Source organism: Macaca fascicularis, chromosome 15 (assembly GCF_037993035.2).
Source record: "Macaca fascicularis isolate 582-1 chromosome 15, T2T-MFA8v1.1".
Classification (NCBI taxonomy): Eukaryota; Metazoa; Chordata; class Mammalia; order Primates; family Cercopithecidae; genus Macaca; species Macaca fascicularis.
In genome coordinates, this window is record NC_088389.1 from 52,452,758 (window position 1) to 52,554,661 (window position 101,904).

At 38.6% G+C, this 101,904-nt stretch overlaps 2 protein-coding genes across 54 annotated transcripts; both read right to left on the reverse strand.

The window, feature by feature from the left end:
• Window positions 1-5,518: 5,518 nt before the first annotated feature.
• On the reverse strand, window positions 5,519-54,424 carry TAL2 (TAL bHLH transcription factor 2). Of its 4 annotated transcripts, XM_045373583.3 has the most exons (3): window positions 54,328-54,424; window positions 35,362-35,459; window positions 6,061-6,814 (listed from the first exon to the last, which is right to left on the reverse strand). In XM_045373583.3, exon 3 carries the CDS (start codon window positions 6,802-6,804, stop codon window positions 6,478-6,480), a length of 327 nt encoding a protein of 108 aa, XP_045229518.1. In that variant the 5' UTR covers window positions 6,805-6,814; window positions 35,362-35,459; window positions 54,328-54,424; the 3' UTR covers window positions 6,061-6,477. The 4 variants fall into 4 exon arrangements, with proteins under 4 accessions (XP_005581194.1, XP_045229518.1, XP_045229515.1 ...); XM_005581137.5 differs by lacking the exons at window positions 35,362-35,459; window positions 54,328-54,424 and adding an exon at window positions 13,544-13,599 and having other exon boundaries at window positions 5,519-6,814; XM_045373580.3 differs by lacking the exons at window positions 35,362-35,459; window positions 54,328-54,424 and adding an exon at window positions 13,822-13,935.
• FKTN (fukutin) lies at window positions 5,519-99,761 on the reverse strand. 50 transcript variants are annotated; one of them, XM_074016922.1, is made up of 14 exons: window positions 99,715-99,761; window positions 93,188-93,290; window positions 91,584-91,784; window positions 89,932-90,022; window positions 88,545-88,737; window positions 76,504-76,563; window positions 71,858-72,061; window positions 68,734-69,011; window positions 66,196-66,328; window positions 58,717-58,846; window positions 56,019-56,152; window positions 54,328-54,455; window positions 35,362-35,459; window positions 29,383-30,238 (listed from the first exon to the last, which is right to left on the reverse strand). In XM_074016922.1, the coding sequence occupies exons 5-14, from the start codon at window positions 88,647-88,649 to the stop codon at window positions 30,150-30,152; spliced, it is 1,359 nt and encodes a 452-aa protein (XP_073873023.1). In that variant the 5' UTR covers window positions 88,650-88,737; window positions 89,932-90,022; window positions 91,584-91,784; window positions 93,188-93,290; window positions 99,715-99,761; the 3' UTR covers window positions 29,383-30,149. The 50 variants fall into 50 exon arrangements, with proteins under 50 accessions (XP_073873033.1, XP_073873034.1, XP_073873026.1 ...); XM_074016921.1 differs by having other exon boundaries at window positions 91,346-91,800; XM_074016923.1 differs by having other exon boundaries at window positions 91,346-91,800; window positions 99,469-99,761.
• Window positions 99,762-101,904: the final 2,143 nt, after the last annotated feature.

Below are 101,904 nucleotides of genomic sequence, written 5' to 3' on the forward strand. Positions count from 1 at the left end.
CATCGTAGTGTCAACTCCAGCCTGGTGTTTCCAAATAGGAAGCTTTTTTTTTTTTTTTCAGGGGTTGTGTTTGTTTACCCAATATCATTATTGGGTAATATACCTAGTCCACAAGGTTCCATTAAGGTGGTTAGGATGAAAAAGAATTAAGAATTCTGACGTTAAAACAGAACGCTACCTGTAAAAAGCAACCCTGGCTTTACAGAATGCAGTGATTTTGAGCAAAAAAACCTGAGGGTCAAATTCGGGCTCTGCAGTGGAAATGTGGGCAAGTTAGATAACATTCTACACTTCAGTTTCTTTATCTGCAAAATGGGAACAGTGATATTTATATATTCATGTGATTAATATAACATAGCTCATATTATATTAACAATATAATATTGCCACAAAGATTAGATGAGCTGACACACAGGAAGCTCTTGGCAGAGTGCTGGCATGTAGAAAGTACTCAGCCAGCCGGGTGTGGTGGCTCATGCCTATAATCCCAACACTTTGGGAGGCCAAGGCGGGAGGATCACTTGAGGCCAGGAGTTCAAGACCAGCCTGGGCAACATAGTGAGACCCTGTTTCCAAGAACAAATCATAAGTAAAAATAAAATAAAAAACGAAGCACTCAGCCAATCTTGATTTTACCTCTTAATATTGTAATTTTATAAGTGTTGTAAATAATTGTGAAATAGATACTTATGTACATAATTTTCAGTAGAGACAGGGTTTCACCATGTTGGCCAGGATGGTCTCGATCTCTTTACCTTCTGATCCACCCACCTCAGCCTCCCAAAGTGCTGGGATTACAGGCATGAGCCACCGCGCCCGGCCCAATTATTTTTTGATAGGTTCCTAGAAGGATAATGGCTTAGGTTCAAGTGTAGGAGCATATTGACTACATTCTTTTTTTAAAGCTTACTAATAAAGACAATTCAATAGCTTGCTTCATTGGACTATCAGGTAATTGTTGGCTCTGGAAATTAAATTCTTAGAATAAATGCTAGCTGGTAGATTACAAACATAAGGTTTATCTATAAATCTAGTGCTCTTCAGAATCTCTTTGTGATAAGTCATTAGCAATAAAGAGAAAATAAAATGGAGCGTTTCTCTGTTTACAGTAAACTCTAATGGGCGCAGAAGTGCAAGTGTCATTCAGGAGACTTTGTCCCTGCTTTCTGTAATCCCTTAACTGCATTCATTCCTTGGCATTCCCTTCCTAACACCTGCCCTTTAAACCCTTCACTTTGCATTGCCATTGGACTTTTAGATTTCCTCCTTATCTTTGACCTTTTTATTTAAGGATGTGACTTTTGGCTAACCTTTGGCCTGTGGGTCAGCAGTTAAGCTGTCCATTCTCCCAGGCTCTTTCATCTTTTGCCTTTTTAGGGACAAAGCCAGTCGTGCATAATTTATACTTATTTTGGTCATCTCAAGCCATTCTTAGGTGATGAAACCTCAGAAGGCAGGTGCTGCCAGGGGTATCCTTGAATAGGAATTATGAGAAACTAACTTTTAAGAAGAGTATTAGACTTTGGGTTTCTCAGAAGAATTCAGCCTGTTCAAGTTTCATTTCAAAGTCATCTTTTAGAGAAAGCTAAAAGAGTACTCTTAACAGAGCCAGTCTTGACATAAGTTTTCACATTTTGAAAGTGGGGATCATTTGCAGTGCTGCTGTAGGGATTAAATATTAGAAACTCTTCCTGAACTCAAGTAGATTTTAGCTTTTTAGGGGAAATGATACACACAGATATCTAAGGTAGGAGAAGTAAGGATCATAAAACACATAAGGGGATTCTAAGGAAGGAGAGATTAGATTAAGTAGTAGAAATGTAGGAGGACTTCATGTAAGAGAGAGTGTTTAAGATCAGCCATGGGCTGGTGCAGTGGCTCATGCCTGTAGTCCCCTCACTTTGGGAGGCCAAGGCAGGAGGATTGCTTGAGCCCAAGAGGTTGAGACCAGCCTGAGCAAGACAGTGAAACCGTTTCTACAAAAAATAAAAAAATAAAAAAAAATTAGCCAGGTGTGGTGACATGCACCTGTAGTCCCAGCTACTCAGGAGGCTGAGGCAGGAGGATCCCTTGAGCCCAGGAGTTTGAGGCTGCAGTGATGGTGCCACTGCACTCCAACCAGAAGAAAAAAGATCAGCCATGTGGAATTTGGCACAGGTGGAGGGGTGAGTAGAACAAGTGAGAATGGGGGTGTTAATTCAAGCATTTGGCATCACAGGAGTAAAGTCACGAGTAGCAAAGAGTGAGCATGTTCAGGGATCTTTAAGTAAAGCGGTTTCATTGGCATGTAGAATACGTACAGGCACTGTGAAGGGTGAAGGGAAGGACACACTGGGGCCAGGCTGCAGAGGGCCTGGTTTGCTAGGGGAGGGCATTTGTCTCAATCTGGTCGACAAGATACTGAAGGTTTTGTAGCAGAGAAGTGATATGAATACAGCTGTGATTTGAGAAGGACCATTATGGAGCTGTGAGAAAAGTGGCATGAAGAGGAAGAAGATTGATTTCAGGTGATGCTGGGCTTTTTTCTATACTAAAGACCATGGGGGAGCTGGTGGGAGGTGGCGGGGACGTGTCAAAGCCAGGATAGTGGCTGTGAAGATGAGAGAAGGGCTGAATGTGCTTAGTAAATTTATGAAATTTTTCTTTAAATGAAAAGAACAATTTCTTTTCTTAAATAATTTATTTGCAATAAATTAACAGTTAAATAACAAATTATAATCAATGGTTAAAAATTCACAAAACATCAACAAATAAAATCTTTGGTTGATATATCTAATCACATTTTACATAGTACAATAATTGAATTTCAGTAAAAAGACATAATATGAAGAAGATTACTGAATGCTATTGAAAAGAGACTAGCATAATGATAAGGTGCTTTTTCATTTTCAATCCTAAAATACTTGGTGGCTGAACAGGGCTCTAGAAAGGCTAAACACAGTGTCTGCAGACCTGGATCTGGGTCCTGGGTTTCCACTAACTGTGCATGTGACCTCTGGAAGTCACTTCAAATCCCTCTAGAACCATTTTCTCCTCCGTAAAATGAGGGACTGGCATTAGCCCATCAAATGATCTATATGAATCAATGGACCTGTTTATACCCGGTGTCTAGAAGTTTCTAGTGGTGTCCATAGCAGACTAAACACTTTTTTTTTGAGACGGAGTCTGTTCTCTGCTGGAGTGCAGTGGTGCGATCTCGGCTCACTGCAACCGCCGCCTCTCAGGTTCAAGCGATTCTTCCTCCTTAGCCTCCCGAGCAGCTGGGATTACAGGCACTCGCCACTACACCCAGCTAATTTTTTTTAGAGATGGGGTCTCAACATGTTGTCCGGGCTGGTCTCGAACTCCTGGCCTCAAGTGATCCTCCCACCTCGGCCTCCCAAAGTGCTGGGATTACAGGTGTGAGCCGTGGCGCCCGCCCCCACTTTTGTTTAAGTTACAGAGTAGCATAGTTATATAATCTGTTGAAACTATTCTGTTGGGCTCAAATGATCTATAAACGGATGTACCATCTAGTGAACCATAATGTTTTTGAATAATAAATTCTTGCTACTGCATCACCAAGCCTTAAGTATAGGACACCAGAGAAGACTCTAGAATGATTTTTGAGTTAGCTTCCAGTCTCAAGGTTTTGGTCCACAATTGACTATATTTTCCTTTTGACAGACACCTTCTTTTTTTCTCTTTCCTTCTTTTCTTTGAGACATGTTGCTCAGGCTGGCCTCAAACTCCTAATATCAAGCAGTCCTCCCATCTCAGCCTCCCACGTAGTTGGGACTACAGGCACATGCCAACACACCTGGTTTAACAGTCGCTTTAACCAAACATGACTTGGTGTACAAAAATGCAAGCAGGCAAAAGAAATCATTTAGGAGGTGAATTACATAAATTAATGATTTAAAGGTTCATCTATTTATTATAGGATTATTTGCAAGATTTCTTTAAATGATATCCCCCTCACATAGGTTAATGAGAACTTGATCTCCTCATGACTTTTCAGGAGCACTCTGTTACATTTCAGTGGAAAGGCCCTCTTTGTCAAAGAAGATCATGGCCCCCTTTGACACAGATCATGGCCCCAGCAGCAGAAAAGTGGACTCATCCTGGGTAGAGAGGCAAAATCCTATATCTAGGCAAAGAGATACTCTACGCTTTCCTTGGCAACATGTTAAAACAAAGCTGATATAAAAATACCGTAAAAAGTGTTATTTTGATTTAATTTCAGATGAGAGAGTAAGTGATGTTAATTGACAACTGTCATCAAAACTTTGAAATGTACTATCACCTGGTAATTTGGGGGTAAGCTTGTGTCCACATAAGCTAGTGAGGAACAAAAATGCACATTCAGGGAAACCATTTTGATCTCTTTGATTATGTGTTTTCCTGGACTATGCTGGGAAGTTGACAAAATACAGTTTAAATAAAGGGCCTAGAAGGAAATCTTACTGGTTCAGATAAATGCATTGTGTTACAAGTACGATTGCTGTATAGAGTTTAATGACACAATGACCTTTCTATTTCAGGGGAATGAGATTGTAAGAGTTTCATCCAGCTTTCTTCCAATCACCACACCAAGGAGGCTCATTTCAACCTTTCACAAGTAAAACACCTTCTGAGTGGCAGGAAATTTAAATTCCTCCATTGTGTATACACTGGAAATCCCTAATCTCAAATCCATCAGTTTCCTACCTATGGTTCAGAAGGTTTTAAAACCAATGTACTGTCAAGAACTCTGGGGAAAGAAAATGTCCCAGAGATAATCAAATGACATTATTTGTATTCCAGGTTCAACTATGGGATTTATCTTTGACTCCAAGTATCATCAGGGTGGCATATGGTGATGGATTCTGCCAGATCCGTGCTATTTCACTGACTTGTTGGGTACCAGTCCTCCCAGCCTAAGACTAAGCTTGATCACCCTTTATCAAATACATCTCATTTTTCAAAACCAACTTTAAAATCTGTGCTGAGGGAAGCATATGCTACTTATTCATCTGAGATCCATTATGAGAAAACTTTTTTTTTTTGGAGACGGCTAATGCTCCATAGCAAAGAAGACAAATTACAAATTCATTAGTTCATTAGAGTCTGGTATTACATTTCTATTGTTTTCTCTAAATGTTTTGTTTAAACTAAGCTCTCTGTTAAATGAGTTGTTAAATGGTAATGTTTGGATTTTCATAATCATAATTGAATTTTACAGGTTTTAAATTAGCAGGAGTTCAGGCTGAGTGAAACGTTTTAATGCCTAACATGTGAAACGAAGGCTTTAGCTAACTTGTTTCAGCTAACTGTTTTTCATAAGAAAACTATGAGCTCTAACACATAAATTATCCAGTCCTTTCCTCTCACAGATATAATCCACTATTTGACTTTAGAAATCACATATGTACAAATGGCTCAGCACAAGTAGCACCTCACACTTTCACAGAGTTGAAAGGACACAGAACCGTTCCACATACCTCTGCCGCATTCCTGTAATCCCCACACCCTAGTCGGGGCTGGGGGCGGAGGTGTCTTTTCGCCACAGATTTTTCCCGCAAGTCTCCCAGGTTGGTTTCTGCAGGGGTTATCTTTCTATTCATCAATCCTAAGATTTGTTTTGTTCACCTTTGATCAAATACATCTCATTTTTCAAAACCATCTTTCAATCTGTTCTGAGGGAAGTATATGCTGCTACTCTCATTCATCTGAGATCCATTATGAGAGAACTTTTTTTTTTTTTTTTTTTTTTTGAGACTGAGCCTCACTCTGTTACCCAGGCTGGAGTGCAGTGGTATAATCTTGGTTCACTGCAACCTCCCCCTCCTGGGTTCAAGCGATTCTCGTGCCTCAGCCTCCTAAGTAGCTGGGATTACAGGTGAGCACTACCACACCTGGCTCATTTTTGTATTTTTAGTAGAAACGGGATTTCACCATGTTGGCCAGGCTGGTCTCGAACTCCTGACCTCAGGTGATCTGCCCATCTCAGCCTCCCAAAGTGCTGGAATTACAGGCGTGAGCCACTGTGCCCAGCCCATCAATCTTAAATTTATGTTGTTCACCCTTGATCAAATCTCATTTTTCAAAACAAACTTTAAAATATGTTCTGAAGGAAGCATATTCTACTTATTCATCTGAGATCCATTATGAGAAAACTTCTTTCTTATAACTGAAGACGTTGAGTAAACAGTGATTTTCAACCTTTTTTTTTTTTTAACTTAGAATTTTTTCTCCAAAAGTCTTATTCAGAACCTGGATTTAAAATAGGCAGAGGTAGGCGGCTCTACCTGACATCTTGGGGGGTGAGAGCCCACAAGTGACATTCCTCATGGCTCCTTTCAGGTCCCTGCAGCTGTGCCTGAGCCACCTCCCAGGAAGCTAAAATTCATGCTTCACAAGTTATCATCAGGTCAGCTCTGGAACATGCAAAAGTCTGTCCACAGGCAGTGACTTCTGAGCAAGTGCTGCCCTGGGAGATGACAGCCAAGAGCCACACTAAGGAATGTGGTGGCTTGGGCCAGGTGAAGGAACCTGGTAGTTCTCAAGCGGAGTCCTGTCCTCCAGACCTGGCAGGTGGGGTCCTTGAGGGAAGCGCCCCAGAATGTTCCCCTGAGCAGGCACTCCCGTCTGTTGCAGGCTTTGCTCCCCCAAGACCTTGACCAAGAAGTTGATATACCTCATTGCTAGGCGAAGCGTTTCATTTTTGCTCAGCTTTTTGTCTGGAGGGTGAGTGGGGATGAGCTTCCTCAGCTTGGCAAAGGCGCTGTTGACATTCTGCTGCCTCCACCGCTCCCTGGTATTTGTGAAGATCTTCCTGGTCATGTCTGAGTTCCTGAGATGGAAAGAGAAAGGGCCCTCAGGGCCAGTATCTTATAAGAGGCCTGATTGTTATCACATGTCCTGCCAAGAACCTGAGATGTTAGATTTTCTTGACTCAGAGCTTAGGTGATTCATTTCCTCATTTTCAGGTTTTTTGACAAGAGAAAAAAATGTAGTAGATGACGGGAAGGTGAGAACAACACCCTTCAGCTTTTTCTCCCTGGCTGTTTTGAAGCCTCCAGTGGAAAGATTGCTTTGTCCCAATACTCCTATTTCTTCCTTCATAACCAACTCTTCCTGATTGTTCAGAATCAGGTACAATATCGATTGAGTTTATGTGTGAATACAATATATGTTTGGCCAATAGAAAGTTTGTTTTCTATTTTTTTGTTTGTTTGTTTTTTTGAGATGGAATCTCACTCTGTCACCCAGGCTGGAGTGCCATGGCACGATCTCAGCTCACTGCAACCTCCAGCTCCCGGGTTTGAGCGATTCTCCTGCCTTAGCCTCCAGAGTAGCTGGGACTATAGGCACCTGCCACCATGCCTGGCTAGTTTTTATATTTTTAGTAGAGACGGGGTTTCACCATGTTGGCCAGGCTGGTCTTAAACTCCTGATCTCAGGTGATCCACCTGCCTCAGCCTCCCAAAGTGCTGGGATTGCAAGCGTGAGTCACCATGCCGGGCCACCAACAGAGAGTTGAGTATGAACCAACAGTGTGTTCTCAGAATGAAGTAAAAAAAGAAAATGATTCTAGGTTTCATAATTTGGAATAGAGAAGACAATACAGCTCTCTTATTAGCTGGCGGACCACATTGGGAGGATTCAGCCCCTCTCTGTAAGAACTAAAATATCCAGACTGGACTATATTTAGAGGAGCAGGAACAGAGTGATGAAGGGTCTTGAAACCCTGTTGTATGAAGAACAGAAGTGGGGGTGTTTAGTCTCACAAAAATGAAAAGACAAGGGGCAGGTGGGAGTGGTTATTTGGCATGTATTCTGTAGAAGATACTTGGGCCTCTTCGGGGCTGCATTGGATGACCTTTCCGAGTCTAGGAGAGTGGTTTATCATCATATACTGCCAAGCATGATGCAGCCATTTTTCACTCCTAGAGGCACGGGCCCCTTTTTTCAGGCGGCTTGGATTAACATGTGCTAATAGGAACACTTGGGAGGCACTGGCAAACAAGCCAAGGTGCAGCCCCAGGCAGTCTGATGCTCTTGGCTTACTGCTATTGGTCTGCTGCCTGCTCCACGCTCAGCTCCCCTGGGCACTGGGCCCTTTCTGGTTCCTCCAAAGACTCATGAATATTCCCAACTCTACCCTTTTGCACAGTGTCATTTTCTGTTCCTTGAATTTCCTCCCCACTCTCTACTTACCTATTTCTTTAAAGAGCAGGCCAGATCTTCTCCTACCACCAAGCCCTGACTCTACAGGAGTCTTCACATAACTCAGCCATCGGTGGAACCATGTGCATGGTGGTCAAGAGCACAGGCTCGCTCCAAGGCCAGAACCCTGGTTTGGCTGTTGGTTCTACTCCCCCTAGCTGTGTGACCTTGAGCAATCTACTTAACCTCTCTGTGTTTCAAATGCCTCATAAGTAAAGAGCAGTTCAGGAGTATTGCATCATTGGGAGGACACATAAAATGATACACATAAAGTACCTTAGCTCAGTGTCTGGTGCATAGTAAAGGCTCAATAAATATTTAATGATTGGCGGGGCTCAGTAGCTCACACCAGAAATCCCAGAGCATTGGCAGGCCAAGGGGGCCAGATCACCTGAGGTCAGGAGTTCAAGACCAGCCTGGCCAACACGGTGAAATTCCATTTCTACTAAAAATACAAAAAATTAGCAGGGCGTGGTGGCGCATGCCTGTAGTCAGGGCCAATTAGGAGACTGAGACAGAAGAATCACTTGAACCCAGGAGGTGGAGGTTGCAATGAGTCGAGATCGCACCATTGCACTCCAGCCTGGGCAACAGAGTGAGACTGTCTCAAAAAAAAAAAAAAAATTAATGATTGCAATTATTATCTCTACAAATAAAACAGAGAAAAGTAAATGTTGTAATTCATCATTTTCTTCCTAATGAAGACGTTGTCATGCATTAGAGAAAGCCTGAGCTTTGTTTATGTGCTCTTTTGATTCACTTTACAGGAATATATGGCGGAGTGTGTGTGTGTGTGTGTGTGTGTGTGTGTGTGTGTGTGTGTAGACCAAAAACCTGGAAGGATTCAGGCCAAACTGTCAACCGTGGTTCCTTGGGAGAAGGACAGTAGATTGGGAGAAGAGAAAAAAGAGAGACTTGTGGTGTTTTATTCTTTTTTTGTATTGTTTTATATATATATATATATATATATATATATATATATTTTTTTTTTTTTTTTTTTTTTTTTTTTTTTTTTTTTTGAGATGGAGTTTCACTCTGTCGCCAGGTTGGAGTGCAGTGGTGCAATCTCGGCTCACTTCTTGGGAGGCACAACTTCTGCCTCCCAGGTTCAAGCAATTTTCCTGCCTCAGCCTCCCTAGTAGCTGGAACTACAGGCGCACGCCACTAGGTCCAGCTAATTTTTTGTAATTTTAGTAGAAAAGGGGTTTCACCATCCTGGCCAGGACAGTTTCGATCTCCTGACCTCATGATCCGCCCGCCTCGGTCTCCCAGAGTGCTGGAATTATTCTCAGCACGGCACTGGACTCTCTAACCCAGACACAAGCAGGAAAGGCAACAAGAAAGGAACTGGAATGGGGAAACATCCGGGGGGCCTGGAGATGCTCACTGGCGTGAGCCACTGTGCCCAGCTGTTTTATATTTTTATAATAAATTATTCATGTATTATTTGCTTCATAACAGAAGAAATGTTTTAAATGCTTATGGGCTTTAGAGCAGAAACATCCAGCTTTGAATCTCTGCTCTCGATGTCCTAGTTATCATTTAACTTCTCGAAGCCTCGGTTTTCTTCTCTGGAAAACGGAGGGAGATACAGCCATCAGCAGGACTTTTGTGAGGATTACACGAAATGCATTACAAAGTGTCTGGCACATAGATGCTAAATAAATGTAGCAATTTCCTCCCTATACACATGGAAAGCATCATTGTTGCAAAGAAAAGCATTTTTCTTTCTTTTTGTTCTTTTTTTAAAAAACTATTTTTGGTAGAGAGAGGGTCTCACTATGTTGCCCAGGCTGGCCTGGAACTCCTGGGCTCAAGCAATCCTCCTGCCTCAGCCTCCCAAATTGCTGGGATTATGGGTGAACCACTGCACCAACTGCATTTTTCAATCACCTCTCTGCCCCCTGGACATTTCCCCATCCCAGTTCCTTTCTTGTTGCCTTTCCTGCTTGTGTCTAGGTTGGAGAGTCCAGTGCTGTGCTGAGAATTCATGGTGAACTGGAAGCACAGCAGCACAAGGTCACCGCATGGCTTCCAGCTCACCCCACTGTCCGCTTGCACCCACATCCTCTCTCCCTGGAGACATTCCTAGTTGGACCCAAGGACCAATTACAATACTATGCACTCCAAGCTTTGGGACCAACATTTGCCGACACTGCGAGCCAGGTATTGTGCTTGCTGCTGAATGCTGAGGAGCTGGCTGATTGTATTAACGTGTGAGGGAAGCACTGCGACTGCAGGAGCAGAGAAGCAGTAGCTAGCCAGGCATTCTAGCGGGCTCCCAGACAGGGCAAGTAGCCTTCCAAAACTGAAAGGGGTGGGCCAGGTGATCCCCAGGACCTCATTCTACTCAGAAATGCTACAATGCCCCGCCCATTTCCTTTTTTTTTGGACAGAGTTTTGCTCCTGTCGCCCAGGCTGGAGTGTAGTGGCCAATCTCGTTGCTCCCTGCAACCTCTACCTCCCGTGGCGCAGTCTCGGCTCACTGCAACCTCGTCTCACGGGTTCAAGTGATTCTCCTGCCTCAGCCTACCAAGTAGCTGGGATTGCAGGTGCCCGCCACTACACCCAGCTACTTTTTGTATTTTTAGTAGAGATGAGTTTTCACCACGTTGGCCAGGCTGGTCTCAAACTCCTAACCTCAGGTGATCCACCTGCGTTGGCCTCCCAAAGTGTTGGGATTACAGGCGTGAGCCACCATGTCTGGCCCCATTGCCTTTTATCTAACCTAAGTCATTTCTGAATAATCTGACCTTTGGTTCTACAATGAAAACCTGAGTGTTGTCAGAACTATACCCAAGTATACCTAAAATATAAAAGTTTGAACCTGAATCAAGGGGATTTTAAGGTAGAAAACTATCTAGTTTTGTTCACACTGATGCTGGCCAGGATTGTGGCAGCAAAGTTACATTCATGCTTCTCTTATCAAAAGAGGGTTTAGCTCATTCACTAAGTCAACCATAGTCCCATGGGGGGTCTTTTTCAAGCTGGGAGGAAAAAAGATTAGGCAGGATAAACTAACTGTGTTGTTCTTTTCTAAGAGGGCTCTATCCTATTGTACTAGAAACAGACAGAAAAACAAACAAACAAACAAACAAAAAAACAGAGAAAACTGGCTTCTAAAATGTAGTCTCCATCCTAGGAGGTGCTTAATCATTCCTTGTTGATTTATCCTCAAGTGTGTTCGTCTCCTTCTCCAAATGGGAAACAGAAATCAGTGGTTTAACAAGCTGGAAAAGCTCAAAGTAGAGGTCACTGGAAAATTACTGAAGTACTTATTAAATCAAAGGAAAACTGCATTTAGTGTTTTTCCAGTCACAAGGACTGATTGCTGCTAATCGTGATCTCAGAGTAATGTAAGAGCTAAAAAAAAAAAAAAAAAAAAGGACTAGATGCCACAGAATCGGAGAACATTTGATAGATGCCAAAACAGAGGTGAAGCATTTAGGCCACACAGGGAATCAGTGGTATAGCCTGTGTCCCAGGCCTGGATATTGACGCATTTACGTCACCACTGAGGACTCCTGCCGGGTCAGGGTTCATAACCTTTTTTGTACCATGGACCCTTCTAGGAGTCTGGGGAAGCCTAGGGACAGATTCATTTTCAGAACAATGATTTTTAAATACATAAAGTAAAAAGGCTTTGGTTCTCGTCTCAGAATAATTATTTTAAGTCCATAAATTAAAAATACATAGACACAGAAAATAACTAATTATATTTAGTAGTTATTAAAATAAAATACAATATAGCAATACATGTGCTTCATATTTAACACATTAAATAACTAGACTTATTATGATAATCTCTAAAAAGTGATACGTAAATGATGTTTTCAAAAGATCTGCAACATCTGTGACATGAAATGCACGCATCTATGATTTCTATTGGTGACAAATTCACCACCACAGCTAATACTACTACAGTTTATTACCCACATTCATAAATAAAGGAAATGCTATGTTTAGATGAAAGGTTAGTGGAAGTAAAGATGTAATTTTTCTCCATCCAAATTCATAGCACCCCTGAATTCTATCTGTATATCCCTGGGTGGATGGGGGTTGGGTACCCCAGGTTAAGAATGCCTGGGTTGGAGGAAAGTCAGGTAGAAACACCAGGAACATAGATACGCATAAATCCTCTGTTTATATTGTCGCTACTGAAGGTAACACATTAGCAAAGAAAAGAAGGACACACTCCCCCAAGGTGACCAATGCCCCTAACAGGAGCTGCTACTTTTTGTGCCAAGGGTTCCTGGACACGAAGCCCGGGTTCACCAGAAAGGGTGCAGCACAGGCTCACAGCTAACACTGGGGGGCCTGTCCCAGGCATTCACACACATGCAGCTCTTTCTTCATTCAGCTTTAAATTTATCTTCCTGGCATTTGGTCCGGTGCATTTGTCTCTTCTTTCACCTTTCTCTTGAAAGTAAGTGAAAATACTTGCCATGAAGGGTGGTTTATATAGTTAGATTGGGGAACAGTGCTTAACCTCCAATATGAGGCACAGCTCTGCCTTTTGAAGTTAGTATAGAAGTAATACGAGCTCATTTAAGAAAAAAATAAATCAAGCATACACATGTGCCTGAAGTAAAGCATAAAAGGCTCCCTACCTGTTTAGCTACTCGGTCTCACTCCCCAGCCGCAGCCAGTTTGGTGTGTGTATCACACATACACACACACACCCTTTAAAATCACCATATATATTTTGCAAGTCACTTTTCTCACACAACTCTGCATGTTGATATATTAAATCAGCAGCACACAGTATGAATTCTGCTCTTCAGCGCCGTTCACGGTAGCCTCACGCTGGGGGAAGCCACCTGTTCTAAGATGCACCCAATCCCTGCACCGTGCAGCCTGGACGCACCTCGAATACCTGCCCAACCTTCTTCCCTTGCCCGCTTCGCTTCCAGGCCTTTCCGTTTTTCTTATTATAACGTTGCTCCCCCTTGCAAACCATTGCCTTGCCTAATGACTAAGTATTTAGGGAGTCCAGGAAAGCATCTCGTGGCTGAAGTCTCGAATCTGCCAGGTGTCCGGGAGTCGCTCAGGGATGCGCGAGCTCCTTGAAGGGCTCTGGGAGACGCGCTGTCGGGCGCGGTATAAGTGGGTACGCGGCATCACGCATAAAAGCGACGCGGCCCCGCCAACACGCTAGAGAGTCAGCCTAGCACCCGAGCCACCGCCCCTGCCCCGCGGAAGGTCCCCGGGTCTTCCCATCGAATTGGCTCGGTGGCTGCTACCAAGTCTCGGCCGCACTCCTGCTCTCCCGGGTGAGTGTGGCTCAGCAAGAGACCCGCAGGCCCACGAGCCCGGCCCTGGTGGCGCCCACGTACCCCCGGAGTCCACGCACCTCCTCGCAAAGAGCCCGCGCCGTCGCCGTCGCCCTCGCCGGCCGTGTGCGCCCTCGCCTGGACGCCGCGCCGCCGCCGCCTTTATAGGACACCGCCCTTTGTCTCGCGGGGCCCGGGGGCCCTTTCCCGACAGGGACTCCCACCGGTTCCTCCCCACTCCCCGCGCCCGGGCTTCCCGAGACCAGCCCTCTCTTGTGCCCTGGAAAGGGAGCAAGGGAGGAAGGAGAGCCCCGCCTTATGTGAGGCTTGGGGGCGGTAAGGGGGTCCTGCTACCCACCTGGGCTGGGGGAGCCGCTTACTAACCTCCTTCTCCAACACATTCAACCCTGGGAAAGTCCGTATCCGTTGTTAATTCATCAGATGCTTATTAAGCGCCAGTGAGCCTCTAACTGGAGTTCAGGAACCGCTTGCTTCAGAATCACAGGTGGGGAAGGAGGATCCCAACACCCACAACCCAAACCCATGAAACCAGGATTTTTCGGAGGTGGGGGTGGGGTCTGAAATCTGCATTTTTAAAGCCTAAGTATTTCAGGAGATTAAGATGCACTGCAGAATTTAACAGTCACTGTACTGGGTAGGTTCCCGAATTTATCCATTTCAGTTTGCACAGTGCCCAGCACTAATATTGATTATTTCATTGAGGGAGGGGACTTCTAATTGGTCTTCCTGCTTCTGGACTTGCCTCCTTCTGTCTATTCTCCAACATCATCCAGAATGATGCTATGAAAACACAAGTCAGATTCTGGTCACTTCTCTGCTCGAAATCCCGCAGTGGCTCTCCATTTCACTGACTTATGCCGAAGCCTTTATAATGAGCCCAGGGATATCTTTTATCCCTCTGAGCTGTCTCCTCTCCCTGGGGCTCACTCAGCTCTAGCCACTTTGGTCTCTTTGTTGTTTCAGGAACTCACCTCAGAGTCTTTTCACTTTTCACTGTTTCCTCTGCCTTAAACACTCTTCCCCCAAGTTATCCACGATTCCCTCCCTAACCTCCTTTCATTCGTTCAACACATTATTACCGAGAGCTTACGATGAGCCAGGCCCTGTTCTAATTCCTGGGGACACAACTTCAAACAAAACAGATAAAAGTCCTTGCCCTCAAGGAGCTGACATTCTTTAGGTCTTTACTCAAATGGCACCTTCTCAGTGAAGTCTCTGACCACAATATCTAAAATTGCACCGTCTGTCTGGCATGGTGGTGAGCCTGTAATCCCACCTACTCCAGAGGCTGAGGCAAGAGGATCACTTGAGGCCAGGAGTCTGAGGCTGTAGTGCACTATGATCGCACCTGTGAGTAGCCACAACACTCCAGCCTGGCCAACATAGTGAGACCTTATCTCTTTAAAATAAATAAATAAATAAAATTGTTCCTTCACACACACACACACACACACACACACACACACACACACACACACACAGTCTTCATCCTTCTGTTTTATTCTTCTTAACACTTATCCCCACTTAGTAATATTTACTTATTTATCTTCTCTGCCTTTCCCCACCCCATCTACTCCCAGTGAATAGGTGTTCATTAAATGTTAATTAATGAATGAATAAGTAATGAATTCCCAGGTACCACTCTCTCTGAAAGATCTGGTATAGGACCTGGCACAATAAATTCACAAATGAATTCCAGCTTAGTGGATAAGAGCAAAGGGCTCTGGAGTTACATTACCCGGGTGGAAATTCCTTGTCTATTCACTTTTGTGATCCTAGGCAAATTATAGAATTTATGCTTGCCTTAGTCCTTATCTGTAAAATGGGGACAATGACAGAATTGTGAGGACTAAACGAGAAAAAGGTAGGTAAAGCATTTAGCAGTATGCCTAGCACACAGTTGGTATATTGTAAATTTTATTGTGGTCCACTGTATTATTGTTAACAACTATTGGCTCCCTTCCCTGGGAGAGAATAATATACCCCACTCACTGCCATGTGATTGGCAGCACCTCCCTGTAAGTGGAGGAACTATACTTCCCTGCCCCATTGCCAGGCTTGACCATACAACTTGCATCAGCCAATAGAATGTGAGCAGCCCTAACGTTGATCTTGATGGAGCAGAAGCTTTACAAGGGATTGCTGGACCCGGCGCTGTGGCTCACGCCTGTAATCCCAGCACTTTGGGAGGCCAAGGCGGACAGATCACTTGAGATCAGGAGTTTGAGACCAGCCTGGTCAACATGGTGAAACCTTATCTCTACTGAAAAAAGTGAAAAATTAGCCGGGCATGGTGGCGCATGACTGTAATCCCAGCTACTCAGGAGGCTGAGGCAGGAGAATGACTTGAACTTGGGAAGCAGGGGTTGCAGTGAGCCGAGATCGTGCCACTGCATTCCAGCCTGGGGATAGAGCAAGACTCGTTGGGATTTCTGGATGGGCTCAGCTATGAGAAAGTTGGTTTGGGGTTGCTCGTGCAGACTGGACACCATGGAGCAAACCCGCAACCAACCATATAACATGAGTGAGAAATAAATCTTTATTGTTGTAAGTCACTGAGACTTTGGGGTTGTCACACCACCACCCATCTTACCCACCTCCAAAAGAAACAATACAGTTTCATTATAAATTAAAACGGTGTTGCATAAATTGCTAGGTTATGGTGGTAGGCGGGGAGTGGGGTAGGATGGGGAGGTGGGCATGAAGGTGAGGAAAGTTCTGTATCTATTTTCAAGGCACTAACAGCTATTGGAAGGGAGAAGACATGACAACATGACTAATATGACAGACAGTCCTGAATGCGAGAGTGTGAAATTAGAGTTAGGGATGGAGAGGTAGAAGATTCTAGCTGGGGGATCAGAGGTTACTCATGGGATAGATGGCATTTAAACTAGGCCTTGAAGCAAGGGTGGCTCTGACATTTATGGGGGCCATGATAAGGGTACAAATGGAGACTCCATCCCCATCCCCATTCTTTTCCCACCCGCTAGCTCTGTCCTTTTCTGTGAAGGGTCTTGTAAATATGATGTGAACTCCCAGCCCACATGGGCCTAGGGAATAGCCTTATCCAGGCCCTGGAAATGGGCTCATGGTCATTTGAACAGAAATTCAGGGGTCCCAGATTCCCAGAATATGTTCTAGAAGGTGGGGCATGGGGGTTGGGTGAGCACTGGAGGAGGGCCAGAGCAGGGCCATCTAAAAGTACACTGTCCAGGGCAGGAGCTCTGACTGCTGGGTGCCCGGTGGAAGGGTGGTGAAGACTGGGTAGGAATTATAATACAAGTGTAGGGGTGGAGGAGAGGGCAGCCCAGACAAATACAACTGTGTGCTTTGAACATGGGAATAGTATGTTTAGTTACAGGTTGCAAGACTCATTCTGGTGGCAGTATAGAGGAGGGATTGGAGGGTGGATTGGGGAAAATTAGTTGGTAAAAAGGGATCTTTAGAAACATAACCTAAGGCCAGGTGCGGTGGTTCACGCTTGTAATCTCAGCATTTTGGGAGGCCAAGGCAGGTGGATCATCTCAGGTCAGGGGTTTGAGAACAACCTGACCAACATGGTGAAACCTCATGTCTACTAAAAATACAAAAAATAGCCAGGTGTGGTGGTGCACACCTGTAATCCCAGCTACTCGGGACGTTGAGACATGAGAATCACTTTGCTTGAGGCAGAGGTTGCAGTGAGCCGAGATCACGCCACTGCACTCCAACCTGCACAACAGAGACTCCATCTCGAAAAACAAACAAACAACAACTACAAAAACTAATATTTGCAATAAGCTTCCCTGATTTGCTCCTCTTTCTGCTCCTCTGTTCTCCCTATGTGGCAGTTCTAATACAGCAAATGTTACATTTTGAAGCAATAACCTGTATTAATCTTCACCTTAGCCAAAAACTGTAAAGTGATAATATTTTTTTCAATGGCATATTTTACAGCTGAGAAAAAGAATCGTGATAACAGGATAGCAAGATTGGAAATGGATGATGCTAAACAAAACAATTAGCTGTCAAATAGGATCTGTGTGCAAGTGGACAAGGACTCAGAGAAAGGACAAGGGCTACAGAGAAAGGAGCACGACTGTGTTGACATCCTAGGACCGGGGTTGATGGTTTTTTCCTTTTCAAAACGTTCTTAAATGTTATTGTTGGTTTTATGCTTTTAGAAGCAGGGGAAACAATCTTTGCTGCATCATTCCACTAGCAGTGATCCTTCAGAATGATGGGTCCTCTCCCATGCCAGTCTCCCAATGTAGAGAATTTCGGGGCTAGGACCTGCAGGGGAAGGGGTTGAAGTAGGAATTTACATAAGCCGATTATTGGGGGATTAGGTTTGGGCAGCTAAACGCCTCTGTGTGCTTGAGCTAAAACCCTTACTATTCATGGCTCTCACCGCCCCCTGGAGAGACTGCACCTGCGAGCTCCTGGGGAGGAAACAGAGGGTTGGGGAGGGAAGGGCAGGTCACTAGGAGAGCCTGGACACTGTCAGGCTTTCTGGTTCTCCCGGTTTAATTGATCTGTCTGGATTAGCCTGTGATGACTGGCCTTCTAGTCCTGTATGCAGGGCTTGTCAGTTTCAGGAAAGACCAAACCTGGGATTTCTGTTTTATATTTTATTCATAAAAGTAGAGACAGAATCTCGCCATCTTGCCCAAGCTGATCTTGAACTCTTGGGGTCAAACAATCCTCCAGACTTGGCTTCCCAAAGCGTTGGGATTACAGGAGTCGGCCACCGCCATGGTCCAAACCTAGGACTTTTGGAAGGGATTTCTGCCAGGCCGAGTGGGTGCAGGCCAAGATTGTTTTGGCTGGAGGTCAAGCATCAGCCTTAGCCAGTCATAAAACTCTCTTCTTCCCTCCTCCATTCTTGGCCCCTTTACCAATCTCCAATTCTACGTATTGAGGCCCTATTCATCCATCCATCTCTCCGTTTATCCAGTCATTTATTCATCCCTTCTTCCATCCACCTATTGTACATGCATCCATTAATTTATGAAACATGAATTAGCTGGTTCTTGATATTTAATTTACTGGTAAATCCTTCTAGGTAGGTTTTGTTCCTTCACATGTTCTCTCTCTCCTTAATTTTGGTACTTTGACATATAAATTTGGACCTTTTCAGATTCATTAGTAGAGTGTTATATACAGTTATTCGGTTACTTTTTAAAATCTCTGTATTTGTTTTATCCCCTTTCTCATGCCTCATGTTATGTGTTTATGATTTCTCTCTCCCTTCTTGATCAGTGTTGCAAAAGTCTGTTCACTTTATTACTCTTAAAAAAAACTAGCTCTGGGATTTGCTTTTTCAAATACACTTTCTGCTATATCTTCATTAAATCTGTTCTTTTTGTTTATGTTTATTTTATTTCCTCTCCACTCTACCACTCTTGGATTGAATGCTTATTTATTTTTACTCTTTCTTGTTTAGTAAGCAAAGCACTCCAGGCTGTGAACTTTCTTCTGATAGACCTTTGGGGATATCCCGTTTCCATTTGTAGTATCATTGTCATTGGTTTCTAATGTCAGTTGCTTATTTTTCTTTTAGAAAGTGTTTTTAAATTTTCTTGTTGTTGTATTTTTTTTGGCAACCATTTGCTATTAGTTTCTAATTTTATTGCAGTATAGTGAAATATATGCCCTACATGTTTTTTGCTTTGGGATATTTATTGAGAATTTTCTCTTTGATAAAACATATATTCAACTTTTATAAATGTTTCACAGGTACTAGAAAAGGAGGTATATTCTCTGTTTGAATGGTAAAATGTCTTTTTACACATCCATTAAATAAATCTATATTCTTGGAAGTTTTGGTCTATTTGATCTATTCAAGAGAACACTGTGTGAAAATCTCCCTTTACTATTTTGTGTCTGTTCTTTTTGTTTTCTGGGAGTGTTTGCTTCAGATCTTTACATCTTTTGATGCATTGCTTTTGAAGCATAAAGACTCATAACTTTTTTTTATTGACTTAGAGGATTGTAGCCTATATCAATATAAAATGTCTGCTTTTTGCCATGAATTTCATTTTATTATATTCATATTACAACCCCTGCTTTTAAATTTGCATTTGCCAAATTAAACTGTGCCCATTCTTTATACTTAATTTGTGGGTGCGTGGGAGTGACTCTTGGTCATAAGAAGCTCTTTTTGATAAATTTCAATTATTTTAACTCTCTGTTTTTTTTTCTTTAAAGGAGACCCCACCTCCATGTTGAATTCTTCAAAACCAATCGCATTCTAGTTTACTTGCTACATTATAAACTTCATGAGGACAAAGTCTTAGTTTCCGTAATCACTGGACCCCAGGAATTGTGCTCACTGCACATAAAAGCTGCTTGATCAGATATTTGTTGAATGAATGCAAGAAAGCTCTTATTTCTTCAGACAGCTGCCTCCAGTCTGCCCTGCTTTCTGTCAGCAGATACATAGCTTGCTTCTGTGAGGTAAATGTTTCCAAGGCCATAGACGGGGTCTCGCTCTGTCACCCAGGCTGGAGGGCAGTGGTGCGATCTCAGCTCACTGCAAGCTCCGCCTCCCGGGTTCACACCATTCTCCTGCCTCAGCCTCCCGAGTAGCTGGGACTACAGGCGCCCGCCACCTCGCCCGGCTAATTTTTTGTATTTTTAGTAGAGACGGGGTTTCACCGTGTTAGTCAGGATGGTCTCCATCTCCTGACCTCATGATTTGCCCGCCTCAGCCTCCCAAAGTGCTGGGATTACAGGCGTGAGCCACCGCGCCTGACCTGGTTGTTTTTCAGGAAGGAGAGAATATTCTGTCTGCTACATGGAGAGGGGCAAGAGAAGAGGTGGGGTTGGGGGACTAGTTAGGATGCCATGAAAGCAATGCAGGCAAGAGGAGATGATGGCTTGACTTGAGGAGGGGGTTGACATTAAGCATCAACTCTGGCCCAGGAACTTAATCCTCTGCCCCAATTATTCAACCTTAAGTGCTAGGTGTCACGCTAGGCATTTCACCCAGGTTTTCTCACTCAATATGAAAAATTATAAATATTAATTTAAAAGTTACAGAACAAGTTATCCTAAACAAAAAAATTATTTCTCCCAAAGAAGTCAAATACTAAAACACATACTTAAAGAAACAAGCATATGGCTGACTCAGTTTTACTAGTGGTTTTTAGACAGACATCTTTCCAGAGCCTGCAGAAGCTGCAAATTCTCATGGATGTTCATACTACTCCATTCACAGGGCCCACAGAGCAACTGTGAACAGCTCACATCCTCCCAGGCTCTTCCTGCCTCCCTCATTCCAACCTCCTTCAAATAAGAAAATTATCAAGCAAGTAGCAGCAGGTGAAAGCAGGTGACACAGGAAACCAGGGGACCCGGAAGGGAGAAATGCACCGATGTGGCCCACATCTGCCTGAGCAGTGGGCAATGCACCAGCGGGGTGAGCTCTTTAGGAGAGATGCTAGACACTGTGGCCCAGAGTCTCTGATACACACTGGTTTTGTGGCCCTGGACAGGTAGTGGTATCCTGCTGAGCCTGTTTCCTAAAACATGGGAATAATAAATACTCATTGATTGGCTGTGAACTGAGATAAGATATTGAAAAATGCCAAATAGCAGGCAGTTTAGTGTGGTAGCTAAGAGAAGACCTTTGACTTGGCTTTGGAGGCAGACGGGCTGGCGTTTGTATCCTTGCTTTGATGCTATTATAGTTGTCATCCTGAGCAAGTTACTTAACTCAGACGCAATTTTCTCAGCTATAACTTAGAAGTATCATCTCATGGGTTATTGTGAAGATTCAGTGAGCTAATGTATGAAAAGTGAGTGCTTTGGAGTAAATACTAAAAAGTGGTGCTAACAGTCATCTAATGAAACCAAAGGTACTCAATACATAGATTTCATTTTATATTTACTACCAAAAAAACTCTATCTGAAAGCTAGATGGCGAATCTAAACACATGCCTCTAATTTCTGCCAAAGGGTACTTTCCGTTTTTTTCTTTCCTCTGCCCAATCCAGCATTCTGGCTCCCAGCTCTCTCCTTCAAGTTACTTAGTTTCTGTGCTGCTAAGAAGCTTTTATTTTTTTCTAATATTTGAAACAGAGCCCAGGACTGGATGACGGAGAAGCCAGAGGGGAAAGAAAAACTTCTGTGGAGCATCAGGCCTTTCTCTTACATTTAACTTCCATTCTCCAGCACCCCAGACCCAGGACCCCTTGGTAACACCCACACACCCACATTTCATCTCCAAGACACCTGGCGTTAAAGCCGTGAGGGTATTTCTGTCCAGAGCAAATGTTGACTATTGCAGCATAAAGCGGCGCACACAACTACTTCAAGTGAGCTTCCCATAGTTACCAATTAGAGGGACACACAGCCTTTGGGTGTGCCCAGCTGCCGACCTCTCAAGACCAGGCTGGCTTGGCCTTGACTCCGCAGGCCTGGAGCTGTGTTTCTATTTTCAGCCAATAAACCCAAACGCAGCGGGGAAAGCGAGGGGAGGTGTTGGGGTGGGCAAGACCAAGTACTGGAGGAGAGAAAGAGGTGGATGGAATTCCCCTTTCCTTCTTTAGTCTCTGGTCTTTGTGTAACGGACATGACTCATCAATGGGTCTCCTAGATGAGGATTTAGATGCTCTGTGGGCAGCAGATAAGAGTGCAGCCTACTTGCAGAAAGTAAATTCATGGAACACTCCCCATAAAGTCAATACTGTCAGGCTTATCAGCTGTCCTCATTTCCCACTCAGCTCCCTGGGGACCAGACTGGAAATAAAAGGCCGCATTTCCAGGCGCTGAGAGTGAAGGTGCAGGGCTGAGCTGGGGAGGGGCCTCTGCCCCCTAGGCTGCTTTTCAGGCAAGTGGGGGAAATCTGCCAGGTCAAGCTGCCCAGAGCCCTCAGCTTCCCAGACTGACAAATCCCAAACCAAATACACACACCGGAGGATGAGGGAGGCATCCCCTTACTCCTTAAATCCAGCAGATGTTTCCAGGAGGCCCCACTGTGCTTAGGAAAATTAGAGGATGTCACGTCAAATGCAACCAACACAAAAACACACAGAGGAAACCTTAATTTCCCACCACTGTTGATACTTTTGCTTTTCATAACAGATACTTCTGCACTACCCAAGAGCACATGCATCTTTTTAGCTGGCAGGGATATGGTTTCTTTGCACATTGCCTGAACTAAATAGGTTACCAGCTGGGGTTTCAGAGCTGTTTCTGAGACTTACACTGTAGCTGATGCAGACTGATTTAACAAGATACAACCTGTGCCTGGCTCCTCTCCCACTCACTGTCCCTGTGCTCTCTGCTGGGATTATAGGCTTGCCCAGGCCTCATCAGCCAGCAGTCCCTGCCTGAGCTCTCTTACCCAGGCAGCAGAATCTGTCTGGGTGAAAATGAGGAAGAGTGAAGATAAGATGGCCTTGGCCTGGCCTTGTTTTTATTATGGTCCAGAAAGCCACTGGAGTCCCAAGTCTTCTCGTAGAGGTAAAGGTAAGGTAGAAGGTCAGTTGCTAGCACAAACTATTCTCCTAGTGCAACTAGAGCAATTACTTTTTACCCCTTGGAGCCCACAGTCTCCAGAGGTGAACAGATAATAGGGACATGAGGACTAAGTTAAGACCCAGAATTTAAAATCACCACTAAGCTTATCTCTCTTCGTGGCTTCTGTTCTCCCTAGCTTCCAGTTATGCTCTGTGGCATCACCACGTGAAAAGTCTATCCTGTTCTAGTTTCTAACTGAAGCAACAGGTGTAGGAATGGCTCCAGCCTCTTTCCCACATCTCTCACATTGCCCGTATTGTGGTGCCCAGGTCTAGCACTGACCATTGGTCTCCACTACTCTGCTGTGTTCCAAAAATTGCCTTCGTGTCTTCCCCACAGCCTAGAATCTCACTGGCTCTTCTGGCCCAATTCATCAAACTGAGCTTTTGTCTTCGCTCTCAAAGGCCTATTCTAATTCCCTGGAACCCTGTGGATAAACAGAGGGTTTATTCACAGAATAAAGCCTACTCTGTGAATTTACTGACTATCCTCTTATTCAGAAATGTTTTCTTTCTTCATTTATTCAAATTTTCTGTTCTACAAGTCCTAAGACTCAGCTGAACCTCATTACCTGGTCCCTGTCCTCCTTCCTGGAGCTTTTTCTAGCCTTGGGTGCTCAGATGGCCATCTTCAAAGTCTAGGACTTTTGTCTCCTTGCCTAAGCCTGGTCCTTGAGACTCAATTCCATTAAGCGTTATGTTTTAACCCCACATACTCTTGTCCTATCACACTCCCTTTCTGTGGCTTGCAGTTCTGCTCTTGAGCTCCACTTCCCAGACGGTCTCCAAACTGTCCCCTGCTTGCTTGGCCTCAAGCGCTTCCTGACCCTGGACGCCTCGTGCCCATGTCTAGCACTGACTGCGAATTCCTAGAAGTGACCTTACTTAAACCATCTAGGGTCCTATGCCCATCTGGCTAAGTTTCTATCCTCTGTCCCTGCAACTATCCGAGTTCTAGGGTCTCCAGGGTCAGTCTCAGTGAATCTGAATTCTCCTAAATCCCTGCTCTGTCCTTGAAGGGGTTTCCTGAATGTTTATTGAACTTCACCCTTAGGACAGATCTGGTGAGCAGTAACCAGGTCAGAAGTGTTTATTGAAGGCACGATGCTCCTATCCAAAACTTTTCTCTCTCATATCCAAACTTCATAGCAGAATATTCAGTCCCCTCATTCCTTGCCCACTTTTCCAGTTTTTTTGTTTGTTTGTTTGTTTGTTTTTAGTAGAGACGGGGTTTCACCGTGTTAGCCAGAATGGTCTCGATCTCCTGACCTCGTGATCTGCCCGTCTCGGCCTCACAAAGTGCTGGGATTACAGGCTTGAGCCACCACGCCCGGCCTCCAGTTGTTTTTTTTTTTCACTATTTATCCATATGGCAGATGGTCTTATTCACTGTCCCATAAAGTCTATTCTGTGAATTTACTGACTCCTCTTATTCAGAAATGTTTTCTTTCTTCATTTATTCAAATTTTCTGTTCTACAAGTCCTAAGACTCAGCTGAACCTCATTACCCAGACCCTGTCCTCCTTCCTGGAGCTTTTTTCTAGCCTTGTGTGCTTAGATGGCCATCTGCAAAGTCTAGGACTTTTGTCTCCTTGCCTAAGCCTGGTCCTTGAGACTCAATTCCTTTAAGTGTTATGTTTTAACCCCACATACTCTCTCCCCAAAGAACAGGCCTTGTACCTGTGCTCTTGAGGCCAGGGTCGCTTCTGATCAACGGTGGTCAGCATAGGGCCTCTACCCAGGAGGGATCTGAAATACCAGTCTTACAGAAAAATTGTTACATAGGATTATCAGGAAAATACAAGCTTATAGGATTTACGCCAAAGGCAGATGTAAAACCATGTGAACATAATATTAACAATAGTTATCATTCACTGAGCATCTACCATGTACTGAGCAGTGTGCCAGATACTGCAGATTTCTTACAGTTCTTTTAATAACCTTGAAAGGTAGGTATTAATTTAGCCCCATTAGTTGAAAAAAAATTCAGAAATCAGAAGTTGAATAGCTAGCCCAAGATCACAAAACTAGGCTGTGGAGGACTCTGGATTCCAGTCTACAAATCCAAAACCCTTGCTGATCCCATAAAATCCTCTAGATCTGCAATGTCCAATATGCTAGCTACTGGTTTTAAACTAAAATTAAAGTAAACATTTAGTTATTCAGTTACACTTGCCACATTTCAAATACTCAGTAGTCACATGTGGCTAGTGGCTACAGATAGATCATTTGCAGCACCACAGAATGCTCTAGATAATTCTCTGTCTTCCACTAAGACATGAGGAAAAAGATGGCTCCTAACAAATTACAAGTGAGATGATAAGAGAAGACATAATCCTAAAAGGAGAGCTTTTCCCTTGTTTATGAGGTCACATGCCAGAAATTTTTTTCTGCTAAGCAGGATCTGGCTGGATTAGAGGGTTGGCCAGTCTGGGCTCCAAAACAAACTCTTCCACACTTCAACTATGAGACCGTCATCTTCTAAGACATCTGAAAGACATTTGGTGGTATAACATTTTCAGAACATTGGCCACTCAATTACCTTTCTTGTAAAATTCACTAGAAAACATCCTCCAAATTATTAAGATTAACAGAAGAAAAAATTTGAATTTAGAAGTTTTAGGTTGTAAAAGCCCTACTGATAAAGTTGCAGAGAACTATGAACAATAGTACCAGCTGTTAAAGGGCTTTACTGATAAAGCTAATTAAAGAAAACTCAAAGAACACAAAGGAATAATAAAGAGAAAATAAATCATAAAAAGAGGGTTACTAAAATGACAAAGTAAATCAACAAAGAATTGGAGGAAAGTCAAAAACAAAAACCTAAAAACCTGTCTTCCAAAAATTGAGACAAGGTTATTCCTTTTTATTATGAAGAGTGTTACCTATTACGAATGTTTGTAAAATGTTTAAGGACACTCTTTAGTAAAATCACAGTGAAAACAATGGTGCACAGTACACGTTAAAAAAGAAAATCATAAAAGAAACAACTAGCAGATTTGGTGTTATCATTATTTTTAATTTTAGCCATTCTAATAGGTATGCAATGATATCTCATGTGGTTGTAATTTGCATTTCCCTGGCTAATGATGTTGAACATCTTTTTCATGTGCTTCTTAGCCATCTGTATATCCTCTTCAATGAAATGTCTGTTTATGTCTTTGCCCATTTTCTAATTGAATTTTTCAAAAAACTGCTGAGTGTTCAGGTTCTTTATATATTCCAGGTACGAGTCCTTTGTCAGATACATAGTTTGCAAATATTTTTCTCCTAGTCTGTAGCTTGACTTTTCAGCTCTCACATGTGAGCTTTTGCAGAGCAGCAATTTTTAATTTTGATGAAGTCCAATTTATCAATTTTTCTTTTATAGATGTGTTTTTGGTGTCAAGAAGAAGAAAGAATGCTTTGCATAACCCTAGATCATGAAGATTTTCTCCTATTTTTTTTTTCCCAAAATGGTTTACAGTTTTATATTTTACACTTAAGCATGTGATCCATCGTAAGTACATTTTTGTACAAAGTGTGAGGTTCATTCAAGTTGAGTTTGTTTTTTGCCTATTGTCCAATTGCCAATGTCCAATTGCTCTAGCACCATTTGTTGAAAGGTCTATCTTGGCTGGGTGTGGTGGCTCATGCAACCTCAGCACTTTGGGAGACCAAGGTGGAGGATAGCTTGGGGCCAGGAGTTTGAGAGCAGCCTAGGCAACATAATGAGACTCCATGTCAACAAAAGATAATAAAATAATAGCTGGGTGTGGTGGCATGCACCTGTAGTCCTAGCTACTTGAGAGGCTGAAGCGGGAGGATTGGTTGAGCCCAAGGAGCTCGAGGTTACAGTGAACAATGATTGTGCCACAGCACTCCAGCCTGGGTGACACAGTGAGACCCTGTTTATAAGAGGAAAAAAAAAAAACCAGACTGTCTTTCCTCCACTGAATTGCTTTTGCACTTTTTGTAAAAAATCAGTTGGACATATTCATATGGGTCAATTTCTGGTTTATTTTGTTTCACTGATCTATGTGCATATCCTTTTACCAAAACATACTGTCTTTGACTACTGCATTAGATTGCTAGGGCTGCCATAACAAAGTACCACAGCTGAGTGGTTTCAACAGTAGAAATCTATTTTCTCACAGTTCAGGAAACTAGAAGTCCAAGGCTAAGGTGCTGGCAGGGCTGGTTTCTTCTGAAGGATCCTCTCCTTGGCTTGTAGGTGACCATCTTCTATGTCTCTACATGGTCCTCCTTCTGTGCCTCTCCTTGTCCTAAGCTCTTCTAAGGACTCCTGTAGTCACCAGTGAATTGGGAATCACCCATATGACCTCATTTTACTCTAATTAGCTGTTTAAAGGCTCTATCTCCCAACACAGTCACATTCTGAAATACTGGGGTCAGGACTTAAACATAAGAATTTTGAGGGATATAAGGTAACACAATTCAGCCCATAACAATTACTATAGCTATATAATAAACCTTAATATTGGGTAGAGTGATCCTTCTCACTTTCAGTATAAGAGGCTGGTTTTAAGTAATAATACAAAAAAAATTTTTTTTTAGATCAACAGTTAAGTAGAATTGGCAGAGTGAGTAGTCACTGGATTTCAAGTCAGAAAACAAGGATTTAAGATCTGTGTTACCTCTAAATTGCAGCTTCCTCATCTGCAAAACAAGGGGTGATAACATCTACCTTATAAGATCAGATGCGGTATCTATTGAAGTGCAAGAACGAACTTAGGTCTTCTGATGCCAAATCTTTCTGCTACTTTTTCCTTATAAAGATTACTTGAGATATTCTAGAGAAATAAACTTACCACATACATTTTAAAATAAGTTCGTCTATGTCTACTAAAAACCTTGCTGAGATTTTGATAGGAATTGCATTAAACCTATTGATCAAGTTGAGTAGAATTGACATCTTTACTGTGTTGTTTCCAATCCATGAACATGGTATGCATCTCCATTTATTTAGGTCTTTGATTTCATCGTTTTTTTTTTTTTTTTTTTTTTCCTGAGACAGAGTCTCACTCTGTCACCCAGGCTGGAGTGCAGTGGCACAATCTTGGCTCACTGTAAGCTCTGCCTCCTGGTTTCACGCCATTCTCCTGCCTCAGCCTCCCAAGTAACTGGGACTACAGGCGCCCACACCACGCCTGGCTAATTTTTTGTATTTTTAGTTGAGACGGGGTTTCACTGTGTTAGCCAGGATAGTCTGGATCTCCTGACCTTGTGATCCGCCCGCCTTGGCCTCCTAAAGTACTGGGATTACAGGCGTGAGCCACCACGCCTGGCCTCATCAGCATTTTTAACATACAAATCTTGTATATAATTTGTTACTTTTATACCTAAATACTTCGTTTTCTTCATGGTGACTTTAAATAGTACTGTGTTTTTGGTTTCATGTTTGCTGTTAGAATATAGAAATGCAATTGATTTGGGGGTATTGGTCTTGATCTTGTATACTGTGACTGTACTAAAACTCACTTATTAGCTCCAGGTATTTGCTTGTTTTAAAATACATTCCTTGGTATTATCTATGTAAACAATCATGTCATCTGCAAATAAAAAGTTTTTAAAAATTTCTTTCTTTCCAATCTGCATGTCTTTTATTTATTAACTTTTCTTTTTTCTTTTTTTGCCTTATTGCAGTGACTAGCACTTCTAGTATTAGGCTGAATAAGAGTGGTGAAAGCAGACATCCTTGCCTTGTTCCTAATCTTAGAGGAAAAACATTCAGTTGTTTGCTATTAAGATATATAGGTTTTTGGTTTTTCTGGGTTTTTTAGATGTTCTTCATCAAATTGAGGTAATTCTCTTCTATTTTTAACTACTGAGTTTTTCTCATGAATGAGGGTTAGATTTTGTCAGACTCTTTTTGTGTCTATTGATATGATTTTCTTTACTTTGTTGATATGGTGCATTACATTGACTGTTTTAAGGCTGAACTAGCCATGTACACCTGAAATGAATCCTACTGGTCATGGCACTGTTGGATTCAAACTAGAACTTCTTACTCCATGTCCTGTGTTATTTCCACTCCACTACAGTTACTTTTAACAATTTTGACATCAGCTGAAATCCTATAAAAGATCTTTCTAGTTCTTTCTCCCTGAAGTATGTTATGATTCCCCATGGTGGCTGTTTCCTCTTACTACGACAAGCTAATAAACCTAACTTTGTTTGATTACAGGTGTGTTCCTGGTGGTCTTTGGCTGACAGGTTTTATCTCTGAGAACTTTTGGATACCCAGGTATATGTGTGCAGACTACTAGGGTCCCCAGAGTTGAATTTCAGAAATACTGTACTGGTGGCAGGATTACTATTTTACCAGATTGTTTATGAATGTTAGTGTCTGTTATTTCTACTGCAAGTCTCAAAAATAAATACAAGATATCCCAAGAGATCAGAAAAATTTTATTCATCATCCCAAACTGGACAATATATTACAAATTCTGATGAAAATAATATTAAAGGTATTTTCAAGTAGTACCACAAACTATCTGTACCTGAAGATAAAATCAAATAGTAAACTGGTAAGTACACATTGAATCTATTCATCTTTAAAATATCACTTTGTTTAGAAATTCATATATATGTTTTTGTAGTTATGAAGTGGGAGAGACACACAAATAGCTACATAAGATTTTCATTTAACAAACATATGAACTATTCCCCATGTTTTGAATGAATCATCAGAAGGCTGTAAAATCCTGTTATTTTTTTCAAAGGTACATGAAATAATATTTCATTTCTAATAGCAAAAATACAGTACTTCTAGTTTTCCTCATACTCTCTTCCAACCCTACTGTGAGAGCTGCTTATAATTATATAGCAGCTTGTTAATGGGTTCCTACATAATCTCTGTATTAGATTGGGTTAGAAGGTGCCAGGGGGCATTCTAGGGTAGAAGTTTTGATAGTATAGAAGCAGAAGCAGAGATTTCTTTCTTTCCTTTTTTTTTTTTTTTTTTTTCCTTTTTTGAGACAGAGTCTCGCTCTATCACCCCAGGCTGCAGCACAATGGTGCGATCTTGGCTCACTGCAGACTCTGCCTCCTGGGTTCAAGTGATTCTCCTGCTTTGGCCTCCCGAGTAGCTGGGACTATAGGCTCGTGCCACCAAGCCTAGCTAAGTTTTTTGTATTTTAAAGGAGACGGAGTTTTGCTATGTTGGCCAGGCTGGTCTCGAACTCCTGGCTTCAAGTGATCCACCGCCTTGGCCTCTCAAACTGCTGGTATTACAGACGTGAGCCACTGCACCCAACAGAAGCAGGAATTTTTTGTTAGAAAATTTATACTTGCCTCCTTTAAGCACAGTACCTATACAAAAGGTATCACCATTGAATTAGTCTGTTTCACTTATAAACTATAATTAGGATTTCAGTCTGATGTGAAGCAGCTTAAAGTGGCATCATGCACCCTGCTGATTCTTGCCAAGTTGAGACAGAAACACAAATTTGGGGGCAGAAAGTAGAAATGAGTATTTTCAATTCTCCTTTATTAACAATGACACAGGCATTCACCAGCATAGACAATTAAATAAAACTAAGTATTCCAGACTTCTTCCCTTTCCAAATCATGGCTTATATCTAATTTCACCAACAAGGAGGTAAAGATTTACATCTAGGAAAGGCTAGAATATTGAAAAAGAAGTCCAGGGGAGAGTAGGCACCAAATCTAGGGAAGTACAGTGAACTGCTTGGGACCAGCAAACTAGGTAGCATATGGGATAAGATTAGGAGACAAATGTTTAACCAAGAAAATGAAAATACAAGCTCTATTGAGAGAAGGAGGCAAACTGGTAATGTCTCTGAATTCATAAACCATACAATTTAATTTTTAATGACTTGATAGCATTTTTTTTTCTTAAGCAAATTCAGTCTTGCAACCTTTTGAGTAAAGCAATGTGTTCTGACCCACGGTTTCTATAATTCCATTTGAAGATTAGAAAAGAAACATGGAAGTAGAAAACCTGCACGTTTCTTGAGTACTTACTTAATCCTAGGCCTGAGGCTAAGAACTGTATACTTCATTTAATCCCCCTAAAAACCCTTAGAAGTATATATCATTTCCCCGGCTCACTAATGTGGAAGTTGAGACTGAAAGGGCCCCCACCATAAATCCCACAGGATTAAGCTGAAATTCAAATTCGGGCCTCACTCAAAAGCTTGTGGTCTTTTTATGGCAACACATTGCCTTCCCTAAGTGAGATGTTGTAGGTGATCTAGCCCAGGTCTTAATGATGGTGTAAGACAAGGAGGAAAGAGGGATAACTGCTGGGATTTTTCTTGAGAAAGTCTCTTGACTGGTTGGTAACTGAAGTTTTTCCATGCACTGAAGTTTTTCCATGCATTAAAGCTGTTACAACTAATAATTACCTGTTAGAAGGCAGGAATATGGCACTTTCTCTGACTAGGTTTTGAGGGAATATTTCTCCTAAGGATTTATAACATTTAGGATTTAAAAAACTGTTCACTTTCCAGAAGGTGAAACCAGGGGGAAACAGAAAAATGTGTAGCCATAAGTTTGGGTGAGATTTTAGACTGAAGTGTGGAAGCTCATTCCAAATGTGTTTTCCAGATTTAGCTCTGGTACCCAATGTATAAATTCCTGCTTACCTATGTAATATCCTGCCTATCTGTGTGCCATCTGAAGTACTGTAGTTGTGTAATAAAAACAATGGTTTGATGTCACAAATTTTAAAAAGAATGAGTATTATCTATTCTTAACTACTTGCATTTATCAGAGAGTATCAATATAAATAATTAAAAGTAGTTTATACTAAAAATGAGATACTCTAGTCTCCTTTCCAGCCAAGCAGATTAAAAAAAATCCCAAAAACTGCAAAGTACTCCAGTTATATATGTTATTCTTTTTTGTGAATGAGACCACTACTACCAGGTAAAGGTCCCTTAGGAAGGAAAGGGCCTCATGAAAGGTCACTGTAGGAAGGGGAGAGACTCTTCAAATACAGGCATTTAGCAGGTTGGTGCTGATGCTTCCTTTGGGAAACAGAATGGTAAAGTGGCAATGGGATGCATCTTGAGCTTAGAGAATTAGGTACCAAAGGCTGATGTCTCCAGATGTGAACTATCTTATTGTCTGGAGAGAAGGCATTTTCCAGATAAAGGTATGAAGGTTGCCTAAGAATTCTGAACAAGAAAATACTTCCCCTTGACCTCTCTGTTGCCTTAGGTTCTCAATCTGAACAAAAAGATACTAAGTGGCAGAAATACCCTAAGACTTGGACTCAATGAAGCACTGGATGGCTTCTCTGTTAAGCATCTCAAGCACTGTTAAAGATACTGTGTTGTGATGCAAAACAGACATTGGACTAGAAGTCATGGCAGTCTTGGGTTTTAGCCTCAGCTGTTCTTGTTTAGATCATTCCTTTCTGCCATTATTTATTTAGTTATAAAGTAAGAGGGTTTAAAATGAATATTACATATGGTCTCTTTCAAGATTCAAAAGCAGAATTACTTTCACTTAAGTTTTAACTTGTTTTGTGGGGATACTGGCAAACATTCTGTCAGCTAGTGGTCATATTTCAGGTTTTGCAGCTAGGGAATCAAAGAAATCAGATGTCCCACCAAGCAGCTACTCTTAGGGATGCTCAATTTTAGGAACTATGGTTTTATTCCAGGGGCCAGATATCAGTAGCTGCAGCAGAGGAGAGAAGGAAAAGTGCTCCCTGCTTAGAGAGGGACTGGGTGACTACCTGGTTGTCCTGGTTGTCAATTAAGAGGAATCTTGCCTCTCAGGATGTCTCTGGAGATATCCATGAGTGCCTAACTACCAACAAGTTGTCAGCTTCCTCAGGTAAGCCAGGTAAACTAAACCTGAAAGTGGTCAGATTAGGAGAATGACTGCTAGAATACTCAAGTGAGGAAAGAAAAGTGATCCAATGAGCTACTGAAGATGGACATACTTAACCCAAGGTCTCTGGACACTCAGCAGAATCCAACTGTTAAAAAACATAAGATGAAGTATGGATGAATCAGAATCAGAGGTACGTCTGGCCTTCACATTCTAGGGGAAGGCTTTTGTTACCCAAAGTTAGGGCAGAATCCATGAGCTGAAGCCTGTGAAACCAGAAGACAAGTATTTGAGCAGCCAGCGGTCTATGTAGGGAAGAATACAGACCATGTGTCAATGGGGCCAAGATGTCTTAGATTTCAGACACTCTAAGACTTTGTACTCCAGGAAAGGATAAAAGATTAATCTGTAAACGGATGGGTAAGATCTCCTGGCAAAGAACGGGAGTCCCAATTTGAAATGGGCAGAAATGTGGAGTGTATGCATTTCTAGATACTGAGCACAAGCAAATGGTCCTCATCAAGTAGGGTGGATTTTGCCCAAAAATACTGTTATTATTTGTTATATTATGTTTGAGCATGAAAAATGAATGTAGGGTCAGCTATTTAGAATTTGGGAATGTACTCTATGGGCTGATTTTCCAGCACAGAGAAAACTGATGATGATGATGATGATGATGTACCATTTTGGGACGAGTCCGCTAATAATCTTAAAGGTCCCCAGAAACCTGCTCATGTTCTTTAAGAAAAACCCAATAATTCTGCACTGAGAATGCAACTTAAGTCAGGAAGACTGTTGGTTATCATTTATCAAAGAACGTTTTCATGTTGCTTTAAAAATTTGGAATGGGGTGGTTGTAAGTTACTTTCCCTAATTTGTTTTTGGGAAAGTCTATCAGCCCATTCCCTCAGATGTTCAGGTTTCCATTTTTGAGACTCCTATTGTTCTCTGGTTTCAGAGGAAAATCTGGCAAGCTCCAGGAAGTAGTCCTAAATAGCATAGGTAAAATACAAGATTCAGCTTCCTTTCCCAGACAAAGAGAAAAATAGCAGTGTTTATTGTGCCTACATTTTCCTTTACCTCTCACTTAGAATATATCATTCAAGTGACTGGTGAAGAGATGGGGTAAACAGCATCCCATCTGACTCAGACACCTTGAGGGGAAAAGGAAAATGAAGGGTTCCAGAGTGTGTGGTACTTGATAAAGTAGAAGTGTGAGTTCTTGCCCCATCGACATTCAACAGACTGAAAAACTAGGGATGAACACAAACTTTACAAATTCTATGACCTGAGGTAGGGTGAATAGTTGCCAAGTCCACCATTTAGCTTCCATTTTGGAGATCGATATATAGGAAGAGGAGAAGAAACAGGTAGGTTTGCATGCCACTTAAATTGGTATATAGACCAAAAATTAATGAAGCTGTAATTGATGAATGAAGACAATAAAAAGTATGTTTTAAAAATTAGAGTACATTAAAACAATTCTGTTAATATTTTATTGTCATTAAAATTGGGAGTGCAAGGATTATAAATTCAGAAAATATAAAATGTACATGAATTCCTCATATTTTTACCTAACAGAGTGACTGAGAACAAAATAAAAATGAGTTTTGTGAAATCATGGACTCTTTCAAAATCATGTCTAGTAGCATGGTCTCACTTGAATGATTTGTCAACAAGTGCCATCAGATGTCAGTGAAAATATTCTCACAATGGATCGAAATTTAAGCATTATACAAGCATAAACTTTCTTCTCACTTCAAATATGAAAGCAGTACAGGTATAGAAATTTACTTATCCTGACAAGTAATAAAAGCTCTGATATAAATTAGCTCTCACCTTCCCTAAAAGAGTAATGCCTTGTTCTCTAATTCAATTCCACATAAGATTAGTTGAAAAATGAACCTGATAATCATCTTTTCTTGATGCCACTCAAAGTCTGATCACTTGAGTATTAACTCAGACTCCACAATATTAAAAGTAGCACTAACATACCAGCTTAAATGCCCAGAACAGGAATGGGTTATTCTTTTTGACTAGTATATCCTTCCTTTGCTTTGCCTGGTGAGCTCATCCTCCAGTGCAAACATTACTTAACATTTTTAAAACCTTTACAGAACTTGAACTCTTCAAAGGGTGGGGGAGGGTTCCCTCAGAGGAAAAATTGAGTTGTTTACCAAAGGGAGGAACAAAAGAAGCAGGTATTTGTCTCATTCATCTAGGTTTCTCCACTGTAACCTAGCACTGTATGTGGCACATGAAAATTCCTCAGTGCTAAATGAGAGAATTAAATCAGATGGCTCTGGAGTTAGGACCCTTGCCATGTCTTCAAACTTGTCACTTTTTTTCTTTGGTTCCCACTTACGTTTGACAGACATGTATCTTTTTAAACAGTTATCTACCTTTTTTTCCAAGAGAGGAATTCTCCCATTTCAACCTATTATCTCAGTATAACTGGATAACCTCATCCCACTCAGAAATAGGCCAGATTCCATTGGGTTGCACATTGGGAGGAGAGCGCTTCCAGTCCCACGTCTTTACAGGAATCTTCCAGGTCTTACCATAGTTGGCTTCAATGTATTCGAGGGTTTCACAGGGCACATGGACCTTCATGTCTACAAACTCAGTCCAGCACAATGTAAACTTGGGAAACAGGTACCTGCAGCAAAACGGAGGGATTAGGCTTCAACAGTGGAAGGTCTAGCTAAGGAATCTAGCTGCTAGTGCATTATTGGCTGAAGGACAGTGCTCTCCCATTAAACAGCTTTGGGAATAGAGTGGCTATTTAATTGTTTTTGACTGTCCAGAATCCCTTTCCTCTTCTCCAATTTTCCTCCCTTGTTCCAAGTCCATAGGATTGAGGAGAGGCTGACCCTATCACTAAGCTCCAGAGATCGGTAAAAGACTCAGGCCAGTAAGTTAATGATTGAGGCACAGATGGGAACGTACCCAAGGCAGGCAATCAAAGTCAGCCTTGGGCTTTCTGTTGGAACTGTAGAGGAAAGAAGTATCAAAGCAAAAAGTTGTCAAAAGATGGACGAAACGATCATTTTCTTTTCTTTCACAATCTGGATTTCCCAACGATACAGAGTAAGCAGGACTCCAAGCTGCATTTCCAGGCTTCTCCTTTGGTTCCATAGCTTACATGATCCTACCTGTGGTTTCTGCCTTTCATCTCAAATGCTAAGGAATGTCTTTAAACCAGCCCAAAGAATACTAGTTATAATGATTTTAACTATGTTTATTGCAGGACTAAGACAATTAGTAGGTAAGTTTCAGAAATTAAACCAGGCCGGGCATGGTGGCTCCTGCCTGTAATCCCAGCTCTTTGGGAGGCTGAGGCGGGTGGATTACTTGAGGCCAGAAGTTCGAGACCAGCCAGCCAACATGACGAAACCCCATCTCTACTAAAAATACAAAGAAATTAGCTGGGTGTGGTGGCGCACTTCTGTTGTCCCAGCTACTCAAGAGGCTGAGGCAGGAGAATCACTTGAACCCTGGAGGTGGAGGTTGCAGTGAGCCGAGATCATGCCACCGCACTCCAGCCTGGGTGACAAAGTGAGACCCTGTCTCAAAAAAAAAAAAAAAAAAAAAAAACAAACAGAAATTAAACCAAAACATGTTTCTGAAAGGTACTTTGGATCAAGTAAACTAAATTATGTATCCTAGAAAAGAAAGCTAAAACTAGCAGGTCTGTTTAAGTTTATATTATAGCTCTACTCTATATTCTGCATTTTTTTTCCTGAGAAATGTTTCAATGTGGGAAGAACTTTCAGTAATGAGGTTTAAAGTGGCAATAGCAGAGATTACAGGAATTTAAAATATCAGAGGATTAAAGAAAGAACAGGGAAAAGCCAGATTTCAAAGTGTAATCATATTGTGGAAATGGGATCTAACTGGGATGTTCTCCAAGAAAAGGTCAGTTCTGATATATTCTGCCTTTGATTATCGTGTTTTACCACCAAATGAACATAAAGCCATACATGAAAAGGAGAGGCTGAACAAATTCTAAAGAAAGCAACAACTCCCTTTTACTCAAACCCAGTTAATGGACAATTCCAGCTGGCTACTGTGAAAAGGCGGCCACAGAAAATCTCATAGCTGAGAAGTAAGATACAGCTTAGCCCCACCATCTGCTGGTCCCAATTTTACTCTGCACACTCATGTTCATGGAATTGCTTATTTTGTCATCACACATAACAATCCATCACCAGCCTCCACCCTCTCTAATCAGATGCTGGTTAGCAGAATGTCCGCCTGTCTTATCCTATCAAGTTGACACACTGAAGTTGAATTGAGGCAGAAATCATGTTCTATCTTGTAATACAGGCCAGGAAACTTCTCTAAGTATTATTCTTTGTAGTCTCATCAAAGAGGTAAAAGAGGGAAATATAATAATAGATACAGGATAGATAAGGTGAAAGGGAATACTACAAATTTTACAAAAGCAATGTTTTGAACAATGAAGAATTTATGAGCAAAGCCAAAACACTTTAAACATATAAACAATGTGAAAATAATTCAAAGACAATTTAACTCAAATGTTAGTTTTTGTACTTAAAACTGAAACCTCTCTAAACTTTGTGGTTTTCTTTTCCCCAATTATTTTTCAATCCATTCAGCAAAAAGAAAATCCCAGCTTCCTAGGAGAAGAGGAAAGATAAGCAAACAATAAAATGTAAAAACTGATTATAAAATAGGATTGTGAAGAGGAAGTGAAGGGGGGTGAATGACGCAGAACAGCACATGCCATGTACCCTCTCCAGGCTACCAGTAAATAATGACTAAGACCAAAATACACCATGAGTCTGCAATGTTACCTCGACTTTTAAAGTTAAGATTAAGTTCAGCTAAGCGGTTTGTACTTTAAGGCCCTGGTATTGGATCCAACATGTAAACAGGTTTAAATGCAGACTAAGGCAACCCTAAATCAGAATGTAAGTTTAAGAGATCTTATTACCACAAAAAAAAAATCCCTCCATCCATTTTCTATTTCATACCACTTTTATTTCATATTATTTTTACATAAAACAGTAGTTAAATAGTTAGAATAGACCATTTTTTTCCCTCACAGATATCCTTAAAATCTATACAACTACTTGGTGGTAGTTGGATAATTTCATCAGTTTAATTACAATCAGTTTAAGTACAACCTATGGACATAACTGCTAAATGAAAACGAAGTTCTTCCACCATCCCAGAACCAACAGTGTTTTATTATTACTAGGCTCAGAGAGAGAGAGACAACATGAACTATAACTGAACCTGACTTTTTTGAACTTAAGTTTTACATTAACTCCAGAGTTGGAGCAGTAGAGCCATTTCTGGATAAGAATTTCCTGCAAAACATAAATGATTTATTCTCACTACCAATTTTTTCTCTTCTTTTAACTTTTAATTTCTTCTCATATTATTCCAGTGCCTAAGCCCTCTAGCATATTGTTTAATAGAAGCAGGGCTAGCACACATTCCTAAGGTTTTTCTGATTTTAATGGAAAGGCTTCTAAAGTTTTATCGTTAAACATGATTGCTCACTCTAGTTTTTTGTTATATTCTCTTTATTAGGTTAAAGAAATTTCAGATTCCTTTTTTTTTTTTTTTTTTGGAGACCAAGTCTCGCTTTGTTACCCAGGCTGGAGTGCAGTGGTGCGACCTCAGCTCACTGCAACCTCCACCTCTCGGGTTCAAGCAATTCTCCTGCCTCAGCCTCCGGAGTAGCTGGGAGTACAGGCGTGCACCACCACACCTGGCTAATTTTTCTGTTTTTAGTAGAGTCAGGGTATTATCATGTTGGCCAGTCTGGTCTCGACCTCCTGACCTCAAGTGATCCACCGGCCTCGGCCTCCCTAAATGTTGAGATTACAGACGTGAGCCACCATGCCCAGCCCAGATTCCTTTTAATCCAAATTTGCTAAAAGGTCTCTCTCCTTTGGGTTAATTATAAAATTTATCAAAAACTTTTAATATCACCTATTAAAACACTCGTAGTGTTGTTGTTCCTTTAATCTGTAACACAGAGAATTACACTAATAAGTACACACTACAAAATTCTATTCATTTAGTGTTTTTTCACTGTATTCACTGAGATAGTAATTTCCCTTAAACATTTTTTTTGGTATTGTCCATGTCCACTTTTGCTATCACTGTCATAAAATAGTTACTTAGTTTTTTCTTTTTCTATTGCCTGAAATAAGCTATACAATATAGGGATAATCTGCTCTGTGAAGGCAGAATAAAACTTTGCAGCAAACCTTCTAGGTTTTAGTATCCTCTGGTAGGGAAAAGAGGGAGAAAGGAGGATTTCTGATTACTAATTCAATTTGTTGAATGAGTATAGGTTATCTAGATCTTTTTGAGTTGATTTTGGTATTTATTTTTCTAGAAAATTTTATCATTTTCACATTTTAACTAATGATCACATTTATTGACCTACTTATCTATTGCATTTTGTTTTGAGAGAGTTCATATAACACAGCTGAGTATAAACTAAAGCCAACCATTCCAGATTTTTATTTTTTCTTAATCAATCTTGCTATTTTACTAGTCTTTAAATTAATTTTTTAAAAGTCAGCATTTGGATTTGTTGGTCTTTGATAATGTTTATTTTCTATTTCATTAATTTCTTTTCTTGGCTTCCTTCCTTCACTTTCCTTAAGTTGACTCTGTTGTCCTTTTATTTCAGCTGAATGCTTGTTTTTAAATCTACTTTTTCATACTTAATGTTTTTAAGGCAATACACTTATTTCTACCCCTAAACTAGAGCCTATAATGTTTTGTTTTTTATTTTTGAGACAGAGTTTCCCTCTGTCGCCCAGGCTGGAGTGTAATGGCTCAATCTCGGCTCACTGCAACCTCTGCTTCCCGGGCTTGAGCCATTCTCGTGCCTCAGCCTCCCGAGTAGCTGGGATTACAGGTACGTGCCATCACACCCTGCTAATTTTTTTATTTTTAGTAGAGATGGGGTTTTGCCATGTTAGCTAGGCTGGTCTTAGACTCCTGGCCTTGTGATTTGCCCACCTTTGCCTCCCAAAGCGCTGGGATTACAGGCGTGAGCCACCGTGCCCGGCCTCAGCCTATAATTTTTAACATGTAGTACATCCATCATCTTTAAGTCCTAAATATTTTATAATTTGTATTATGATTTCCTTTTTAATTCACGAGTTATTAAGGAGGATGTTTTAAAGTTTTCACACATTTTAAAGATGTCTTTTAATTGCCAATTTCTAATTTAATTCCATTGTGGTCATAAATGCTATCTACTGAAATAACCATGTAGTTTTTTTTTTCCTTTAATCCATTAATATGGAGAATTATACATACACAAGAAAAATCTTATTAAGGCTTTGAAACTTCTTAAAATTGCCTTTATGATCTAGCATATAATCAACTTTTGTAAATGCTCTGTTTATAGCCGACAAGAAAATGTATTCACCACTTACTGGATGAAGACTTTATATATGTCAAATAGATCAAGCCTGTTAATTTTGTTCAAATCTTCAATATTTTTACTAATTTCTTCTTTGCTTAAACCAGCAGTTTTATTTTGAGACAGGGTTTTGCTCTGTCAGCCAGGCTGAAGTACAGTGTGCAATTATAGTTCATTATAACTTCAAGCTCCTAGGCTCAAGTGAACCTCCCACTTCAGCATGCTGAGTAGCTGGGACTACAGGTACATGCCGCAATGCCCAGCTAATTTTTAAAAAAATGTTTTCTGTAGAAATGAGGTCTTACTATGTTGCCCAGGCTGGTATCAAACTTCTGGCTTCAAGTAACCCTCCCACCTCGGCTTCCCAAAGTGCTAGGATGACAGGCATGAGCCACTATGCCTGGTCTTTGGCAGTTTAAAAAATAAAAGCATATAAGAATCTCCCACCGTAGTTGCGGACATGTTAAATGTTCATTAGAATTTCATCAGTTTTTTAATTTGTATTTTTAAAGGCCATATTGTTAGTCATGTAAACTCACAAATATTATTTATTCTTGGTAGACTGTTTGAGAGATTCTGTAACGAGCCTTCTAATCCTTTAATGTTTCCCCTCTAAAATTCTATTCTGTCTGATACTATTATACCAGTTTTAGAGCTCAGCTTGGCAGTCGAGTGGTGGTGACCTTTTAAAGGAATGGGATCCACCTGGAATTCAACTTCTCTCTCTCTCTCTCTTTTTTGGTCCCCCCACTTCCCACTGCCCCCCCCCCCAAGTTCTGGGGTACATGTGCAGGATGTGCAGGTTTGGAACATAGGTATATGTGTGCCACGGTGCTCTGCGGCACCTATTTTCAACCTTTCCGTGTGACTTTGCTTGGAATGTGCCTCTTGCAAGCATTATATACCTAAATTTTGCTTTCTCATTTGATAATCTTTGTCGTTTCATAGGTTAGGTTAATCCATTTATGTATTTATTTATATTTATTGTGATAAACTGTATATTTAACTTATTTTGAACTCTAGAGTCAGCCTGCCTGGGCTCAAGTCCTGGCTTCATCAATTATTAATTGTATTACCTCATCAATCTATTTTAGCCTTAATTTTGTCATTGCTACAATGAGGATAATAATAGTACCTACACCTCAGAGAGATGTTAGTACAGAATGAATAAATAAATGTAAAGTGCCCAGAACAGTGTTTAAGACATAGCAAGTACTGTTAACGGTGTTGACTACTGTCAACATAGTATGATTATTTTCACAGTTTCAATTTACCATTCTTTTTCTTTGACCCCCTCCTCCACATCTGAAACATTCACTTGGATTGATAAAATTTATATATTCCCTTTTGTTCTGTTCGTTTGGAAGTTTTAGGTAATATTTCTATCCTAGTGACTGTTTATTCTAAAACATAATTACTTCACTATAACATTCTCTATTAAAAAGTAAATTTTTGCAGAATCTCTACCCGCTTTCTAAACATGAAACTGAGTATACTTTACTCCTTAAACACTGATACATCACCTCTTCCCCAGCTTATTATGTTAAGAGTTTTCTGACCTTTCTCTTTTTTTGATTTCTAATTTTTGCAGGTACATAGTAAGTGTATATATTTATGGAATATATGAACTGTTTTGATACAGGCATGCAATGTATAATAATCACATAATGGAGAATGGGGCATCCATCCTCTCAAGCATTTATCCTTTGTATTACAATCAATTATACTCTTTTAGTCATTTTAAAATATACAAATAAGTTATTATAACTATAGTCACCCTTTTGTGCTATCAAATAGTCAGTCTTACTCATTCTTTATAACTATTTTCTTTTTGCACCCATCAACCATCCCCACCTTCCCCCCATACCCCTTTTCAGCCTCTGGTAACCATCCTTCTACTCTCTCTCTCTCTCTCTCTCTTTTGAGATAGAGTGTCACCCTGTTGTCTAGGCTGGAGTGCAGTGGTGTGATCTTGGCTCACTGCAATTTCCGCCTCCCAGGTTCAAGCAATTCTCCTGCCTCAGACTCCCAAGTAGCTGGGACTACAAGTGTGTGCCACCACACCTGGCTAATTTTTTATTTATTTTTAGTAGAGATGGGGTTTCACCATGTTGGCCAGGCTAGTCTCGAACTCCTGACCTCAGGTGATCTGCCTGCCTCGGCTTCCCAAAGTGCTGGGATCACAGGCGTGAGCCACCGCGCCTCCCCCTTTTTGGGGGGGGGCGCAGGGGGACAGAGTCTTGCCTGTTGCTCAGGCTGGAGTGCAGTGGTGTGATCTCAGCTCACTGCAACCTCTGACTCCCAGGTTCAAGTGATTCTCATGCCTCAGCCTCCCAAGTAGCTGGGATTACAGGCATGTGCCACCATCCCTGGTTAATTTTTGTACTTAGATTAGAGATGGGGTTTCACAATGTTGGCCAAGCTGGTCTTGAATTCCTGGCCTCAAGTGATCTGGCCACCTCGGTCTTCTAAAGTGGTGGGATTACAGGTATGGGCCACTGTGCCCAGCCTTATCCTTCTACTCGCTATATGCATGAGTTCAAATTGCTTTTAGATCCCACATATAAATGAGAATATGTGATGTTTGTCTTTCTGTGCCTGGCTTCCTTTCTCTTTTTAATATAATAATTGCCATTATTTTTTATAGGCAATGGTTAACAAATTCACTGACCTTTTAATGCATTTTTCTGTTCACCATCATTTCATATATATCATGTCTTCCTTCTGGGTTCTTTCATATGTCTCTAAGTGTAGATCAGTAAGGCATAAACTTTTAGTCTTTCTATAAATGTAAATGTCTCTACTTTGATGTCATTCTTCAATGTTAGTTTTAATTACACATAACATTCTAAGTTGACAAATATTTCTCCTCAGCTTTTGGAAGGTGTTACTGCATTATCTTCTGACTTCTATTGTTGCTAAGGTATACTTGCTACTCATTTGTGAGCAACCCATTTTCTCTGGTATCCTGTAAAATTTTTCTGTTTTGATATTGGTTTCCTTAAGAAGTATCTTGGATTTATTATTTATCCTCCTTGTCAGTCTTTAATTTGTAAATTATCTTTAAATATCGCTTTTCATCATTTACTCTATTTTTTTTTTAGCTCACCTCTGTCTTTTAGATATATTCATCAGTGCTTTGTGTTTGGAGCAAAGGAAGTGTGGCAAAGGGAAAATGACGGTGTCATATTAATTATAAGTCATTACCACCAACGCTGCCCTTAAATAGTCATCTAAGAATCAGACTCAACTCTTGAAAACCAAGGTTACAGTATGCTGCCCAGTATTTTCTTTAACCATCTCTTTTACTAAACTTGGCACAATCCCACCATAGTTAACAAAAGCAAAAGGAGAGGAATTGCTAACATGCTTTTCAGAGCCTATGCTGGGTTACAGTCTCTCTGAGATCTTCATTAACCCCATTCTCCACCCCCGTCCTAAACTTTTAACATATTATATACGGGGGGTAAGGAATATACATGTTTTATAAAGTAAAATTCTACCTCTTAAACCTCATGTTCCTACTGACTTCGACTGTACATTGAATGATTCAATTTATCCTATTATTAACTTTACTATGCAATCCCCATAAGACCACTGCCCCAGTGACAAACTAGTACTCATCTGTGCCACAGGAGAAACAAGAAAACATTTATTTTATCAAGGAGAAGGAGTAGACAAATTAAACCCTATAAGGACTGATATAATTTAATATCTGAATGTATATACATAATGACTACATTAAAAACTATCAATATAAAACAAGTACTAAAGTTTTCCTCAATGCCAGAGGACAAAGCCTTGGGACATAATTACGTAACTTCTAAAAACTCTATAGCTCTAGATAACTGCATAACTTCCCAAAACTAGATCTATAGCGCTTCAACAACCAGTTAGACTCCAGTTGTGCTTGCTTTCCTTCAGACAGTTTTTATAGGATCTCTCCTTGTAAATAATGGATAATTTTTAAAATAATTAAATTATAATTTCAATTTTCATACTCAATACAAAAGGCTTTTTTACTATCAGATTACCCAATTTGTTTAATCATATGTGAAAGTCTCAAAGTTTATCATTGCAATTAGGTCTGCCCTGATCAAATTCATTGCTTTTGGTCCCATATATCCCTCAGTTTCCACATGTGATCTCAGACCCTTTTTCTCTTAGCATCAGTCTTCTAAGTCACAAACCGTTTTTTATCATTTTAACCTTTTTTAAGTTTAGTTTTTACTTTTTTTTGTAGAGATGGGGTCTCCTTATGTTGCCCAGGCTTATCTTGAACTCCTGGGCTCAAGTGATCCTCTCACCGGGTCTTCCCCAAATGCTGATACTGTGTTACTGTGCCCAGTCTTAAACTTTTAAGGTAACTTCTTTTGAGGTAACTGCTTTTGAGGTATAACTTAACTATAATGAAATACATCCATCTTAAGTGACGAGTTTTGACAAATGTGTATACCTGTGTAACAACAATAATCAAGATATAGAACATTTCTACCAAGCCCCCGTCAAGTTCCCTGTGCCCCTTGGCAGTCAAGCAATCAACCCACCCTGGCCCTAGGCAACTACTAAGCTTATTACACTCTTGACTGGTTTTTCCTGTGCAATTTCAAATAACAGCAAATACATAGTATATACTCTTCCTATCTGACTTCTTTCACTTAGCATCATGTTTTAGAAATTCATCCATGTTACTGCATTTATCAGTATTTCATTGCTATTCATTGCTCAGTGCTAGTCCATTGTTTGAATGTATCATAATTTTATAACTAGTCACCAGAAGATGGGCATTTGGGTTGCTTCCATTTCTTATTAGTATGAGTGAGACTGCTGTAAACATTTGTGTACAAGTCTTTTACTGAAAACATGCTTTTATTTCTCTTAGAATACTAACCTATATAATATCTTATAGAATTATGTTCAAACAGCAAACTATATGACAGTTTTAAAAAATATAATTTACTTCACATAAATGAAAGATTTGCTGTTTATTCATCTGGAGGCAATCTTCTCTTAAAAAAAATAAACAAAGCTTGCTATATAAATAACTGCCACTTCTACATATTGTATAAGTATACAATTCCCATATAACATGCATTCAAAGTTCTTTCCTCAACTCCTCAATTTTGCACCTGCTACTTACTAGAGGTTTGGAGGTGTAATTAAGGAGACCTAAGACATAATCTGTATGTTGTAAAATATAAAGGCACAAACAGAGCAGAAAATATGAGATCATTCTTAGAAAAGTCAATGTTTTAAATACACTCATTTAAAGAAATTATTCAAATTTGCCTTTAGCTTCACAGCTGTAAGTACTAAAAAGACAAATGTGTTTCTTGGAGTTACAACTGTAGGAGCACAGTATCAATCTGTGAAGCTGAGACAGACAATGAGTGAGGATTCAACAACTACCTCTAGTCTTTAACTTCTTGTGAAGCAGAATGATTGAAAACAACTAGCCTAACTTAACTCTATGGTTTTAATTCTCCAACAGTGTTAGGTTGGATCAAGTCATCAACCTAGTGTCACCCCATCATCCTAACAAAACAGTGTAGACTACACTTAGAGCATCTGACTTAGTTTCATGTAGGGCTCAGGTCTCACTTAGCCAAACATGTCCCAGGCCTGATTTTATCTATCACGTAGAAAGGACAGACAAATTAGCAAAAGTACTCCAATAAAGCATGAGAGAGGTAAAGAAAAAGAAAATCTATAGAAATGCAGAGGAAGAGAAGATTATTTCCAGATAGAGGTACCAAGAAGCTAGTTCAAACAGAGAACAACACAAGGCCCTTGAATGAGTAGAACTAGGACATGCGATGATGTATGATAATCTAGTATTACCAGTGATAAGCTTAAAATCTTGGACCAAAAAAAAGTTTCAAAAGGTAGAGTGTCTAAATGCAATGTGGTATCCTGGATTAGATATTAGAACAGAAAAAGCACATTAGTAGAAAAGCCAGTGAATCCAAATAAAGTATAGAGTCTAAAGTTGATCTTTGCTTCATACTACATATAGAACAATAAAGTTTCTAGAAGGTAGTTTTATAAGAGGAATAGCTTCATTATCTTAAGATAGGGAAAGATTTCTTAAACAGGACATGATACTACTAGCCATAATAGATAAACTGAACTACATTAAAATAACTTTTTATTGACCAAAAATCACTATTAAAAGAGTAAAGAGGCTGGGCGCGGTGGCTCAAGCCTGTAATCCCAGCACTTTGGGAGGCCGAGACAGGCAGATCACAAGGTCAGGAGATCGAGACCATCCTGGCTAACACGGTGAAACCCCGTCTCTACTAAAAACACAAAAAATTAGCCGGGCGAGGTGGCGGTGCCTGTGGTCCCAGCTACTCGGGAGGCTGAGGCAGGAGAATGGCGGGAACCCGGGAGGCGGAGCTTGCAGTGAGCTGAGATCTGGCCACTGCACTCCAGCCTGGGCAACAGAGCGAGACTCCGTCTCAAAAAATAAATAAATAAATAAATAAATAAATAATAAAATAAAAGAGTAAAGAAGGGCTGGCACAGCAGCTCATGCCTGTAATCCAATCACTTTAGGATGCCGAGGAGGCACTTGAGGTCAGGGGTTTGAGACCAGCCTGGGCAACATGGTGAAACCCCATCTCTACTAAAAATATAAAAATAGCCAGGTGTGATGGAAAGTGCCTGTAATTCCAGCTACTTGGGAGGCTGAGGCATGAGAACTGCTTGAACCTGGGAGATGGAGGTTGCAGTGAGCTGAGATTGCACCACTGCACTCCAGCCTAGGTGACAACGCTGTCTCAAAAAAAAAAAAGAAGAAAGAAGAAAGGCACAAATTGGGAGAAGATATTTCCAAGTAAGAAAAAGACAGAAAACTCAAATAGATAAAAAAAACCTGACGAGACACTCAGCAGGTAACTCACAAAAGAGGATATCCAAATGGTCAGTAAACATGAACTTGCCTTCATTAAGTCAGGGAAATGGAAATCTGAACTAAAATGTGGTAACACTACATACCTACCAAAATGGTTACAAATTAAGAAGTCTGACAATGCCAAGTGTTGGTACAAATGTGGGACAATGGAAAGATCTCTAACATACTGGAATGTAACTCGGAATCACTTTAGAAAACTATTTGTAAACAATATGCTGAAATTGAACATATGAATACCCGATGACCAAGCAATCCCACACTGTATGTGTAAATCCAATAGAAAAACATTGCTGTGGTTTGAATGTTGATGTCTCCTCAAAATTCATATGCTGAATCCAAACCTCCGAGGTGACGGTAGTAAGAGGTAAGACCTTTGGGAGGTGATTAGGTCATGAGGGTGAAACGCTCATGAATGGAACCTTTATAAAAGAGGCCCAAGGGAGCTTGCTTGCTCCTTTCACCATGTGAGGAGAAGTCAGCAGTCTGCAACCAGGAGGAGGGCCTTCACCAGAACCTGACGATGCTGGTACCTTTACCTTGGACTTCCCATCATCCACAACCCTGAGAAATAAATTTCTGTTATTTATGAGCCACCCAGTTTATGGTATTTTGTTATAGCAGCCTGAGCAAACTAAGATAAATACGTACCAGGGCACTAAAAGACACGTACAGAAATGTTCACTACAGCATCATCTGTAATAGCCCCAAATAACAGCCCAAATATCCAACTAATATTTGGGTTAGTGGACTTAATAAATATTTGTGATATATTCACACAATTAACTATTACACAGCAAAGAAAATGACTGAAGAGCTACAACATGCAAAAATATGGATGGTTCTCATAAATACAATGTTGAATGAAAAGAAGCCAGCAACATATCATTTATTTTATATCAAATAAAAAAACAGGTAAAACTAAACTGTAATATCAGAAGTTAGCATCGCTGTTATCTTGTGGGAAACAGAAGCTATGATCGTGAGGGAAAATGATGTGGGTTTCTGGGGTGCTGACAAACACCTATTTTTTTCTTTTTACTAGGGTGCTGGTCACACATTTGTTCATTCGATAATTCTTGGAGGTATACATTTGCTTTGTATAGCTTTCTGTATGTATGTTATACTTCAATTAAAAACATAATAATCCACTATTTCCTAATTTTTCTCTAGCTCTAAGATTATAAACTTATATGTTATTTTGGACACTTAGTTTTCTTGGACTCCCCCTGTTCATAGCCGGGCATGGTGCTAAGTCCTTTCACCATTTCTTCCAGTCACCTCCTGTTTAGCATAGGTCCTCAACCACCCAAGTCTTCCTCACTACACCAGCTTTCCATGCTGGAATATTGAGGAACAATATTCCTCAATAGGACTTATGTCTTACTACATTCTCCACCAAAAGCCTTATGAGAGCGATTCTTTATTACATCCAGTCAAAAACCCCACCAAACAACAAGACCTTCTGGCAGTTAACCAGTTTACCAACATTGCCCAATATCATCTTTACATGGCCCTAAGTCTCTTTTCCTAGAGGCAACCAAATCTAACTTAAGAGCAATTCCCCATTCAACAATATTCATTCAAATTGTGCTGACTCAACCCTCACTTTCAGAGAAAACTTCCATAGAATCAGTACTCTTTACACGTTTTTTTCCTGTAAACTATATCTCTCTGCAGTTATATGTAATACAAGTTTATATTCATCTTTGTATCATTTGGTAGGCTTTAATTCACTATATGATTTTTTTTTCTAATTGCTACCTAGCAAAGAATCTTCCTAATGAGACTTCTATGCTCTGCCTGCCTAATTTAGAATTAGCAAACAGCTGTGAATCTATTATATGCCAAGCACTGAATCGGGTAACTACACATTATTTAATCTAAGCATTATACCCTGTGAAGTACACAGTGTTATTCCCATTTTCCAGAGGAGAAATCTGAAGCTCAGAAGGTTATATGACACAAAAAAAATAGAACTCAGATTTTAATTCAGGTCTTCTAATTCCTGGGCTCACTCAGCTAAAATCACACTTGGATAAAGCTTAAATATAAAAGTCTCTACATAATAAGTGTCTAACAAACACCTATAAGACATTCAAAATGCACTGTAATATTTTAAAGTTGGATTTTGAAAGGGAGACTGCAATGACAGGGAGGGGGTTAGATGTATACTAAAAGCCAGTTGATGTTAGGAATAGTTAAAAGAAATGATCCTTTTTTTCTTTCCTTTTTTTTTTTTTTTCTGGTTTTGCTCTGTCACCTAGGCTGGAGTACGGTGGTGCAAATGTGACTCACTACAGCCTAGATTTCCTGGGCTCAGGCAATCCTCCCATCTCAGCTTCCCATGTAGTTGGGACCACAGGCACATGCCACCATGCCTGGGTAATTTTTAAAAAATTTTTATATAAAGCCAGGGTTTATTTTGTTGCCCAAGCTGGTCTCAAATTCCTGGGCCCAAGCAATTCTCTCATTTTGGCCTCCCAAAGTGCTGGGATTAAAGGCATGAGCCACTGTGCCTGGCCAGAAAGGTAATAATTGTTGGTAAGTTGCTACTAATGACTGACCTGGTTTTATGATAGAAGATACCTTGGGATAATAAAAAGAAAGTGGAAAAAAAAGTTACTCAAAGAAACTATCAGGGGAGTCATGAATGACTGTGAGTACAATGCAAGACTCAGTATGATATAGCAAACTAAGCATGCTCATTTATGTTGGTGACTGTATAAAAATTTGTATAACTTTTTAGGAATGCAACCTGGCAATATGTATCAAAACTCTTTAAAAGGCTCATATCTTTTGACTTAATAATTCTACCTTTGGGAAGGAAACAACCCCTTAATAAAGCTTTTACTTTATGTATACAGATGCCCACAGAATTTTTTAAATTAAAAAATAGAAATAAACTAATTTAAAAATAGTTAAATAAACCTATTTTTAGGACTTTTTCCACATTTCTCCTAAGTCTACCTAACAAATTTCTCTACTTTTAAGCCACACTTCTTTGCCATTGTTTCTAGATATGGCTGATTCAGTACTTCAACTATAGATTAGGCCGGGCGCGGTGGCTCACACCTGTAATCCCAGCACTTTGGGAGGCCGAGGCGGGTGGATCACGAGGTCAGGAGATCGAGACCATCCTGGCTAACACAGTAAAACCCCGTCTCTACTAAAAACACAAAAAATTAGCTGGGCATGGTGGCAGGCGCCTGTAGTCCCAGCTACTCGGGAGGCTGGGGCAGGAGAATGGCGTGAACCCAGGAGGCGGAGCTTGCAGTGAGCCCAGATCGCGCCACTGCACTCCAGCCTGGGTGACAGAGTAAGACTCCGTCTCAAAACAAACAAACAAACAAAAACACTATGGATTATACATATTTGATTACAGTACTGCTATCAGAGTACTTCAACATGTTTCATGGCCTAGATCATGAGATCCTTAAGAGCAGAAACTAAGTTAGAGTCACATTAGTATCCTTAGCACATAGCAGTTAATAAATACACTTCACAGAAATGAAGTGATAAATTACATAGGATCTACACTTGGATGGGAGTGTGGTTCACAGAGGATGAATCTGAATTTTCTGAAGATCTATCCAATAAGCAGAAGCTGCAACTATCAGAAGGTATAAGGAACCCACTACTAGCCCAAGGAGTAGATTTCCTATTAGAGGATGTAGCAGTGGCTATATTACCCTGATAATGTTTTCATGGAGGGGGTATTAACAACATGATAGAGATCATGGTGACATTACATAGTGTACTGGTAAGAACATGGGCTCTGAAGTGATACACACCTAGGTCTGACCCAGGTCTGCCTTAATTTGCTCATCCATAAAATAAAGGTGATTATGATAAAATCTCCTTTATAAACTTATTGTGAGGATTAAATAAGATAACACATATAAAAGCCTGGCATAGTGCTTGGCTCACAGTAAGTATTCAATACAGTTAACTATTATTATTACCTTTCAAACTTCTGGTTTCTACCCATTCCAGTTGATTCAAAATGGGAAAGAAAGAAAAACCAAATAAATCTAGGCAGCATCTTTAGGAAATGTGAAGTTGAGGAATAAAAACTTCACATTCTGGAGGCATAGTTATTATATTCATCACTTTTATTACTGGCAGATTTGGATGCTGGAGAAAAACAGAATAAAGAATACAGTCAATATTTTTAAATGGAATTTGGATTTCAGGTAAAAGAAGGGCTTCCTATAAAGAGGTGAAAAGACCGAGAACTAAAGACAGAATGAGTATCATGAGATGGGGGAAGAAAATGCCTGCCTAGAAAATTACTAATCCAATTTACCACTGTGCTGAAGGTACTATACCTTATGCCAGTGCAGTGTGGTAATAATAGTAATGGTAATAGTCATAATAATACAGTACTGACAGTAGCTACTACTTACACAATACTTACAATGTGCCAGATACTGTTCTAAATGCATTAGATGTACTCATTCACTTAACCTATTAACTCTAAGAAGAAAGCATTTAGGCTTAAGGGTCAAACAGGTCTGGCATTAAATCTTGGTCTTGCCATTAACAGCCAAAAGCCTCAAGTAAGTTACTTCACTCTGAGCTTTAGTTTCCTAATGTCTAACTGGAGGTGATAATACCAAACCCACAGGGATAGTATGAGGATTAACCAGAAAATATATATATATATTTTTTTATATATATATATATATTTTTATATATATATATTGTTTTATATATATATATATATATATATATGAACTACTTATCATAGTGCCTGATAGCCAGCAGATATCCTGGTAGCGATATCTTTATTATTACTATTAATATATTTTTAAATTTTAGGACCAAAGATATCATTTGGTAGGCCTGCAGAGTAGTTTAGAAGAAAATCTTTTTTCTTCCTTCTTGAGTTCCTCTTCTGCCTTTCAAAAAATAGTAAGCATTCTACATTATTAAGCTTTTCTCAGAATGAACTATATATAAAATAAAAAATAGGTTATTATAGAGACAAAAAAACCTTTGGAGAAGGTGAGATGATACATTACACTGATTAGTTTCAATAGTAATTCTAATGTGCTCCCAACTATATTTGGTGTATGGTAGATTTAGTTACTGATTACAAATAATTGATTAGTTACTGATTAGTGGCAAATATTGAGCAAATTTAACTCTCTTTATAGATGGTGCACTTTAAAAAAAATAAACCCATATTCTCAAACTATGTTGTTGATAATATAAATTGGGGAAACATCTTTGGAGGGCAATTTGGCAATATCTATCAAAATTGAAATATGCTTATATTCCCTTTAGCCCCAAAATTTGAGTCTAATACTTTATCCTACACAGGGTTTCACATGTGTGCATAAAGACATATGAACAGAGATAGTGATCGCAGAACTGAGGGTCACAGCAAACTACTGGAAATAGCCTAAATATTCATCAATAGGGAATGGGTTGAATAAATTATGGTATTGCCATACAATGGAATAAAATGCAGCTATTTCTATACATACTCATTTGGAACATTTTCCAAGATATGTAGATATGTGAGGAAAAGAACATACAGACAGTGTGTAATATACTATAATACTATTTGCGTAAAGGGGGAGAGATGAACATAAATACTATATGTATACAAGCATATGTTTGTCTCTGAAAGGATACATAAGAAATGAGTAATTATGTTTATCTCTGGAAAGGGCAACTAGAAACAAGAAAAGGAGGGGCAGAGGAGGGAGAATGGATATCACACATACCCTTTACATTCTTTGAATATTTTAACTATGTAATATATAATCTATTCAAATATTTAAAATCCATTAAAAAGACCCTTTGACTAGCTTTAAACATTTTTTCTTCATCCTCAAGGAATAGTAGTGTTAAAAATACTACATTTTCTTAAAGTAAATAGTGCTGAAAAGAATAAAAATGGCATATGGCTGGGGGAATCTTCCAAAGAAACTACTCTACTCAGCCATCTCCTGTTCTTTTCTCTGCCTTTTAAGGTCACAGTAATATGATAGAAAATCTGGGACTCACACCATCTGTCCAGACAGTTCTATCACTGCTCATTTCTCTTGTTAAATAATCAGAACACTTCACACTTCCCAAACACTGCTACTATAAAGAGCTGTTAAAGCAGAATGAAAGAAGCTTTTTCTCTCCAGAAATGTAGTAGTTGGAAATGAACAGTTCTTTTGAGGTTTGCAGGTTTCGGATCATGTCAGTGAGAGAAAAAATTCAAGCCTTAGAAAGAAATTTAAGAATAACAGGATTCTAATACTGGCTCTAGAAATTATTTTTCTTAGAAAAAAGGTGACACTGTCATAGAAGTTCTCTAAGAATAGACATAACAGTTTAATATTGAGATGATTATACAGGTCTCTAATCTGTAAACTTCTCATGAGACTAAGAAGAGAAATAGTTTTTTTTACTACTACTACTACTACTACTACTACTACTACTACTACTACTACTACTACTATTACAACTATAGTTGTATTAGTAACAGCAGGTAATAATTACTTAGCACCCAGGACATCCTGACACTCCTCAAAGCTCTTTTTGTGTATTAATTCTTTTAATCCTTAAAACCACTCTATATAGCAATTTCTACTATAATTTCCATTTTACAGCTGAGGAAACTTAGGCAGAGTGGTTAAATAACTTGCTCAAAGTAATATAGCTGGTAAAATAAAGAGCTGAGATTCAACAGCAATCACACTGGCTTCAGAATATCTACCTCTGAAGGTTGTTATGAGGACTAGATGGGTTAATATATGTAAAATGTTCAGAATAGTGCCTGACACACAGTAGAATTACTCAATGTAATAGATAAAATGATTACTGTTCAGAAAAGCTGAAGGCCACAAATTAGGGTGGAGCTAAGTTTTCCCAGGTCAGCCTGACTCAAAAACCCATGCTCTTCAGGTTCCCATTCTCATTCTCTCTCTCAGAACTGAGAATAGACCAGCTGTATCATCAACTTGGACTGACAAACCCAGGGACACTTCCTCCTCACAAACCGTCCTTCTAGGTATTTTCACTTCACAGGCATAACTGGACTCTATGGGTATGAAAAGTGTTAGCTAATAATGGAGTCCTGAAAAAGGTTTTTGGTTTTCTTTTCATTTTCAGTAACTTCTTTATTTCTACCTCCTGAAATTATTTCTGTAGTGCCTTTGTAAGTACTTATTTGATTCATACTTGAATTTTTTTCCTGTTTTGGCCTGAGTGCCTCCGTTCCACATGTGATCAGTTTCTTCATAGAAGAAAAAAATGTCAAGTTTTACATCGTCTTTTCCCTGGAAGGATAGTTCCAAGCTGTCTTCTACCTATGGGGAAGATGAAAACCTTCACACACTGAAACAAAGGAAATACATTTTCGAAAACCTTTTTTTAAAAAGAAAAATAAAGAAACAGATTCTTAAGTTTTACATATGTAGATTATTCATTCTAAGATGCACATTTTTTCAAGTTAAAGCACCTCTGAAACTGGGATGCATCAGTAACATATCATTTAATTTCTTAACTGCATCTAAAATAATGTTGTTTCTTACAATTGATGATAACTCAGAGTAAATGATTTATGGTAATTATCACTGCAGAAAAAAATAGGAACATCCTATTCCAGAGCAGATTTCTGACTAAAAAAGGAAAAGAACCAAAGAAATATTATTTCCTTAAATAACCAAATAAAACTATCAGGAAATAAGTCTCTCATAACAATCAATCAATAAGTACTTAAGTGGTATTCCTCATAGCCACATACATAAATAGTTTAGATCATTATACTACACACATGGAAAAAAGAAAAAAATAAAAGTCAAGGTAAAAAAATGTAAATAATTCTGAGAATATTTCCCTAAAGAAAACTTATCATACAAATAATCATGTTCCCATTGGACTTGATACATATGTCTGCCACTGCACTCATCACTGAATAATTATTTATGCAGTCTTTCCCCCTCTCAATTAGACAGTGAGTTTCTCAAGGGTAAGAACTATCATTTATTCATCTTTGTGTCCCAGGTGCAGAGGACAGTGCCATACTTATACTGAATGTTTGGTAAATGTTTGCTGAATAACTAGAGCTCTATTACTTGACTTTGACCTCAGTAAAATATTTTATTTATATTTTTTAGTGAAATAAAATAATTATTTATGATGGAAAAAATAATTTTCTGGTGATTAAACATATTTTTACTTGCTTGTAGGATAACACCTCCGAGGGGACAAGCAAATTAAGAACAAGATGGTTGCAAGAGATCATGGGCTTAGGGCATAGGAATCAAATTGTCTAGAGGGAGATTTCATCTAGGCCACAATGACCTATCCCTGGTTGACGTCTGAGCAAACTGCTATAGCCTAGGACATATAAGATAAACAAGAAATTGAAGTACTTATTTGAAATGATTCTATATTTCTATCCCTTAGCAACCAATGGGATATTTTATGTTGATAATGACATTCATAAATTAAATGACTCATGAGAAACAATGTAACTTCAGGTATGGTGGGTGGGATTTTTACTTATTATAAATTGTATATTATATATTATATTGATTTTATATTACATTGTTGCCTAATATAATAGCAATACATTCACCTATAAGAGTTCAAGATCCTTCTTTTCTCATTATTGTTAGTTGCTGAAAAAGTAATGGCAAAAACCACAATTACTTTTGCACCAACCCAATAGAAAGCCAGATTTTCTTGCTTTTGCCTAGATACTGCAGAAATTACAGGTGGTAACAGGCTTCTGCTGAACTCATTCTAGTCAATACTGAGTGATAAAATTATGTATGTAGCATTCTTACCCATATCTGAGTTGCTTAATATAAACTTTACAATTGAGATATGTTATTTATGAAATGAAGCCGACTTTTGTTACTGACCTTCCCAAATTTGTGTTTGAGCGGAAGTCCTGCATCCTGAAATGCTAAAATAATATCAGATTTGTAATCTTGTATAAAAATTCCTAGGTCGACATCTTTGCTATAAGGAATAATGTTGCATTGTCGATACCATCCTAAAAAGAAGATTAAATTTTTTTAACAAAATTTAGGTTTGGAAAAAATTAGTTATTATAACAAATTATATTTGTAACAAGGATTTTTTTTTTTTTTTTTTAGAGACAGAGCCTCACTATATTGCCCAGGCTGTACGCAAACTCCTGGCTCACATGACCCTCCTGCCTTGGCCTCTCGAGTGGCTGGGGCTACAGAACGGATTTTATTTCCCAGGATTAGAATTAAGGTGCTTTACCAAAATTATTTTTAAAAATTAAATCTCAAACTAAATGACTTTGTTTGAGCAGTCACCTGAACCTTCTATCTATCTATGTATCTATTTTTACTGTCTGAGCACTCTCAGCTTTTTCAAAAACTTTCATGATATATTTTAGTTTCTGAATAAACCATTAGCTTTAATAATACTAACTTGCTGATGAGAATGTTTAATCATTAATCTCTAGTGATAGAGGGGGCTGTTAAGATATGCAAAAAAATTTAATTCTTTTGCTTAACCAATATATTTTTCTTGACGAATAATTTGTAGAACCTAATAGCTCTCAACAGAGACTACCTGATTGGCCATGTGGGAAAAAAAAAAGCAGTAGCAGCTTCAATTTTCAACACACTGCCAAATGATTATTTCTAAGTGTTTACCATGTATGTGCTCTTAATTCGTTGCTATAGCATTGTTTTGAAGAAATAAAACATATACATTAATATTATTAAGGACTCCTGGGTCTCCCCTATGATCTTTCTAATCATTTCATTCCAATTCTTTCAAAAGTAAATAAATGATTACGATTATCCTTATAGGCATTGCTATTGGTTAATATTGCTTGAAATTCTAAAATAATTCTATTAAAGAATTATAAACAATTAAAAATAGAAGTTTTCTTAAATATCATCTAATACAACTCCCTCATAAGTGCCCTTAAGTCAAGAAAACCATGGGACTGAAAACTCAAAACAAATCATGTCAAATGACTATGAAGTGTCTTTGATGACACACATTATAAAACAATCTTGTTTCTAAAAACTTAAACCTTAAAGCAAATATCACATAGATGTGTGAGATGTACTTTTTTTTTTTTTTTTTTTTTGGCTTATTCTAGTGGTAAGCTACTTGGCAGGAAGAACTATGTAAATTTTCAACAAAGGCTAATAGATAGGATAACCATATATTCCAGTTTATGTCTGTTGTACCAACACAATTATTAATGGTGCTTCCTTTCACTCTAAAACTCTTGAATTGAACAATAAATTGGATGGCAACCCTATCCCTATAAAGGCAGGAGTTGAATTAACTTTTGTACAGATATGGTTATTATAAAGAAAAAGAAAATACAGCTATAATTAACTATCATGATAATCAAGAGACAACAAATAAAAACAAAACAAAATTTAAGATTCTAAATAATTCTAAATTCCAAAGAAGTTTGATTTAATGGACAGTGGACAGAGACCCAGAAATCATTCACAGATTCTAATAGCAACTTGCTTAAGAAAAGTCTGTATGTCCATGTCAGATGAACAGTGATGTCTAGTTAGTGACACTACCAACGACCTAGGAAAGGTTGATGGAAGACCTTACAACACGCCCTTCAATGTTCCTCTCATTAGAAACATTTGGTGCAATGCAAGCTGTTTGTATGGTATAGAAGTAACAAAATAGAGGGTTTTTCATAATTATTAAAAAAGGCAATAAACAATCTTTGGGATAGAAATAATAAAATGCTAATAAAATGCTAATTTAAGGATCATCTGAGAATCAACTGTAGAGTCCCCCCATATCTGTGGTTTCGCTTTTAGCAGTTTCAGTTACCTGTGGTCAACCACAGTCTGAAGATATTAAATGGTAAATTCCAGAAATAATTCAGAAGTGTTAAATCAAATCTTTCAGGGCTCAGATCTAGCCTCTGCAAAACATTCCTTGATTTGCCCAGGAAGTTTTCAATAGTAGACTAACACTACATCATAATGCCTACATCCTTCATCTCCCTTCATCTCATCATGTAGGCATTTTATCATCTCACACTATCATAAGAAGAACAGTGAGCACAGTAAAATAAGATATTCTGAGAGACAGAGAGATCACACTCACACAACTTTTACTATAGTATTGTTAAAACTGTTCCATTTTATTATTATTTATTGTTGTTCATCTCTTACTGTGCCTAATTTATAAATTAAACATCATCATAGGTATGTATGTATAGGGAAAAAGCATATATAGGGCTCAGTACTATCGAAGACTTCAGGCATCCACTGGTGGTCTTGGAATGTATTGCCCATGGATAAGGGGGGACTATTGTATAGTCTACATGTTCTGATATAAATTTTATACATATTATTTATACATTTTAGTAAACACAAACATGGCCTTTCTAACATTCTTTTTTATAATTCTCAAATTAATTTCTTTAAGGAAATCAATAGATCCTTGCTGCATGCACTCATGTTTATTCTGTCTATACATATGACCCTTCAAATATCACTGATATTTTGTCATCTCAAGTAGAAATCCCTAAAGCGAGAGGACAAAAATGACAAAAAGACAAATGGAAAGTCGTAAGAATTTTACCTAGACAAGTTCCACTGCTCAGCCAGAATGGTACTCCCAATTTGTTTAATGTTTTCGCTGCTAGTTGCAGTAATTCCTTTGCACTCTTCCGAAAGGCCATGGCTTCCACAGTGTTATCATCAAGGTACTGCTACAGATATAATAAATCGTCAGCTATTACAGCCATTTCTAAATTGCTAGGAATCTTTCTGTGGCATCTGAATTAAATTTGAAAATTAACCCCAGGCTGGGTACAGTGGCTCATGCCTGTAATCCCAGAACTTTGAGAGGCCAAGGCAGGTGGATCACTTGGGGTCAGGAGTTCAAGACCAGCCTGGCCCACATGGCAAAACCCATCTCTACTAAAAACACAAAAATTAGCTGAGAGTGGTGGACCGTGCCTGTAGTTCCAGCTACTCAAGAGGCTGAGGCAAGAGAATCACTTGAACCTGGGAGGTGGAGGTTGCAGTAAGCCAAGATCACACCACTATACTCCAGCCTGGGTGACAGAATGAGACTGTCTCAAAAAAAAAAAAAAAAAGAAAGAAAGAAAAAGAAAAGAGAGAAAAAAACAAAACTAACCCCATATAATCTTTTTTCTATTATAAAAACCACATTTTATAGTTACTTGTTTGTCCCACATTAAAATGAACACGTTAAAAGTAGATTCTTGGAGAGGTAAATTAAAAGGGAAAGAATAGAACCAGGATTCCCAAAGGCTGAGACATCCTTTTATCAGTTCCCTCCTCTACATTGCAATTTAGTAGCTGGACAGTCAGGACAAAAATAAGGCTAATTATGAGAGCTACAAACAGAGCTGAAACAAAATGAATTTAATAATGTTTTCACCACTCAGTGATTCTATTGGTCTTTAGAGACTGTGTAGTATAGTAGAAAGAGCCTGAGATTTTGAATCAGATTATCAAATCTAGCATACTTCTTTTTAGCTGTAATCATATGCACATCATCTTCACTTTCTATAAGGAAAGTGAATTCATTTTATCATTATATCTCCAGTGGGTAGAGTACTGTCTGAATACTTGTTGAATGAATGAAATAATGTAAGAATAAACAAATCTCTCCTATATCTAATTTTCTCATTTTTGTTTAAAGATAATTATTATACTTCATAGGACAGCTGTGAAGATTAAAGGAGAAAAATGTCTTGCAAATTGTAAGGCCATAGATACCATTTACTCATCTTGGTTTTCTGATTCTCTTCATTTTTAGAGTGTTCTGGAGCTGAGGAAAGCACTCTAAATTCTACAGTGATGCTTCGCTACCTATGGGACAAAATCTAAACTTCTTGTCCTGGTGGACATAAACACTGTGTTCTTGTTCCTGACTACTGGGGTCCAGCCTCATCTGCACTCTCCTCACACTTCATTTTACAACTTGTAAACCCCCAAATATACCACAATAACTTGTAACTCCTCAAATATACCACAACTTTTCAAGCCTCCACACCTATTGTTTCCTTTGTCTGATATGGCCCTGACCAATAAAATCTTTCAAGTCTCAGCTCCAACCTCTGCAAAACACTCTCTGATTGTCCCAGGAAGACATATGTATTTATTCTTCCAATGTTCCTATTCAGGAAGTGTTTCTATTCAACATTTGTAGAACAAAGAATTATGTTTGGTTCTAGATATACAAAGACAAATGAATTATCTTTTTCCTTAACAAGCTTATGATAGTTACCACTTGTAAATACTTTTACTATAATTCATATCATATTTAATCCTAATCATCAATTTTATTTGATATTCCCCACACTAGACCGTAAAGATGGTTCCCTGAGGGCAAGTACTACATCTCTTCATCACTATATCTACAGGTTTAGAATGATGCCTGGCAAATAATGTCTGGAAAACACATACTAATGAATGGGCAAATGAATAAATGATTGACTAAGCCCCTCCCAGGCCTGCAACATCCTAAAATATCCTGTAATTCTTTTACAATATAGTAGGCAAGAATATAGATTCCTGATGGACTATATGAATCTTAAGCAAAAAGTACCCTACCTTCAGTAAGAAGAATTTCTTGCAGATAAGTCACTGTCTACAGAATACACAAATTACACATGATTCCTTCATTTTGAATACATCCCTTTCCTCAAAGCCATAAATGCTCTTACAATAAATGACTGGAATGAGAGATACATGTTCTAATGCTTGTTGTAGTAGGAAAAGCCTGGAGTTAAGAGGTGGAGACCTAGGATTTAGTCCATGCTCAACCAACGATGACTGTGTTACTGACATCTTGAAAGATCAATTTTCTTACCTGTTAAGATAATCCTTGCCTTATTACACAGAGTGACTGAAAGGATTAAAAAGCAGATATGAAAAATTCGTGCTCTACAAAAACATCAGGTCTGATAGTTACCTCTTGCTGGTACTGCCGCCCTATGGACATATTCCCACCCCAATCTACTTTTCCTAACATGACACTCTCAGAAACTCCATTTCTCTTTTTTTTTTTTTTGAGACAAAGTCTCCTCGCTCTGTTGCCCAGGCTGGAATGCAGTGGCATGATCTTGGCTCACTGCAACCTCCACCTCCTGGGTTCAAGTGATTCTTCTACCTCAGCCTCCCAAGTAGCCGGGATTACAAATGTACACCACCATGTCCAGCTAATTTTTTTTATTTTTTGTAGAGCCAGGGTTTCGCCATGTTGCCCAGGGAGGTCTCAAACTCCTGAGCTCAGGCAATCCAGCCACCTCGGCCTCCCAAAGTACTAGGATTACAGGCATGAGCCATGACACCTAGCCCGAAATTCCATTTCTTAGAACTGATCCTTGTATGTGTTAAAGTGCATACATGCATACAGCTATATACATTAAACATCTGTTACAAAATTTAAACATTTTAGTACACATACTTTTTTTTTCATTTAAAAATATCCTGCACAAGATAGATTAAAGACTTAAATGTAAAACCCAAAACTATAAAATCCCTGGAAGACAACCTAGGCAATACCATTTAGGACATAGGCACAGGCAAAAATAGGCACAGGCCAAAAGAAATTGCAACAAAAGCAAACTGACAAACAGGATCTAATTAAAATAAAGAGCTTCTGCATAGCAAAAGAAACTATCAACAGAGTAAACAGATAACCTACGGAATGGGAGAACATTTTTGCAAACTATGGTTTGCAAACCATGTATTAGGTCTAATATCCAGCATCTATCAGGAACTTAAACAAATTTACAAGAAAAAAAAAACCCCATTAAAAAGTGGGCAAAGGACATGAACAGACACTTTTCAAAAGACATACATGTGGCTAACAATCATATGAAAAAAGTTCAACATCATTGATCATTAGAAAATGCAATAAAAAACAATAAGATACTATCTAATACCAGTCAGAATGGCTACTATAACAAGTAAAAAAAATAAAATAAAATAAAATAAAAAATCCCAGATATTGGTGAGGTTGTGGAGAAAAAGGAACACTTATACATGGTTGGTGGGAGTGTAAATTAGTTCAACCATTGTGGAAGACAGTGTGATGATTCCTCAATGACCTAAAGACAGAAATACCGTTTGAACCAACAATTCCATTATCAGGTATATACTGAAAGGAATATAAATCATGCATTCTATTATAAAGACACATACATATGTGTTCCCTGCAGCACTATTCACAATAGCAAAGGCATGGAATCAATCTAAATGCTCATCAATGATAGCCTAGATAAAGAAAATGTAGTATATATACAACATGGAATACTATGCAGCCATAAACAAGATCATGTTCTTTGCAGGGACATGGATGGAGCTGAAGGCCATTATCTTTAGCAAACTAACACAGGAACAGAAAACCAAATACTTCGTGTTCTCACTTACGAGTGGGAGCTAAATGATGAGAACACATGGACACATAGAAGGGAACACCACACAGTAGGTCCTTTTGGAGGGTGGGAAGAGAGAGAGGATCAGGAAAAATAACTAATAGGTACTAGGCTTAATACTTGGGTGGTGAAATAATCTGTACAACTAACCCCCACAACACAAGTTTACCTATGTAACAAACTTGCACTTGTACCCCTGAACTTAAAAGTTAAAAATAAAATAAATAAGTAAACCAATAAAAATAAATCCCGAGTACAAATCTCAGGATTACTATACCTCTAAAAAAAAAGACAAAATTAAGATCCTAATTTAAATATCATGTTTGATTTTTCCTGTTCAGCCAATGAATGGGGACACAAAGCCCAAGAAGAATCCTGGAATCCAAAAGCACAAATCTTATATCAAAGAATAACATGACAGAAGGTACCAACTTTTATTGTAGATGAGGAAAGCAAGGCTCAGAAAATCACCCAAAATCTTAGAGCAAATTAGTAGAAGTAAAACAAGAATGTTGCTATCTAGATATTCCTAGGCCAGGTGTACAGGTATTTCCAACTTTCCTTTTGGTTTTTCACTGATATTCAACAGGCTGGAGCTCATTAATTATCTTTGTGATGGTTTTTGCTAAAACAAAATCAAATTCAGGAAAATGTATACTATTCTAGTTTTCGAACTTCATGGAAGATTGAGAAAATAATTAAAAGTAAATAAAGTCTCCCTCTCTTCCTGAACTATTCGATACTAAAACCATCAGATGGGGCAGAGCAAGAAAGGTTTTTGTGCAAAGGGATTGCCTGATATGGGGTGTCAGAGCCTGGGCAGGTAATGAGAGCACCCACATGAAGAGGGTAGGAGAGTGTCCAGGGTGGGAAGTCAGAGCCCAAGCAGGGTGAGGAGAGCCTCTCTGCAGAAGAGCAGCCAGGTGTGGGAAGTCAGAGCCTGAACAGGGTAAGAAGAGTGCCTCTACCTGGGTGCAGTCCAGCAGGGTATAGCAGTGCCCAGGTAGGGTGAGAAGAACAGCCACGTGGTGGGAGCAGGAAGGGGAGGACACGTGTTGGAAGACTGGTTACATACAGGGCGACTGAACAACTAAGTAAACATTAAGGACAATGGGAGTCAGGTTTCTCACGATTTGAGAAGGGAGTCGCAAATACGGAAATGAACTCTGTTGTTTAATTGGAACTTCGGACTGGAGATATCAATGTGAATTCAGAGGTTTCAATACATAGATACAGAAATAAATACACACAGACATACACACCCTACCCCTGTCCACTGAGAGAAACTTCCTGCAGCAAAACCCAAATAGCAATGGATACACCTGGCATCCGGGTCTTGGCTTCTAAAAGGAAATAGGACTTAAAGAAATGGCTGCTCCCAGGGTGGAGGTAGGAAAATTATAAGATGAACCCAGAATATCTTATAGTGCCAAAAAGTAATAAAGTGTTCAAAAAATAACAGAGACAAGTAAAAAGACACAGCATTGTGAAGGAGTTTCTACTGGCCAAATATGGAACAATCTGAAGATCAAAATACATAATGAAAATAATGGACTATAACCCATAGGGTAAAATAGGAAACCATTAATTTATATTGATATGAACAAATAAATTGAAAATGTAATGAGGAAAACAATATTTACATAGTTTTAAAGTAACTTCTTGCCAGACGCTTATTATTATAAAGGAAAAAACCAGAAACTTCATAGTGGTAAAGATATGAAGTTTCAGATAGCACTTTAATCAGGTGAACAATGTGAATATCAACAGTAATGGGACAAATCAAAATTATGCAGTGCCCAGTGAGATGTAATGAGAGCACAGCACCACTTCTATACCTTCTAAAGAAGTATAACCTAAATCTAACATGAGGAACCCCCAGACAAACCCCAAATGAGGGACACTGCACAAAACATCTGGCTTGTAACCTTCAGAAGTATTAGTCATGAAAGTAATAAAAGAACTGAGAAACTGTCCCAGACTGAAGAAGATTAAGGAGACAGGAAAATTAAGACAACGTGTGATTTTGAATCAAATCCTTTTATTACAAAGGTTATTACTGGGACAACTGACAAAACTTGAATAGGGATTAAATGGTAAAAATGTACATGTTAATTTCCTAGCTTTCATATCAAGACATGTAGAGAATGTTCCTCTGTTTTAAAAAATACTAAATTTTTTGAAATTGTGGGACATCTGGTCAACATCTTACTCGCAAGTGGTTCAGAAAAAAAAAAAAGCTATTGGTACTGTACTTGCAGCTTTTATGTATTTAAAAGTGCTTTTTAAAAATTATTTTAAAAAAAGACAGGAGGCTGCTTTATGAGATCTATTAGATTAATTCATTGCTCGTTTTACACCAAAGCATTACATTTAAGACTGTTTGGCGCCATCAAGTGTTCAAATACATGTATGTTCACTTTAATTTGAAAACTGACCCTACTGGAGCTTTTCTTTGTGCCAGGTACAGTAGATACTGGGCCAACACAGGTAAATAAAAGAACACTCCTGTTACCAAGCAGTTCATAAAATTTGGTAAGAGGACGAGACAGATATTCATAATTCACTGTGATAATTGCTATAATAGACATGACAACCACAGCAAACTCCCTTAGGACAGGAAGAGCGGTCAAGTTTAAGCACAAAACTCCATCTCTTCTACTTCCTGTTATTACGTGGTAGGCATATGTCAGGCAGCACTTTTCTACTACAGTAGGCCCACCCATGCATGTGGTTTTTCAGCTTTTTATTCATGAGGCTGGCTGCATAAATGTCACAGCTCCAAAATGACTTAAGGAAATAGGGCTAGGAAGGCCCACTTGGGTTTAGGTGCCACTCGGCTTTAGGTGCCAGTACACTAGAATAGAGAAACCTCAGATTTGTGGGTCTTGTGCACTTGACAGTAACGTACTTCATTTTTATAGCCCTCATGGATACAGTTTTCTTGGCAGGGAACCCCAGAAAATAAAGGGCAAGTGAAAGAATTCGGGTACCAAAACGCCACTGTAAATTTGCCTGTTTTCACTGTATCTCTGTGTTTTATGTCATCTCTTAGAGCTGAACTTTCATGCCTCTCAAAATCATTTTTATATCCCCAGGGCCAGAAGCCAGGGGAACACAATAAATGTGTATTGAATTGAAAGCTGCAGCAAGAGAACAAAGTTTTAAAAGCACTTGGTCTTTGTGTAGCACTTATCTTCAAAAACCTTCATACATGCAAAAAAAAAAAAAAATCATATTCAATGCCAACTCTGAAACAAACTGTATTTTCGTGAAGTCTTTTCTAAATCTACATAGTCCATCTTCTATAGTGGCTTTATCCTACTTGGACTGAGAATACACCACTTTTTACAAAGTTAATGCGCTATCTTAACTCAAGGCAGAAGCCAGTGCTAAATCTATTAAATTTATTCAAATAATAAATAAATATCAACCTATTGACTTAGAAAATAGTTTCTTAAGGTTAATTTTTAATCTACTTTTTAAAAAACTGAAAGAAAACAATCTAGAAGAAAAGAGACATATCAAAAAAGGATGTTTACTTTTCTATTTTCCATAAGCCCCTTCCTCTTCCCACCTTCAAATATTAAAAATAATCCCAACATTTTAATTAATTTAAAAGTACACATTTGGTTGTCTCTAACCTGAAAGAATGCTCGAGCTTCTTTATATCTACACTCAATAAACCTAGAGTGTGGTACTTCTTCTACAAAGTGCATTGGATCCTTTGGAATGAGAACTTCGAGTCCATCAACAGTAACTTGCTGTAACTCTGGCCTGAAAACAAAAGTTAAGATTTATTAATGAGGGGTCAGGGAAAAGGGGAGGGAGACCATTAGGACAAATACCTAATGCATGAGGAGCTTAAAACCTAGATAACAGGTTGACAGGTGAAGCAAACTACCATGGCACATGTATACCTATGTAACAAACCTGCACGTTCAGTACATGTATCCTACTACTTAAAGTAAAATTTTAAAAAATAATAATAATAAATAATTTTAAAAAGATTTATTAAAAGGATTTAACCCAGAATACTGGTAGCCTCTTACAAATATCAAACATTAGCAAAATACCTAAACATCAAGCATAGTTTCATCAATTACTTCAGATATCAATTAGCAATTTTAATATGACCTTGAAAAATCTGACCTCAAACAGTTGAGTTTTAATTATTTTGGTTAACGTATTTATATATTAATATAGTTGTACTTGTTCATATACACTGTCATTTTAAGCAGAAACAAAAATTTTGTGACATAATTTTTAATTATCAGTTTACTTTTAGAGAAGTAAATGTTTTTAACACTTAAGTCACACAAGTTAATTACAATGGCCTGAGAATCTCATTAATGGGTAAAATGCTAATCTGCAAATCTATCTTATGTATTTTGGATGCCATGCTCTAAAAATATTATTTGAGAGTTTTCCATTCCTATTCATATAAAACTGTACAATGTAGAGATAGCTTTTATCTATTGTTACACATTTATATTTAATAAGTAACTGACAATTTTGAACTTTACTGAGTTATTAAACTTTGAAATAAATTCGCAAAACTTAAAAAAACTAAAAGATAATGTCTCCCTAAAGAAGGTTATTCGAAATACAGAATAAGAAAAAAACATGCAAAAAAGTGGTAAGAGAACAGTGAGTACTAAAATTTTTTATTAAAATAAGAGAAGTCAATAATAAAAACAAAGTATTTTTCTCCATCTCTACTCATTTTTTTTTTTGATCATTTAATTTTGAAAATATGGCTTGGTTCAGAAAAGTTTTGACTTTCAATACACAAAAAATATAGAAGACTTCAGTTTTGAATACCTTTTTCAGTCATTCTCAAATATGTGACTTTAAGTACTAACAAGAAGGCAATCTCACATGATTCCAGATAGAAAGAGAAAGAGAAAACATATATATAATATTTTTTTTAAAGAAGGCAAGAATAAACATACCCTTACACTTCTCAAGTGTAACAGATAAGAATTATCTCACTGGAAGTTGCTAAGAAGGAGTTTTTAATGTGAAAATCCTTACAAATATTTACTGCTACCTTTACATCAGATTCTGCTATTCAAAGTAGACTGTAACATCATTATTGCTGATTTCAAAAGGAGAATAAAAGGGACAATTCTAGGTTAGAAACCTCATACTCCAAGTATAACTTCAAGAATGTTTTTAGTCCTGTAATTGTTAACATTACAAACTAAACCTAATCAAATTTTACATGAGTTCCTTCAAATAACTGTTTCTCACAAGAAACATTTTTATTATTGCAATAGCCAAAGATAAATTATTGCACATGGTTTTAAAAAATATACAGGAAAGTGCATAACATAAAGGCACAAAATAATGAATTTTAAAGTAAACACCAAAGTCTCCACCACAGAAATAAAATTCTTCCGGCTTCCCTGTAGTTCTCTGTGTCCTCTATCTAGTCTTTTTTGGTACCTCTTGCTTAGCCTTCTTAATACTTTTACTGTAAGGGTGTACACCTATGAACATAATTTAGCAGGTGTTTGAATTTTTTATAAAAGTAATAATAGAATTTAGATTCTTTTGTGCCTTGTGTCATTCAGCATTGCAGGATTCATCCACGATGTGCATAGACCTCTAGTTTATTTTTCCCTGCTGTGTAATACTTCATTATATGAATATATATATATATCAAAAATTACTTATCCCTTTATAGTTGTTGTTTTTTGTTTCTTTTTTTTTTTGAGACAGAGTCTTGCTCTGTTGCCCAGGCTAAAGTGCGGTATCACAATCTTGGCTCACTGCAACCTCCGCCTCCGGGGCTCAAGCAATTCTCCTGCCTCAGCCTCCCCAGTAGCTGGGATTACAGGCACCTGCCATAATGCACGGATAATTTTTGTATTTTTTGTAGAGATGAGGTTTCACCATGTTGGCCAGGCTGGTCTGGAACTCCTGACCTCAGGTAATCTGCCCGCCTCGGCCTCTCAAAGTGCTGGGATTATGTGCATGAGTCACAGGGCCCAGCCAATCCTTTTATTGTTGAAGGACATTTGGGTTGCTTCTAATTTGGAGGCATTAAGAACAATGTTACTATAAACACTTATATAAATTATATATTAGATTTCAATACTCAAATGTAAAAACACTGCAAGAATTATGACTGAACAACACTCATTTCACATTTCACCTTTTGACTCTGAACTTACCTGTCAAAAGCTCCTGGATAACGACCAAACTGTAACTTTCGGAAGGGAACAAATTTCCTGTCAATGTGTTCTTTAAGTCTCAAGTGGCCGTGCCAGAGGTAGTTGCCACTCCTCTCATGGAAGACTACCAAGTGGATCGCATGAGCGGCCAGTTTGCAGATATAGTGCAGGGGGATTTCCGTTCCAGAAAGTGAGTCTATCCCGTCTAGCCGGGGATCTTTACTCTCGATCTTTAGGCACTGAAATCCCATATTCTCAGCTATCCGAAACCAGCCTTCCTAGAATCAAAGAAGCATCAAACATCAAGAAACAACATTTAAACACGGAATATTTAAAGCCAAATACTAGTAGCAAAACAAAAGTGATTCTTACATTGAACTTGAGCCATATTTTTGTGCTAATCTGCTCTGTAAGAATATTTTTAAATGAAGGTGATGGGCAGAAGGTAGTGGTGGGAGAAAAAAGGAAAGTAGCAAAAATACTTTTATTATGTTAGCATAACAAAAAGTATGTAGCAGGAAAGATATAGCCAAAGACTCTTTATGGGTTGGGCTCTGTGCCTCGCCCCTGTAATCCCAGCGCTTTGGGAGGCTGAGGCAGGCGGATCACTTGAGCTCAGGAGTTTGAGACCAGCCTGGGCAACATGGTGAAACTCTGTCTCTACAAAAAATACCAAAAAAAAATTAGCTGGGGTGTGGTGGCATGCACCTGTAGTCCCAGCTACTTGAGGGCCTGAGCCAGGAGGATCGCTTGAACCTGAGAGGTCAAGGCTGCAGTGAGCCAAGATCGTGCCACTGCACTCAAGCCTGGGTGACAGAGTGAGACCCTGTCTCAAAAAAAAAAAAAACACTCTCTTTATGAAAATTAATACAAATCCCTTCCTTGGAATGAGAATGCTCATATCAGTGTTTTCTGGTTAGTTTCTATAAAGTAAATGTTGATTTAAGGACAGCACTTAAAATTAAACTTGTAATCCTTAATTCAACTTTTAATAATCTTTATCTTCAAAAGTACCTCAAAAAAGTAGTTCTTTCATCTCAGAGTTTACATCCCAGCATCTTAAAATACTACCATAATAGAACACCATCATAATGCAAATTATTAGAAAGTAAACAAACATACTGTAAGACAAGGTTCATTTTCCAACATCATTTGTTTCATTATCAACTGTAATATTCCCTTTTTCCCTTTTCTTTCTTGGTACACCTAAGAAGTAGAAAGCACTGACTGAGGGTGAGGGTAGCCAATTCAGAGAAAGACACTACTGAATAGAATAAAAGAAAGGCATTATCAGCTGACAAATTCAGGAAATATTTAAAAGGCAGCCACAACTTGAGAGGAATGTGACCTTGGGTTATAGGAGGAAAGACTGACAGACAAAATAGGCAGAATTATGATATGGTTTGCTTTCTTATAACTATCAACAAGATAAGTAAAGAACAAAATAGTTGATCTGATCAATTGGTGTAAAGGCCTAGGTCAAGGTTGTGCTGTAAAAGTCCACTTCCAGTTGCCCTGGCAGAGGTCTGCTCACTTTATGGTAATGGCATTAACACAGAAAACTCACATGCAAATGGAGCCTTTCATTATTAGATCTAACAATCTGATTAGTTCCACATTGGGGGAAGTTTTGGGGGGGACTATCCAAGGACTCTTGAATCTCTTGAATAGCAGGATGCACATGTACAAAAGGATAAACTTTTGGGAGGCTGAGGTGGGTGGATCATTTGAGGTCAGGAGTTCAAGACCAGCCTGGCCAATATGGTGAAAACCTGTCTCTATTAAAAAAAAAAAAAAATTAGCTGGGTGTGGTGGCATGCACCTGTAATCCCAGCTACTCGGGAGGCTGAGGCAGGAGAATCACTTGAGCCTGGGAGACGGAGGTTGCAGTGAGCAGAGATTGCACCACTGCACTCCAGCCTGGGTGACACAGCAAGATTCCGTCTCAAACAAACAAAGAATAAACTTGAACCCATGTGCTGATTCTGGGTACGGCTGAGCTTTTGCTTCTTCCTCTGACTAAGGTAGTATCAGTTTTGCCAATGGTGGCATATTCCCCTTCTTCTAAAATAGCGATTCTCAAGGCAAGTGGGACTGCACCCAACAGACATTTTAGAAATTTGTGGGGATATTTTTGGTTTATCATGATAATAAACTGGCATTTAGAGTCCTAGGCCAAGAACACTAGACATCCTACAATCCAAAATATGAAAATCTATCCTGTGTACTATGTAATTTCAAATGTCCTGTCAGATAATCACGTAGTAAAAAATTTGTTTATAATTGTCTGAGCCTTTATTTCTCAGGAATACAATAGTCACGTCAACGGAGAAACAATTTTACTTTTTTGTTGTTGGAAACTTGTGCGCTAATTTGGAAAATCATATTGCCAACAATATCATTCATAATATGAGTTTATATTTGTAGCTAACACATTCTGTGATCCTACTTCTAAATACAAGCATCGGAATTACTTTATTACGTCTTCTAGTATAGTCATTCTGGAACATCTGCACACTGAAATACATACCATTTCCTTTTATTTCTAGGTTATATTATAGTTAACGCATTATATTGATTTGGGGAATTATGTATATAGGAGGGTTGTAATTTCTATGAACTTCATTTGGGGAAAATAAAGGGACATTATAAAATATTCTTTGTAAAAATAAGCCTTGTAGGCTTTTCCTATGAGATACCAAACAGTTCAACAGAAATGACCTAAAAATACTGATATTGAGAAGATGTCCCCCGGCAAAAAAGCAGAATCTTTCCTCTCATCTTCCTGTTGTGAACATGGATGTGATATCTGGAGCTATGACAGCTATCCTGTGATAATGAGGTAAATGAATAAAGAATTTCAGAGACACAAGTCCTGACATCAGTGGCTAGCTAAACTAATATCAATAGCCACTAACCTTTTAACTTCTCATTATATAAGAAAAAGAAATCCCCTGTTTGCCTTAGTGATTAGTTGTATTGTTATTTATAGCTGAAAATATTCCTGATACAATTTATAAAGTGTTTTAGGAAATTTTTTAATGTTTTGCATTTTAAACCAGCCTAAACCCATACTATTTTGTAAAAAGAGAGACATTCCATTATCTGAAAGCAAATCACTTACCTCATTCTTCCATAGGTGATACTGCAGTGCAAATGCAGTAAAGTCTCTTGGAACACAGAAGAATGTGCATTGTGAAATGGAGCCTTGAGAAGTATTTTTGACTTGTTCAAAGTTCTTATTAATCAATTCCAATATCAAAGGATCAATAAGAAACACTGGTACATTTTGGTTGGATGTTAGCATAATAAATTTTTTAACTGCACGCTGTTTGAGAGAAAAAGAATTTTCGTATTTCCAGTAAGCCAACACAACAGCCTATTTTATAACATTTTAATGCATTAATTGCATAAGAATGCAGAGTATTTACCCAATAGATACTATGCTTATCATTGTGCTAAAAAATACAAATGATTAAATAGCACATATGGTCTCTGCTCTCAATAAGCAGTCTTCTAAGAAAGATGAACATTTTCAATATAAGGTGAAATATGCTATAATAAAAACATATACAACATATTATAAAAGTACAGACCAGTAAGCTACAAATTTGCCATACATCAAAAGGAGAAGAAATTTCACAGAGGAAGTGGTATCTGACATGAAAATGTGGGGCTTACAAAATTATTCTCTTAATGTTAGCTAAATCTTTTCAAGCAAAATTGAGATAACTATCTGTCAGCTTTTAAAAATCAGTCTTGTTAATCTTTCAAAAACAAAAATCAGTTGTTTGTACCATTTTTCTTCATGTGTGTAATGCTGCTTAATAATCTTTCAAAAGACTCAGACCAAAATACACTGCCTGTTTGATGACTGCCATGTATGCTTTTCTAATATCGCAATATTTCAAAATATAACTCTGCTGGGTAGTAACTAGGGTCCCCTACTGAAAAAAACAAAAATTCAACAGTAGAATGAAAACAGACTAAATCACACTTAGGAGTAAGTAATACCTAAGAGCAGCAAGGATAAACAGAGTATCTGGCATACACTATTGCTTAAAAGCCTACTTCAGTGAAAGCAAGACTTAAAGGAATGTTTGCCTACCAAAAGGTGCTTCATGAAATTAAGAATAAATTCTTATTCAGAAAATTTGAAGAAACTCATAAAAATATATATAAGATAAATAAATAAAGTATCAATTTTAAGGATAAAGCATGAGATAAAGCTAAGAATCAGTGTCATTATTTGTTTTTAGTGTACAGTATTATGCAAATACCAAGAATACAATAATCTCTGCCTTATAGGGGTTTATTACCTCAGTGTGAGAAACAGCTAAGTAAAAAGTTAGGATAAACAATGTTACACCAAAAAATTCAAGTTAGATGACAGAAATTTCTTTAAAAATACAATTTAACAAAACTATCACAAGATGAAACAAAATCTGAATTGCCCTATACCTATTAAGGAAACTAAATTTGTTAGGAAAAAAAAAAAACAGCCCTCAAAACAGCAAGGAAAAACTTCAGACTTAAGACAGTTCACTGGTGAATTCTATCATTTTTAAGGAAGAATACCAATTCTACAAAAACTTTCTCAGAAAATGGAGCAGGAGAAAATACTTCCTATCTGATTTTAAGAGGCCAGTACAATACTTAATAGCAAAACTTTTCTCGCCTGTAATCCCAGCTTTGGGAGGTCAAGGCAGGTGGATTACCTGAGGTCAGGAGTTCAAGACCAGGCTGGCCAACATGGCGAAACACTGTCTCTACTAAAAATACAAAAATTACCCTGGCGTGGTGGCGTGCACCTGTAGTCCCAGCAACTTGGGAGGCTAAGGCAAGAGAATCACTTGAACCCGGGAGGTGGAGGTTGCAGTGAGCCGAGATCACACCACCACACTCCAGCCTGGGCAACAGAGAGAAACTTCATCTCAAAAAAAAAAAAAAAAAAAGCAAAACCCGACAAAGACATTACAAAAACAAAGTATAGTCCACCATCCCTCAAGAACATAGATGCAAAAATACTTAAAAAAATATTAGAAAATCAATTCTAGTAACTAAAAAAAGATAAAAAAGGAAAGTAAATATCATGACCAAATAGTATTTATCCTAGGAATGAAAGGTTACTTTAGCATATGAAAATCAATCAATAAAATGTGACAAATCAACAGAAAAAAGGGAAAAACTATGATAATTTCAATATAGAAAAAAGCATTTGACAACATTCAATATCTATTCATGACTTAAAACTTTCAGCAAACCAGGAATAAAATACATCCTCAACTTGATGAAAGGCATGAACAGAAAATCTATTACTGAGTCGTGTGGGAGTTCTTCACATATCTCTGATACCCTTCCTTTGTGAGATAAATGTTTTACAAATATTTTCTACTCTGTGGCATGCTTATTCATTTTCTTAATGGTGTTTTTTGATGAGGAGAAGTTTAAAATTTTAATAGTCCAATTTAGCTATTTTTTGTGTGTATGTGTCTTTTAGGGTTATTGCTTTCTGTGCTTTACACTAGGATAAAAAACAAGAAAGAAATGATTTTGGAAGAAAGATGAGATAACAGAACTACTACATAAAAGGTACTTTAATGTTTGTTTAATGGACCTCAGCTTGGTGTTAAATACAAATATGATGAACACACATAGCTTTATTACCATTATTAATAGAAATACAGATTAGGTCAGGGTCAAGGAGAGATTCTATAACTCACCTTCTAAACACATCCTCCAAGTTGTTATCAATACAATCATTAATGCTCCCTGGAAACGTGTTCAATTGATTCTAAATCCAATTAATTCTAAATCAATATTATCATCTGACGTTCAGTAATTCATTTTGTTTATAAGAATGAAAAACATCTTGTTGAAAAGAGATTATACTGAGACCACAATAGCCTATTCATCTGCCTGTGTATTAAAATTTTATTAAAACCTAAAAAGGCTTGGCAGGACTTGCTCTTAGTAAAAGACTAGTTCCTAATTATTATCATTTTCTTTTCTAAGTGCTCCCAAGTCATCTGTTTAATAACTCAATAAACATTGAGCCCTAGAATTTTACCAGGGCTCAATATCACACTATTGATGAGATTTCACCTTTTATTCCTTCTAAAAGTTTAGAAGTATATTAGTACTTCTGCTTTCCTGTGATTTTGCAAATATAGTGATTCACTGACCACATTTACAATTTTTTTTAGTCCCCTCAATGTAAAAGAGTATAAAGAGAACTCACTGAATGTAAGCTGCTCTTCAACTTTTTGCTTGAGTACCATGGAAGTAAAGACTTTGAAAAAAATCCATTATTTTCTCCCACCTCAAGGATCATTTCTTGAATGAAAAGGATAGAGTCACGCTACTTTTTTCTATTATTTTAAGCTTTAAATTTTTCACAAATTCCATTTAAAAATGTATCAGTGAACTTGTACCTTCTCCGACTGCTCTATTTACTAAAAGGTTTGGGAATGTTGTCAGAACGTTGTTGGTTAATACTGATAAAGGAAAACCTTTTATCCAACTGAAGCTACTACAACTTTAAATTTTTTTCTGAAATTGCTTTTCAGTGTACAGATGAAGACTCCTAATAAATGGCAAACCTGAAAAATTTATGTTTCTCTAAGTATCATCACATCTTATAATGTTAAAATGTATGATAGATCACCACTATTGCCTTTGGCTGTTAAATACTGAATTTTAAATCTCAGCAAATTGCTTCAACCACAGGATGATAAATCTGGTCCAAGTATTACATGTATGTGTTTTCTAAGGGTGGCATGGATGTAGAGAAGAGTTACAGAGAAGCATACAAAATACTTCTTTTTAATTTAATCTAAAATCTTTATAACTGTGACTGGGTAGTATAAATTCCAAGTATATCATGCTTACCTTTATCCTCAGAATACCCTAAATTCACAGAGCAAAACAATTGCTATTTTTTAATAAATTGAAAGTTTACATTGATACTTATAGACTAGAGAGCTGGGAAGCCTGATAAGAGGATATCCCCAACTTTACTTTTAAACAGTAGTTCAAAATCTACTTGGTGTTAGCAATGACCTAAAATGACCACTGCTTGGCGATCTGAAAATCCACTCTAATTTAAAGAGTTCCACATCTCTGGTTATAGAGAAGCCAAAGATTGAAGTGTATCAAGAAATGTCTGGTCATTCCCATAATGTATACTAACAGAATAAATGTTGTGTTTTATTAGTAACCCAGCAATGTTTTTCTTTCTAAATTTAGTTTTAAAACATAGGAAAATATATTTTATCAGTGCATAGGTTCTGAAATTTGTAAAACAAAACAAGGATATATTGTGTATATTGCTGGTTTCCTCTCATCTTATAAAGGAACTATGTTGAATAGATTTTTATTCCTGATCATTACTTGTCCCTTATTCAAATATTCATCTGAATATTTGATTCATATATTCATTCATTTAGAGAAACACCATAGCTCAGTGAATGAGGGTTTTAGAGGCAGACAGAATCTGGTCTTACCAAATTATTAGTCAACTAACCTTAATCTCTCTAAGTGAATTGAGAGTAACAATATTTACTCACTTCTTAAAGTTTCTATAAGGACTAAATAAGACATTGCATAAAGCACTCAGTAAAGGGCCTGTTCCTTACCTGCCACTACCAACTGGTCACCCACCACACAAGGTAGCTATTATTACTACCATCATTCAACAAATACTTACGGAGTAAATGAATGAACTAAACGAACATTATAATTGAGAAATTTCTTGTTTATTCTACATACCCACTGTGTGCTATCAAATCCAATTCGGCTTCCTTTGGATTTTGACAAACCAGCTCCATTCTAGGAAGATAACAAAAGAACTTTTGAGTAAATTCAAAGCTCAGCATATAACATTACATTTTGGTTAGGCATGAGATTCAAAATACAATTAGCTTATAATCATTAAAAAGCATTATCCAATATCTATTTTTCACATAGTCATGAGCTAAGAATTCTACATTTTTATGATATGAAAATCCAAGATGGAAAACATTGATAGATTTGTAGTAAGTTAATTAAGTTATTAAATAATAAGGTAGACATGGTCAACATCTCTGAATCAATTAATTTCCATCAATGAATGGCAAACTCTTTGGAATTAGGGTTTGTCTGTTAAGGTCTATGGCTATATCTGCAATGTCAACATATCTCCAAATATAAAATTATTGTTTGTAGACTTTGGCAAAGTGATAAAGTATAATGTTTATTGAGGAGCTCGTGTGTTTGACACTTCCATATATGGATTATGTATACTCATTGACCCCTCACAACAATCCTGCAAGGTAAACATTATTGTTTTGCAGATAGCACCAGTACGCACACTTTACCTAACATACATCATAATTTTGAATGTTGAAGTTTTTATAAAAGATATTTCAGGTCTAGAGCATCAGATGAAAGAAAATTATTATGAGTTTCCATCTGATAGCCCCAAAATACTTTAGAGTAACAGGAGAAAGAATGTCTGATGTTCTAGAGACAACAGGAAGAATGTTTCAAGCTTAAAGAAGATCCAAATAAGTTTCTTATGCCTTGAGTGCATACTTTATCTATAAGCTATAGATGGGAGGATGCTGAAGAACAATTAGAGTAGCCTCACCCTAAAAATGAAATGGGCTCTAAGTTCCTAAACCTCATTTCCCCATTAAACCTCACATTCAAGGGTAGGGACCAAGTCCAATCCATCTTTGTATCACCAGTAGTACCTAGGATAGTGCTTGATGATTTGTATAGCTTAGTAAAGGTTTGTTAATTGGAAGGAGAGAGGAAGGGATGGAGAAATGAATATACTAAGTAATTAAGACAGAGCCAGAACTGGTCTCTCCTCACAAGCTCTGCAACTTAACCAATAACATTTTAATACTAAGGGATGTTTGAGAAAAAAACAACCGTAATCTTCAAACCTGAAAAAAAACTGCAAACATTGTAATATGGCTACTTGCTCACCTTAGTCCTACATTAGTTGATTAGACTATATTTCTGAGCTGTTTAATTTGTTGAGTTTGGGATAAGCAAATTTCTAGTGAACGAGCATGTTATTTTTATAATAGCTTTATTGAGATATAATTCACATACCATAAAATCTGCCTTTCTAAAGTGATTTTTAGTATGTTTAGAGTTGTGCAACTATTACCACTGTCTAATTCCAGAATATTTTAATCACTCCAAAAAGAAACTATGTTCCTATTAACAGCCACTCCCCTTTCTCCACTCAGTCCCAATCATAACGCTAATTATCTTCTCTGTGGATTTGCCCATTATGGACACTACATAAAAATGGAATCATATATGTGGCCTTTTACATCTGGTTTTTCACTGAGCATGATGTTTTCAAAGTTCATTCATTCATGCTTTGGCATAAATCAGTACTTTATTTCCTTTTATGGCTAACATTCCATTGTATATTCATTCATTAATTGATGAACATTTAGGTTATTTCCAGCTTTTTTGGTGGCTACTATGAAAAATGCAATCAGAAATATTCATGTTTCATAATCATTCTCTTGTACACACTGACAACTTACCTCCATCTGACTTCATTTTACTTGCTCAGCAAAAGCCCAACTTTCTACTTCTTCTGCACCTGCAATTGTGCAGCTAAAGTGGCTGCTGACTGATTATCACTTTATTACTATTATTATTACTATTATTATTGAAACAGGGGTCTCTGTTGCCCAGGCTGTTGCAGTGGCGTGATCACAGTTCACTGCAGCCTCAACGTCCCAGACAAGTGATCCTCCTACCTCAGTCTTCCTAGCAGCTGAAACTATAGAGGCATGCACTACCACACCCAGCTAATTTTTGTATTTTTTGTAAAGACAGGTTCTCACCTTATTGCATTGGCTGGTCTCAAGCAATCCACTTGTTTCTGCCTCCCAAAGTGCTAGGATTCCAGGTGTGAGACACCATGCCTGGCTGATGTCGCTTTAAATTCATGACTACTAATCTCAAGTGGGGCTTTAATTCTGCTCAGAAATCATACTACATCCCCCTTGTGTATTAACTGTCTCATTCTCTTAGATGACTTTTCTCCCTCTTTTCTCTAACACCTCCCTATCCTATCTTTCAACTTATGGCATTGCTTTCTATTTCACTGAGAAAAAAGAAATTTGAAAATAATTTTCAAAAGCCCCTCACCACATCTTCCCACCCACTGCACAAGAATTGAATCCATATAATACGACTTCCCTTCTGTCATAACAGATGAATTGTCTATGTTCCTATCTAAAGCCAGCCTCTCCACTTATGCACTAAATCCCATCCTCCCTTGACTGGACAAAGACATTGCTCCAGCAATTTTTCTCTCTCTGATGGATCATTCCCATCAGTATACAAACATGATTTATTCCATCTTAAAACACTAATAATTAAAACAAAACACAAAAACTTCTCAACTCCTCTCTTCCCAAAGAACAACTTTCTGTTCCCCATTACAGCAAAACTCCTAATGGTTTGTCTCTTCTCATTGCCGCCAATTCCTCTCCTCCCATGAACTCACTTCATTTTAAATTCACTCTGCTGAGCATCATGAAGATCACCAATGACCTGCACACTGCTAAATCCAATAGTCAATTATCAGTACTTATCTTATTTGATATACCAAGAATTGTTGATAACCCCTACCTACTGAAACACTTCTACTGAAACACTTCGTTCACTTAGCTCTCTGTATCACCATATTTCTGTTTTTTCTCTATTTCTCTCTGGCTACTTCTTTAGTCTAACTTGCTGGTTCTTCTCACTTCCCTGATGCAGAGGGTCCTAAAGCTCAGATGTTGAGACTTCCTCTCTTCCCCTTTAAAAATCTATATTCATTTCCTTGGTATCTCATCTAGTTGTATGGCTTTAAATACCATCTATATGCTTACAACACTCAATTTGTACACCCAACCCATTCCACCCAGACTTATATAGCCAATTGTCTATTCACCTTCTTCATTTAAAGGTCATATAGGCACCTGATACGCTTTGGATCTGTGCCCCACCAAATCTCAGATTGAACTGTAATCCCCAGTGTTGCAGGTAGTACCTGGTGGGAGGTGACTGTATCATGTAAACAGTTTCTCATGATTGGTTTAGCACAATCCCTTTGGTGCTGTTCTTGTGATAATGAGTGAGTGATTTATCCCAAGATCTAGCTGTTTAAAAACTGTAGCACCTCCTCCCTCTCTCTCTTCTTCCTGCTCCAGCCATATGAAGTGCTGGTTCCGCCTTCACCTTCTGCCATGATTCTAAGTTTCCTGAGGCCTCCACAGAAGCCAAGCCAATGCCAGTATCATGCTTCCTGTACAGCCTGTAGAGCCATGAGCCAATTAAACTTTTCTTTATAAATTACCCAGTCTCAGGTATTTCTTTATAGCAATGCAAGAACAGATTAACCACAGAAAATTGGTACCAGGAGAGCAGTATTGCTGTAAGGTATCTGTAAATGTGGAAGTAACTTTGGAACAGTGTAATAGACAGAGGGAAAGTTTGGAGGGCTCAGAAGAAGACAGGAAGATGAGGGAAAAATTGAAACTTCCTAGAGACTTGCTGAATGGTTGCGATCAAAATGCTTATGGGATATGGACAATGAAGTCCAGGTTGAGGAGGTCTCAGATGGAAATCAGGAACTTATTGGGAGGTGAAGCAAAGGTCACTTTTGTTATACCTTAGCAAAGAACCTGGCTGTATCATGCCCTGGCCCTAGAGATCTGTGAAACTCTGAACTCGAGAGTGACAGTTTAGGGTACGTGGAAGAAGAAATTTCTTTTTTTTTTTTTTTTTTTTGAGACAGAATTTCACTCTTGTTGCCCAAGCTGGAGTGCAGTGGCATGACCTCGGCTCACTGCAACCTCCACCTTCCGGTTTCAAGCAATTCTCCTGCCTCAGCCTCCTGAGTAGCTAGGATTACAGGCATCCACCACCACGTCCAGCTAATTTTTGTATTTTTAGTAGAGACAGGGTTTCACCATGTTGGCCAGGCTGGTCTCGAACTCCTGACCTTGTGATCTGCCCACCTTGGCCTCCGAAAGTGCTGGGATTATAGGCATGAGCTACCATGCCCAACCCAGAAAAAGAAATTTCTAAGCAGCAAAGAGTTCAAGATCTGACCTGGCTGCTTCTAACAACCTATGCTTATATGACATAAAATTGGAACTTATATTTAATAGGGAAGCAGGGCATACATGTTTGGAAAATTTGCAGCCTGGTCATGTGACAGAAAAGAAAAGTCCATTTTCAGGGGAGGAATTTAAGCAGGCTGCAGAAATTTGCATTAGCCAAGACAATGGGGAAAAGGCCTTGAAGGAATTTCAAAGACCTTTGAGGTAGCCCCTCCCATCACAGGCCTGGAGACCTAGGAGGGAAGAATAGTTTGGTGGGCCAGGCCCAGCACCTGCCACCCTGAGTAGCCTCAGGACACTGCTCTCTGCATTCCAGGTGCTCTAGCTCTAGCCTTGGCTCAAAGCAGCATAGGTACAGATCAGGCTGCTGCTTCAGAGGGCACAAGTTGTAGAGCTGCCCAAGGCCTTGGGAGCCCACCCCCGTGTACCCATGTCATGTGACATGACACATGGAGTCAAAGAGATTATTTTGGGGTTTTAAGACTTAATGAGTAACCTGCTGGGTTTTGGACTTGCATGGGACCTGTAGCCCCTTTCTTTTGGCCAATTTCTCCCTTTAGGAACAGGAGTATTTGCCCAATGACTGCACCCCCATTGAGTCTTGGGGGTAACTAACTTGTTTTTGATTTTACAGGTTCATAGGTGGAAGGGACTTGTGTCGTTTCAGATGAGACTTTGAACTTCTGAGTTAATGCTGGAATAAGTTAAGACTTTGAAGGACTGTTGGGAAGGCATGATTATATTTTGCAATGTGAGAGGATCATGAGATTTGAGGGGCCAGGGGCAGAACAATATGGTTTAGATCTGTGTCCCCACCAAATCTCACGTCAAATTATAATCCCCAGTGTTGGAAATGGGGCCTAGTGGGAGGTAATTGGATTGTGGGGACAGTTTCTCATGAATGGTTTAGCACCATCCTCTTGGTGCTATTCTTGTGATAGGCAGTGAGTGAGTTCCCCTAAGATCTGGCTGCTTAAAAGTGTGTAGCATCTCCCCACTTTCTCTTTTCCTCCTGTTCTGGCCATGTGAGGTACAGGCTCCCACTTCACGTGCTGCCATGATTGTAAGTTTCCTGAGGCCTCCCCAGAAGTTGAGCAGATGCTAGCATCATGCTTCCTGTACAACCTGCAGAACGATGAGCCAATTAAACCTCTTTTCTTTATAAATTACCCTGCCTCAGGTATTTCTTTATAGCAATGCAAGAACAGATGAATACAGCACCTTAAACTTAACATGTACAAAAAAACTCCTGATTTTCACCATTCCTCAAACTTGCTCTTTCCAGTCTTACCCATCTCAGTAAACAGCAATTTTGCCATTCCAATTACTTAGGACAAAAATACTAGAGTTATCCCTGATTCACTTCTGTCACTCTAATACCCTACATCTAACCCATCAACAAATCCTGAAAACTCTAACTTTCCATTTCTCACCAACTCTACCATCAACTCTCTTGTCCAAATCATTATCATCTCTTATGTAAATTACTAGAATAGCCTTCTAACTGGTCTCTCTGTGTATTAATCTGTTTTCACACTGCTGATAAAGACATACCTGAGACTGGGCAATTGATAAAAGAAGTTTAATGAACTCACAGTTTCAAGTGGCTGGGGAGGCCTCACAATCATGGCAGAAGGTGAAAGCTACGTCTTACATGGCAGCAGACAAGAGAGAATCAGAATCATGCAAAAGGGGAAATCATCAGATCTCCCCTTATAAAATCATCAGCTCTCATGAGACTTATTTGTTACCACAAGAACAGTATGGGGGAAACCACCTCCATGATTCAATTATCTCCCACCAGGTCCCCCCGCCAGCACATGGGAATTACGGGAGCTACAATTAAAGATGAGATTTGGGTGGGGACACACCCAATCTATTCTCATCAGAGTGGCCAGACTACTTGTTTTAAAACAATAGTCAGATCATGTCGCATAGCTCAAAACCTTCCTATGTTTCCCAGTCTCACTCAGGATAAAAGTCAAAGTCCTTATAATGGCTTACAAGACCCTAAGTAATAGGAAACTCTAACCTTACCTACTATTCTCCCCATCACTCATTTGTCTACAGCCACATTGATCTCTATGCTGTTCTCAAAACTGATAGACATATTCCTGCCTCAGGGCTTTTGTACTTCCTTTGTTTTCTACTTAGTATGCTTCTACTCTAGATATCAAAATACTCATTCTCTTTGAACAGGTTGTGTCTTCTATTTGTAATGACCTTTCCATCTTTTTCACTTGAGGAACTCCTCATCCTACAAGACCAACTCAAATTATTATTTCATCCAGGAAATATTCAGTAATCGCTTTCCCAAGTATGTTATTCAGTAGTCTCTCTTTCCTGTAAACCTTGTACTTACCTCAGCTTGAAGGGACAAGGTTAAGGACATTGGAGGGTCCAGTTTTAGAGGGCCCGAAGATTATATTATTTTGTTAGTACTCCCCCACTTTTTTTTGTTTTGAGACGGAGTCTCACTCTGTCACCCAGGCTGGAGTGTAGTGGCGTGATTTCAGCTCACTGCAACCTCCTCCTCCTGGGTTCAAGCGATTCTCCTGCCTCAGCTTCCTGAATAGCTGGGATTACAGGCAGGCATACGTCACCACACCCATCTAATTTTTGTATTTTTGGTAGAGACAGGGTTTTGCCATGTTAGCCAGGCTGGTCTCAAACTCCCGATCTCAGGTGATCCACCCACCTCGGCCTCCAAAAGTGCTGGGATTACAGGCATGAGCCACCGTGTCCAGCCATTGGCCCTTCTTAAGAAAGAATGTAAAAATATCTTTTGCAAATAAAATAGCTTTAAAATAAAATAAGTAGCTTTAAACTCCAAGGTAGCAAATACTAGAGTATTCTTTCCTGAAAAGCCTGAAAGCTTTGCAGTCCTTCTTACCATAGTGCTGCAGGCATTTACTGCTACTAAATTTGGGTTGGAATCAAAGATAAAATCCATTTTTCATCCCTATCTCTAACACATAATCTTAAGGGTCTCTGAAAATCGCCTTTAAGTTCAAGGATGACTTAGAATCTTGGTTTTTATGTTGATGACGCTAACCTATAATTTCACACTGATCAAGACTATGATTCTGTACTCTTTGGCTACCAAATCAAACACATAATTGAACTAGAAATAATTTTTACATGAATTTATTTATCCCACAAAACACTGCTCATTGAACAACAGAGGAATACAATTTAGATATAATCAGTAAACAAAGTTAACAATAGTTCAGGTTCTCTTCCTATGTCAGAAGAAAACCATTAGAAAACTGAGGATGCATCTATACTTCACTAAAGTTTGAGTTCAAAAATGCTGCGTATAAGTGAGATTTAGTTTAACAAAAACCCAAAAGCTTAAAATTTTTCCAAAATGACATTGAAAAAAATTTAAAAGTTGGTATCTTTAGCATCTAATTAGTCTAACTATCCTTACTATTTTTATTTCATGTATGTACATATTTGTTTATTTTTTGAGACAGGGTCTCCCTCTCTTGCCCAAGCTCACTGTAAACTCAAACTCCTGGGCTCAAAGGGATTCTCCCACCTCAGTCTCCCAAGTAGCTAGGACTACAGGCATGTGCCACCAAACCCAGCTAATTTTCTTAGTTTTAGCAGAGATGAGATCTCACTGTGTTGTCCAGGCTGGTCTTGAATTCATGGGCTCAAGCGATCCTCTCGCCTCAGCTTCCCAAAGTGCTAGGATTACAGGCAGGCACCTGGTCTCCTTACTATTTTTAAATAAAGCATTTTTTTTTTCCTACTGGCATAGAGAAACTGCTTGTATTCCTTACAGATAGTATCCTGTTTTCACACTAAAACACACAGGAAGCATCTATACTCTCATCAGCATCTGTCCCAAATTAAATTATAAATATTGGGCAGGAAGAAACCACCTCATTCATTGTTTCTATTGCCTTGGCAAAATATTCTACAAATTGTGACTTTTAAATAACAGTTTCTGAATTCATGAGTAAATTTAAAAATTCCATTTTAAAGGATACAATTACTGGGCTACAAATGATTTAAAATAATTTCCATATATTAAAAAAAAATTTTTTTAAGACACGGGATCCCTGTGTCACCCAGGCTGGAGTGCAGTGGCGCAAAGACAGCTCACTGAAGCCTCAACCTCCCAGGCTCAAGTGATCCTCTCACCTCAGCCTCTTGAATAGCTGGGACTAAAGGCACACGCCACCATGCTGGGCTAATTTCTGTATTTTTTGTAGAAATGGGGTTTCGCCATGGTGCCCAGGCTGGTTTCAAACTCTCGGGCTCAAGCAATCTGCACGCCTCAGTGTCCCCAAATTCTGGGATTACAGGTGTGAGCCAGTGCCCCCATTCCATATATTTCAATAAAATAAAAAAAATCTGTGATATTTTAGAACTTACATGTTATAGTGTCTACCTATTATCAAAAGTAAACATAAAAAACAAGAATCTAGTGTGAATAACGAACTTTACAAAATTAATGGTATATAAAGGTTACCTGAACTTTAGTTACATACTACTTCTGTTCAAAGATTATATTTTCTTTAATGAATAAGGCATTATTACTAAGGCAGTTTGTATGATATGGACACAATACAACAAATACTATTTTCATTATAAAATTTTTAAAAATAATAATAACAGCCAATTTTTACTGTTTTCTTTCTGTATAACATGCATTGTTCCAAATAGTTTATGTATATCAATTCATTTAAGCTTCACAAGTCTACGAGGTGATCCTGTTATTGCCCCTCATTTTGTAGATAAGGAAACAAAGGCATTTAGAAGTCAAGTAATTAACTCAAGATCCCACAGCTAATAAGCAGTATAGATGAAGTTTAATCTCAAACTGATGTTCATGCTCTCAACAACTATGTTACATTGCCACCAAGGGAAAAGTGTCGAGACAGCAGTTCTTTATTAGAATTTAATATATAATTAAGATGGGATTTTTAATCAATGAGTAATTCAATAAGGGATATTGGGACAATTGGTTAATCATTGGGGAAAATGTAAGTTAGATGTCTTATTCATACCTCCTACTAAAATAAATTCAATTTAGTGAAAAATTTAAACATTACATAGACAAAATACAGTTAAATATTCCCATAATCTTGGGCTAGTTATAACATAAAAACAGATGCCTTAAGGAAAAAAGATCTTGACATCTGTCTACTTATACATTAAGTACTAATTTATTGAGGGAGTATATGATGAATATAAAGTTAAAAGGCAAATTACAAGTCAGGAATAATATTTGAAACATATATGATGAAGGTTTAATAACCTTCAAACTATAAAGAACAGCTACAGAAAAAGACAACATCATCAGGAACATATGTGAAAGACACAAATAAGAAGAAGTAAGAATACAACTAAAAAGAACCAATATACATATGGAAAGATGTTTAACCCCACTAGTAATCAAAGAAATGACCTCTAATGGAGTTGAATAGCTTTCAGTTTCTGAATATTACGAACACTAAAAATTAATGAAGAATAAGGTTTTGGGGTAGACTCCTCAGGTTCACATTCCATCTCCTACACTTAATAACTATGTGATATTGGGAAAATTAGTAAATCTCTCCAAACCTCAGTGTTTTTGCTGGAAAAATGGGAAGAACAAGATCTACTCAACTTGTTGTTTTAAGAGTTAAATGTAGGTAAAGTGCTTTGCATAGGGCCTACTCAATCAAGCACATCAAAAAATGTTAGCTGCTATGGCAGACACTATAGGTAAGCTGACCTGACACCAATTCCCAAACCCCTTCTCTTTTGCAGTCTCTATTATAGAGGCTGGAAAAGCTAAATAACAAGAGTAAAACCTTACTACCCCAGATTCTCTTATATTTGGGAATCTGCTGGCCACTGTCACAAAAGTAGAAGCCTGCTAGATCACACTATTACTTCTTCTAGCCTTGACTGTAGCACAGGAAATACCAAGAGAATTTTAGAGGCTCTAGACTTACAGATATGGACAGATAATTCCTCTATTTGTTTAAGCTACTATTAGCCAGCCCTCTCTAACTGAAACAGATGCCATTATTATTGTTATTCCTATTTATGAAAACATATGAGAAATCAGGCATACTGCTTATCCTTATGAAGGATAACTTTGTAATACATAACAAAAATCTAAAATGTGCATATTAGATCTAGAATTTCTACTCTAGGGCTTTATCCTAAGAAAATAATCAGGAAAGGGTTGAAGATGTCACTGAAAGACATTCATTGAATAAACAGCCAAGATCATAGGTAGATTCAGTATAGTCACTTATTTTTAAAATTATATAGCCTGGAAAAAATGGAGCTAGGGACATTAGAGGTCAGTTCTACACATCAGATATTGGGTGGTTTGGGTAGGTAAATTATTTAACATCTCTCTTAACAGTTTTGGTTTTCCAGGCTAGCTGCAGTGGCCCATACCTGTAATCCCACCACTCTGGGAGCCTGAAGTGACAGAACTGCCTAAGGCCAGGAGTTCAAGAACAGCCTGGGCAACACAGTGAGACCCCATCTCTACAAAAAAAAAATTTTTTTTTAATTAGTCAGGCGTGATGGCATGTGCCTGTAGTCCTCCTAACTACTCAGGAGGTTGAGGCAGGAGTACTGCTTGAGCCCCAGAGTTCAAGGTTACAGTGAGCTATGATTATGCCACTGTACTTCAGCCTGGGTGACAGAGCGAGATCCCCTCTTAAAAAAAGAAAGTTTCACTTTTCTCATCTGTCAAAATTAGGTCTAATAACCCCATGTAACAATGCTGCATAATAAACTTCCCCCAGTCTTATGGCTTATAAGCATCTATTTCCTCCCTCACAAATCTGTGAGTCAGAGGGGCAGCTATGCAGAGGGGCAGCTATGCTTTGGTCTGCTCCATACATTTTTCTCTTCTCCTATAGGTCAGGGGAGCATAAAAACTAAGTCAAATCACAACAGCCTATTTGAAGCTTCTGCATGTGTCAACATTCTACTGTTCAAGCCCAACATAAAAAAGGCAGGGAAGTATACTCCCCTCTAGCTGAGGAGGGGCGCAAAGTGATTAATTCTGATGAATAGTTCTAACAAATGAGGATAAAAACATAAAAAATATATATATTTTTCTTCCTCACGATTGTTTTTAAGATTACATTGAGCATGGAAAGCGTCTAGTACAATTCTCAATAATGGTAGCAATTATTATAATACACCCCAGAGAGAGTGTCTGGCAACTTTTCACAATGTAACAACACCGTCACAATTTCGGAATTCCTTATCTGATATATTCTACGGAATCTTCAGAAGCTATTGATTTCCACATCATTGTCTCTACTTTATTCCTATACATACAGATAAAGGTAAGTCATACCATTATATTTCTCCAGTAGGTACTAAATTAAAATATATGCTGTACTAAAATAAACTAATTTTGACATTTTATCAAAATTATTTATCATTGAGTTCATTTAAATGAAGGATAATCTGTTTAACAAAATAATAATTTTAATAGATTAAACATCATTGAAACTTAGCAACTCTGTCTTTAGTGTGCTAAAGTATATTTAACTGAATTTTTAATTGTTTGCTGCACCTCACAAAGATGCAAGAATCTGAATAACCATGATTAATATTATGTATTGCAAAGAAAAGTGTGATCAGAAAATATACAATGATAAGAAAGGAGGAATGATAAGAAAAGAGGAATAAAATTACCCTTGTTGATAAATAGTGCTTGTAGTAGTACAACTGAAACAGCAGAAATGCAGAACTTGTCAGCGTTAAAAGGGCCAAAACCACGTTCTTATTGATTCTACTCATTAGTCTGTGGTGCTCACTTGGTTGTCTTCTGAAAGTATCTCAGTCGTTTTCATCTTTTTGGATTTGGAAAGGAAGATAATTTTTTTTTCTGTGAACAAAAAAGACATTTTTAAAGAGACAAAAATCTCTTTAATTTTTTACCTGTAATAACCAAAAACAGAACCAAGAAAAAACTAAATTTCCACAGGCATTCTTTGATCTGGTCATTTTCTATGCTAAAGAAATAACCAAATATGAGATCAATGATGAAAAAACAAAAATGTTTATCATCGCTTTTTTTTATAACAGCAAATAACTGAAAACATAAATAGGATATTTATAAAAACTGAGCAACAAAGTTTGAGAGGTGCTTTTTTCCTCCAGTTTCTGATTAAGAAAAACTGGTATGAGACCTCAGAATTTGCATTTCTGACAAGTTCCCAAATGATGCTGATGCTGCTGACAATGCTGAGAACCACTTCCAAAGGAGAAACTGAGGACATTTTTCATCAAGGAACACAGCCTATAAGACAGCTCTTTGTTGCTTTTCGAGTTTGTGTGTGATCTCAGATGCGGATGTGGTCAGTTTTTATTAACACTCCATGTATGTTTTCAGTTTTTCAACTGTAAACAATGCCACAATAAACATTTTGTTCTTTCATCTTAGGTCTCATCTCTGATTATTCCTTTAGGATAAGAAATTTAATACAGTACTAATTCTTCCTACCTTGTCACCAGTTTGATTTTGGTTAAATACATTTAGTTTTTCAAGTGCTTACATTTATTCCTTCAATCCTTCAAATATACTGACACCTCTATTACGTTTGATATCTAAGGTTTATATGTCTTTTGTTCTCCAGCTATAAAATAAGAAGAAATTTATACTACATTCTGTCTTTTCTCCCCTTTCAATCTCAACTTCTATTAGTTATTTCTACTTGTTACAGTTCTATTGTATTCCATAACTATAAATCTCATAGTTATTTTGGTCTTATTCCTACAATGTTCCCTGCCAATCCATTTGCTATATCATCTCTGTTCATCTGTTGGATGACTGATATTCATCTTCTTGCAGTTTATCAAAAAGAACTTAGAGGTACCACTTACCTTGAGCTTTTGCCTTGTTCAAAAATAGCTGTCAATCTGGCTGCGAGGTTACACTGTCTTTCCCCAATGACTTACACACTTTGTACCATTGTCCTGTAGTGCTAAATATTCCCTTGACAGTATCTGATTTCCCAAACCAATCCCCCGTAAGTAATTTAATCTTTTTATTGGGATGAGCAAAGAATGCATTCCTTACCTTTGAAATCCAATTTTTTAAAAACTAGGTTATACAAGGATGTTGATGACTGTATATTAGTTTTTCCTCATTCAATGTGTTTCCTTTCAATCTGTAGAATAAAGATTTTTTTTTGAGACAGGGTCTCACTTTGTCATCCAGGCTGAAGTATAATGGTGCAATCATAGCTCATTGTAACCAGAAACTCCCAGGCTTACGTGATCTTCCTATCTCAGTCTCCTGAGTAGCCAGGAGTAAAAGTATGTGCCACCATGCCCAGCTAACTTTTTAAAAATTTATTTGTAGGCCGGGCGCGGTGGCTCAAGCCTGTAATCCCAGCACTTTGGGAGGCCGAGACGGGCGGATCACGAGGTCAGGAGATCGAGACCATCCTGGCTAATATGGTGAAACCCCGTCTCTACTAAAAATACAAAAAAACTAGCCGGGCGAGGTGGTGGGCGCCTGTAGTCCCAGCTACTTGGGAGGCTGAGGCAGGAGAATGGCGTAAACCCGGGAGGCGGAGCTTGCAGTGAGCTGAGATCCGGCCACTGCACTCCAGCCTGGGCGACAAAGCGAGACTCCGTCTCAAAAAAAAAAAAAAAAATTTATTTGTAAAGACGGGGTCTTGCTTTGCCTGAGCTGTCCTTAAAACTCTCATCCTTAAGAGAACCTCCTGCCTCAGCCTCCCAAAGTGCTGGAATTACAGGTGCGAGCTACTACTGAGACTGACCTAAAGATTTCTTTACTTTGCAGGTTTTCTTAAATATTTTTTCTGTTATAACATTGAATTCTCTAATTTCAGAACTACAATTAAGCCTTTTTTTTGAGATGGAGTCTCTCTCTGTCACTCAGGCTGGATGGAGTGCAACGGCACGATCTCAGTTCACTGCAACCTTCGCCTCTGTTATAACATTGAATTCTCTAATTTCAGAACTACAATTAAGCCTTTTTTTTGAGATGGAGTCTCTCTCTGTCACTCAGGCTGGATGGAGTGCAACGGCACGATCTCAGTTCACTGCAACCTTCGCCTCCCGGGTTCAAGCAGTTCTCCTGTCTCAGCCTCCCGAGTAACTGGGATTACAGGCGCCTGCCAGCACTCCCAGCTAATTTTTATATTTTTAGTACAGAAGGAGTTTTGCTATGTTGGTCAGGCTGGTCTGGAACTCCTGACCTCAAGCAATCCACCAGCCTTGGCCTCCTCACCTACTTTTCTAAATGGGAATATAATTTACTCCTTAACTATGGAAGAAAAGAAGTAAGGGTATATTCTAGACTAGAGGGTAGTCTCTGGTATACAAGAAAGCTCTTTTTGACAGAGTATTTTTTACATGTGTATATGTGAGAAAGGCAGAGAATGTGTACGAGAACACGTGGGAAAAGCATTTAAACATTACTTCTTCCAGATGTCAGAGACAGGCAGCAAAGAGCCACTCACTATCTCTCTTCTACTTTGCCTCAGCAAGACAGTGCTTCCTGCAAAGACAGGGTATCTGTGCGCTTCCTCATTCACTCTTCCTTTCTTGCTAGTTCATGTTGCCAAACAATCCGAGGAAATTCCCATTGCCTTTCTATGACTCCCCATCCCACTGTAAACAGCAGATGACTCTTTGCTCTGCCAGCTCTATCTGAGATCTCTTTCTACCAGCATTCTCTTTTAAGCTCTTCCTGCTTACATGCGGCTGCCATTTCTCAAATATTTCAATCTGGAGTTACAGGTCTTCCAGTCTCAGCAAAGATGTAATTACATCTCTTTCTCTCATTTTCCTTGTTGCTTCATGGTAATTTCAGAGAGAAGACAAATGTCTTTACCATCTTAAAATCAAGTCTTGGTTTGGGGTTTTAAAACAATCCAAATGAGCTTCCAGAGCTGATGCCTATATAAAGCAAATACTATAAAATATATATAAAGTCAACAAACTACTTAAGAGAAATAACACCAATAGTGATGTGAACAATGCACCTGATCAATAGATAATGTATATTAAGCAAAGATAACCTAATAAATCATAATTATTTTCTATCTCCCAAAACTGTGAAAACAGTATCAATCAACATTGATGATGGTATTAGTTTTTATACTCAGTTAAAACCCATGGAAATACAATTATCAAATAGAGGTTTAGTATTCCTTATCCAAAATACTTGGGACCAAAAGTATTTTGGACTTTTTAGGATTCCAGAATATTTGGATTACACTACCAGTTGAACATCCCAAATCCAAAAATCTGAAATGAACATTCCTTTCAGCATCATATCAGCACACAAAAGTTGCAGATTTTGGAGCATTTCAGATTTTGAATTTTCAGATTTGGGATGCTCAACCTATACTCTGATAAGGGCAGCTCACAAGATTAACAAGGAGACTACCCTTCATTTTCAAGATTTCAAATCAAGTTCTTGTATTTGTATTAAATAGTGCATTAATGTATTGTATGCTGATTCCTAGTGAAATCTAAAGTGGCATTCAGAGTAGGCCATCACTCAGCTTCTTCTAAGCCCAAATAAATAAATGGGAAAGAACACATAATAGGCCTATATAAGCTACAACAGGCATAAAATCTAAATTAGTAGCTTGTTCTTTCTTCTCTAGTTTACAACTAATTCTTCCATAAAATAAACCTCTAAAATATATCATCAAAAACTTAACTATATTTTTATTATCAAGATGACATCCAATTAACTTTACCTCATTATTTATTTTCTATAAATGCCAAGGCAATTCAGTTGCAAAAGAGAAAGATTCGCCTATCAAAATGTTCCTTTTTACTAGCACTACCTCTTCATTAGGAATATTCAGGAACCACTTAAAAATAATGTGATACTTAAAAAAGAGAAACCATAGTATGTCAATTTTACCTTTAAAATACTTCTTGCATCAACTCTTTCCTTCTTCACTGTCATTCTAAACTCTAATTGTACCTAATGTCCTAATTTTAACTGATGTCCCTGACTCCACTTTCTCTTTATCCACAATCTTACCTATACACTGACAGATGTATCAAGTTGCTGACAGATAAATCAAGTAACACCACAATCAGAAATTTTCAATAGCTCCCTACCACCTGCAAATAGTTCAAATTGCATATAATGGTATTAAGGGGTATTCACAATCTGACTGAATACAGACAAACTTACTATAAGCTTTCTCATACTTCACATAGTCCATGGTTTTTGCATGAGTATTCCTGGAGTACATCCTACACTTTCCTGCCTCTGTGTTTTTGCCCATTACGTCTTGTCTGCAATGCTCTCATTTACTTCCATAAAACTAGTTTACCTTTCTTTCCATAGATCCTCTCAAATGACACTTCTTCAATGAAGTCTTCAATACTCTTCCAGGTTAGAAGTGCTCCCTCCACCTCTAATCTACTTTTACCTTCCTGCAAGAAATAAATAGTTACTGTCTACCTTAATGGGCACAGATGCCAAAAAAACAATGCTAAGCCTTAGAGATAAAATGACAAATAAGATACAGTTCTCTAACTTCGAAGAGCTTACAGGTGAGTACAGGAGTTTTCAAAAGAAGAAGGGCAGTAGTGATAGTGGTGGAGAGAGTGATATACCTGAAAAAGAATATGAGAAGATTTTTTCTAAAATGCACAAGCCCCATTCCTTACCAACCCCACATCAATTAAGAACCACTGTTCTAGTTTATGATGGACTCTCTCAGAGATAAATATAGAGGCAATAACAATACAGTGTAGTTGCAATGAAAGAATAAGCACGGGTTACGATGGAAGCACAAGGAGAGGCAACTAACCCTGAGGCTTTTACTAGTTTCTAGTTTGCATTATAGCTATTAGTGTATATGAGTCGTCTCCCTCACCCAGCCTAAAACTGGCTGAATTAACATCAAGTAATAGTAAGTATGCTAAGTATACTAAAAATACACTGCACAATGCTCAAGAGAACAGAAAACTATTTAAATACAAGTTTTCTGTTCTGCAAGAATTTTTACAATAAAACAGAATTTGAAATATTAAAAAAAGATTTTTAAAAGAGTTTAAAGGCCCTTAAACTCTCATGCCTGGTTCCAACCTTCAAAAAATAAATGCCTAAAAATATTAAAAATAACCTATGGAGAGATATGGCATAGAACTGAAACAAAAATATTATTTCTATATGTACTTCTTTTTATGTGTTACATTTTAGCTATCATAATAAAAACACTAGGGAGGATAGCATTCATTTCCTTACTTACACTTAGGTAAAGTTTCCTAAAGAAGACAGAATATCATCTCTAATGGAAAAGAAAACAAAAAGTACTGCAGAGATAGTAAATTAAAATGAGGTGGGGGTTGGGAGAGAAATGGCAAATGTTTTCAGGAAAAAAAAAAGATGTAATAAGAGGTGTTATGAAGTTTAAGTAGCCCAACTATCTTAAAGTTCTAATGCAAATATGAGAAGGGTAATATGTAAGTATGGTATATTATGACACAGAATTATTCTTAGATGATGTGGAAGCAGGGCATAACTAATGCATGAACTGAGATCTGGAAATGAAGAAGAAAGAAATGGGTAGATCTGCTTACCAACTAAACCACGAATGGGTTACAGGTGTCAGAGTTAACAATCCTCTCAGTCTTTGGGGCAGCTAGACCCCAAGAGTAGGTCACCTCCAGCCAAGAACACATTCTTTTAACTTTCATCTTTTTTTGGTCAAATTTACTATGTATCAAGATGTGAAAAGGCTTGGAAAAAACTAGTAGTAGATAAAACCCATACACAACTGTGATGAAAAAAGGTACAGGATGAGGAGTTCACGATAATTCTCAGGCTCTTTCTACAGTGAAGAGCAGCACTGCATATTCTTCAACTTTCCTTTTACATTTGCATCTGTACTTTGAAGGTATTACTATGAAAGACTTTTGGTAACTGCTTTACCCTGACACCTCCTCCAGCCCCAGACCCCTCTTTTGAGAATCACCTAGGTAGGGGTCTGTTTGAATGAATGTCTGAATGAATGAATGATATATCAAGACAGATGATCCAGAAGGCAGGAGTGGGGGGAAGTGGAATCAAAAACCTGCCCTGACACCTAACTTGGGTTCATAAGATGGTATGTGCTAGCCTAGCCATATCCTTATGCTGTGGGCTTCCCGACTTATTTGGGGATATCGGGGAGTAAGACAGAGGCATGGATGATATGAATCAGAGAGTGAAACTGCCTTCGCAAAATTATGACAGCTAAGAGAAATCTGACATAGTCGATTCCATCTTGTTTCTAACCTCCAATCTGTCCTTGGTCATTTCTGGGTACAGGCCAAGCTAACTTTGAGAGGAACTTAGTTTACAGTTTAACCTAAAGCAAGGATGATAGTAACCTTTTCCAAAACTAAACTGCCTTTGTAAAACTAATGAAAGACTATAAGATTAGGATTATGAGAGGGACCTGAATTCTGGTAAAATGTAGTTAAATGACAACCAGTCTTTTTTCCAGAGGACACAGGATTTATAATTTCCCTGGCTAAAACCTAAGATTGGTCTTTTGAGATATTTTTCAGACCTTTGCATTCTGGACCCACTGACCCTACCTAGAGGTGAACTAGTGACTCACGACCCAACCAGTCATGTGGCTCCCTACTCAGAGGTGGACTCAGTACACAAGGACCATTTTTCATACCCTCATGATCGCATCCCCAGCCAACCAGCAGCCCTCATTCCCTAGTCCCCTGCCCACCAAACTAAAAACTATCCTTGAAAAACTAACCACCAAGTCTTTGGGGAGACTGATTTGAGTAATAACTTCTTTGCACGGCCAGCATCATTGTTAATTAAGCTCTTTCTTTACTGTAATACCATGGGCTCAGTGAACTGGTTTCGTTTGTGCAGTGGACAGGAAGGCAACTGATTACAGGCAATTGATTACAACAGAACTGACATTCAAATATGCCCTGAACAAAACAAAACAAAACAGGAGGCTGAACTACAGAGGGAAGAGAGTAGTGTAATTAGGAAAAGTCATAGTAAGAGAGATGAGGTAGCAGATTGGCAGGCATAAAGAGAAAATGCCTCTGAAAATGTATTCAGAGGTAAGACCAAAACAAAAAAATCAATGTTTTTCAGCTGTTCTCAAAAGCCAAAAATATCCCAGTAGCAACAGCTACTATCAAATCTTCCCTAAATACTGTTAGTCTTTCTTATTGTCCATTTCTTTTCCTTTCATTGCTAACTTATCACAACTGTCAGCAGCTTGGAAGTAAACATTAGACTGCAAAGGGTTAAGAAATTTCTTTACCTGCTTACCATTCATGCACTTAATCCTTTGCAATACAACCTCTACCTAAACATGCTGACACTTGAAGATAAAAAGCTAACGAAATTTAGTCTCTCCAGCAGATGCTCCAGAAAAATCCTAAATACATAGTGACTCCTTTCTGAATGACTATGGTGTAAGAGGGTTTTGGAAAGAGAGTAGCTAAAATGAAAGATCTAGATAAGACAGGTTAGCAAGAAGGGAGGTGAAGACAGCAAGGATTGTCTTTGGGTTGGGAGGAGTGTAGGTGCTTTTATTTTTTCCTTATTTATCTTACATGAACATCAATTGATTTTGTAATAAGAAAAAACTACTGTTTTTTAAAAACTTTAAAAATTCTTCTCTCAACCTAAATGAAATGACAAATATTCATTTACTAGAGCCCACATGTAATTATGTTAATGTCTCCCCATTTCTGGAGTAAGAAGAATTTTTTTAAGAAATGGGGTCTTGCTCTGTCACCCAGGCAGGAGTGCAGTGTCATAATCATAGCTCACTGTTGCCTCAAACTGCTAAGCAGAAGCAATCCTCCCACCTTAGCCTCTTGGGCACCTGGAATGATTATAGGCATGAGACACTGTCTGGCTCCCAAGGTATTTTTTTGGTTTGTTTTGTTGTTTTTGAGATGGAGTCTCGCTCTGTTGCCAGGCTGGAGTACAGTGGCGCAATCTTGGCTCATGGTAACTTCAGCCTCCCAAGTTCAAGTGATTCTCCTGCCTCAGCCTCCTGAGTAGCTGGGACTACAGGTGCCTGCCACCATGCTAATTTTTGTATTTTTAGTAGAGACACGGTTTCACCATGTTAGCCAGGATGGTCTCGATCTCTTGACCTCGTAATCCACCTGCCTCGGCCTCCCAAAGTGCTGGGATTACAGGCGTGAGCCATTGCACCTGGCCCCCAAGTTATTTTTAAGTGACTCCCTCAAGAATGCAGGTACTTAATTGCTTGGTTCTGGACACTTGGGTATTTATCTTAATAAAACCATACAGCAAACAGAATCAAACCCAGGGCTTAGAGTGTATCATGTACTTAGTGCAACACTTAAATTGTGAATGTATGTACATAAAATCTGGATGAATGTTCCCAAAAATATTAATAATGGTTATCTCTGGGTAGGAAGAATTAGGAGTGATTTTTACACGGTTCTTTATACTTTTCTACATTGTTCCAATATTTGTATGAGCATATATTATTTTCATAAGGAGTAAAATGCTTTTATCCTAAGAGAAACAGATGATGGGTAGTGGTAGTGGCTTAATAACAGCCATATTTGCTAAACAGGATCTAGATTCTTGTCACTTAAAAGTATGGTCCAAAGAACATCCGTATCACATTGGAACTTGTTAGAAATACAGAATTTTCAGCACCCACCAACTGATTCATAATCTATATTTTAATAAAATCCTCAGATGATTCATATGTACATTAAAATCTGAAAAGCACTGATGTGGATGCTAAGGGCTTTATGTGCTGGGAGGATAAGAACAATGTCTACCTTGCTCATCGTTATATCCCTAGAACCAGCAGTGCTTGAAACATATAAGTATTTGTTGAATAAATAAATATGTAAATGATATCACTTCTGGGTAGGCAATTAGAAAGTGGAGATTATATCTATTTGCATTATTTATTTTCTGCCAGAATTCCCAGAAGTAGGTGCTTATTATTTGCTGTAAATGCTGTTAAATTAGTTTAATAACAACACTGGGCCCCTGAGAATCTACAACTATATGTAACTTTTTTTAAAAAGAACTCGTTCCTTGCTCTTACCTCGGAGATCCACATGCCTCCTCAATAATTTCTACAACCTCCTGTCTATGGGAATAGCCTAGAGTTACTCTCTCTACAATCTCTCCCTGAACGCAAATCCATGCTCAAGATTTTAACTACCACCTGTGAGAGAAAACACTATTTAAATTACAATCTACGCGCTCTATCTGCCTATATTTTCAATTCTATTTCCTGAACCTCACCTCAAATTTAACATGTTCAAAATTAACAATTTTTTTTCTTTTTTGAGACACAGTTTCACTCTTGTTGCCCAGGCTGGAGTGCAGTGGCCTGATCTTGGCTCCCTGCAACCTCTGCCTCCCCAGTTCAAGCAATTCTCCTGCCTCAGCCTCAGAAGTAGCTGGGATTACAGGCGCCTGCCATCAAGCCCGGCTAATTTGTTGTTTTTTAGTAGAGACAGGGTTTCACCATGTTGGCCAGGCTGGTCTCGAACTCCTGGCCTCAGGTGATCCACCCGCCTCAGCCTCCCAAAGCGCTGGGATTATAGGCGTCAGCCACCGCGTCCGGCCCCAAATTAACAATTTTATTCTCTGTCAGCTATTTTCCTCTCCCCATCCAGAAGAAAGTAACTAGCTCTCCATCCTCACAGTCTCTAGTTGTACAGGATTTAGACAAGAGAGATCAGCTAGCCCAACATCACCTTATGGAGAACAGGCTCTAGAAGAAGAATTAAAGGACAGCCAAGAGGCTAGTTATTGGCAACATCAGCACTCTACGATCTAAATCACTTTATTCCCAGTACACTATTGCATGCTGGAATTCAACAGCATTCCCATTTTTGCCAACAGCACTTAAACTTTTTTTAGAAACCCAGGTTAAAAATATCATCACCCAGATCCAAGAAATCAAGTCCTGTGTATTATTCTTTCGGCATTTCCCCGGTTCCTTTTTTCTTCCTTGTCAGAACACCCTGCACTTCCTTTCCACTTACAGTTCTTTCATCATTCAATGCCAGCCTTCCCAAATCCTCTACCCTCACTAAACATATGTCCACAAATAGAATCGCTAAAATATAAATGCTTATTCCTGCATTTGATATCTTTGTCCATGGCCCAACAGGGATGGTTTCCAATCGTTCAAACCCTATTCATCCTCAGAGTCTAGCTCAAACACAGCCTTTTCTACTTAGCTTCCATCTGCCCAATTTCTAATATACTACTCTATCATTCACTTTTATATTTGTTCACAGATTGATTTTTACTTACTGGAAACGTGCTATCTTCAAAAGCATAAAGAATCTGATGTATCATCTAGGTTGGTTTTTTGTTTTTGTTTTTGTTTTTTTCCCACATCTGAGAAAACTGAAGCCAAGAGAAACGTGGCTTACCTCATGTTAACTGAGAAATTGTAAATTGTAAGCCGGGCGCGGTGGCTCACGCCTGTAATCCCAGCACTGTGGGAGGCCAAGGCAGGCAGATCACCTGAGGTCAGGGGTCACTACCCTAACCCGGCTACTACAAGAGTCTCGATCGTCCTCCAAACATTCACCTGTCCCAGGATGAAGATTTTACCTGATGACACGCCCAGAAGCGTGGGAAGGACTGGCCAAGTGAAAGTCTGCCACGCGATGCTCGTGGACTGACTGAGGAGTACCCAGCCTGGAGCGCGCTCAGCCTGTGGCCGGCCTCCCCACCAAGGGGTAGGCAGGTGCCCAGAATGCTGGAGGATGCCCGGTAAGGGCACCTGGGCCACCAGCTGTACCTGTCTGAAGGCGCCCAACCATCCCCAGCTACCGAGCTGAGCCTCCCATACCTTACCTCACTCAACAGCACCTGCAGCCGCTCCGCTTTACGGCACTCACAGCAACCGCTGCAAAAGCGGCCGTCAAGTGCTGAGCCGCGGAGGCTCGCTTGGTTCCTGCTGGGAGGTTCCTGCGGTCCAGCAACAGCCTCGGCGTGACTATGACTCTTGTCGCATCCTCACAGCCAGAAGTTCACTGAGCCCTAGCGGTTCCTCACTTTTATAATCTAGCCACTTAGCCAAAGCCCTCTTTTATCTCTTGCCTAATTAACAACTACAGCAGCGCACTGAGGCAGTCTGAGAGTTTAAGTTCTCAAACGCTTTCGAAAGCGGACGATGAACTGGAGGCAGCAGCAGCTGAGCTGTTTTCCAAGCCCATTAAATGTGAACTTCTGATAAACGAGTGATTTTTTAGTGCGTGTGCTTTGCTAGAGGGATTCAGCATAACTCCCTGAAGTTGGTTTGGATACAATTAGTAGAGATAGGGGATAGAGTGGGAACTAGCAGCTGCGTTCACTATTGCTCATGAAGTTGAGGTGCCGTTATGACATTAAAGATCCAGCGGCCTGTTGCCCTCCAGTTTAAGGCTGGATACAATTTTGGACCTGATTCTTTAACTTTTTTCTTTTCTTTTTTTGTAGAGACTTTGGGGGCTAGCGAGGCGGGGCGGGGGGAGGGGAGCGTCCTCACCATCTTGCCAAGGCTGGTCTCGAACTCCTGGCCTCAAGCGATCCTCCCACCTAGGTTCTTTAACGGTGTAATCCAAAAGATTGTTGTTAAGGCTCAGATATTAATCTTGTTATAAATTTTTGAAAACCATAAATCACTAAACCAGTTACCGTAATTGTAATTTATTTCTACAAGATGGAAAATACCCCTATCATATATGTGTTTTCTAAGCTTTGTTTTTAATTCTATCAATACAGAAAGAAAAGGATGAAAAAGTCTTCCTCACTTCATAGAGGTTATCACTTTTACCAACTTTTTGTTTTTCCTTCCAGAAATTTCCTACGTACATACAAGCTTACTGTAGAAGTCCTCTTATCCAACGCACTCAGAACTGGTAGGTACTCAGTAGGTTAATAAAAAAAAAGTGGAAGGTTACACCAAGACGAAGGAAGTTATCAAAGCTTAATGGCATCATTAACACAGGTGCTAATGTGATGGGACATGGGAAAAAATGAGCATCACATACCTGCTATGGATTGAAACACATCAAATATAAAAATTCCTGAGTTTATAATGACTCTTTAAAAAATAAAATTCAGTCGTGATTGAAAGTTGCCAGGTTGAAGATTAAATATTCTAAAACTTGATAAAGGGAAAACATCAAGCATTTATCCTGCCCTTCTTGTACGAACTGAATTGCAGTGTAACCAAAATACTTGTAAGAATTCCAGCTAATAAATGGAGAATGATAAAACAATCACGATTTTGCAACTCCTAATAAAATAATAGAAAGAGCAACATCAATAGATAAAATTAAGGTGAAAGGTTGATGGGGAACTTTAATAATAGACTGGCACCACCTGAACCCACTCATCTTCATCTCACTGAGTTTGGGAAAAGCATAGATTATGTACTTCCTGATGTGACAGAAAGTACACAGCCACACCTGTGAAGGATTCTTGCCTAAAAATTGAACCTGCATTTACTCAGACTCTCGATCTAACACAGGATATAGAGAAGCAACTAGCTAAATTCAGAAAACGAGACATTCTACAAGACAAATTTCTCAGTTTTTTAATCAATGGCATTTAAAAGCAGAGGGAACTACTACAAAATCAAAGATTTAAGAGATATAAAGAAGTACAATGTGTGGACCCTGTCTGGATGCTGATTTGAACAAGTTAACTGTAAAAAGCTATTTTTGAGACAACTGAAATTTTAGTATGGACTGATCCATTAGATAATAGTACAGAATTACTGTTAATTTTGCTAAGAATGTTAACAGAATGTGGCTCTTTTTAAAAAAACCATCATTGATGCATATAGCATACTTACAGGTGACATTTTAAAACAAAATAGATGGCACAAACATGGCAAAATGTTCACAATTGATTAGGTGATGAGCACAAAGCACTGGCTTTCTACTTTTCTGTATATTTGGAAATTATAATTAAAAGTAACAGGAAAAGGGAAAAATTATCAGGTTCTTAGAAGTAAATATTTTTCAAGTGTATAACAAATCTAGTTCTGAATAAACC

Coding starts and splice junctions, on each gene's coding strand:
- TAL2 (XM_005581137.5), bottom strand. CDS start 6,804: ATGACCAGGAAGATCTTCACAAATACCAGGGAGCGGTGGAGGCAGCAG.
- FKTN (XM_015436901.3), bottom strand. CDS start 88,649: ATGAGTAGAATCAATAAGAACGTGGTTTTGGCCCTTTTAACGCTGACA. Junction 69,940..71,857: donor ATCACCTATGGAAGAATGAG/GTAAGTGATTTG, acceptor TCTACTTCTTAG/GTGTACCAAGAAAGAAAAGG. Junction 58,847..66,195: donor AAGCTCGAGCATTCTTTCAG/GTTAGAGACAAC, acceptor TTATATCTGTAG/CAGTACCTTGATGATAACAC.